Source organism: Spinacia oleracea, chromosome 2, assembly GCF_020520425.1.
Source record: "Spinacia oleracea cultivar Varoflay chromosome 2, BTI_SOV_V1, whole genome shotgun sequence".
In the NCBI taxonomy this organism is placed as follows: Eukaryota; Viridiplantae; Streptophyta; class Magnoliopsida; order Caryophyllales; family Amaranthaceae; genus Spinacia; species Spinacia oleracea.
Window position 1 is genome coordinate 104,021,604 of NC_079488.1, and position 124,078 is coordinate 104,145,681.

Here is a 124,078-nt window from a genome sequence, read left to right on the forward strand (position 1 = left end):
TAGCTCTTTTCTACTACTACTACTAGTCTACTACTGTACGAGGTTGTTTTTTCGGATATCAGATATGTGTCGCAACACACATATCAGCTAAAAGACAAATAGCTAAAAGACAAAAAAGGAAGTACCATTTATGTTAAAAAAGTACCATTTTGTAAAAAAAAGTACCATTCAATTAAAAAAAGTACCATTTTTGTTTTAAAAAGTACCATTTAATTTCTTTTTTATCATTTTTCTTATTTTGTCTTTTACTATGATATGTATTTGCCCACACATATCTGATATCCGAAAATACTTCCTCACTACTGATTACTACCAAATAATACTCCTTGGCTACATTTTTCGATCAACTAACATTAAATAACATTAATTATATTAGAGTACATTGTATATATATTTCCGACCATTGATTTAGCAGAGTACATTGATCACATTAGAGACTTGAGCGACCTACTCCGAGGCCTCTTTCGTGACCATCCTTCATCTTCATCTTCTTCTTCTTCGTAGCTATGATCGCTGATATAGATGATTTCATCATGAACAACAACTTCCATCACAGTAATAATACCCTTTTTCTTCTTTGATATCACAATTTTTTGTCCTTCCTCCTTACAACTACCATGCTCCCTCATGGTCAGACTTGCAGGGGACGAGCTCGGAGTTATACCAATCCCTTTTTCTTTTTCCTTTTCATTATCATTACAACTAGAATTTTTATTATTGCAAGACCTCTTTGTAGCTTTTGTTCTTCTCCGCCTATTGTTTCCGAACCCAATATAACCGTACAAGTTATATGGATTAACAGCAGCACCTGCAACAACCTCAACTCCTTGAGTTTTTGGCATCTCCCTTTTTGGACGACCCCTCTTCTTAAGGGAAGCGGGGAGAGGTGGTAGTGACGATGATGGAGGAGGATCGAGTTTCATTGGTGGTGTTGGTGGCAGGGGAGGAACTTTGAGTTTTGTCGTGGGCTGGGGTGGTAGTGGCGTCTGGGGAGGAACCCTGCATTTCTTTGGTCGTCGAGAAGGACCATGTTTCTTTGGTGATGGCAACTTTGGTGGTACTAGTTGTAGGGGAGAAGTCGCTTTCGTTGGGGATGATGATGGCAGGGGAAAAGCCAGTTCCCTTGGTGGTGATTGTGGTGGTAGGGGAGAAGTAGTTTTCTTTGGTGGTATCGGTGGCAGGGAAGAAGCGGTCTTATTTGGTGGTAGTGGTGGCAGGGGAGGAGGGAGTTTCTTTGGTGTAGGAGGAGCCAGAGGAGGAAGAGACGGAGGATTAGCAACTTTCTTTGATGGGGGAGGACAAAGATGCTTTAGGAGGTGGTGGTCGTGTCGCTTGACGTGAGGTTGGCAAAAAAAGGGCAACTCCATTGTTGATGTTGCGTTCGGAATACTATTTATATACCAATCAAACACCAAAATGTAAACAAAAATTCAATCAATTTGTAAGCTAAGATTAAAAACGAAAATTATAAACCCTAAAAAAATTGAAACAAAGAAGTGAGAAATATATGGAGATGAATTATGAAGCAAGAACTGAAAAGACATACCTGTTTGAAGCAGGAAAAGGATGATTCAAGCAACCAGTAAAGGGGAAACTACGATCTGATTCATCTTGGAATAACTAAATCCGATGTCACAAAAATACACGATAACATTAACAAAAAAATGATCTGAAAAAAACGTTACTTGAAGAATAATAGAGAAAAAAAGAAGTATGCATGCAATTACTAATACAAAATTTAGAGGTAATTATACCATGGAATGAGCCAATGAGGGGTGATTTACAATGAACCTTAAAAACTATGGAGCCAGAAAAATAAGTTGTAGCTAAACCCTACTTAATACTCCGTAATAATATAACTAAATGTTAGAGAAGACGTAAAATGGGAACGTGAAAATAAAATTAGAAAAATAGAGCTCTGAATAAGAATTAAAGTACTACCTCCGTTTCATAAAGTTCTTTACAGTTACTATTTGCACGGACTCCAATGCAATATTTAACTACTATTATATCCAATTTTATAAGTGGAAAAAATATAAAAAATTAATATTCTGAAAATACATACCGAGACCAATCTAACAAAATATTACATGTAAAGTTTTGATGTATATAATAGTGAGAATTTACGGTCAAAGTTTTCATATTTTGGACACATATTCGTAAGTGTAAAGAACTTTTAGAAACGGAGGAAGTACCTCAGAATAGTAGCCATCATCTTCCCAAGCAAAGCGATTAAGCTTGCAATCTATGAATGAAGTTGGCGATGTTCCTTCTCCTACCACCCTTCTTGCATTCTTCCTGATCCTCATTTTTGTAAATAAAAAATGAGAAGATCGAAAAAGTAATACAAGAAGGTTTGTTGTTTTTCTCTTTTTTTGTGTTATCAAATCTCTCTCTCTTTCATTTTCCTCTGCTACATAGTGTAACAACATAGGGGTATTTATAATAACCAGGGTTATGTGTGAATAAAATAAAAATAAAAATAAATCATTGCATCCAATCAAAATAATATAAGGAAGAAAATATTGATAATATGGAAATAAATAATTTTTCTATATCTGTTTTCGGCATTTGATATTCTTCTATCGTTTTTCAAAATTTCAATTTGCCCTTGCTTTTGATTTTACAACGATGCCTCTCTTTTTCATAATGAAATAAATTACTCTGGCGAGGGTTGCAAGGTCGATAACTCATTTGATTGTTTTCACGATGGTTCAATTTTTTGGTTCAATTTGAATCTTTTTTTTTTTTTTTTTTTTTTGACGGGGAAAAACAATTTCATTAATAATCCGCCATACGGCATCTACAATAACAAAATAGATCTGCATACGACAGATTCAAAGAAAATACATAACAGTTACAGTCAAAACAATTACTATTCTGCATCCTAAAGCACATCTCGTACTCCACCGCTTCTAGCTTAACGCGAGCAGTGATTTTTGATGTTTTCGCATCTTTCCAAGTAGAGCCCTTCGCAATATGCGCCCGAATTGTTCTGATTGACGAGTTGATGATAACTCTAAACCTGTATGAATCCAAATCTCCTTCCCAATTATTGAAACCCTAAAAAAATTCTCATCCATGGATGAGAATCAAGAACCTAGAAAACTCTAGGAAAAACCCAAATAAATTGGGAACAAACCCAAAAATAAATTGGGAACAAGAATCTTATTTTCATCTTTGCCCTAATTGACTCGCACCAAAATGGGTAAAGTATATTATATTATATCAAGATACTTTTATTTAACAAACTTAAAGGCATGAATTTTGTATTTCTTAGGGATTTAGTAGGGTTATTTTGGAAAATAAATAAATTAGTAGAGGTCGTTTCAAGGCACGTTACTCAGAGTACGTTGTATCCTAATTTAAAATTTGGATTTTTCCTCTGAAATGACACGTAACACAAACGTCATCATTTGGATGTTCTCAATGAAAATTATTTGTTTCCTTTTGGGATAAAAAGAAATGATTCGATCAAATCTCAATTATTTGAATATGTTTATCTGTTTTTTTCTCATATCTTATATGATAGGATTTTAATTCTTTTTAATTAATTTTAGTAAAAACTATCCAACATTGATACTCCCCTCATTTCATAAAGATGTTATTGTTTACAATTCATTTTGTCAAACTTAGAAAACATTGACCATTTCTAATAATTTACTACTATTTATGAATAAGTGCAACACTTTGACTTTGACATATTCATACACTAACTTTTCCTATCTTTTTTTACTAATTTACAAAAATATTAGAAAGTATTGTGTAATGTGTTGTTGTATTAGTTACAATGAATTATTATTTATGATGTCATGTTTTGTAAATTTTACTGATAGACTATTGATTACATTAATGGTTAATGTCGTGCATTATTGACAAGTGAGTCAGTCAAACAATTGCATTTATTCGGAAATGAATGAAATATATGCATGAAAGAATTTTTTTGTGGGATCATGTCGCATTTGTATTAGTGCTTATTTTCATAATATCAAATTTTGTAATTTTCACTTATATGGAACTAATATTAAGTTGTGCATTAGACACCACATAAAATAGAAACTAGAACATCTTTACCGAGCGAAAGGAGTACTTTATTTGAAAAATACGTTAATAATACTCCTCCATTTTTTAATACTTGAAACGTTTTGACTTGTTAAATATACGACGACTAATAGAGATTAACTTTTAATTGGTTTCTAGGCTTTTTAATGAATTTTAAATTAAGTGATCACTATTAATTAGTTTGCATGATTAAATAAACCAACTTATTTCTTTAATTCTAGGGCTTTAATAATGTTTGTAGGCTTAGATGTTGAAATACCCAATTTATTATTCAAATTGGAATAGAGGCCAAAAGTGGGTGGGTTGATACAATATCGACTCATAATCTTGTCCTCATATCCATCTTTTGTTCATGACCATTTCAGAGTCAATTTATTTTGGAATTTGATTGGAGTTTTTATGTGGATATGTACCTTAAACGATATATTTGTCCATAAACTTCCCATTCAGATTCCAAATAAAGGTTTATGGATCTACCATAAAGATCCATTGGCGACTATCTACTTTGGCCCATTCGTTGACCAATATTTCAGAAACAAGTAAAACCCTATATTCCCTTTGTGAAATTTGCCCTTAAAAGGTGTCCTTATTTTAAAAGGATTAGGCACTAGTTCCGCGAAAAGAACCCCTAAAACAACATGTACAAAAAACTGAGATTAGCAATTGCAAAAAGTAGGTCAACGTGGTACACCATTGAAATCCACCAGGTCAATAACTTCTTTGACCTTCCGGCACTAGGCAGGCGCAACCCCCATACAAGAGCCATGAGTGGATTAGAGACGACATTAACAAATGGAACAACAACCACCAAAGGCTTGGATTGAACCACCACCTTAATTAGAGTTACTCCCTCTATTCTCGAATATTAGTCTCATTTGAAATCTTGACACTATTTACAATTAAAGAGAATCTTTTAATTTCTTTCTAATACGTACTTCAAAATATATTCATGTGGGATCTTATTTTGTTCGTCTTAATGTGTATTTTAACAATATCAAATTTATATATTTTTTTAACATAAGTATTTTGAAATATTTACGTTTAAATATTAAGTTGAAAAGTCAAAACATGACTAATATCTAAGAACGGAGGGAGCAGAACTGCAGAAGGTTTGTAGGGATGGAACTTAGGATGAGCATGCTTAGTAAAAGCTCGTGACTTGGGCCTCCTTTTGGGGAGCACCTTAAGCAAGTCAGTGGGGGTAGACCGTAGACACACCGGGGGAGGTAGGAGCAGTGAGATTGTGAGAGGGGTGACATCTGTAGGAAATGATACCGTAAAATCTGAAAATGATGATAAAATGTGGGCCGAATATTTGATGTATGTAAAGCTGTGACGTGTTATAAAACACTGTCTTAGAAGCAAAATTCGCCCCGACTATGGTGCAATCGGAAGTGGCGTTGCCCCCCAAGATTTAACACAGCGTTCCTCCGAAATGTGCACTCAACTAAGGAGGAATTTGGAACTCATAAGAATGCTCAGAATTTAGATGAAGAGAAGAGAAAGAGAGTTTGAATTTTCGATGGTTTAAACTGATCCCCAAAACTGATTTATATAGGAACAAAATTTCGTAACCGAAAATCAGATTTTAATAATGTAATTAAAACAGAGAATCAGAATTCAAATGGGAGATTTAAAACATTTGTAACTGAAAATCTGATATTTAACTTTGCAATTAAAACGGAAACGAGAATCAAGGAACCGTTTTCGTAAATCAAGCGACGGTTACGATTCTGTCATTGAAGTTATGGAGTGAGCTACATAACTGAACGGTCTCATAATAACTGGACCGTCAGTTACGTCTTGGCCCAAAAAGGAGGCTCCACCACACCGCGCACGTGCCACAAACCGAACCGAATCGGCCGGACAGGCGGCGGCGCGCGTGGGGATGCACCCTTCTACCCCACACCACTTGGGGAAGTACTTCAAATTATAAACATTACTTCCCTATATTTAAACAAAGGGAAAAGTTCATTTTCTTTCCATGTGGGACAAAACCCTTTTCTTTAAATACTCCACTTGAAATGCCTACTTTTCATTTCTATCAATGTGGGACATTTTCACACAATGGTAAAACTCTTTCTTTGCATTATTTCCAACAACATCCATCTCAGGCTCAGCCACTACTAACTTAAGGCAAGAAAGTGGTTTTCGAGACATAGATTGAGGGTGTGATTGGGGTCACCACAAAGCGGACATACTTCCCTAACCCCTTCATAATACAAGAAATATTCCTGAATATCATAATCAAAGTTGACGGTGATAGAGCGGGGGACGGGCTTAGAATTATTGAGATTGATGCAAACACGGGCGAACTTACCTTTTTCAGCATTCTCATGCGTGAACCTATCAAGATTAATCGGGTGGCCAATATATACCACTCACAATTTAAGTAGGTAACGCCAAGACTGATATTCAGTTGGTGGAGAAGCACCCATTGGTCTACATGAGTGATGATAGTATAATGAGCTTTGAAATAGGGACGCCAAGGAAGAAGAAGAAAATGGTTATTTCAGACATCAACTCTATCTAGGGGTTTGATAGCTGATAGCAAGTAAAGATTGTACTCCATAAGAATTAAGAAGATAACAAAGGAATTACAAATTTAAGGGAAAAAGAATTAAGGGATTATAAATTTTCATAAATTAAGGAGAGAATTTAAGTATTTAAATTTAAGATGGTTGAACATTATTTTAAATATTTTGTTGACTTTTGGCTGTCAAATTACAAATATATTTCATGTACTAAAATATGAAAGATTTTATTTCATTATTTGCAATATGGCATTAAATAATTAGTTTTAGAATAATTCAATTCTTTTTAATTAAGTTTGTTAAATTGTAAACTCACTTAGGGGATTATAGTCTATTTTATAGAGGGACACCAAAAAACTATTTACTAAAATGACCTCTAAATTGAAGTTCCCTTATAGAATAGAGAAGGGGTAATGGTTGATTATGTATTTATAGGTATTTATTGTGTAATGGTAGTTGTTTAATGTATATTACAAAAATATAATGTTGATTGTATGTGAGAACCACCCTTGATTTATGTCATTGTATTTGAGGCCCACACTTAATGGCATTTTCGTAATACAATCATGAATTATTTACAAAAATGACATTTGATTGGGACAAAATTTCCAATCATTGAGATTAACTCAAGTACTTCGTTCATGTTTGCTTTTTATTCAATTGATGTTACATTAGCGACCCGTTTGGTAGCTGATAATAAATCTAAGTGTTATTTGACAAGAAAATAACATAACGATGTCTATGGTAATTAAATTTTATCTCAAAATTGATGTTTTTTTCATAAATTTGCATTCACACCTACTACCACGCCCCAAATGCAATGAATGGTAATAAAAATTTATAAAGAAAAAGATATACTCCCTCCGTCCCAGAATAGTTGTTACACTTTCCTGGGCACACAGTTTAATGCGATAAGTAGTAGTGTGGTTATCAATTGTTATTTTATTGAAAAAGTAGATGTGATAGGAGTTAGTGGAGTATTTTTTTAATTGAATGAGAGAGGGTGTGGGGACAAAAAAAAAATTAGTGGGAAGAGAGAGAGAGACAATATTATAATTGTGGGGTCATTCCTGATTTAGAAATGTAACAACTAATTTGGGACGGACGAAAAAGGAAAGTGTAACAACTAATATGGGACGGAATGAGTAATATTGAGTGAACTAGCATTACCATGAGAATGGATATTGATTCTGCTTACACATTTACATACAAAATCATTCTCATTGACAACAATAATGATCGGGTACCAAACAGGTAATAGAGGTTAAGGGTGAAAATGTCAGAAACAAGTGTCATATAATTACAAAATCGGAACATTACTAAAAAGAAAAGAGAGACTATTTTCAAAGCTTATGAGGTTGACTAAAGTGGCAGTTTAGTCTATACAATACTACAATAGTAGTACTCCGTAATAGCCAATTTAATCTTCCCCTGTTGGACTTATTGGACTGCTAGTCTCAAATATATTTGGTGTCAATCTATCATCATCTCATAGAAGAAAAAAAATCATTAGAGTACCTTAATTTAGTATATGAACACTTAAAGCTTAAAGTATGTTGGCATGTTGGGAATATATTCGCTTTGAATGTTTGTTTTTTAGAATGAAGAAAATGCAAAATATGAAAAATCTCTGTTTTAATTTACTCCTAGTAGCAGAAATGCAGTTTAATAGAAATAGAAATTAGATGGAGCTAGTTTGAGGCTTGATTACTCAACAAGAGATAATTAAACCAATCTACACATTTGGAAGTGCTGAATGTATCAGAAGCTACACACATGGAAATCCACACTGTTAAATTTGCTGAAGAACAATAATAAAACTGGGCAGCTGGTATGAAGTATAGAAGAATAGTCCCATATATTATTATTCATAGCTGATGGCAGGACGAGTGGACGACAGTCTTACTTTTGATTTTTGAACCCGAACAGGCGAGCAGCAACGTTACCGGCCAGTGTTTATCCTCTGTATCAAGCTAGCTTCTTTACTGATAATTAACACAATCTTGTATTCAACAAGAAGCTACCCAATTTAATCTTCTAGCTTGTTGAATTGAATACTCGATCAAGTATCTAGTCTGCTGTGTATGGTGTAGACACCAAAAGCAAAAGGAACTGAATGCAGACCCGTATGAGGTTGGAAACTCTCAAATTAATACGGCTCCAATGACCTAATTAGTGATGCAACCAGCTGGCTAAACAAACCCATTCCATTGACAGATCATGATATATATATATATATATATATATATTAATTGATGAGATCGAATTGAATTCCAGAACACCCTCAACGGACAAATATTCATGAGTTTATCCCAAACGAACCATAACTATAAAAGAATCTAAGAATTTCTCGATCAGGAACTAGTGTTGAAACGAATTGAAAGAACCATCAACTTATTATTGGAGAAGAATAGAGCAGATGAATCACGGTTTGAAATAAAATGTCAAAGAAAAAGTGATTGAAGAATGAAGAAGATGGACTTACGCGCACTTATTACGTATATCAGGCAACAGATTTTAATTCGAAGCGGATAGAGAGAGAGATTCAATTCTGATCGAGTAGCAGAAGGGTCAGAGTGAGAAAGCAGAGAGATCAAGATCGTTGCTTTTTGGCAATAAACAAGTTGACTACTTGTAGATTTGTAAATTGTAATGTTCAAATGTTGTATGCATGGTTACCCTTTCATATATCCATCATCCATGCACTTTTTATTGGAGTATTTAAGGTTACCCTTTCATAAATGATAAATCTATGCACTTTGACTACTCCCAGCTTCTTGGCTACCATACCCGTGCATACTACACTAGTACGGAGTAATAATTACTCCGTAACTACACTACCGAGTACTCCGTATATCATATGATTGGGAAGATGAGACACGTAGCTTAGTTCAACGAACAAAGTTTAGCAAACTACAACTCACATGTTGTTATAAATAAATTATTAAATTGAACTAAATTGACATATAAGCAAGGCGGCAAGTTATTATAAAGGAAAAATATATATATATATATATATACCGATCAGATAAATTCCAAACTTCTTGGTAGTTGACGAATGATTAATTTTGCAAAATTCAATTTTAAATGTAATAAAATATCGAGAAAATCTATATACCCTAAATCGATGAGAAAATAAAATCATATTTCTAACTCAAAATCCTTATCCAATATCTCGTTTTTAGGATATTGTATCAAATTTAAATTGAAATAAATATAGTGACAGAGAAGTAATAATTGGACATCGTCTCTCACGAATCTAGTCTATTATGCGATATTGAAGTCACATCTACACCTAAATGGCACTTTCTATAAAAATAAGTTTTTTAAAAAAGCAAGTTATACGAGGTAAATACAGGGAAAACGAAATATATTACGGAGCAGATAAAGAAATTCGTTACTCATTAGTCATTAGGCTATAACTTGAACACAAATTTAGAAGAACTCAAAAGAACTAATGAGGTCAATTACAAAAATACCCTAACTTCAGTGTTGACTTTTAAAGTTTTGACCAAAATGTAGGGAGATTGCTCATTTGACAAGTCATCCACAAAATAAAATTATAAAAAGGAAGTTGCTATTCTCACCGGTCAGTCAGCTACTACAACGGAAGTAAATTACAACAGTACACACCCAAAATTAAAATTTAAAAAAAAAACATAAATTACCAACAAATACAACAACAAAAGGGAGGAAAACCTACAACCTTCCTAGCTAAAACTAAGCGAAATTCACCATTGATGAGTCACATTAAGGATTTCAGTGACCTAGCTTTCACCGGCTTCCGAACTCGTCTCCCACCGGAATTCGCATCTTCGTCGTCATCATCGAAATCATCTTCGATATAGTCGAGTTCATCCTCCACCATATTGCTCTCCATCACTACAACTTTACTGGTACTAGTATTAGTATTAGTATTATTCTTGTTTTTCTTGTTATCGTCATCATCTTTATCGTCTTCACTCATAATAGTAGAGGAAGAACCTGGCGATTCATAAGCATCCTTCTTATCATTACCGCCACCACCAATGTACTTGTTCCCTCCCCTCTTCTTACTCCACTTCGGCCCGAACCCGGAATAATAGTAAAACTCATACGGGTTATTGCCACTATTATTATTGGTTGGGGTAGCGGGTGTAGTTGGGGTGGTGGGTGTTGGTGCGGTTATTGTTGAGGCTGTTGTGGACTTTTTAGGCCGTCCCCGCTTCTTTGGAACAGTGGGGGTTGGAGGCAGTGGTGGTTCTACCATAAGTGGTGGCGGATTGAGCGGGTGAGGGATAGGCTGCCACCCATTCTTTTTATCGTTGCGGCATCCAACTTGTAGCTCCTCTCTTTTCTGGGTTTTAATTATCGGCGGTGGCGGCAATGATTTTTGCACGTACTCGAATGATAATTCCATAGACTCCCCACTAGGGAAGCTGTATTTGACGAGTTACTACTTCAATCATGAAAGCATTGCAAAAAAAAATACACTACAATCCATTTTAATTACCAATTTCCAAATTCGAGCAGAAATGAAAAAAGCATGTGAAAAACCTTCCGAAATTAAAACCCTAAAACTCGAAAAGATAATTTTTGTAGATAATAAAAATAATTGAACTAGATCAGCAAAATTAATTACCTATCTGAAGAAGGAAATTGTTCGGCTGAACTGCCATTCACTCTTAACCCGTCTTCCCAATCGGCCTGAGAGAAATTAAACGACGTCGTAAAAACGATAATCCAACAAAAGATAATGTAATTAAACCATTATCTTACCCTAATTACGTTATTTGCAGCTTTGTAGTAGAATCTAAGAACCCTAAAAATGGAGGGAGAAAGAAAAAATGAAGTATATTCAAACCCTAATTTATTTATTTTTCGACCGCCCACCCTAATTTATTTGCAGGAAAATAAACAAAATGTAAGAATATTCAAATTTTATTAATAGAAAGTTCAAAATTGGAATTAAAATTGTTGGGAAAACAAAAATAGATCTGAAAATCAAAAAATAAAATTGAAATGAAAAGAATGGGTTCACCTGGAGAGAGAAAGACTCGACATCCCAAGGAGAACGATTGAGCTGACAAACTAGAAATGACGACGACGACGACGGTGACGAAGTTATCAGCCTTGCGTTTTTCCGAATCCTCATTTTGTATTTCGTGAATTTTCGACGAATTTCAGATCTACTAAAATTGAAAAATAAAAAATGAAATTATTTCTTCGTTTTTTTTTTTGTTTGTTTTTTTTTGAGGGTTTGTGTTTTTTTTTTTCTCTCTCTTCTTTTTTATCGTCGTCGTCTCGCTCCGCAGATCGCTTATCACAGACGTGGAAATACTTCTATATTTATAATGAGGGTTTTGTTGTTGGGTTAGTATAAAGAAACCGAATAGTATTGATGTAAACAAAATTTAAAGGGAAATGAAAATGATTTATTGTTGTTTCTCGAATTTTCAGTATTTCATCACCCCATCTTACCCTCCATTTGTTTGTCTTATTACGGAAAAGGACATCTAGTTTTATACGAATAAATAGATACGGAATGGAGTATCGAACTACACTATGGTTTGTTATAACATGTCCTATTTATTATCCAAAAATAATACGAAGTATGCGTGTTTTTTTTGATAGGGTGCGAATAATGGATTACAAAAATATTTTATGTCTTATATCAATCCGATAGCATTAGTGTTTTTTAGGACGGTAATGAATTACAAAAGTATTGTAGGTGCAATGAAATTACTAGTATACATTTAAGACATTATGTGAGTTTTTCGTTTTCTTATATCTTTGAGTAATTAACTAATTATTATTAAAACAAGGCATTCTTAAATAGGAACATATTTTAACCAACATAAGTTGGTGGAGTCAACATAAGTTGGTGGAGTTGGAGGGGAACTCATCTTGTGACTTGGAGGTCACATGGTCGAACTCTATCGAAAACCTACGTAGCTGGACTGGTTAATCTGTGCTACCGTCTTAAGTTGCTTTTTTTGTATTTTACCACCTTAACTTTACTCACTTCTTAAATTTCACCACCATTTAACACTTTTGATACAAAATTGTGTTTCCCCCTTTGACCCTTTCCTCTCCGTCTCTCCTTGATTTAGCATCAACTCTTTCCCCAAATCTTCAAATAAATCGCCATTAAACATCGTAATCTTTTAAAGAATTCAAAATTAGGTAGAGTAAATCCTTTACAAGTAAATTCGACCCAATTAGAATTCATCCATGCATGGAACTCTGAGCTATTTATAAGGTATGCATAATGTATGGTTAAATTATAATCTAAAAACATGTAATAGAATATCTAGACTACAATATTTAGGGTATTGTAGTGGTGGAAACAACCAACATTGTGTAACTCCACAAAGCCAACTTTGTAACTCCATTTCCATATTCTAAGATCATCAATATCACTTAATTAATTAGCCTCAAACAACTAAAGTCCATTACACTTTCCTAAATATTTCCAACATTAATTTGGTATCCGAGCCAACAATCCCAAAGCCTCCAATAGCCTCCAATACTACTAAACAATTCTTGCATACAATCTAAAACACCACTTTAATTTACAGAGCCTGAAATCACCAAGCCTGCCGAAGGGGAGAGAGAAAGGGGTAATAGTGTCGGTTAAAGAAATGAAAGGAGGGGGTTAGATTTTATAAGGGTAAAATTGTATTTTCACCTTTAAAATGCGGACAATTTTAACGTACGCGGACGTCGGATAATGATACATTTTTTGTTGCGGGGAAAATCACAATGCCTTATATTGATCATTTATACACGATCGAGTACATATAAGGAGATCTCGCAAGAGGTATGACTTTTCCAAATTTGTTCGACCCAAAAGTACATTAAATTAGCAAGTTCATTGTCAAAAATTGAAATCCAAGCCATAAATTAAATTTTAATATTCAATAAATTAGCAATAACTTTTTTGAATTTTAAAAATAGCCGGTACTCTGAATCAAAAATTGTTGTTACAGGTTCTGATTTCATTTTCAGGAAACTGTTGCAAAAGTTCCGATTTAGGTTCCGTTCTATTCGACTTATTTTGTCTGAACTTATATTATATGGAATTCTCTGTTTCGTTCGACTTATTTTGACTTAATTTAGAAAATATGTTCAGATAAGTTCAGTTAAGTTCAGATAAGTTCAGTTACATTCAGTTAAATTCAGAAAAAATAAGTTTTTTTCAGACATTTTCACACACAAATAAGGCCCTGTTCTTTAGAGCTGAACTGAACTTAACTGAACTTAACTGAACTTAACTTAACAAAATATATTATAGAAATAAATAATAAATTACCCAAATAAATAATAAATAATAATAAATAAATAATAAATAATAAATAATAAATAATAAATAATAAATAATAAATAATAAATAATAATAAATAATAAATAATAAATAATAAATAATAAATAATAAATAATAAATAATAAATAATAAATAATAAATAATAAATAATAAATAATAAATAATAAATAATAAATAATAAATAATAAATAATAAATAATAAATAATAAATAATAAATAATAAATAATAAATAATAAATAATAATAATAAATAATAAATAATAAATAATAAATAATAAATAATAAATAATAAATAATAAATAATAATAGAAATGATAATGATAAATGATAAATGATAATAATAAATGATAAATAGAATAATATATAAATGATAAATCATAAATGATAAATGATAAATAATAAATGATAAATATAAATAATATAATAATAAATAATAAATAATAAATATAAATAATAAATAATAAATATAAATAATAAATAATAAATAATAAATATAAATAATAATAATAAATAATAAATAATAAATATAAATAATAAATAATAAATATAAATATAAATAATAAATAATAATATAAATATAATAATAAATAATAAATAATAAATAATAAATATAATAATAAATAATAAAATAATAAATAATAATATAATAATAACTAATAAATATAATAATAAATAATAATAATAAATAATAAATAATAATATAAATAATAAATAATATAAAATATAAATAATAAATAATAAATAATAAATAATAAATAATAAATAATAAATAATAAATAATAAATATATAATAATAATAAATATAAATAATTAAATAATAAATAATAAATATATAATATAATAATATAATAAATAATTAAATATAATAATAAATAATAATAATAATAATAAATAATAATATAAATAATATAATAATAATAATAATAATAATAAATAATAATATAATATAAATAATAAATATAAATAATAATTAAATAATAAATAATAAATATATATAAAATAATAAATACTAATAATAAATAATAAATATAAATACTAATAAATAATAAATAATAAATATAATAATAAATAATAAATAATAAATAATAAATAATAAATATAAATCATAAATAATAAATATAAATAATAATAATAATAATAATAATAAATAATATAAATAAGAAAAAAAAAAAAAAAACAAAAAAAAAAAAAAATTTAAAAAAAAAATTAAAAAGTAAAAATTAAAAAAAATTTAATAAAAATATTAAAAAAAATAAAAAAAAATAAAAAAAAAATTAAAAATTAAAAAAACAATTAAAAAAAAAATAAAAAAAAAAAACACTAATAATAAATGTTAAGTAATAACTAAAGAATAATTAATAATTAATACTAAATAAATATATAATAAATAATAATAATCTGTAATTGATTACTAAATAATTACAATAAATTATAAATATTAATATTATTAATAATAATAATAATTCATAATTAATAACTAATAACTAAATATTTAATAACTAATAATCCGTAACTAATTAATAAAAATAATAAAAAATTATATTAATTATTAATAAATACTCCCTCGATCCGTTTCATAATGTTCCTCACTTTGCCATTATGCGCGGTCTCCAATGCACTACTTTGGCCGTTAATAATTTTAATTTCGTATTAGTAAAAGTTATAAAAAATTGATATTTAGAAAATTTGTATTGAAACGAATCCAATGATATCCCACAAGTTAACATTTATACTTTTAATCATACTATTAATTACGGTCAAAGTTTTTAAACTTTGATCATATGAATAGTAAACATGAGGAACATTATGGAACAGAGGGAGTAATTATTTATAACTAATAATAATAATAATAATAATAATAATAATAATAATAATAATAATAATATAAATATAAATATAAATATAAAAATAAATAATAAGTAATATAATAATATAATATAAATATAAATAATTAGTAGTAAAATAATATAAATAATAATATAAGTAATATTAATATATATATATATATATATATATATATATATATATATATATATATATATATATATATATATTATTAAGTTAAATTGAATTGAATTAAACAAAACTGAACTTAATGCTCCTGAACTAAATTGAACTGAACTGAACTGTAGGGATGTGCAAAAAATCCGGAAAATCGAAGCCGAACCCGAAAACCGAAAAATCCGAACCAAAAAAGCGGGTATCCGAATCAAAATAATAGGCTTAGGGTCCAATTTTTTGCTTTAAAAATAAACCCGAACCGAACATGTGGATAACCGACCCATAAAGCGGGTAACCGAATCGACCGAAATTATAAACTTAACTAAAAAAATTAATAATAAATAAGTTTTCCCATTTTTTCCAATCAATCTTAGTTTAGAGTATTGTAAGTTTTAGTTTCCCCCCCTAAATTTGCCAATCTACCATTGGATAATATGGGTGTTTGAGTCTACTCCACTAATCTTGGAAATTGCTACTGCCGAGTACATTTTGCTAACCCAATGTTTGATTTTATTCTTATGTTATTGAATTTGTTATTGTAAAAATAGATATTAATGTGAATCATTACCCGACTGAACCGACCGGAAAAAATCCGATACCCGAAAAAGCGGGTACCGATAATTGTGGATACGGTTTAGGGTCGAAATTCTTGCAACCCGAAACTAACGGATACCCGAAATAAATTTTCAACGGGTAACCGAACCCGCATCTGCACACCCCTACTGAACTGAATGCTCCTGAACTGAACTGAACTGAATTGAATTGAATGCTCCTGAACTGAACTGAACTGAACTGCCAAATAAGTTCTGAAACTGAAATTAAGCCAAAAAGAACAGGGCCTAAGTTTATAACAAAATAAGTATTTTTTTTTCCAGATAAAATAAGTTCAGAGAAGTTCAGTTCAGTTCATTTCAGTTCAGATACACCAATTCTTAAATGTACTTATTGGTCCACCATAAATTTATTGTGGACCATGCCTTAAAATAAAGTCAACAACTTATTCCTAATTTATTTTGGTATTTTATTATGATTAAATATCAAATTAGTGTCGTTGATACATGTTGTGCTTAAATAATGTGATTTTAAGTCACAATTCACTTTTAAAAACATAGGGTTACTATGCTTCAAAAAATGGTTAATATGTCTACGAATTTTGGTGTTTAATTTATTTATAGTTTCTATATGAACAATAAAAGTCACTATGAGTGTAAAAAGGGTGCTGGAGAAAATTATTGATTTTGGTACACTAATATTATCGTGAACTAGGTCCACGCAAGAATAATCAGTTCGATAATATAAGTTCAGTCAAAATAAGTCGAATAGAACGGAGCTTTAACTTAACTTATCTAAACTTATTTTATCTGGAAAAAAAACTTATTTGTGTGTTAAAATTTCTGGAAAAAAAACTAAATTTTTCTGAACTAAGCTGAACTTATTTGAAGTTATCTAAACTTATATGAACTTATCTGAGTTTAACTAAACTATCTGAACTCATTTTGTCTAAATAAATCGACATAAAAAAAATCTTATATTCCTGAAATTTGACAGGGTATCCTATTATCCTCACCCCATAATTACAGAGCAGATGCACGAATGCAAATGTAGATGTATATAACAATTGAGGTTTCAGTTATTTGATTATTTTCACAAGTTCTTTTATTATTTTATACGAAGCATAAGTAATAAATACATATAGTTGGCCTGTTGTACTCCTCCATAAGACTATAATCTGTATACAAATATATAATTCAAAAGCAATTGTTTTGATGGTGAAATTTGAGTAATTCCGTAGGTGAATTAGGGGAATTCGAAATTAAAGAGTGACGAGAATGACAGTGGGAAATAAGTATTTTTGAAATTTCTATTCACTAAGTAATAATTAAATACAAAATCATCGTTAATTAATAATTTAAATTGGAACCTATTTTGTTCACCATATTTCACTTATTTTGGATTTCCGGGACTAATAAATTTAGTTCAGGCCGGGTACCAATTACAACTTATGCTAAAATAAGTTTTAATAAATTTTAAGTTCATATAAGTAAAAATCTTGTGATCAACTCACATGCATGATGCATCCCCGATAAGTAACAAGCTAAATATATATTCTTCTTAAATATGTTATAAATTATTAGTGATTTTGAAGAAACAATTTTTATTAAAATGAAAAAATTTATCATTAAAAAATGGATAACTTTTACATATATAAGTTTAACTTTTAGACATTTTGAGTTAACTTTTATTTTGGTGTACAATATTTATTGTACAACCATTGTAAATAAGAATTTGTGGACACAAATTCTTATTTACAAAGGGTGTACAATAAATATTGTACACCGGAGTAAAAGTTAACTCAAAATGTTTAAAAGTTAAGCTTACATATGTAAAAGTTATCTACTCCCTCCATTCCTTTTTGTTGTTCCCCTAAGGAATGTTGGGTGGTTTTTAAGAAAACTGTAATCTTTGGTTGTATTGGGATGTGAGTAATGATTGGGTGTAAGAATTATGATTAAGTGTAAGAGATTATATGTTTAAAATAAAGTAAGGAGAGAGAAAATATTTAAAAAATAAGATAAATAGAAGATATTTTATTTATTAATAACAAAAAAAATCGATTAAATTTGAACCAGAAAAATCAAAAAATATCCAACCAAAAAACGACCAAAAATTCAACCAAATTCAACAAAAAATATCAACAAAATTCACCCAAAAAAACCCAGAAAAATCAACAAAAAAACCCCAGAAAAATCAACCAATTTTATTAGTTACCAATGTTATTATTGTACGTGAATTATATACATCATACATTGAGAATAATCTTGCGTTGAATATGCCAAGCAATCACGCTATACTTGGTAACTAAATATGGGAGTTTGACTAATTGACAATCTAAATCAATTTACAATCAATTTACACTAATCAGAATATATTCACCATATATTATAACAAAATCAACCCAATATTTCGTAAGACATCAACCCCAAGATACGACCAAATTCAACCAAAAAATTCGACCAAAATCAAGACAAAAATTCGACCAAATCAACCCAAAAAAATCGAGCAAAATTATACCCAGAAATTCGACCAAATTCGATATAATTAAACCCAGAAATTCAACCAAAAAAACAGAAAATTAAACCTTGAAATTCGAGAAAATTATACCCAAAATCAACCACCAAATTTGTCCAAATTTAACCCAAAAATTCAGCCAAAATAACGACCAAAATCAACCCAAAATTTCGACAAAAATCACCCAGAAAATTCGACAAAAAACCACACAAAAATAAATTAATACCTACTTGATCCTTAATATCACTCACGATTTTGAGGATTTTGAGGTCAAATTCGACTATGAAAACTCTAGATCTAGAGTTTTTATGGTCGAATTTCACATCTAAAGCCATAATACATGCGGCGGAGATTTGCTTGCGGTGGTGGCGGCGATCTCACTTCTAGATCTAAAGAACAGAGAGTTGTTTTGGAGGAGAGAGAGTGAAAAACGTGAGAGGAGGAGAGAAACGTAGCAAGAAAATGAAGAGAGAGAGAGAGAGAGAGTAAGAAAATGAAGAGGTAAGAAAATGAAGAGAGAGAGAGAAATCAGATAGGTGAAGTGAATGAGAGAGGAAGAAAGGGACGGGTAGTGGGGTGGGGTTATGGGGAATAGTTAAATAATTAAATAAGGATGGTGGGGAAAAAGAGGGTGGAAAAATGGTAGAATCTTAGGGTTTTTTGGTAAATAGTGGGGAAGCTTAGGGTAAATTGGTAAAAAAATTATGGCAAAAAATAGTAAAGATTCAGTAGGGGAACAACAAAAAGAAATGCCAAAAAAGGAAATGGGAACAACAAAAAGGAATGGAGGGAGTAGTTTTTAGTGATAAAATTTTTCATTTTAGTAAAACATATTTCTTCAAAACTACTAATAATGTATAAAATTAATCATTTAACTATTTCTATCAACTTTTTTTTACTATTATAAAAATTAATAAAAACTAGCTTAAAGTTACAGAAAAATGGGTAAAAGTTATCTTGGTGTACAATTTATTACAAGATAACTTTTGAACATAATCAGTAGGTAATAGTCTTTATGAAAGTCCAAGAAAATGGTAAAAACTCAAATAATATGCCGGCCTCGCCCAACGCTCATCTAGGCCTAATGCCAAAGCCCAATTTGAAAGGGATTCAATGCTCAATATTACAAAATTTACAATATTAAGGTATGTATTACCCTATAATTTCTTTCTCAAAGCGAACCCCAAATACTCATTTACCCAAATCTCAATTACTTGTATTATTGTATAGTTGTATTACCGATCAATAAAGTTTTGACCTAGTGATTAACTTTTATGATCTGTGAATGATAGTTTACGAGTTCGAATTGTCTTCCATCTTTTGTAATTTATATTGCTCATATGAATCATTCGACAAAAAAAAAATAGTTTTATTAGCACGAAGTTACTTATTTACTCAGAGAGTTCCGGTAAGTCGTGGAGGTAATGGACCATGATGCATATTAAGGAACTTTTTTTTGTTTTTTTTTTTATACGAAAGATCTGAGGGCAATACAAATTACAAACAAAGGAGGAAAGACCGAACCTGAAACCTAATATACACTGACCCTCAGTTTTACCGGACAAAATAAGTGTTTTCGGAGACCATTTTAAACGAGATACTTATTTTTGGACAAATTTTATAATTATTTTTTCCCCTGTAAACAGTCAAATAAATATTCAGTCTCACCCAAAATAAGCACTCATATTAACCCATCTTCCAGACTGCCAAATTAGAATAACATACACACTCAAATTAGAACCATAAGTGTCCACTTTGGCGCCACTTTCTTAACTGAATTATGTTACAAAAGAGGAGTTAGTTGACGCTTAGTAACTAACCATCCTAAATTTGAACAAAACAAAGAAAAATCCAAATTAAACGCTTATTGCCATATGGTTTTAAGGTGGAACTTCATATGTTCTTGTTAAGTGGATTCTCTCTCTTGGTGACGGGTACGGCCCAGACCCGTATTTAACATGGTATCAGAGCCCAGGTTTGTTGGGTCTTTCATAACTTGTCATTTCTAAACCACTGGTTAAGGGATCTTTATTGGATGTTCATTCCCAACGAGGGCTATAATACCTTCTAGTGTGCTCTAAACTCTAAGGATACTCACATGTGAGGGGGAGTGTTGAGACCCTATATTGTCCGATCCACATGTGAGTTGTCCCACATTGCAGAGTTTGTGGAGCCAACCCACTATTGTCAATTGGTTTTAGTGTGGAAACTCCATTGGGCTTAAAGTAGACCGAACTCTTCTCCTATTTATTGAGTTGCCCAGATCCATTTCGTTTTTCTCTGAAATTTAACATTAATTTGTATCTAATTCAATCTTCATAATTTCAGATTAGTAGGTTAGACTTTAGCTTGAAAACATGTATTATATTGCATGTATCGTTTGTTTTTCAGGCAGGGGTGGACAAGTTTTCCTTTCTAAGAAAATTGATTGCTAAAGAAATACTTGTATATTTAATGTCCGTAAGTTCATAGTAACATTTTTCTTCATACAAAACACAACCTATGTTGGAGGATCGCTTGTAATATACATTTTCCCGACTCATTCATCCTGTCAATTAATCCTATACAAAATCATAACAAATTAAGTTACTCCGTACATTTTTGTAGTACTATATCTTGTTCCTAGTTAAACTAGCTTGTTTAGATTAGTGAAGAATGGTTAATTAATTACTACTACACTTAATTACAACACTTAAATATATGTTAATAATAATTAATAAGATTTTGTAAGTTAATGATGAATATCTAAGATAAAGTGTTTGGTAATATGCAGTGGAGCATGTGCCTCATACAAGCTTCGCAAAAGAGTGTTGTATGGTGATATGAAACAGTTAGTTGTACAAATCCATTCCTTGATTGCATATCTTCAATTAAGTTAGAAATTGGGTATACTGATTAATATTTTGTTTACTGGCTGCTTTAATTTGTTTACAAAAGCTGATTCTTCATCATACTTTTTTACCTTAATTTGCAGGGTTTGTGCATGTATGCAGTAATTAATGCAGGTATAGTGCACACTTTACTACGGAGTACTTCGTATAATATACTCCGGAATACTTGACCTGTTTTCCTTATCGGTCCGTCCCTTAATACTTGACCTGTTTCTAAAAATGGAAATATTCTAACAATATTATATTATTTCTCACTCCACCCATATTAACCCACCTACCCCCTACTCCATACAAAAAATAATTAAAAATTCAACCCCTACTCTCCTCCAACCCCACCCCTTTACACATTTCCCACTAACTACATTAAAATAATACCCCACTATCAACTACTACCTATTAAATTAAATAAGTCAATTCAAGTCCCTTAAACTCTGTGCCGGTCAAACCGGGTCGAGTATTCCGGGACGGAGGGAGTATCTAGGGTTCTAGTATGTTTAGGAAACTGGACTTGTGTTAGTTTAGGAATCTAATAGTGTCCTAAACCTAATACAGTTATGTTATGGTTTCTTATATAAACCAATGATGTAACCAAGTTATGATTAAGCCTTTCAGTTATATTATCACGCATCAATATTATATCCTCATGTTGTTGCATGTAGCCGGTCATCCCTCCCATTAGTTTAAGGCTAACTATATACTTGTATGCATTATGCTCCGATCTTGATTAGTAATTTTATACAGAGTTGCAAGTGTTAGCAAAAATGTTGTAGGAAAGTATCAGAAAGTATATACGACAACACTTGTACTGATACTGTGTGGTAGCCATAGACCTGATCAATTGTAGCTCGGCCAAGTACACCGGAAATGAGGATATCATATCACTGCTTCTCCAGCCCGGAAAAAGGTTGACAAGGGCCTCATTTTGTGCCGGAACCACCCTGCATCTTTGGTGCTAATGGCTAACAGGGTAGGTCACAGATTCAAAATTAGATAAATGGGTTGTGTCAATTTCAATACAAGGAACAATCACTATATAAGTATATATACTTCAACTATGATGTAAAAGTATTTGATTCCCGGTATCCAACATTCTTGGTCGGGTGCCAATAAAATTTCATACACTATACAATTATGCCTCCCCGGCTACTCCTACACTTTTTCTTTTTTTTTTAAAAAAAAAACTTCTAAGATAGGTGTTCTACCGGGCCTGAATTCACCTTAGGTTCACCCGACCCAAGATTTAGCTACTCGTACATTAAATAAGTTTAAGGGGGTAAATAGTTAAATTTAACCGAGTATAAATGAGTCTTAACAAGAATCAGAATTCAATATTAGTAGAATGCGAGCATTTAGAAATCTTAAAACAACCTCCTTACACTTGCTAGATCAATAAAGGGCACCGTTTGGTATAAGTACCAGTTTTCAGTGTTTGGTTTTATAATTCTAAAAGTCGTATGATTTAGGTTAAATTATGGATTTTGAAGTTGTCATGCCTGATTTAATAAACCGACTACAAAAAGGGGCGTTCGTTTCACCTTTAAAAATTAAGTTTCAGATCTAATCAGTTCAGATAAGTTACAATCAGGTCCTATCAAGTCAATAAGGTCCGGTCAACCCTAATAAGTTACGGAGTAAATACGTTTCAACAATATTATTATTATTATTTATTACAAAGTATTATTATTATTATTATTGTTATTACTAATCAATAAGTTACAACCAGGTGCAATAAGGTAGTGTTCTTTTCACCTGAATTTCACTTATCTTATCTTATTGGCCCTGAACTTATCTTATCTTATTGACCCTTATCTTATCTGAACTTGTTGACCCTTATCTTATCTTATCTTATTGACCCTTATATTATCTTATCTTATTGAAACTTATAGTATTACCTTATGTAATATTTATCTAATCTTATTGACCCTGAACTTATCTTATTCTATCTTATTGGCCCTAAACTTATCTTATCTTATTGGCCCTTATTTTATCTTATTTTATCTTATCTCATCTTGTCAAACCTGAAATAAGTGAAAATAAGGTGAAGAGAACAGACCCTAATTAAGATTCTATCAGTTCCAATCAAGTCGACTGAGTTTAACTAGCTCCAATCAGATCCAAAAGTTTAGATAAGTTCACATCCAGCAAAGATAACGCACACAAAAATAAAAATTACGGAGTACTGTTGGTGATTCTTCATACTCCGATCCGTATTTTTGTTTCCAGTTTTCTTAAAAATAAAATGGAAACAAAGAAAAAGAATGAACAACCTGAATAGTTCGGATTTTAAGAAGTCCATGTAAGAAGATGAGGAACTATACCAATTTCAAATATGTTTTGACAAAAATATATCAGACCAAAATAAGTTCAAATATGATACTCATAAGTTCAAACATAGTACTCGAAAGTTCAAAAATGGTACTCACAAGTTCAAAAATGGTGCTCAATTCTCAAATATGGTACTCAAAAGTTTTCAAAATAATGGTGTATTTACCACAGTGCCCTCAAATATGTGTTTGGAGGATTAGGTAGAAGGGCTAGCTAGATGCACCAATTCTTAAATAGACTTGGACCACACTAAATTTATTATGGAACATACCTTAAAAAAGGTCATAATTTATTTCTAACTAGATTTTAGCCCGTGCGATTGCTGAAAACTATGTGTATAAAAAGGTGCTAGAGAAAACTATTTATTTTGGGTCTACATTAATATTATTGTGGAAATCCACGCAAGAATAGGAGGATTAACTATTTAGGCATGATGAGGAAGCGGATGGAGGAGAATGGGCCCCGGAGGCGACAAGGTTGAAAGATCTGTAGGCCCAAAATGAATGACAGACACGGGCTTAATTATCAAACCAGATTTTGGGTGCTTAATTATAATTGGAGTGGGTGTTAGCATTCAGGATTTCACAAATGCCCTCACACGGCAGGCGACGTTTATACAAGTTTTAGAATTCTACTCCGTAATTTGTGATCCTTTTATATGATTAATAATAATTATGACTAGAGTAAAGCCCGTGCGATGCACGATTTATTATAGATATACTTTTATTATTGAGTCAAAAAAGGTTAATTGATGAAATACAATAAAATTAGAAGAAAAAACAAAGTTCACAAATCAGTCATGTTGATAACTAAGAACAAAACGCAAAGAATCTAATCTAATATACATATATAAAGGAGGCACTTTTGCTGAGATATTAGAGCGCCACGTAGGATTAGTAATGCTCTCGGCCAATGAAAAAGAAGATTTCTTATTTATTTTTGAATTAAAAAATTCAAGTGCCACGTATATAATTAAGTAGATGCCACGTGGATATATATCTAAGTTTTAATTTTTTTTTATAAAAAAAACGTTAAACGTATTTGATAAACGTACATAAACGTTTGATGGGAAGAGTCCAAAAAACAAAAAGTCCTAATAATCCTACTCAATCTAAGTTTTGATTATAAAAAAAAAACAAAAAAACAAAAAAAACAAAAAACTTAGTATTAGATAAACGTAGATAAACGTTTGATGGGAAGAGTCCAAAACACAAAAAGTCCTAATAATCCTACTCAATATATACCTAAGTTTTAATAATTTTTTAAAAAAAACCTTAGATATAACCTAAACGTTTAAGATAAACGTAGATAAACGTATACTAATACACTACAATTCTTTAAGATATAAATTGGAAGTTCTAATCATATTCAAATTTATAATTGATGAAATCCTATAAATTGGTCGTATTGTTCAATTCATAACTCATACACAATCACATCTTTCACTTTTAAGTTTGGTTATGAATGACTACTTCTTTGATCCATGATTTAAATTCCAGTAGGAACGACTGGAAAATTAAAGTTCGTGTTTCGCGCTTGATTGATGTGGTGAACTTCCGCAAACAAAATAGTTTAATTAGTTTGGACATGGTCCTCATCGACGAAGAGGTATATAATTCTTCTAATATTTACTTTATTATTTTACAAAACACTTTTTAAATTAACTGTTATAATTTAACTGCAGGGTGATTATGTGCATGCCTCTATTAAATCCAATTTTGTCCAGCACTTCCGTCCAAAATTAACTGAGGGACAAATCTATACAATCAGATATTTTTCGGTCCAACCTAATAAGGAACAATACCGTATTGTTGGCGACAACAAGATAATGATACAATTTTTTCAAAATACCGTTGTTAGGGCCGTTGGGAATATAGATAAGATTCCAATGCATCGATTTGATTGTGTACAATTACAGTACACTTGAATAAGTTTGTTAAAAACTACTCACTTCCTGGTATGTATGATTTTGTTATTTATTCCGTACTAAAGTTTATTTGAGTTATTGTGAAACAATTTTGCCAAATACTTTGTCTTTTTTTCCTTTGTTGTTTTTTTTCTCTTTTTAGATGTCGTTGGTATGGTTGTGAATGAAGTTGGAGATTCTATCAAAATAGAAGACCAATGGTACATATTTTTTCCTTCTTCTGTAGAGTTAATTAAATATATTATTTATGATGTTATTATTTATTTAGTTTTCTTATCTAAATTATTGCAGGGGACAACATTGACATTGAGATTGAGAGGTCTAGCTGAAACTGATGGGAAATCGAAGGTGAGATTTGATCTGGTTGTGATTGGGGAAGATGATTGAAGAGATAGAGACGACTGCATTTTGATTGTGGAGAAATAGATCGGAAGTTGCTGAAGTCTTTATCACACTAAAAAAAATAACAAGTACTTTAGTTTAGTCTAGACTTTTGCTCAATTATTTAGTTGTCGTAATAGGTTCATTTTTGCTCAGTTATTATGCACCATTTCATTTAACCCATTAATCCAATTATGGACAAATTTATTTTAACTTAATCTATTGCCACTAAACCAAACATAGGAAATAAATTAAGTTAAAATGAATTTAGATCTACTTAATGCATGTGTGTCATTTTTATCTTCCAAATGAACTTAATTATTATTATTGTTAATAGTTACTGATTGTCTTCCAAAAAAAAAAATACCATCCATTCACCGTAACAAAACCTAATAACATAAATACAAAACCGTTACTAAAAAAAACAAATAAAACGAAACCCGTGCATCGCACGGGCTTCAAAACTAGTTTGCTAATAATGCAACATGCATGCGGGGGAGCAGGGAAGCGTAATTTATATAAAAAATTGAAGGTAATTTAATTCCATCAATTAATGGATTATGATTTATATTTATATTTATATTTCTATTTTAATATTATATTTTACTCAAAGTAAATGATATTTAATTTGCAGATGTGTTATTCTAAAAAATAGTACTCTTTAGATAAAGAGTTTTCTTTATCGTAAACTTGTAGTTAAAGTATAACTCTGAGTTGTTACCCAACTCCAACCACTAATCTTAGCAATGCACAAATATGAATTTTATTTGCATGATAAACACACATTATACGGTATCAGTCTAATGAGAAAAATATATAAACGTTGTTAGTTTATAATTCAACAAATACGTACTATAAAGATACATTATAGAAAAACTCGTATAAGATATTGTTGACCTTTTATTTGTTATACTTATTTTCTTTATCGGTAGGTTAACTACAATAAATTCTAATAACTGCTTTGTTATGATGAGATAAAAATAACATAAAAAAAATAAGGAGGATCAATTAGTCTAAGTAACTTTGGTGCTTTAATTCTTACTCGTTTTCATTGGTAGCATAAATATAACACTTACCATTCGAACAACCACGTATATTGATCCTGCTATAGATTATGGGTGAAAGTTCGGTTTACGGTTCGATTTAATGCCCAAACCGAAACCAAACCGAATTAATTCGGTTTCAAATTTTTGAAACCAAAACCATACCAAATAAGCTTTCAATCCAAACCAAACCGAATTTTTAATTCCCAATCCAAACCAAACCATTAAACCGAAATTCTTTATGGGCCTGTGTTTTGGGCCGAATTATATCCATTTTAAGCTCATTTTGGGCCCCTTTTATAATTTACTACCTATTGTTTAGCCAATTTCGAAAACTTCTCTAATTAATTTAGCCACAAGTTCACAATACATCAAATCAAATAGCTGCTGCAAATCTGCAATCAAATATCTCTGAAATTAAAGTCTGAAACACTTAATGATATCACCAAAGTCTGAATTAAAGTCTGAAAGACTGATTGAAATCACCAAAGTCAGAAATTAAATGCCTGAATGACTGACTGAATTACATCAAAATACCAACCGAAAAGTCTGAAGTCTGAAGTTAAAAGTCTAAATGACTAAATTACATCAAAATACCAAACGAAAAGCCTAAAAAACTGAAACTAAAAGCCTGAATATTACTGAATTACATCAAAATGCCAAAGGAAAAGACTAAATGACATCAAAACACCAAATGAAAAGTCTGAAATTTAATAAAATCAATACTACTATTTAATAACAGGGATATTTAAAGCCCATCTAGAGAGCCACGTGTCCGATTTTCTTTTTTCTTTTTCTCATTCTCCATTCCCCTTCTCTGATTCTTCCCATGTCTCTTACTCTCCCCTTCCTCTCTTTACGGTTACCCACCTCCCAAACGACACCTTCATTCAGATTTCAATTTCCTGTCTTTTATCCTTCCCTTCCCCAATAATAATTTCAAAAACCGCTCTCATTAAAATCCTCTCCCATTAATTAATTAATTCCTCTTTCTAGATTATCCTGTGTTCCAAAATTGCTATACAGTAATGGGATTTTGGTAAAATTTTCATTCTCGATTTGGTTATAGATTTTGATATTTGGATTTTAAATGCAATATAATGGTGTTGTTATTGTTGTTGTTATAGGTTTATGAAAAAGATGAAGAAAAGAGGAGTGATGGGCTTTTCAATTGCGAATAATGAAGAATTTGGTATCTATTCTGCCATTGAAGAAGAAGAATAAAATGGTATTGCATTTTAATAATTCGTTTTCCTTATGTTTTGTTAAATTTTGCATACTTATTTTGGGCGCATTTAAATCGGAAAAGATTGTGATGTTGAGTTGGTTGTTAAGATTTTGATATTTTACATTAATTGGAGAAGAATTTCCTAATCCTTTGTAATTGTTGATACTTTTTCTGGGTACTTATCATTTTTCAGGATCAATTTGCAATATTGGTAATATATTCTTTGTTCTATTGATTATCCCGTATCTATTGGAAATTGATCGGGAATTATCTGTTAGAAATTTATAAATATTAGTCTATTTTAGCCGAAAATTAATCGAGAAGTTCGGGCTTTAATTGCAAGTAGGTATATGAATATTTTGAATCTACAACAACGACAGTAGCCTGACGAAGAAAGGATGGGCGACGAATCGGATCTTGACAAAGTTCGTTCTCTCACAAATCGAATTGAGATTGCAAAGATGCGGAGTATTTTCATTAAGAACAGTATAATGGAAAGCACTTCATCAAAGTAATCAATCCCATTGTTATTCATGGACTTTTATAGTTGTATGGCTGGGTTTTGTTGTTGAATCAGGCAAGTTCTATATGAAATTAATAATCGTCTTTTTCAATTGCTTTTTTGCCAAATTTTGTTGAAGTAATGAAAAGGTTGTTGTTGAAATCAATTATAAAATGGACATCTGACATAGAAATAAGAAATGTTAATGTCGGCCTCTTTTGGTCATTCCGTGGGTGTAACCACGACGGCTCTTATCTTAGATGACGTTGGGTACAAACGAATCAGTATATGTTCTGGGTATTATTAGTTTACCGATTATTGGTTTAATTAATTTGTTGCCATTTATTTTTTTTCAAATGAAAAATAATAATTGATTGTAGGTGAAGAGAAATAGCGACGTTTCAATGTGTAAAATATTTGGGTTAAATTGTTTAAATAACTGAAAAGGGTAACTGATAACTGTTCATCCAAATGTTCTCAAAATAATTGCCTATATAAGGATTTATGCACTCAACTTAATACACATTATGTCATTAGAAATCTGAAAATTTTAGTTACTCCATTGTTCACCGTTAACGATAAGTAACTCAATCGTATGTGCTTCATGTCTCATTTGTAATCGGTTTTCTGAATTTCAAGTAATTTTCTCAAAATTCTCGAACTTTATCCTTGATAGGAGAATTTTGTACATATCCACTGGGTTTATTTCTTAATTTGTTCATAATGTATTTTAATATTTTCTGTAAACTTTAATTTGTTGTCCAGACAATTTCAACAAGTGTGATTTTGATATCCCATAAATTGTTTTCATCTCAAACTTAAATGATAGCCATGGTCTTTTATTGGAAATATAAATATAAATAATTTATCAAATTTGGTTGTAATTTTTGAAACTTCTTGCGTTCTCTTCTATGATTGTTTCAGGTAAATGACTTATATTGGCAAGGAGAAAAACATAAGGTTTGCTTGAATTTTCTTTTCCCTTTTTTATTTCAGTTAATTTTGATATTTTTAAAATACAAGTTCTTTGTATTTGTTTCTTTGAATTCATGTATTGGAGAATATAAAATTATCTTCCTGAAGTAATCCTCATGTTTCTGGTGGAAATTCATATGGGGTAAGAGGGTTTTGTTTCTGGGTTTTGTTCAACAGTGGATTTGCCAATTCATTACTTTCTTTACCATCGATTCTGTTTTAGTAAACATCGTTTTCTAAACTAATCGAAAGTATCTAACGACGACACGGTAGATCCAACAAAATCGAAACTTTGTAGTAGAAACGACACAAATTTTGCGGATCACTTGGCAAAAAAATTTAAAGAACATAAGGTTTTCTTAATACGTAATCCAGTACGGAGTACTTTAATTTGTAGAATTGTAGTAAAGATGCTTTTGGCACATACATGATACATACAACAGACTAGGAAAACCAACAACTTTTTTTTAAAGGAACTTCTATGTGATGTTTTGGATGTTGTCTGTGAGTAAATTACACTATTAATGACATATTTTACCAATTGTTCCCTTCTCAAGTTCTTTAGATTTTCTTAATGTAAAATAAAAGACCTTCAAGAAATTAAATTCCTTTAGAAAAGCATTTCGTTGGAATTTTGTGCTAAGATGGCTCATTGATAATGTACTTTCCCCCTTTGTTTATATTATAATAATAGCTTCATATATTTTACCTACGTTTTTGCCTCATTACATGTTTGTGATGTTTCTTCTGATTCTTCGAAGTTCACCAGGAATTACAACTATGATAGGTACATTATTTTAGTTTTGGTCTTCCTGTGGTTAAAGCTCAATGGCAATATTTAAAACCCAAAATGCAAATATGACTCGAAAAATATAGGGTCATTTATAGACCTTAAATTAAAAGGAACATTGTAAAATTATTATAACTTTTCCTTTGAGTTATTGATGGTAAATCTGATCAGTATAAAATAGTTGGGTTTTTTTTTTTTGTTTTTTTTTTTTGTAATGGCAATCTACTATTCTCTTATGGAAGTTGAACCAAACTCAATACTATCCTACCGCATTATTTTTATATCTATATCCCTGTTTTCAACCTCTACTCTCTGCAACTCACTATCTCTTTGAACTATTGAATTTTTTTTATTTGACTTCTTTAAATTCGTGTTTCCTTTCAGGTTGGAATGAACATTTTAATGAAGATAAACGATGGAAGGGACAAGATGAATGTCAATATATATATGGAATAACGAATATTCCGTACAAATCGCTCCCTCTTACTCTCCAGTTTGAAGGGTATTTGTTTAGTACTCCATATCAATGACGGGCAAAATATTAAGGATTTAGTGGTCTTTGTTTAGTACTTCGCATAATTGCGGTCAAAATTTAACAGTTAGTGATTTTTGTTTAGTACTCCATAGAAATGTGGTGAAAATACGAAGGGTTAATTTTGTATACACTTATTAAATTTGGTTCATGTTAAGATTGGTCTTGCTCTTTTAGTTTAACACTCAAGTTCCAACACATATCAAGTAGTGTATCATTGTATTTTATGTACTTATTAGTGAGAGTAATAAATCATTTCTTCTTATTTATGTTCAAATATTTATCTCAAGAGACTGTAAACTCTATACAATAGATAAAACAAGTAACACTTTAATACTTTCTTCTTTCACTTTACCTAATTATTTTAGGAAAATAGTGAAACTCTACAAAACAACAAAAAACATGCATAACAAAATTAAAAACCAATTTCGATAATGACGCAAAAGTCATGTTCGTAAAAATCTTGGTACTCTTTTGGTCATATATTTGAAGAAACTATAAAATAATCATTTTAAAACTAAAATAGAAACCGTGCATCGCACGGACATAAAACTAGTTTCAATTCATAACAGCAACAAATTGCAGCAGCAGCATATCCAAACACCAAGCAGCAGGTCAGCAGCACGTCAAACATCAAGCAGCAGGTCAGCAGCACAACAAACACCAAGCATAAATCAATCAATTAGTCCAGCATAAATCATCAATTATTCGAGCATAAATCATTAATTAATTCGAGCAAAACTTACAAATTATTTCGAGCAAAACTAAATCATTTATTCGAGTATAAATCATCCATTCATTCGAGCATAAATCAATCAATTAGTCCAGCATAAATCATCAATTATTCGAGCATAAATCATCAATTATTCGAGCAAAACTCACAAATTATATTCATGCAATATTTTTGCATATGCTTTTTTATTTATAATTAATCAAATTACTCTGAGATTTATTTTTCAAAATATCTCAATTAAAATATTCAATTACATGAAATCATTTACGAACTTACATAAATTCATTTACGAAGCAACTATAAAACAAATTAAATTATACATGCAACTATACAAATTTAAAAATAATATTTATCTCAAACTATTTGTTAAGAAGCTGATTTTGGGCCTTTTGCAATTGTCCTGTCAGGTATATTAGTGTATAAATGATAGTAAAAAGGTAGATTAGTTTCAGAACTTGACAAAAAAAACGTACGCAGGATCGCATGGAAAATTGTATTAGATAATTGCCAGTACACCCTAGATATCAGCTCAGCGAACCTCTAGAGTTTCCCTAGCAGCCCACGGCGCATACGCCTAGCCTGCCGCTGAACTCGTTCAGGTGCAGGGCCTACAAATCAGAGTACAAACACAGGCTGAGTTCACTACTGTATTTGAGCTGAGTTTGGGGTAAGAAATTTAAACTTCTAAATTATTTTCCCAACGTATTTTGTTTTATTTAATTCAATGTGTTGTTTCTTTATTTGATTTTTTAATGCAGAGTCAAATGACATTTGACTTTTTATTCGGCATCAACAAGAACCAATGTGCACTCCTGCCTAAACTGAAGAAGAAATTTTATGTGCATTGACTAAAGCTGAAGAACGAGTCCAAATGTAGTCCGGGAATAAAATTTGACAAAGAGGTTAGAAGAGCAATGCAACTATTTAACTCCTAAATGTGTGTATAACCATAAAAATATTATTTAGGAAAGGAATGGCTAAATATCAATATCAAACTTCAGCAACCACTTTTATCCAAAACATTATACTTCCCCGTTCCTAAATCAACTTTATATATTCAGGCAATATTTTTGCATATAATTTTTTAAGTTTTATTTTTCAAAATTGCTCAATTAAAATATTCATGATATCATTTACGAAGTTATATAAATTCATTTACTAAACAACTACAAAACAAATTGAATTATACATGCAAGTCTACAAATTCAAAAATAATATTTTAATTAATAATATTAATCTCAAACTATTTGTTAAGAAGTACTAATTAAATCTTTCTGACAAAAAAAAAGTATTAATTAAGTCTCAACTATATATACATATACAAATATTTCCTCCGTTATTGATTATTAGTCCATTTTGGAATCTTGTCAATATTTTACAATTCTAAATAATCTTCTAATTTCTTTCCAATACGTATTTCAAAAAATATTCATGTGAAATTTTATTTTGTTCGTCTAACTGTAGTTAACAATGTCAAATTTTTATATTTCTTTAACGTACATATTTGAAGATATTTACCCAAATAATAAAAAACAGGGAAAAAAAATGTATCTGGCCCTATGGTGTGTAACTCTTTCTTGTTTTTCCACCCAAAACCTACCACTACAAACAAATCTAATATATATATATAAAGGAGGCATATTTGCTGAAATATTAGAGCGCCACATAGGATTACTATTGATTTCGGCCAATGAAAAATAAGATTTCTAATTTATTTTTGAATTAAAAAAATCGATTGCTACATAGATAATTAATTAGGTGCCACGTAGATATTTTAATTAATTAATTACTAATATATAAAACTCCATCTAAAATCAAACACTCTAATAATATAATTAAAAAATAAATCTACAATAAAATTCATCCAAAATCAAATACTAATCTAAAATAAAATAAATAAAATTCAATTTAAAATCAAACATTAATCCAATATTAGAGCGCCACGTGGGAAATCTAATGGTTTCGGCCAATGAAAAATCAGATTTCAAACTTAATTTTGATTTTAAAAAGTCGAGTGCCACGTAGATAAATAATTAAGTGCCGCGTATGCTGAAATATTAGAGCGCCACATATGATTACTATTGGTTTCGGCCAATGAAAAATAAGATTTCTAATTTATTTTTGAATTAAAAAAATCGATTGCTACATAGATAATTAATTAGGTGCCACGTAGATATTTTAATTAATTAATTACTAATATATAAAACTCCATCTAAAATCAAACACTCTAATAATATAATTAAAAAATAAATCTACAATAAAATTCATCCAAAATCAAATACTAATCTAAAATAAAATAAATAAAATTCAATTTAAAATCAAACATTAATCCAATATTAGAGCGCCACGTGGGAAATCTAATGGTTTCGGCCAATGAAAAATCAGATTTCAAACTTAATTTTGAATTTAAAAATTCGAGTGCCACGTAGATAAATAATTAAGTGCCGCGTAGATATTTTCATTAATTAATTATTAATATTACGCATATACAATTTCATCCAAAAACAAACACTCTCATAATTATAAAAGAAAATATAAAATGAAATTCAGTGCAAAATAAAAAAAATAATCTAATCTAATATATAAAAGTGGTATATAACTACATACATAGATTTTTTATTTAAACATAATAATTTAATAGAATTCGTGCATCGCACGGGCTAAAATCTAGTCCCAAATATTTGGATATAAATCCATATACGTAGAAGTACTCAACCAAAGATACCCTTTTTGTTTCCATTAATTGAACATCTTCAAATGTCATCGTTTGTTATCAATATTAATTTTTTTTATTAAGATATAATTAAATATTACGTATTTGACATTTAAATATATAGTAATATCATACGAAGTGTGATTCTATGGAGTAATATTTATCCTTAATTCAGTTTTAACTTTCCTAAACATTTTAATATATTAAATTAACATTTGATATTTTAAAATATATTTAATATTTAATTTTGTGAATGGACTTTCCAATGCGGCGCTACGAAATCTCTTGAAAAAACTCCTTTATATATATATATATATATATATATAGATTAGTTGCTCATTGTGCCTAAATCATATTGGGTTTGGTGCATCATTAAACTAATAACTTCTTGGTGAGATCATCATCATATATTTATAATTTTTCACGTACTTCGTTGAATCATACACTAAACAATATTTACCGCTTGTAACTTCAGATTGAAACTTGTTATATGTGAATTTATAATCACCTATTAACACTCGTTAAGCCTATAAATTCTCATCCTTTGAAACCGGGCTAGTTTTTTCTTTTGTTATTATTCTTTGTATCTTAATTCTATATCAAATAGTGTAATAATAACAAAAATAATTTATAGTTTCTAACTTGTAATCTTAAGTATTAATGTAATGCTTCAATATGTCGCCACTCACTCTTTAATGTATTATACTAGTTTTTGGGTCCGAGCGATGTCCCGGGTTACTACATTAATGACATTCATATTTACTTATTTATTTATTTTGCAATGATAACCTGAACACATGTAATAGTTTAATGGTAAAGGCTTTATCCTTTAAACTCAAGGTCATGGGTTCAAACCTTATGAAACGAGTATATCACATCAATCGTCTAATTGAAATATCAATTGAAAAGATATTGGACAATCAAGTCATACTCCGTATTATGGCTTCATGTTTTATTTTTATTTTGAAAGGAACTTTAATAGACGAGGAACAATAATTTACACCAACAAACAACCATCGTAAAAAGCTTAATTTTGGCTATGTTTGGTAAGGCGTAAAACGATTTTATTGTAAAATGATTTTCCATGGAAAACATTTTTCAAGGGAAAACACAATTTCAAACTAGTTTTCCTTTGTTTGGTAACTTAAAGGAAAATGGGAGAAGATGGTGAAGATTGAGAGGAAGAAAGGAGAGGGAGGTAAGGAGGAAAGAAGGAAAAGTGATTTCCCTCCCTTTCAAACGGAAAAGGGTTTTCCACCTTTGAGAGAGTAATGAAAAATTGTTTTACATCCCTTACCCAACCAAACAACGTAAAATGATTAAAAAGGGAAAAACCGTTTTCCATGAAAACGTTTTACGCCCTATCAAACGGAGCCCTGATCAAAGTATATTCCTCTACCACTTTTTGTAGGTAATTTGATCAGTTCACAACATTATAGGCACCTTCCCATTTTATAGGGCAGGAACCCCGTATGGCCGTATCAACCCGGCCCGATTATTAAGTGCGCATATATATATATATGTAGATATTAATCTATCTATATTATTCCATGATATTTAGTAACAGGAACATTTGCAAGAAATCTAGAGTGTTATGTGTCCCTCTTGAAAACTTTTTCTCATTTTATTTTCTTTAAATTTCGTACACCTTTCTTCTCCAATTTCATGTTTTTTCACCACCAAAAATTTCATGCCCCTTCTCAATTTCATGTCTTTTCGGCACAATTTTTTTTATGCCCCTTCACCTTCAATAAATTTCATGTCCCCTTTTATCTTTTAGTTTTTCTATTAATTTCAAGTAATATACCAACTTATATTATTGTCGTTATTGTTTTTTCAGTGAAACACGAAATGAAATATATTTACTCTTTTAGTCATATCATAAATTGAAAAATTAAACTCACCTCTAAAACATAACAAAAGCTTGTGCATTAGAACATATTACATTCACCCTGATACATTGTACACCCTCTCACATTTCCTCCTTACACATGAGGAGAAAATGTGTTGCAGATCACTAATGGACATAAAATTACCCTTGGATACACGGTGCACCGGGATGTACCTAATAATTTTCACCCGTGTATGACACGGGATCCATGCTAGTTAAGTACATATATTCGGATTTCGGAGCACAATACAATACGTACGTAGTATTGTACAAGAGACTGAACAAAAATAATTGTAAATGGATGATTGTGAAACAATGTAACATAACATGTCTCCAATTAAAAATGGCCCCCTTTTGGTTTTGCACTCAGTGAGATACAACGGGGGGACAAGATTTCAGGGATGGCATGATTTAGTCACTCATATTATCAAGTTTGATTTAGTCACTCATATTACTTATCAAGTTTGACAAAAGTTACAACTGAAAAGCAAATTTATACACCAATTTTATACGGAGCATAAGAGAAGAAATTTTACACTAATTTTATATGGAGTATAAGAGAAGAAATAGACCATATACATATAAGTCTAGCGATGATCCTTGTAAAATCAATTGGTGATAGAAGAAATAGCTCAACAATGTTATACGCTAGACACTCTCTCGATCTCTATTTTTTTTCACGTAGAACAATAGTTCCGGCTCACATGTGGGCTAGTCCTCCCAACAACTTTTACTACCCAATTTTACCAACATATGCACCTTCACTTTCTTTAACGCAAATACGAAGATTATATTATATAATAAACATAGTTTTACAAAATGGCTTTTTGCCAAAAACTTGCCGCCCAACCATTCACTACCATACTTACTTCTTCTAAGAGTTCTTGCCAAAATAATACAAAATATACCAAAAATTTCTCCAATCTAGCACCATTAAACCATTTCTGCAACATCCATGTTGGAGAACAAAGGCCCTGAAATATCCTTTTTTTCAGTGGCGAAACCAGAAATTATACATAGGGGGGCCAAATTTTAACATATAATTTTTATAACAATAAAATAAGAAAACTAAGAATAAAATTGAGGTAGCTAAGAATCAAACATTGTACCTCCTTACACCTCCAATTTTTTTAGGAAAATAACCACTTGAGCTATACTAAACATGTGCTATTATAATGCATATTTAATACTTGAACATATCATTGGGGGGCCATGGCCCCCGCCAGCCACCCCTAATTCCGCCCCTGCTTTTTTCTTAACATTTGACACCGTGGTGGTCACAGTAGCTGGTAGTGTCCCAAACATTATTTGTGTAGTAACCTTCCTTTGTTTTCATTTACCTACCTACTTAGTACTTACACTTCCAATATCCTCACTTTTTTACGAGTAGTAAATTATTTTCAAAAATTAGGGAAAATATGTAAATTCTCTTATATCAACTTGCAATGGATAAATCAAGGTGAACATAAACGTTGCAGCTACTCGAACTAAGCACAAAGTCGTTGAATATAGTTACTAATAAGAGTACAAAGTTGCTTTGTATCCGATATAAATTTATCTACTCGTATCCACACATACTAAGTGGAGTATATAATAAACACGAGGTTGGAGGAGATCGATGAGAATCGAACATAATGCTACATTGTTACGGAGTACTTTATTTTTTAAGTTAGGAGCGAGGTAGGTGGTAACTCTATCATAGAGCCCCTGCTTAATTAACTAATCCGATCCAAATATATGAACTTAATTAATTAATAATAACCAAAATTCATAAAACAAAGAGACAAAAATATTCTTCATCACTTTGAGGTACTTTAGGAGACAATATAAAGGATCTTTTACCAAAATAGCTAATTTGACAATTGTATTTACCAAAATAGCTACTTTTAAATTTTAATTCTCAAACTAGCTACAAATTTGACTTTTAACAAAAAACAATTTACCGGTTTTGGTTTGGGTTTTTTTTTCTATTGTGAACCGATTTGGTTTAAGCTTTTTTTAATAATGAACCGAGTTGGGGTTAATTTTGTTTTGGGTTTGCAGATTTTATATTTTTGGGTTCTTACCGTCATTGCTACTATGGAGCCCTTCCAATTGACTATTGGCATTTCTAAACTTAATGTTTTCACTGAAGATTATAAAAGAAAAATTGACAAGTATGTAAATTTTTTTACAGGTCCCCATTTTCCATGCATATTGGAGACTTAATTTTATTCAACAATACGGAGTACTTAATTTTCTCAATTTTGATTAGTTATGGAATCTATTTCTAGGCTATAGGTTATATAAAATATTCACATTTGCTAATCGTGTTTGGAGTCGGCGAAATGTTATAAAAATTGTTTTAATTCTCTTCTATTTGGGCTGACTTGAATTATGAAAATTGATTCACTGCATTACAAAAAGCTCTTGACTGATCTTGTTCTTGCGAATTAATCTGCTATATGTTGGAAGAACGATAACTCCCTTTGTTTGGGCTAATGCTACTGTCCAAGTTCATTCTAATTTTGTAATGTATTTTTTCCTAAGTATATATAATATACTCGTAAGAGTGTAAGATCTTTACTGTTTCAATGTTCTTTAGTTTGTGATTTAAGTTTTGTGTTGATGTTATGTCGACTATCTAGTATACTTCACAGCTAGTATCAAAACAAATGGTTCATCTAAACAAACTCAAAAATAAACTGGAGTGCTTGCTTGTAGTGGGGGAAAAAAAAACCAAACCGGTACTCTGTAAATGAATAAAAAGTCAAACCGGTTTGAAGATTGTTATTTGTTGCCTCAAAGCCAAAATAGTCATTTTGGTAAATATATTTTAGCTAGTTTGGGAAATAGAATTTTAAAATAGTCATTTTGGTAAATAAAATTATCAAAGTAGCCAATTTGATAAAAGATCCCAATATAAACTTTTTTAATTCATCTTTGGATTTCCGGAGTAATCAATATAAAGTTGTATCTTATATTAGTATAAAGTTTTAATTAAATAATAATTAGGAGGTGGGTAGAACATGAATAATTGTTAATGAAACTTTAAGGTAAAGAGATTTGGTTTATGTTCCTAATTATTAATACTAGTATTGTTTTAGTTGTAAATGTAATTGCAATTACACATGCAGGACCACTCTGATCCACTATTACTACTACTACCTCTTGCCAAAAAATAATTGCTAAATTATGGTGACAAGATCCGATCATATCGCTTGTTATCTAGCTATCTGTGTCAATAACTTTCATATTCTCATTTTTTAAAAAATTTATTTATTTATTTAATTTATTTAATTTGAACCTCTCATGGTCCTAACTTCTATCCACTTTCGATCACCAGGCATTATCATAATATTCCTACATTAATGATTTTTTATTAATTAAGTACAAAAATAGTTTGGTAGTACTCCGTAGATGGTAGGATAAGTTAAATCTTAATTACTCCATAACATTTCAATATCATTATTACATTAAATTATACTCCCTATCCCATGTTTAAATTATTACTCCATATAAGATAAGAAAATCAGGTGAATATATAGAACGTCACATAAAAGACACTTATTTTGCTAATAAAATTGAACAAAAGACGCACAAAAATATAATCCGTGTATCGTATTAAAACTGATTGTTTAGAAGAAAACAACTCCGCATATTAATATCATTTTAAAGTATATACTTAATATTTGTTCAATTATTATTTTTTAATTATAAAAAAACCTCCTAAATTATATCATTAGTGATGTACAGCCTCATCATAATAATCATGTACAGTCGGTAAAATTAAAAAAGTGACAAAATAAAAGAAAATTAAACTACCCTCAATTACCTAAGCTAGTTTGATTAAAAAAAAAAAAATTAAAGAGGAGCAAATTCAGTGTAGTTATAATGATCAACGTACTGAAGAAGATCGGAAGAATCAGCAGCTAATAAGAGGCGTTGATTAAACTGATCAAGCAAATCATGAAGAAGGAACGGCGTACGGCAAAGAGGGCAAGTACGATGATCAAGGTCAATCCAACGGTCAACACAATCCTTGTGAAAAATGTGGTTACAGTTGGATAACCATCTGATCTCTTCTCCATTGCTAAATTCATACAAGCAAACTGCACAGCTTTCTCTGCTCTCTTCTTGCTCCTTTGACACGTGTACCAGTGGGAGGAGTTCCCGGGTTAGGATGGCGGATAACGGCGGAGTGGTGGTTATTCGGGGGGCGGCAGGCGGTGGTTCGATGGTTGCAGGACCCGGTTCGAGGAAGTCGGGCATGCCCATGTAATTGAAAAGGTTAAAGAGGATTTTACGGATGACGGTAAGTAAGGTGAGAGTGTGGATGAAGAGGGTTGGGATGAATACTTCTGTGTATCCAACTGGGAAACCCATGTTTGTGGTTTTTGTGTTTGTGTTTGGGGGGGAGAATAGAAAGCTATGAGTACTCCGTATTATATAAGGAAAGGAGGGTCATGGGTGTGAATATGGGTATAATAGTGAGAAAACACTAGCAATCTAATATGGCATACATGGTAGGCCCTTTTAGCACAACATTGCTTTCGGTATACAAAGTTATACGTGCTGCATATTTAATGGTGCCTTTTAATTTAACAGTATGGGAACATATTTGAGAGTGCAGTAAATAACAAATTCACCAATCTATACTAATATATTAAAAGGTGTTGTGGAAAATGTATATGTGTTACGTAGTACTCTCCTTACGCCACATCATCCACTCACCAAGTATTATGTAATGGACAACAAAAAAATCAATACAATGAGGTTCGAACAACAGACCTCAAGTGTGGATGATAATTCTCAGATTGATGATAAGGGGAGGAGTGTGTTTTCATAATAATTCCATTGTAAGAGTGAATTCATAAGATTTATAGTGTTACGTTAAAACAAAGGACAACGAACTACAATAATTTAATTTCCAAATGTAATGTATAAGGTGTTAGTGCAGGGGGTGTTTTGTCCTTTGGAGGCTCCATTAGAAAAAGAAGGCATCTTAATCTCAAAGTCCAAACTCCAAGTCCTAAGCTAGTGTAGTGGCTGGTGAATCTACTCCATATTCTTAAAAAGGGTCCCTTACAACAAGATAAACAAAAGTGGAGTACCATTCAGTTATTAGTACATTTGCTTTTAGGCTTTAGCAATTCTCAATTTTTTTAAAAAGTAAGAAGAAGGGATTTTACCGAATCATCACCTTTCACAGGTTAATCAGTTCAGTTGCGCAGGTCTATGCTTGAGCCACTCTCAAACATTTCACAGTTGATAAAGCTCAACCCTTTGATATCCAAGTCACAAGTTTCCCACCAACTTATGTTCTAATCGCTCGTTTGTTAATACGGTGTACACTACTACGAACTACTCGATCATGTTTACATAAATAACATCCTTCCTTCTTGTAAAAAAATATAAACAAATCATATATTCAAAAGGACTACTATGTACTTTTTGAATATCATTAACTATGAGAAAAAATATCCTCATTAGTTTTTAGTTGTTGACTCTAGCTTGATGGAGTCGGGTTAATCACCAATGTGTATCAAGGGTCAACAATTGTTCTCAAGAATCAACACAAGTTCTTCCGTCGCATTTTGTCCTCAATCATGCGCACTCGGAAAAATTTCCCAGGAGGTTATCCATCCAAAAACTACTACGAGCCAAGCACGCTTAACTATGGAGTTTCTTAGCATATGGGCTCTCTAAAAGAAAGATACATCTTGTTGTTATGAGTAGTATATTAATTTTCGGCCATTAAACAATCATGAGGGGTATTACATCTTTATTCTTCCAACTTGAGGTGAAATGACCCCTGTTTGGGGGAAATCAATTATGTAGGGTTAATTTTCTGCTCCAAACGGATCTTCATGTCCTCTCCATCTTGCATTCATCAATTCATTGGGCCATCCCTTTGAGTGTTGATAATGGAACATGAACGTCAGCTCTGATACCATGATAAATTCATCGAGCTATACACGAGCACGTATAAGAGGAGAGTATAACCACATATAAGTTCGACAGGTTCCATCTTAAAACCAATTGGTGATAGGTGGATTAACCTATCAATCTTATATGTTAGTCAATCTTATTTCTTCTATGTGGGACAATAAGTCTCAACTCACATGTAGGTCAGTATGCTCAACACTCCCCCTCGCGTAGTCACATTTGAGCCCATATTATTTCTTGAGATTAGATTATGTTTACTACTTTCTCGTTGGGTCTTCTTTGGTCTTTTAACTTGAGGTGAAATTGCCCCTACTTGGGGGAATTGGGGCAATCAATTTTGTTGGGCTTCCTGCTCCAAACGGATCTCTAATACCATGATAAATTCATCGGGTCAAGTTCACACAAAAGAAAAAATTGGCCACATATCTAACGGGTTCTATCCTAAAACCAATTAGTGATAGGTGGATTAACTCACCAATCTTATATGTTAGTCAATCTCCTTTTATTTCTTACATGTGGGACAATTAAGCTATGTTTTGTTCGACTTATTTCAGACAAAGTAACTCCAGTTAAGTTCAGATAATATAAGTTTAGAAAAAATAAGTTTTTATTCCAAACATTTTCATACACAAATAAGTTTATTTCGGACAAAATGAGTTTTTTTTTCCAGATAAAATAAGTTCAGAGAAGTTCAAATAATTTCAGATAATATAAGTTCAGACAACATAAGTCGAACAAAACAAAATAAGTCTCAATTACTCGCATGTGGGTCAGTCTTCTCAACACACAACATCGTGTTCAAATTGAATTAATTGCCTAGTGAGATTTTGACTTGGTGGTTAAGAGTTAAGACTAAGAGCGCGCTTGTGTACGGACTCAGGTTCAAATTGCTCCACCCCAAATATAATTCGTATTGATCTTGTAACTCATTCGGAAAAGAGAAAGAAAAAGAAACAATTGAATTAATTACTATTGGAAAATCAACAACAATCATGATTGAAATTAAAGCAATTGAGACTGATTATTTTCAGTTGCTAACATTAACTATTATTATAATACCAAAAATTTGTGACCAAAATTACCACCTAACAAGTTTCATTACTTATCCTTGACCCTTTAATTATTTTGTGTCGTTGCCCTCTTGTTCACTTATAATTATTCTTTTGAATCAGGATTAACTCTTTGATAAAGAGATAAATGCCACTACCATAATATATACATGATCTGTGATTAGTCAACAAGTGGAATGCTTAATCATCCTCTTTCTTTGTTTAATTATAAGTTGTCATAAATCATAATCAACCATACTACCATTACTACAGTACTACACCTAGCTGCTTGTCATTCACAACACACTGCTCTGTATATGATTTTAACCAACTAAACTACTTTTAATTAAGCTTTACACTATATACAGTACTCCCTCCGTTTCTTTTTGTTCTTTAAGTTTGTCTTTTTGGGTGTCTTAAAATGTTCTTTACATTTTCTTTTATATTATCACATAAATGCTTTAATATTATATCAAAATTTGTGTTAAATGATTATTTTATCCAATTAAATTTATTGGGTCATCTAATCTCTCGCACTTTTCTATTGGGACATTAAACTCATTTTTCAATATTAAAATTTTGACAAGAGTGAAAACATTATAAATAAATGTAATTTTCCTTATTTAAATAAAAAAATAGAGAAATTTTAATGTACATTATTAGTCATTTATAAAGAAAAAAAATGAAATAGATGGAGTATGTTTTTATATACCGGCCAATAACAATCAATATTTGATCTTCTAAAGCCAAATGATATGCCTATATGGGACCCTTTTGGGATCGTTATTCTACGTTTTCCATATTTTCACACGTGCATTTGTTTATTTGTTTTTTAAATAGTACTTCCTCCGTTTCGCAAAGGATGTATCATTTCTATTTGCACGCATGTCAACACGCTTTTTTGAACATTAATATCTCTAAATGCATATAACACTACAAGAAGATGTATCTTTAACGACAACATATTTACGACGGGTCAAAAACCCCGTCGCAAAAGCCTTTTGCGACGGGGCTAACAACCAAACAAGGACGGGAATAACCGTCGCAAATGTCTTTTACGACGGGATTCCTATTTACGACGGCCCCCTTTTATGATGGGTTCGCGACAGGAAATCCCGTCGTTAATCAACGATTATTGGCATTTCGCGACGGGATTTCCCGTCGTTAATAGTACAATTTCTTGTAGTGTAAGTAAAAATTATAAAAATTTTATATTTGGAATCCTTGCATTAATACGAATTTAACAAGATCTCGCTTGACTATGTTTTTTCTTACACAACAGTGAAAAAATGATTGTCAAGGTTGATTGATGAATAGTGCGCAAATGAGAAACGATACATCTATTGTGAAACGGAGGAAGTAGGAAACTTAAACTCTGGAAGGAAGCTAGAAAATAGAAAAAGAAAAATCTGCATAGCTAGTTTGTAACAAGTAACAAATGTGAACCCTTAGTAGACTTTGGATGTTGCGGCCAAAGAGTAAACACTTTTAGAAATGTCTCTATTTTATACGTGTGCAAGCTCTGTTAAAATTAATGTTATGTTTTTGTGAAAGCTAAGTAGTATCGAAACCATGAATGTATTTTGCAAGCAACCTTTGTTCATGTTGCATGACTTTAGTATTTAAACTACCTTATATGTTGGGTTTTCCTAGAGGGACATGGAACACGGTCTTATGTCCCTAGGACATAGCGCGCCATTGCACCTTTTGGATCATAACTTGTGTATCTTGTGTTAGTGCGGTCAAACAAGTCATCGGGTCGGGTCCGGGTCGTGTCATCTTGGGTCTCGAATCATGATCAAGTCGGGTTGCGTCGGGTCACTTTATCACTCGGGTGCAGGTCGGGTTCTGTCGAGTTGGTTTTTAATCGATCGGTCATGTCGGGTTTTTTCCTACTTCGGGTACAAGTCGGGTTCGGGTCGAGTCATGTTCTGGTCGGGTTCAATTTCGGGTTAGGGTCTTATGTAGTCGGGTTTGAATCGGTTAATCTCGGATTTGGGGTCAAGTTCGAATCGGATAATTTTTTGGTCGGTTAAAATTCAGGTCGGATTCACTCTTATAAGATCGAGTCAATATCTGATTTAGTATTGCCGGTATCGAATCGGGTTCAGATCATTATTCAGTCGGGTCAGTTCGGTCTAACTTACATCAAGTAATTAGCCGTGTTTCTTATTATCTATGGAGTACTATATTCATGCTTTCAACTAATTACATAGTGTAATTAGGCTCGTAATTTACATAACGTTTCGAGAGATAATTTTTTTATATCTTTGGGGAACATGCGTTCCAACAACTAGTTATCATAAAAACATACAAGAAATAAATCAATGTTGTATTACCAAACATTTAGTTAATTTTACAATTGTATGTAGAAGCATATATATGTGTGCGACTTTTTAAAAAGAATCTATCTAATCTATATATATAAATAAAGGAACTCATTTGCTGAATTATTAAAGCGTCACGTAGAAAGTCTAATGGATTTTGGCCAATGAAAAATAAGATTTCTTATTTACTTTGAATTAAAAGAGTTAGGTGCTACGTAGATAAATAATTAGGTGTCACGTATGTATTTTAATTAATTAATTAATTAATTAATAATATATACTCCCTCCGTTCCATAATGTTCCTCACTTTTTCATTATGTGCGGTCTCCTATGCACTACTTTGACCATTATTAATTTTAATTTTGTATTAGTAAAAATTATAAAAAATTTATTTTTAGAAAATTTATATTGAAAACGAATTCAATGATATTCCACAAGTTAACATTTATACTCTTAATCATACTATTAATTACGGTCAAAGTTTTTAAACTTTGACCATATGAATAGTAAACATGAGGAACATTATGGAACAGAGGGAGTACAACTTCATCCAAAATCAAATACTCTAATAATCAAAAAATAAATCTAAAATAAAATTCAATCCATAAACAAACACCAACGCGTAGGATATCTAATGGTATTGACCAATGGAAAATACGATATCAAAATTATTTTTGAATTAATAAAGTCAAGTGACACGTAGATAAATAATTAGATGCCACATACTCCCTCTGTTCCATAATGTTCCTCATGTTTACTATTCATATGGTCAAAGTTTAAAAACTTTGACCGTAATTAATAGTATGATTAAGAGTATAAATATTAACTTGTGGGATACATTGGATTCGTTTCAATATAAATTTTCTAAATATCAACTTTTTATAATTTTTACTAATACAAAATTAAAATTATTAACGGTCAGAGTAGTGCACTGGAGACCGCAAAAAATGGAACAGCGAGGAACATTATGGAACTGAGGGAGTATATATTTTTATTAATTAATTACTAATACTATGTAGATACAACTCCATTCAAAATCAAACACTCTAATAATTAAAAAAATAAATCTAAAATGAAATTCAATCCAAAATCAAATACTAATATAATCTAATATATAAAATATAACAGTTGGTATATACAAGAGTTTTATTGTAACTTAACAATTTAATAGAATTCGTGCATCGCATGGGCAAAAATAAGACTTTTAATTTGTTTTAAAATTAAAAAATGTTCATGTATGACACCTAGATATTTTAATATATTATATAATTAAATAGGTCATATTTGATGAGATATTAGAGCGCCACATAAAGAAATCTAATGGTTTAAAATAATACAAAATAAGATTTCTAATTTATTTTAGAATTAAATAATGTGTTTGCCACATAGATTTTTTAATTAATTAATTACTAATATATACAACTCCATCCATAATCAAATATTCTAATAACTAAAATAAAAAATATCTAAAATAAAAGTCAATTCAAAATTAAACACCAATCTCATTATTTTAAAAAAAACATTGACCTTCATATTTACTAAAAAAAAATAAAAAAAATAGAAGACTTTTTAGAAATTGTCCAATCAAAAATTAAAAAAATAAATGTGTGGCCCAGATATTTTAATTAATCAATTAATTCCTAATATATACAAATTCATCCAAAATCAAACACTCTAACAATTATAAAAAAAAATTGAAAAATAAAAGTCAATCCAATATCAAAAACTAATCAATTTTTTTTTTTTTTTTAAAAAAAAAACACATTAGTCTTCATATTTACATAAAAAAGATAGGAGACTTTTAGAACTGTCCAATCAAAAATCAAAATTCAATTAATTTCAAATCAAAGTTATAAAAAGATAACAATAAGTTTGGTATAATTAAATTAATCTTAAATAATGAAAAAGATATTAATTTGTATTTCCAACCTCATAATGTTCAATTACTCTATTTTATCTTTTTTTAATTTGTACTAATCGAGACCGTTTTAGTTGAAATAAATTGTATTGATAATTATTTTTCAATTTTAACCAATTGTTTTATTGGTTTATTCCCAAATTCGAAAGTTTTTTTAGTCTAAATAAGTTTGGGATATAGCATAACAAAGTGTAAATTTTATTATTTAAACGTTCATAATAAGTTTATTTCACTTACCCACTTCGATTTCTTAGTTTGTTCCCTAAGTTTTGTGTATTATGTTAATTGAGTAATTTGGGAAAAAACATAAAAATATAACGAAAACTCATGCATATACAAAAAAATTAATGGGAACATATGCACTACCTGAAACACCACCTAAAACATAAGTATAAAATAATTAACAATAAAAAAATAAAACGAAATTCGTGCATAACACGGGATTCAAAAATATAGTATACATAAATGAGAGTTCTTTCAAGAGCATTTAGAGTGTTCACCTAGGATTATACTGCCACAAAATCAATATTAGTTTTATTTTAAATTATATAAAAGATAAAAATAATTTAGGATAAAATATTAAATCCTAAGATAAATATTGAGTAATAACAAAAAAATCATCTAGAAACAAAAATTTCTGTATATGATACTCCGTATATGATATCTCATTGGCTATGTGCGTAGATCTATTTGGGAGACACAAACTTAATACGGAGTAGTGTATTATAGCTTTGCGATGGTTTTTGTTATTCTATCATCATTCAATTTTTTGTACGAAGTATATATATTTTTAATTGGGGTAAAAACTTTAATGCAGTTTTATATTATTCCTTCCTTAGAAGTTAGAACTTTAATTTAGAAACTTGTAAAACGTATCAACACTGTCGTACGAAAAAAAACGAAGGAAGTAATTTGTTATACCGCCTATTACGCATCACGAAAGGATGCAACCAAAGAGTGTGGTCTCATCGGATCAAATCATATGATGATACCTATACTTGTTATATTTGATGGTTGTTAGAGACTTAGAGACTAGCCTAGTAGGGTTGATCCCTTAAATTGAAAATTTTGTAGAGGAAATTTACTTCTCCAAAAAAATACTAATTGAGCATTTAAATTTTCTAAGGAGTACTAGATTGTCTATTTTTTTTACTTTTTCTTTTGTTAAATTGCGTTAAGATTCGTCACTGGAACAACGGTACGATGAGAATCGTCAACTTAATAATTGATGTAAACCTCACGTAGTCACGTACAATCAGAAGCTATGGATGGATGCCTATTGGCCTAGTTAAGAATTGAGAAGTCAGTTGCAAAATTGCGATGTAGAAACTAGAAAGGTCAAATCAAAGAAAGCATCTTCAACGTAAATAGAACGAGTTGGTGCAAATTTATTTGCTTTTAATGTACGTTGCCCGGCCCATTGCTTTTGTTTCTGATGCCGGTGGATTATTGCCTTATTGGTGGCTTGTGACATTCTATGCAAGTGTGTTACTTTTGATTATGATAGGATTGGAATCAATATTCATAAAATAATTCGATTATTGGTAAAAATGTAAAATCAGTCTCAACAACCTTAATTATATTTGAAGTGAAACGGGATGAAACTTAAACTTATTTGGACTGAACCTTAGAACTTATTGAAACGGATTGAACTTGATTGACTTTATAGAACATGACCAGACTTGAACTTACTAGACCTGATCATACCCGATTTCAAGAGAGTTGATTTGAGATATATAGTTAATTTATATGACCTAATTAGAACTTGTTGACATGATAAGACCGGATTGCAACTTATCCCAATTATTTGAAACTTATATTTTTTTTAAGGTGAAGGAAACGTACCTATAATGGCACAAATGATCTACATCACCTATTATGGATAAATGGCGTCGATGGTTAGAAATTCACGAGTTTGAAATATTTTGTACTACGAATATTTTATTATTTGTTGTTATCATGTGTTCCTATGTTAACTTTTTTTTAAGGATGTAAAATTATTTTTATGAGTGATCTTTATACAAGATGGTGACTTTAAAAAGGATATAAACTTACCTACACTTAAGTATGAATACCTAATTTATTCGATTATCATATTACAAACTTGACCAAAAGCTAAGGATAAAAAAGTGAAAATATGAACCATAATTAGAAAGACAATACACCAATCATAAATTCACAATTCCACAAGTGGAGTTAGTTCTACATATATACATCAGGTAAACATTAAGACATTAGGTTGTGATGCGCAATGGGTATGGGTCCCATCCAACTCAAAATAAACAAAAACAAAAGCAAGATTACTAGCAAGGTGCGGAAACTAAGGAGGCCCATACAAATTTTCAAGAGAAAAACCACATTAAATCATATGATCAAATGAACATAAAGAAAAAGAAACAAAAAATGGGCAATAGGGAGACAAGATAAGGTAAGACAATCAAAGTGAAAATGGCTTGTATTGCTTAAATGCATGCATACCCCTGTTCTAAAGTGTCAAGTTCATTACCATGGATCGGGTAGACTTAAAAAGAATTCCGACATACGTTATACATCTTTTATCTTACCTACTTAAAAAAAAGTAAAAAAAAAAAAACAAAGAAAATGGGTAATAGGGAGATAAGATAAGCTAAGGACTGACAATGTGAAAAATGGCTTGCATTTAGTTAAATGCATGCATCTATACAATATTTAAATGGCTTATTTTCATGTTACATTAAAAAAAATATTTTTTTTTGACAAGAAAAGAAAATCAGGCGGACAACATCGTCATTTCAAATAAATTAGAATTACTTAATGAATCCAGAAAAAGAAAAATATGAACAAAAAATACAATGAAATATACTCTAGTCTCGCACTACCCAGTTTCAACTTTCAAGTAAATTGTCATATAAACTATAAAGGGAGACAATTAACCGAACTGTAAAAGATAGATTCTCCGTTCTCACAATCAAAGCCAACAAGCTAGTAAAAGACAGCCTAAACTAAATCGGATCTAAAAAAGAAAAGAAAAATAAAGGTTCAACCTACCTAAAAATATACAAAATTTACAACATTTACAAACCTAAAATTTACAACATAGTAAAAATTGTATGAAAATGAAGTATCGAGCTTTTTAACCTATGGTTATATATTGTGGTGGGTGGGAAAATAGAGGAGCGGCATATGGTATAGTAGAAGGGTGGGGGGTGGGTGGGCCGTGGGGGCTGTGTGTGTTAATGTTATGCCCTATTCCAAGTGCCTGGTCAAGCCAAGACATCGATGGGCATATTGCCTCCTCCCGCCTTCTTCTAACATGTGGATCCTTGTTGGTTGTTTGAATTTATTTTGGAGATATATGATATGGGTCTTTGTCATTATATGTATTGTCATTAGTTAAATGTTTGTATTTGTGGAGGTGTAAATAGCTGGCTATCCCTGAGAGGTCAGGACAACACGATATGGACATAATCAGAAGTTGTAGAGAGAGATTTAAAACTGATACGATTGTACTACCTTTGTTTTTTAAAGTGAATTATTAACATGTATTTTGAAATTTGTTCTGAAGTTAAATATTGATCATATGTTTTCACCAATAAATTAATTAAAGCATTATCTTGAGTAATTTACTGATCTTATTAGGCTCTTCTTAATAGTTGCCAATCCCTAATACACCAAGACAATAAAATAATACGTATTCGATCCGAAGTTGTAGGCCAAAGGATATGAAAGGCCAAAATGTTAGATAACTATACTCGGTTCTAAGCAATATATATTTAGGATTCAATGGAGTACTAACATGTTGTTAGTGATAAAAGTTAATGTATAGGTTGAAATGGAGTCAAAGATAGAAGTATGGAAATAATTGTATATATTTAGATTTGAATTGAATGTAGATTTACCAACATACGTTTTGTAATGTTTGATCCCCTTGTACATGATGATCCATGAATCAAGGGCATCACGAATTCAGGAGATATGATCAATAAATGTGTTTGGATATGCATCATGTGCAATTGTGCATCATTTAGATCACGTACCCGATCGATAGTTGTTTATGGTCAAACAATATGCTACTTGGTTTGATTCATAGTCACTCATTCATTCTTAATATCTACTACAGTTATATCATTATATTATTGTTAAAGTTGTACAATAATGGAGAATTGTTTAAATGACTTGCCTTCCGAAATGTTTAATGACAACATCTCAACATCTTTATTTTTTTATATTAACATATGGTTCCTCCCTTTTAAAATATTTGCAACGGTTTATCTTTTCAGTTATTTACATAATCTACTTTATTTATTTTTGATGATTAGGAAAAACATATTCATGTAAAATCTTATTACATTCGTCTTAAGGTATATTTTGCGAAAATCAAATTTATTCATAATTTTTACTGACTGACAATTAAAAATATCAGTTATTCTAATTATACATTGACAAGCATGAAAAACAAAGTGTTACAATTAAAAAGAAACGGAGGAAGTATTATAAACTAAAACTACCGTAATGAGATTACGGTAATAGCTAAGTAATAAACGAAGCTTATTTCAACAACCACAAAGATGTTTTAACTAAAATTAATTTACACGCATGCCCTTTCCTATAATAGCTATAATAGATATTACCAATAATCGAGTTACGTTAATGGCCCTCCAATTGAAACTAACATTAGTTTATCCTATGTTTTATTGTTCTGCTCACCTTATTTCCACAGAAAAATTAGTTCAGTTAAATTCAAATAAGTTCATGAAAAATAAGGGTTCGCTAAGTAAATTTATAACTAAAAAATATTCTAATAAGTTTAGTTAAGTTATGATAAGATAAATTAAGAGGAAGAAAAAAAGTGGAAATCAAGGAATATAAGGCATCCTTAGTCATTAACATACTTTTTCCAGTTAAAAAACAGTAGTTTCCATTTCTTCGTCCGGTTACTTTCCTCCTGCTTCTTACTTTGTCTTTCAAGCTCCAATCCATTGGTTAATTGCCAAGGGATCAGGGGCGGAATTAGGGGGGTTGGCGGGGGCCATGGTCCCCCATGATATGTTCAAGTATTAAATATGCACTATAAAAGCACATGTCTTGTATAGCTCAAGTGGTTATTTTCCTTAAAAATTGGAGGTCAAGGAGGTACAAGGTTCAATTCTTAGCTCCCTCAATTTTATACTTAGTTAAATTTGGTCCCCCTATGTATAATTTATGGTTCCGCCACTGCAAGGGATCATCTTAGTATATTGGAATGAATCAGAGCAATCTCCAAAGCGATGCCAACATCTGAGGACCAACATAAGAAGTAATTATGTTCTAATCACTTTATTCTTATTGCTCTCGTATTACTTATTCTTTTTAAAATTAGACCAGACCAGAAAAATCGAATAAGACTAGAAAAAACAAAAGGCACTAGAAAAAAATATTCAGATCAAACTAGCACAAAAAAGAAAAGAAAAAAAGCACTCAAAAAACATTGACATTATACTAGAAAAATCCATACCAGATCAAATCATGAAAAAACAAGTCAGGACAGACAAAAAACTAGAGAAATCAAAGCAAATCAGATGAAGATAACAAAGCCTAAATAGTAAATAATGCTCATCTTATTACTTGACCTAGTAATAGTAATCTATGTTGTAAAAGCTTGAACGTTTTTATTAGGTATGACCGTATGATGTTGATAACCCTATGTCAAAATAATAAGTAGTACTCAGTAGTTGTAATCTTGATTAAATTAAGATACAAATGAAACGCATGGTCCAATGATGTAAACCTCTCACCATTTAACATCCATTAAAATGGAAAAATAACACTGTTTAGTCTTTAATCTTTATCTGTTTGTACACTGCATTTCATGTGATTTTACTGTTCTACCAACAAAATTGTTCTTTCTTTGATGGCTTACTAGTTACTATACATTTCCCATCATTGTTCATTTTCTTTTGTTCCTTAATTGAATAGTTGATGCCCATGTTCTTCTATAGTTTAGGGATCTCAAACTGGTATTAAGATTATTACATAAATATGTCATTTACTCGAACAGGAGTATGTTTGAATATGTGGGTGATTTTTGTATCGACAAATATGTAGTGAAATAAACTCTATAAGTTTTATATTCTCCATGTCCCAATTTAATTGTCATATTTTTCATTTATGTCCATTTCAATTTTATTGTTACATTTTCTTTTATAGCATGGATCAACTACTATTTTATTATCTATCTCTTTCTATTATTCAAAATTATGACCCCACACACTCTTACTTTCAATTTAAAAAATTATTCCACTACACCCACTTTTCTATCTACTCCGTATTACATTATACTAAAACAGACACCATGAGTGACACATGTCACCTCTGATAAAAAAATTTACCGCCAAAAATTTTCTTTTTTCAACTCATTAATTTATTTCAATTAACTTTTATAGAAAGATTCACTATTTTGACTAAAATTTTACCATTCCTTGTTTATTTTATTTGATCTTCAATACATTTTATTTCTAAAAAATAATATTTGTAAATTCTAAAATATGTTAAAAAATATATCATGACTTTATTAATCTTTTGAAAATATACAAGCTATATCGTTTGTACCCCATACTACTATTTTTTAATTATTCTTTTATTACTCGAATATTTAACCAAAAAAATGGTAAAATATTTTTTTTAATATCCGTGCGTGCACGGGATCTAACCTAGTTAAACTACTAGTTGAGTGCACGTGCTTTGCAAGCAAACAAAATAATAAATATTTTTTGAGTAATATTGATGTTATTTTCACAAAAGCGATGTACTTAAATATTTTAGGAAAAAGAAACTAATTAAAAGAAAATGAACATCCCTCATATGAATTATTTATGAGATTAATCAAAACTTGACGATCAAGTACTCGATTCGTATATGATCTTTACGTACAATAAAGCTGTAAAACTTCTCGAAAGCTTGAACTACATTCTACATTGTGTTGCTTAATGCTAAAGCTCCGAGTGAACCTGAAATAGGCCTATTCACAGTGAATCGATTAATTTTAATTTTATTAACCGGTGACTCCATCAGTTTTGACAACTATACACGATGAATCCACTCCTTATTTAAATACCCCTTAACTATAACAGAGCATTCAATAATTAGTTAATATTAAAATTATGCGTATATATTCGTGTATGATGTAATTCTATGCCAAACAAGCAAAAATAATGCAAAAATTTATTAATCTGAAAATATTTTTGACGTATGGAATAATATAAATCGATCATACACTCTTGATTCTTGAAGTTTTGATAATCATACTCTTACTTCATAACTAATTTTTTTTAATATGGTTAAAAGTAATATAAATTTGGCCATATACTTATTATAAGTTTTTTGGGAAAATGAGTGTCATAGAGAACCTTAGTACGTCAATGCTATATGGATTTGTCCAATAGGCATCCAAACAAAGCTAAGCATGTCATTACATTGACGAGGAGCAACATTGGAAAAAATTACGCAAACGAGGGGTGAGTATTTGGCTTTTTTAAGTATTCGTAATAGAGAAAACATAAAATATACAAGTGTTTATATTACAAAAAAGGAAATTTATCAATGAGTTGTAAGGTCATGGCAATACGGAAAATAATAAACAAACTAAGGGGAATAATAGGAAAAAGAATGATGCAAAACTTAAGACGGAGTTGGGCCTTTTTTTTACTAAGTAGAGGATAATGGATAAACCTACAATAACTTATCACATAAAACTTTGTGAAAATCTTAATGCACAAATTGGAATAAAGGGAGTATGAATAAAAAATAAAAAATACTCCGTACTATATATTATGTATCTCTATTGTCTCTATAAACTCTATTGTCAAATAATCCTAACAATCAATTCCTAAGGCCTATTTACTTCACTCAGCTTAAAAGATGGTTTAATTTATTTCTAGTTTCGAACAAACATATACAGTACGTCGTATCTCTTTATTATGTCTATTGTCAAATGCTCGTCTAGTTCCAATTCCAAAGCCAACGTCACCAGACTCACCAGTCACCACCATCCAACACTCCCCTATTGCTTTGCCGTGCAATTAAGGAAACGTCCATCCAACATTGTCTAATGCTACTCGTGATTAGAGATTTAGAGGTGGTAAATATTGTTTGGATCAGATCAAATTTAGGCGAGAAGAATTTCAGGTGTGGCCATTCAGGCACGAGTGATGTATTGACGTTTGGACGGATTAGGACTATCGGGATAAGATAAATTTGGAATCTATATAAATAACTTATAGTATGAAACCAATTCATTTCAAATCCATTTAATTTCGACCGGATAGATACAAGTAGAGTTCATTTCAAGTCATCCAGTTTCGTCTACATGTTGAGTCTATTTCGATCAAGGCTAGCTACAGGTCGCCCAGTTCCATATGCAGTTTGAGTTTGAATCGGATTAGCGTTAGATAATTCAAGTCGAGCCTATTTAGCCAAGTTTAATCATGCTAGAGCCTAGAGGGCTAGGCTAGTAGAAGAAGAAAAAGAAAACAAAAACACATTAATATGAAAATGGTCAAAAGAGGTTGGGCTTGTTGGCTATCGGGCCATTGAACTAACTCGAGCAGCCTGATCAACATTATTTTTAATTATTCCCAACGAGCCCAAGCCACACTCCGGCTCGACCGAGCCAACTCTGTCGGTCCAGTGGCGACCATAAGCAGCAAAATTTCATTTTACTGAAAAATAAAAGAAAAAGGAAAAGAGAGAAATGCAATATTTTGATTGTTTTTGTTGGGAGAAGAGATTCATCAGATCCATCTCCTTCAACTGCTGAGAATCAGATCGTTGTCTTCTCTCCTTCTTCTTCGTCGTCGTCCTCATCTTCTTCACTGAAATCATGTTTTCGATTTCTTATTTCGAACCCTAATTTTCTCCCTCCCTCCATCCCTCCTTCATTATTCATTCATCCTCAGCAACATTTTACAGCGACGATCGAAAATGTATATGGCATACGGATGGCCGCATGTGATGCCAATTGAATCAGGGATTTCTCTATCTTCTCAACGAATCATTTATCTCAAAGTCACCAATCGTTTGTTGCTCGTTGTTGCTCCTTCTCATTTCGAGCTTTGGAGCTCTTCTCAGGTTCGTTTAATTATGTAAAATTTCTCATTTCTCAATCCATTGATTTTGAGTTCTCTAGATAATTCCAGCAATTCACAGTATTCTTTCAGAATTTATGATAATTTGAATTCAATTGTTGTCGATCGTTTAGAGATTTCCAGTATTGTAATTTTTGTACTTGTATAACACTGCGGACAGTGAAGTCCTTGTAGTATCTTCATGAAGTACGTCGATTATATGATTGCATTTTGTTGAATTGACCTACGAAGTATTAATATTCATTTATGTTTTCTTCTTGTCGGGACATTTTGTGAACCTCATCAATTCAGTTGTTTTAGCAAGTCTGTTTGTGTTTTGCAGTGAATTTAGTCCCTTTTGTAATCTAAATTATGAATTAAGTTGGCCGGCTAGAACATTGGCGTTCCAGTTCATTTTCTCACTAATAGTTCGACTTCAGTTATACATTGATGACTGATTTGTGGTTAGTATGGATTCTGAACTGGACCGTAGAAGCAGCATTTCTCTGAAAGTGTTACTTTGAAATAAAATGTGACCTGGATTTTGGTGAAGGGATGACAATGTGAATTACAGAGTACGAAGTATATTTAATAGTTTGAAATGTGATTAGAGTTGGCTGAGCTAGAACTTTTTTGAATTACAGTTAATTTTGTCTTTATAACTATGAATTTAGTTACGATTAATGAGTGAATTGTGGTACTGTAATTTTGTATGATTATGACCTGGAGCAAAGTAGTGAAGTCACCTCTGTACAATTACTTTGCAACATAATGTGACTTGAAGTTTGGTAAGATGGCAATTTGACTTCCCTAATGACTTGGTGAACTTAGTGCAGTCTGGCCTAGTAATTACATGAAGATTCCTTGTGAAATATTGTGTCAGTTTAATTTTTTTTTGCCTTTTCCCTGCTTATTGCAATTGGAGCAGTTTTGAGTCGTGAAATCTCGCTTACATATTTATGTTTCTCTGGAAGTGTTTTGCAGAATTTTATGACCCTATACACTTGACCATTGCTATCAGCTCCTTTGTTTATATGATGTGTGATCTGGTTATTTGCAATCAAATGTGTCTGACATCTTTTATTTTTCTTGGTTTTTGTCTGATTAGTATAAGGTGAGACTAGGGAAGTATAAAAGAGATTCAAGCTCAATCCAGAGAGAAGGTGAGAATATACAGGCTGTGTGGAGTCCAGATTCAAAATTGGTTGCTGTTCTTGTGAGTTTGATCTGTTCTTCTCATTCTCTTTGCTTATCATTTTAATGATTTATTTTGTGTGAGATTTTTTTGTATTAGTCATTAGATTATAATTGCACTTTATGTCTCCACATAAATATCTGAAGTTCGGATATCTAAAACTGGTTAGTCCATGGACTTTGGGGTATATCCCATATACAGATGAAAAAAGATCAATTGACATGTAACACCTAAATCCCAGAAAATATTCGAAACATTTGTTTTGGGCGTCTGAATGTATCTCATTACCGTGTGGTATATATTTTAGCACCGTGCCACCGTCTGCTATACTTTTAGATCAGAATGTGGTAGGAGTACATTATGTATTTGTTGATAAGCTGCCTCCATGTGTTCAGTGCTTGTTGGTAGGTTGTAGAGGTAAAAAAAGTTGATTGGAGGTATTCAGGATAATTTTGTAAGTAGTGGCTCCTGAGGAGAGTCAGAAACTGAACAACTAAGAAATCCAAACATTGGGTTACGCTTGATAGTGGTATTTTTCTTTCAAGGATATGTATGGAGAGATCTTTAAATGATACTTGAAGAAGATTTTCCCTATAGTTAGGTTATTTTTATGAATAGGATTGTTATGTACATAAAAAAGCATGGAAGGATGGCTCATGGCTGTTACCTGTTGGCTTTTACCCTTTAGCTGAAGTAATTAATTACAGAGATATAAAGTTAATGTAAAAGGATGAAATGAGACAAGTTGGATGGAAACTTATAATGGCGTAAAAAGATTCTTATTTATGGGCCTACAATAGCAGCCTAGCAGGTAGAAGTATACCAGTTCATGATAAAGAGTTACCAAAGAATTTAAAAAGCACTTGAGAGCTCTTATTGTGATGGGCGTAAGGAAAGAAGTATCTGCAGAAAAACAATGGACAGTGCATACCTATCTATCATTTTTTTATTCTGCTGTAACTTTTTGGAAAGGGGAGAAACAATTTTATCCTTTGCTGGAAAAGCAAAATCCAGTGAAGAGATACTAGGTTCTGTTTGCCTACTTAGTGTTTACAAGCAGGAATGTGGTAAAATGTGACAATCTACGGGCTTTACTTGTATTCATGGTTTGATGATGAATTCTTTTTTTACAAGTAGTGGATGCTGAAAGGAAGAAATACGTAATATTGGTGTCTCTAACTTCTTTTTCTTTCCTTGCAGACTTCTTCTTTCTACCTTCACATATTTAAGGTGCAATTCACTGATAAAAGAATACACATTGGGGGAAGGCAGCCATCAGCACTGTTTCTTGCAAATATCAATCTTGTTTTGAATGAGCAGGTCCCTTTTTCTGTCAAGGATTTAACAGTGTAAGCACCAACCTTTACTGCTAGGCTTGGAGATATTTTGCTCCATATCTATAGCTTTTATGAAAATTCTCTCATGCTTTTATGTTTTTCTTTCAATCCCTAAGGGCCATATGATTTATCATAAGGCCATGGAATGGGATGATAGTAGATGAGCTATTCTCTTATTTGCTTACTTCTTCTAATCCATGAGAAAGGATGTCCTGGAAGTTTTGACAAAGTGTGTTGTTTTCTGTAAACAATTATTTTTATTCTCAAAGGTAGTAATATTTGGGACTCTTTACATAATGCTCATAGGTGTTGCATTGAAACATTTTCTAATTGGTTTCTGATTAATGTTTACCTCCCCAGGAGCAATTTCGTATGTGATAGTAAACATTTGCTGATTGGACTCTCTAATGGATCCTTATATACTATATCATGGAAAGGGGAGGTAAGCTCTATGTTCAAGAAGTGGAAAATAACTTTTATCATTCAATATCAAAGGTCTATTTCCTAGTAGTGTAAATCTATCTCGACCACATTGTAAAGGTTTTTCCACCAATAAGTGGTTCTATGACTGTTATTGCAATCCCAACCGCATCCGAAATTTTAAACCCTGAATTTCCATGGAACCTGGTGTTCATTTTATAATACTTGTATCACCAGCCATTCTAATCTATATGTGGTTGTTTGTGCAGTTCTGTGGTGCTTCTGTTATTGACTTCCGTGTTGGTGAAAGTAATGAGATTATTAGAGCACCTGATTGTTTTGAAAATGGCTGTGCAACAGGAAGAAGTCCAGAAGTAAATCATGTAGACTCAACACTATCTGGACTCCCTTCCATTGTGAGATTGGAGCTTTCATTGTTGTTGAGGATGCTTTTTATTCTTTTTTCTGATGGGAAACTTGTACTCTGCTCTGTAAGCAAAAGGGGCCTTAAGCAAACCGAGTCTATAAAAGCAGAAAAGATACTTGGTTCAGGAGATTCTGTGTGTGCTTCAGTAGCTTCTGATCAGCAAATTCTTGCAGTTGGTACCAGAAAAGGGACTGTTGAGTTGTATGACCTAGCTGGATCTGCTTCACTAATGCGCATTGTTTCCTTGTATGATTGGGGGTAAGCCTTGCATGTTGTTTATATTTGAAACTTCGCTACACGATTGTATATCAAGTATTTTTTGGCTAGACCCTGTATTTGTGTACTTTGGGAATGGTGATGAATTTGCATTCACACCTGATGTTTTGCTGGTAAAGTGGTAAGATAGCAAATTAATTGGCAGTGGGCTGGATGCTGGTCTTGTCTTATTTAAAATTAGAGAAATAAATCCTTCCTGCACTGATATGATGACAGTGGCTTTAACTACCGGTCATTTCTGCAGGTATTCCACTGAGGATACTGGTCCCGTCAGTTGTATTGCATGGACGCCTGATAATTCCGCCTTTGCAGTAGGATGGAAGCTTAGAGGACTTACTGTTTGGTCTGTCTCAGGATGTCGTTTAATGTCTACTATTCGTCAAGTTGGTTTGAGATCCGCCTCTTCCCCTGTAGCTAAGCCAAATCCTGATCGGAAATATGAGCCTTTAATGGCTGGTGCAGCTACACTACACTGGGATGAATATGGATACAGGCTGTATGCGGTGGAGGAAACATCTTCAGAGAGAATTCTTGCATTCTCGTTTGGTAAATGTTGCCTTAACAGAGGAGTTTCAGGCTCAACATCTGTTCGGCAGGTGATCTACGGTGAAGATCGTATTCTTCTTGTGCAGTCTGAGGAGACAGATGAGCTTAAAATGTTGCACCTTAATCTTCCAGTTACGTGCTTTGCTTGTCTTTTATGTTTACATTCATATTTTGCCTATGAAGATGGCCCTTTCTGACACAATATTTGTCCAGGTCTCTTACATCTCACAGAATTGGCCAGTTTTACACGTGGCAGCTAGTTTTGATGGAACATTCTTGGCAGTTGCTGGTCTTCATGGGTTGATATTGTATGATGTACGTCTAAAAAAATGGCGATTCTTTGGAGATATTACTCAAGAACAGAAGATTGAGTGCAAGGGTTTGTTGTGGCTGGGGAAAATTGTTGTTGTCTGCAATTATGTCGGCTCATCTAACACGTGAGATTATATCCATTATCACTGCAGATTCTGTTAGTGATTTACTGCTTATCTTACAACAAGGACAAACTTTGACTTAGAAAAGCATGGTAGAACAAAATCTGATGAGAGCCTCTCTAGTTTAAAGGATAGAAAAAGTATTTCTAGGTCCTTACTAACTTATGAATAGTTTAACCGTGGTAAGTTGAGTGCGAAGACTGCCAACTTAAATTCAGATCGGCAATGTCTTACAACCCATACTTGGTCAGCTGGTCTTCTACTTAATAGGTTGAATACATGCCTATGATACAAGGTGTCTTTTCGAACAAGATGATTGGTCAGGAAGCATGTTCGAACTTTAAAACGCAGAGTTTATACACAATAGTTTGGGGTGCATTACCAACTCGTCAAGGAGTACTTGTTCCAGTCAGAAGGATGTTTTTGCAAATGCATGCCGTTCTCATTTTCTGGAAAAGTTGTCCATTGTCATCATTTTATTTGCTCTTTTCTTTGTTGTCCTTTATGTTGGGTGCAGAAATTGCTATAGGCAGGTACTGGGAATGTTTTGCACTTCTGAATTGGGTATTGGAAACTCATTGACTAGAAAACTCATCTTCATTTATATTTGAGGACATATATAGAGTTATGAGTCTTATGTCACAGTCAGGATAATCTGAATTATTACTTGTCACTAACTTATGTTACCCTAATACTTTATTTATTGAATTCAATAGGTGATCTGTTGTCTATAGAGTTATGACACAGTTTTTTGTGGATTGATAAATTGCAGGTATGAGTTGCTATTTTATCCTAGATATCACCTTGATCAAAGCTCACTATTGTGTAAAAAAACGTTGCTGACGAAGCCGATAGTCATGGATGTTTATCAAGATTATATACTTGTAGCCTATCACCCATTTGATGTCCATATATACCATGTGAAATTATCTGGTGAATTGACCCCTACAAGTAATCCAGATTTACAGGTATACTGTCTTCATTGTATGCTACATACTCTTGTTAATAAATAGAATAATTGTTCAAAATTTCAAATAGTACACTCCATTAGAATCCAAATTATCTTCATGCGTTTTTAAGTGATAAAATGACAAACAGCTTTCTACAGTACGAGAGCTGTCCATCATGACCGCAAAGAGCCCTCCGGCATCTATGCGATTCATACCAGATCGATTTTATAAGGATTATGCTTCAGTAAAACACAAGTCATCTGAAGAGCCTGTGAGGTATGTGTTCAAAGGAAAAATACTTTTTTTTTTCTTCTGATAAAAGCAACGTCTATCTTCTGGGATAATGCTTATGGTGTCCGTTCTGTTTGCTAGATGTTTAATATTACGTGGAAATGGGGAGCTGTCCCTTCTAGATATGAATGATGGACATGAACTGGAGCTGACAGATTCTGTTGAACTGTTTTGGGTTACATGTGGCCAATTAGATGTCAAAGAAAATCTCATTGAAGAAATTTCTTGGTTGGATTATGGTCATCGAGGAATGCAGGTGATAATTTCACATTTTTTGTGGTCCTTCTATTGAAGCTTTTCGTTGTTGTTGAGAGCTTTAGTATGGGTCTCTACTCTTTAGTATGAAGGTTTCTGATAAGGTTTTTTTGGAAGTTAACTTTTACAGGTGTGGTATCCATCTCCAGGTGCTGACCCTTTCAAGCAAGAGGACTTCTTGCAGGTATTGACATATTTATGTGACATCACCTCAGGTTCTAGTTTTTGGACAGGATATGACCAACTTTCTGGATGTCTGTAATTTAGTCTTTAACAGTTGAGTTTGGCCTAGTAAAAGAAAAGTCGTTCTCAAATGCTAGCATGACTAGCAGAAACAAAAGCATCATGTAAAGTGGAAAATTATATAATCGGGGGAAGCAGACTCAAAAACGGTTGCTTCCCTCTCCAAACATCTGAGTTCTGACCAAAATCTAGATGGTTATTCCTATCTTGAACCTCACAGAAGAGGAGTATCCACACTGAGTATCCACACATTTTGAAGTAACCCATACTTGCTGTGTGTTATAATTTTTTTTTACGTCATTGTGTTACCTTGCATCTTCGTGTTTATCTGTTCTCTTTGTAGTTTTTCGTTTTATTGAATTCTCTTCATTTAAGACTGAATGAGGTGAGAAATAGTTTTAAATTCTTCTCTCTGCTGCTGATGTAAATATTTTCAATTTATTTTAGCTGGATCCCGATCTGGAATTTGATCGTGAAATCTATCCTCTGGGACTACTTTCAAATGCTGGAGTAGTGGTTGGTGTTTGCCAGAGAATGTCATTTTCTGCTTGTACAGAGTTTCCATGTTTTGAGCCATCTCCCCAAGCACAAACTATATTGCATTGCTTGCTTCGTCACCTCCTTCAGGTATCCCTTGCTTCTCTTTATATAATTGGGATGGCATTTTCGAGTAGATCATTTTCATAAACTTATGCGTTTATGCTCACCTCGAACACCTTTCCCTTAACATGGATGTTGGTGCTCATCCATCTGGCCACTCTATCTTCCAGATTCTCCATTGTTTTTCTGTCCGTTCACAGCTGTATATCGTTATGGTCATGGAAAAAGTATTTTCCATTCAGCGTTATGAAAATTTTACTATTCTTCTCATCTCGAACACCTCTCCCTACCATGGATGTTGGTGCTCATCCATCTAGTGATTCTATCTTCCAGATTCTCGATTGTTTTTCTTGTCTGTTTACATTTGTATTACTTGTATATTGTTATTGTGAGCATGGAAATTGTATTCTCTACTTCAGCGTTATGAAAATGTTACTATTCCTCCCCCCTCTTCCTCTTCCTCCTCCAAACCCGTATAGAAAAAACGATTATTTACACTGTAAGTTTTAGAATGTGAAATACATGTCCTAGACTAATTTTTGCTGATCTAGGTATCATATCTTAGGGGTTTCTCCATTCCCCTCTATTTATTGCACTTAATTAGAATGTTGCTTGTTATCTCTTCTCTTGTTTTATTGGGATCCCCCCCCCCCCCCTTTGGTTCATGCCTCTGTAATTTATTCAGTCCGGGTCTTATCTCATCAGTTGTTTTCCCTTACGCAGAGGGACAAGATTGAGGAAGCTTTAAAGTTGGCACAATTATCAGCAGAAAAACCCCATTTCTCCCATTGTCTTGAATGGCTCCTATTTACAGTATTTGAAGCTGAAATTTCAAGGTACATTAGTCTGTTGAAGATCATAATGTCGATTTGTAGTAGCAGATGTGTATATTATATTACGCCATGTTATGCAACTATTCCACCCAATTAGATTATTGGTTAAATTTATAATTGGAGAAACAATGGCCACTGCCTAATCAATATCTTTGAAAGAAAGGGATGAGTGTTAAAAGAATTTGCTTATCCCGCCCCACTGGGAGATCAAGAAGCTAAAATACTAACTTGATCCTCTGCTTACATGGATTCTTTATTTCCAATCTTCTTAGCCTCTTGTTATTATCTTAAGTTGTACATTTTCTGCTCCATATTTTATCTTAAAAACCGGTAGCTTCTCCCATATAATTTTGTCTCTGCCCCTAAAGGTAAGACCCATTGTCTATTTATATTGTCCCAAAAGAAGAGGCTACTTTTAGATTTATTAAAGTAAAAATAGGAATTTCTCATATTGCCCAATTTTCAAGAGAATATTGCTATTTTGGAGTTGTAAAACTTTTACGGTTTTTTCATGAAATGCCTTCTAGTTTTCAGTAATTTCATGAAATATTCCTCAAGTTTTCAAAAGTCACCGAATACCCTCAAGTGTTTCACAATACACAAAATGCCCTTGATGACTATTTTCCGTCCAACTCTCATTAGCATCTGTTAACTTTTCTATTTTCTTTTCTTTCACCCCTTCCCTTCTCTTTCATTTAGTGGACCATCTAACCACCAACAACCCATATCCACCTGCACCGTGAAACCACCACCACCCACCCTACCCGAGGAAACCAACATTTCCTCTTTCATTTCTTTGACCCCAATGCCACCACCAATGCACGCCCCAACCATACCACCCCCAGTCAGGTCACTTGTGCAGCGCACCCTAAACCTCCACGGAAAATCTTATAGGATGCCGTCAACCGCATCAATTTCTTTAAAAAATTGATGAAAATGAGAGAGAATGGAAGTTATAGGAGACCTCTGAAAACAATAGTGCTTCTCAAAATCAACAACAATCAAAATTACATTCTAGGCAATTAGAAATTTTCAATTAAGAATGGGATTTTTTTCTTAGATTTTGGATGGGAAGTTGTAGGACATGGAAACTAGAAATATTAATTTGACAGTGAAGAGGAGTGAGTTACGATGATATAAGAAAGTGCATTAATATAATTCATTTAACTGAATTTCAAGAGTCAAGGAATTTTTTAAAAACATAAAGCAATTAAGCCTTGCATCACCATTCCCGACAAGCCCGGGCCTCGCGTACTCTCGGTCTCTCGCCGCTTCCTTTCTTCTTCTCGCTTCTTTCCATTACTACTGCTCTTGATGTGAGAAATTGAGCGGGTGTGCCAGATTAAGAAAATTGGAGGAGAAACGGAGTAGGGGTTGACGAAGGAGGGGAAGCAGGGCGGCGGCGACAAGGCAGGGCGGCTATGTTACTTGGACTTGTGTACTAGTGTCGGCCACGGGTAGTGCCCAAGTGTCTTTGTCGGCTAAATTGTGAAACTTTTCCATGATTTAAGTAAAAAATGATGTGCAGGAGTGTCCGTACCCATGTCACAATGTCGATGACCCGACACAGGTACTTGAGGTAAACTAAAGAGTCCGAGTAACATTGAGGGCGGTGGCGGCAGGGAGATAAATGTTTAATTGGTTTTGTTTAGAGAGAGTTAACAATAAACAGGGGAAGGAGAGGGGAGGAACCATGGTGTAAAAGCTAGCCCGAGTTAACTCGTATCGCCCGAGTTAACTAGGTTTTGGAGGCTGGCGATACGAGATATCCCGAGTTGTAAAGGTGTTTTTAGAAACGGCGAGATTTTGGCCGGTACAGCCGATCCGAACCAATTTTGGCCGAATTAAACGTTATTAGCCTCACATCTACTCAGTTTTCAGCCAAATTCCCTATGTTTTCGACAAAAAGAAAGGGATAAAGGAAAGAAATGGAGAAACTCCACTGAAATAGAATACCAACTCCATTTTAAGATCTAAAACAAGAGAGGGGAGAGAAGGTGAACAAAGGAATTCATTTAATTATGTCATGTGTACGGTTTAGGGGAGGGGGATTAGGGTAAGTAGTGAGTGGGGCTGACATGGGGATTCTTTTTCAAATTTCAAATTCCTACGCGACACGGTCCGCGACTAACGCATCATTTTTGTTACCGAAACTCCGCGAGCGATCCCGCGACCGTGACCGATACCACATTTTTTATCTATGGGAGGAACTATAGTCAGGGTGGCGGCGGCGGAAGTGAGGGAGGTGGCAGCGACAAGGAGGACAACGAGCCAACGACGGGTTCAGGTTCAGGTCCAGGAAAATAGAAAAGAAGGAAATGACAGAAAGTAAAGAAAAGAGGAAAAAAACGGGGAAATAGGAGAAAGGGAACGACAACAACAAAGCCTTGGTCCCAAAATAATTGGGGTCGGCTAACATGAGCCGTCATAAGGAATCGTTTGAGGAACATGAAGTAAGAAAAAAAGGTTATTTTAAAAAGAGTAAACAAGAGGCACGAAAAAGAGGGAACAAGAAAACAAGGAAGGTCGGTTTAAAGAAGAGGCTTAAATGTGTTTTGAAAGAAAAAAGTGTTTTGAAAGAAAAAAAGAAATGAGAGAAGTATGCAAAAAAAAAAAAAAAAAAAAAGAGAAAGAGAGGGAAAAAAGTAATGTTGAGTTGTCGGCATGTATTATCTCCCTCCACACCCCTATCTAACGCCATATTTTCCACAATCCCCAACAAATGGGAGAAAGGGAAAACAATAAAAATTGGAAAGTTAATGGAATTGTTAACAGAGTTGACAGAAAATAGCCATTAAGGGCATTTTGTGTATTCATGAAACAGGGGGTATTTGGTGAATTTAGGAAACTTGAGTGGTACTTCAAGAATTAACTGAAAACTGGAGGGTATTGCATTAAAAACTGAAACTTTTAATGTTAGAAGGAGAATTTGATGTGTATTTCTTTTTTGGCGTAGTTCCTTAAATTACCCCAATTACCGGGGCCTCTGTTAACAGTTCCATCAGTATCCCCTCTTTCTAAAATTTTGGTGCATATATGACTGGCATTTGAGCCATACTGTATAGCTGGATCTTTTAGAGTATCTGTTTGACCTTTGCGTGTCATCTATCACGAAGATAAACCTTTTAAAATAATACACTTCATTGTTATCACTGCTGTTGTACCAAAAAAAAAAACGTGTTAAATGATACTATATGTCAAAAGCTTCGATTTACTGGCCTATAATTTCCTCTTAGATCTGAGAGCCTTAGGCCAAGCATTAGTTTATGTATGTGTATTATGTATTTTGTATCATTGAGACTACCTCCGTATCATTGATACTACCTCTGTCCCTAAATAATAGCAACATTCCTAATTTATTAAATTGAACTTCAAAAGTTTCTTTTTTCAAAAGATACATTTTATGGTTAAGGATCTTTGTGGCATTTTATTCTTACAACTCATTAAATCTACTGTGCCGTGTGCTCTGTTTGTTGGGGGACACTTATTTTCTCTCTTGAATCTAGTTTCATGCCCCTTATTTGCCGTTGAATATCGCTGTTGAAGTATGTTCCTATCCATGTTGGTTTTGTTCTACTGTTTGTCTGTGTTAAATCCTGTAAAACATTTATTTGCAGGCAAAGCTTGAACAAAAATCAGAAGGCAGTCTCTAATCACAAGCCTAGTAGATCTCTTATGGAGAAGACATGTGACTTGATCAGAAATTTTCCTGAATATCACAATGTTGTCGTGAGTGTTGCTAGGAAAACAGATGGTCGACACTGGGCAGATTTGTTTTTTGCAGCTGGTAGATCAACAGAGTATGCACCTTCCTTTATTGTTTATTTCTTCTTCAGCTAACATCCAGTGAATATGTTTTGGTTATAACTAATATTTTATTAGTACAATTTTGAAAAATTAAGAACCCGACCTCATCCTATAACATAGAATAGAACTTGCATCAGGCTTAGAGCAAGGCCCAACTTCTAGGAATGAGGACCACAAGTGTGCACCAAGGTTCCATTTGAATCTTATCCTACTTTCTAATGCTTCATTCAAAGCATGGATCAATGTTGACTTTACTCCCTGCCATCTAGGATATGTAGCAACTCTATTACAGACTTTTCACATTGCTTCTTGAGTTCATTGATGTTCAGGCTACCTTTTTTTCCCTTCTGAATGCTTCGGTATTTTATTTTCTGCCAAAAAGAATACATTGCCTCTACCAGGCAGGATTTACATTCTTCAATAAACAGCAGTAGGATTTAAATACTATTTTGTTTATTAGCCTGGCACTCTGGCAGTCTAGTCTTTTCCCTCCAAACAGCTGTAAGTTTAATTTGTTATAATGCATTTTCAAAGGTTGTTTGAGGAGTGTTTCCAGAGAAGATGGTACCAAATTGCCGTTTGCTACATTCTTGTGAGTACATTCTGCTTCTGCTCCTTTTTTTTTTTTTTTTTAATAACGTGCTTGTTTTTAGGGGCATGCTTTTGCAAGTCTGTTGTTTATGGAAAAACATACTCCCTTTCACAACCCGTTGGTAGCCGGTAATAGACGGGGTTAATTGCAATGAATTTGTATGTAAATTTGCAAGGAAAATCATTGTCCACTCCCATGGTAAAGCTACTTCACCCCAAATTGTCTTCTTTTCTTCATAAACTTTCATTACCATCCATTACCATTTGGGGGGTGGTAATGGGGTGGCAATGGAAATTTATGAAGAAAAACTCAAGTTTGGAGATGAGATTGCATTACAACGGAGACTATATTGCTACTTTCTTTGCCAAATTATACTGAACTTCATTCCCATAGGTGCCATTTATTACTGGCTATCAAACGGGCTGTCAAATTACTTGTTTAGTACATGGAGGAGAATTTTGGTTGTATTATCTTCCTTGCTAGATCTGAATTCCTTGTTTTTGCATCTCATAGATATTGACTTTTCTCAGGTCATTGCAAAACTTGAAGGTCCTGCCGTAAGTCAGTACTGTGCTTTGCGCTTGTTACAGGTACTTGAAGTGGAATGTGTATCAATGATTTACTTATTTCTTCACCTTACTTACTGAAAGCCTTTTAATCTTGCAGGCAACTCTTGATGATTCTTTGTATGAACTTGCCGGGGAACTGGTTAGTAGTTAACTAGGTTCATCTCACAATACCAATTTCCTCACTTTTCTTAAGAAAATAAAAAATAAATTACTGCATTTCAGGTGAGGTTTTTGCTGAGATCTGGAAGAGAGTATGAGCAGACACCGACAGAAGATGGGGTTTCACCTAGATTCTTGGGTTATTTTCTTTTCTCTTCAAAGAAGCAGCCTTTTGATTCCAAGACCATGTACTTATCCTATAACTTTGCAGTTCAGTGTTTAATTCAGAGTCGTCTAAAATTCTAGTGAGGTTAACCAGATTTATTTTTTCTTTGGTGCAGCAGCCCGCATAAAGAACATAGTGCTCACGTCGCTTCTGTTAGGAATATTTTGGAAAGCCATGCTAGCTATTTAATGTCAGGGAAGGAGCTGTCAAAGTTTGTTGCTTTTGTGAAGGGCACTCAATTTGATGTGGTGGTGAGTTCACTTTAGCGTTAATTACTTTATATCGTTTGCGTTTTCTAATGTTTTAAGGCTTCTAAGAGTGTAATCCTGACTGCCTCAGACTAGTCAATGACTAATCCACTGTTGCAGTTCTCGTATCTTCTATTAATGGCTGCTTATAATATAAGTGTGACTTGCATCTGAACAGGAATTCCTCCAACGAGAAAGATATGGATGTGCTCATTTAGAAAACTTTGCTTCCGGTCTTGAACTCATTGGGCAAAAGGTATTTTTACTATTGCTTTGCATATTTGCAGCGCACAAAATCTGAGTTACTGAAACTTATTACTTCGATATTGATTGCCTTTTCCTACTGGTATATTTCCATGTGCTTACAACTTTCTATATTTTGGTTATTTGAATATGTTTACACTTTTCCCCTAATGGTGCCTGAATTTGATTTGATATGTGTAGCTTCAAATGGATACACTTCAAAGTCGGTTGGATGCAGAATTTCTCTTGGCTCACATGTGCTCTGTCAAATTCAAAGAATGGATTGTTGTCCTTGCCACTCTGTTGAGAAGATCTGAGGTATAAAACATAACTTGAAGTAGTTATTTGGAGTCCGTATCAGGTACTAATGGTTGTTGCATTTCAATTTGGATATGGTGCATTACATCTGTGCTTGACACTAGTGAGTCTTGTGACTCAAAATACTATTACGTATATGTGATATCAAGTATCTGTAATTGAAGTGCATTTGGACTTTGGAGGAATATATAGTGGAATAGTTCAAGCAAATCTAATATTAAGTGCTTATCTGCCAAATTACGTTATAAGAGGGGACGCGACAGGACTTCATTTAAATTGTTTGTTAGTGTTATGAGACCATGCTCTCTTTGTACTGTATTTCTTTTTCTAAACTAAATTTCTTATATCTGAAACCGGCAATTTTAATATTTAAAAGGGTCCTTCAATTGTTCTATTATTCTTGTCAAAACTAATAAAAATGAATTATTTTTATTTGACTTGAAATCTACATCTGAGAAAGTCAGTCCTTAAGTAATGTGCATTCACAGGCCATGTGTTGCAATGTTACAATAGCAGTGCCTTCCAATGAGCTATCTGTATTGGCTAGGTTTATTTTGCCTTGATTTTTTTACAATCAACTTTCCGCTTTCTGTCTTGGGGTAGTGGCTCTTGTTTTACAGGAGGTTAAGACTGTACAATTTGTCTAAATAATTCTTCTGAACTTCTTCAGGTACTCTTTGATTTATTTCGGCATGATGCACGTCTATGGAAAGCATATTGTGTTACTCTCCAGGTATGCTTCTTCATGACAACCGATATGGATTACATCATTTATGGTTTGCATAGAATACTTAAAAGGGCAGATATTCGGTTAGGGGTGTCTTTATACTATTTTAAGAATGTCCGTTATAAAAAATGGAAAACGTATGATTATTAAAATGAAAAAAAGTAGTAGAATAACGTGGAAAATAAGATGGAAAAATTAAGAGGCCTCATTTTCTGGAGGGTTCTATGCACACCATAAGAGCTGGTTTTTCATTTTCTGTGCTTGTGTAATTCTTATTTTATTTTTTTGCTCTGTTAATGCAGTCGCAACCTGCATTTGCTGAGTACCATGATTTGCTTGAAGAACTGGAAGAAAGGCTCTCATCTATTCCAAGTTTTCAGGAGGTATGACGTCGAAGTCGCAAAGTTGTAAGCTTTTTGGCTGTTATTGATTTTGATCAGTGAGCTGCCTAGGCAAAGAGCCCTTACTACCTTAAATGAGAATTTCCACTTGATAGGGTTCACCTATTTATTATGTGTAGGAGCAGCAATAGTATATCATTTAACATTTTTTGGCATATCATATGATTAGATTTATAGCATCTTCCCCCGGTTGTACATAAAAGCTAGAAGCTAGGATGCAGGCCATGCAGCCATGAGCCGTGGTTGCTGCTGCCTGCTGGCAGTTGACAAGCCTGGATCAATATGTATCATTTGTATCCTGATTTTGTATTGATTGATACGGAGTAATAGTATATGGATGTCCCTACTAATATGGAAATGTTCCATATTCTATTACTTTTGGCATGCACATAATATAAATATTACTATCTTCTGATGGTAATGCATTATGTAAAGATTATGTTTAGGGCATGCATTATGTAAAGAGTTTCTATTACTTTTGGCATGCACATAATATAAATAATTACTATCTTCTGTTGGTCTTAGTCTCACCTGTTTTACCGAGAAGGCACGACAAGTCATTCTTGAACAGTATAACATTTCCACTCGATAATGTAAAAGTTACCGTATGCAAATCATCCTCAACAATACAAAATATCACCCTAGCGCTAAGACAACAGCTATTACACATTTCTACGAGTTAACAAAATGCAATGGAACTGGGAATATGGATGGCTACTTCCCTACTTTGTATAGTTTGTGTACAAAAATGAAGTTTGCTGTGAAATCAAAAGTAAGAAACAATGCAGTTCTTTTAACATTAGAGTTATGTTATGAAGGGAATTTATTCTGGATTTCCCAGATAGTTTTTTACCCATCCCTACAGGCTTTTGTTATTGAACATTTTTTTGGGAATCGCTTAAACGTACAACTCTATTGAAATTTGAAGAGTACTACATTTAGGAAAACAAGTTAAGAAAAACTATCAATATCCAAAACTACTACAGAGTATGTTTAACTTGTTTGGTTTTAAGACGTGAAATCTGTCGTTGGGCTTGCTATAGAGGGAAAATAGTGATAATTATCATGTGAACGTTTCTATTATTCTATCGAGTTTTCATCGTCATAAGCAAGTTCTGAACAAACTGACTTTTGTTAGCGTCTAATGTCACAAAATCAAACCAACATGTATGGTTAAACTGATAGTAGAACAATGGTTGTCTATCCTTTTAAGTTCTGCAAGAGAAAGCTAGAATGATAATCGAAAGACACATTTGTAACTTTGTTTCATTATAACTTAACTATGTTAATAAGATTGGAATCACACGCTCAAACTGTGGAAGTTTGCTTTAATTAGCCTTCCATTTATACTTGTACATTAGTTGAAGAAGTATATCTGTATATGGTATTGATTAGAAAGTACAAAGTGGGGGTATGCCAAATAAACCAAGGCAGGAAAGCTGCAAAAGAACTGCAGGTTCTCTTCAAGCTCATCAGAAACTGAAAAATGTTGCGTCACACCAGGAATATAAACCGTGCAGCCGGGTTGAGGTTGGCGACTCACCAACTAAAACTGATTGATTCAAAATGCAGATTTTCCACCAAACCAGCTCCACATATTGCTGCAACCTCGTGTCTCAGCCCAGCAGGCCCGCTAACAAGTACTCCAACACTGGATCCCTTACAATCAAACAGCAATTCTGTACAAGGACAAAGGGTCAGTTTTAGGCTCTGTTCTTTACACCTCGGGGTAAGAAGAAAAATACAAAAAAGTAGGAGTTTCCGGAACATAAGTTTAGAATAAGAGCTACCCAAGTAAGTTTAGTTTAAGGTTAGCATAAGAGAGTACAAGTTAGAGCTTATCAACATGAGTCCGGCCTGGCCTGACATGAAGTTTTTAAAAAATTTGCTTTGGGTAACGTAAAACAACAAATTTAGTTATAGTTTAGCCCGGCCTGACATAATGGCGGATTTTGGGCACACAAAAGTGAACCGAAGCTTGGCCCGGCCTGACATAATGGACAGATTTTTATGGCCTGACCTGGACCGCCTTTTGATCTGGTCTAGTTCTAGTCAAAAAAGATATTGGTGAGAAGAAAATGTCATATGTAATGAGGAAGTTGGCTTACTCTTGAGGTCAGGCCTTTGACCAAAGTGAATTTCTGTAGACTCGAGGATAGACTGGTGAGGAAGACTCTCAAGCTCTCTATCAGCGTTGTAGTACCGTGATTCTGGTGTTGCCTGTGGTGTTATCCCTTCCATGTTCATAATCTGCTTAGTTTCAGTGGCATTCCTTTTTTTATTCCACAGGAATGCACCACTGGCAGCCATAACCATACACCCACAGAGTATTAACAGATAGTAGATCGTTCTAGCTGCTGAAGGGAAGATGTCATTTGTGTTATGGTCAATAGGGTAGATGTAGTATTGTGTAAGTAACCCCATAAAGATTAAGAACCCAAGGAATGATGACGCGATAATGGCACCAAGCCAAAGCCAACCATTCTTGCCTAAGCTAGGGGATATAGGTGAATCCGATGCATTAGGCTTGAACCATATGGCTTGCGGTTGTTTCAGATAATCATCACTTTGTATTTTCTCTTTTGTTACATAGGCTTTGATCTGAAGGTCTAGGGTTGAAAGATCCGAAGAGGTGCCATTGAGTGGGAGGAGCAGATTCAACATGGATAGACCAGAGGATTTCTTGAATGAAGAAATAAGGAGGATTTTTGGGGTTTGGCATTTCATAGTGGTGCTTGCAAATAGAAGCTCCTGGATAATGGAGATGAATGGCGTTATGCCGCTGCCTCCACTCACCATCACAAGTGTATCATGCCTGTTACCACAAGTATTATCAATGAATCAAATTAACTCAAAATTTATTTAGCTGATTTTGCTAAGCATCAGTTACGTAAAAAAAAAAATTAGAGCATTGATTATTACTCCCTCCGTCCCAAATTATAATCTTGTTTTCCAGAGGACGTCCCAAAATTTTGTCCTATTTTCGGGATCGGACGTCCCAAAATTAAAAAATGCATTAAAAACCTACACATGTACTATACTAGCTATATTCCACTTCTCATGTACTATATTTCCTTTTGCATGTACTATATTTTACTTTCTCATACAATTCAATGATTAATGTAATATTTCAACTTCCTATATATATTTCACTTTTTCTTAAACTCGTGTTTTTTAGTCAAACATAACTATAAAACTGAAACAGAGGGAGTATTAGGTAGAGCAATAATAACCTGATGACTAACCTTAGAAAATGGTTAGAGGCAGGTCCATAAGGTCCTTCAACGGAGACTTGAAGACGATCAATAGAAGAAGAAGAAACCATATCATAAAGCTTCCTTGTCCATTTCCCATCAACCTTGATTACAACACTAATTTTATCTTGCTCCAAATTACTACTAGAACTAACAGTAAAAGGGTGCCATTGCATCTTGGAAATGCTGGGGACATTGACAAACATTATACTCGTAGGATTGAAACTCAAACTCGTACTTTTGGCAAAGTTGAGCTCAAGGGCTTCACAAGACAAGACACGAGCAGAAAGCAATCGCACACGTTGACTCGATTGGAGGAACCGTAAGTAACGGTCAATCATAAAGAGGTAAAAGCCAGGAAGCATGTAGAAAGCATAGCCGATGCCCACGTGGAAGAAGAAGAAGACAACAAAGATAATGTAGAGGTAGTGGGTGTAAAAGAAGATCTCAAAGCATTTTCGGCGAATACGAGGGTATGTTGCTGCCCATAAGATTAGCCCAAAGAACAATGACAATTCTCCTGCTACGTTAGATACTTCTGTTTTACTCCAATTCAATGCCTGCATAAGTTTTGACATGTTTATTTTAGATCATATACTGAATTTGCGATAAGTTATCATACTCCGTAAAGAAAAAAGAACATAGAAGTGAGAATGAAATGAGGGAAAAGGAAATGTAAGGGATTAGAGCGGAAATTGTGTCATTCCTCATTTTCAGAGGAAAAGTTGTTTTTCCCTAGAGCAAGTTGTTTTGCCATCTTTGGAAAAACAAATTTCGCCCTTAACAAAACAAACGAAGGAAAATAGAATAAACACTTTTTGAAAAATATTTCCGTCAAAACTTGCCGACCCCAAATCATTTTAGGACTAAAGTTTTGTTGTTGTTGTTGTATTTTCCGTCAAAACAAACAGAGTCTTAATTATAACTACTCCGTACTTTATATTCAGTCTCCTGTCAAACTTCTACTTTTGGGTTCAGAAACTTACAACTGTAATCCAAATCCAATCAAATGCTTGATGTTTTATTTATTTTTTGAGAAATTGCCATAAACGAGAGTAGAAGAAAAGGAAAAAGCAAACACAAATTCTTATTTATAAGGGGTGTACAATAAATATTGTACACTGGAATAAAAGTTGATTCAAAATGGTTAAAAGTTATATTTATATATGTAAAAGTTATCTATTTTTTAATGATAAATTTTTTCATTTGAATAAAAATTATTTCTTCAAAATCACTAATAATGTATAAATTGATCATTTAACCCTTTAAAATGTTTATCTATCAACCTTTTAATTTTATAATATAAAAGTTACAGAAAAATAGGTTAAAGTTACAAAAAAATGCATAAAAGTTATTTTGGTGTACAATAAATTTATTGTACACCTTGTGCGCACAAGACCTTTTGAAAGCACAAATTCTTATTTATAAGGGGTGTACAATAAATATTGTACATTGGAATAAAAGTTGATTCAAAATGGTTAAAAGTTACATTTATATATGTAAAAGTTATCTATTTTTTAATGATAAATTTTTTCATTTGAATAAAAATTATTTCTTCAAAATCACTAATAATGTATAAATTGATCATTTAACCCTTTAAAATGTTTACCTATCAAACCTTTTAATTTTATAATATAAAAGTTACAGAAAAATAGGTTAAAGTTACAAAAAAATGCATAAAAATTATGTTGGTGTACAATAAATTTATTGTACACCTTGTGCGCGCAAGACCTTTTGAAAAACAAAAACAAAAGTCACAAAATGTCTGAAATAGTGAACACCGGCCCATGTGATTATAAGGAAATACGGACCATAGGAAACGGGGGCCCACAATAGCACTTCCAATAATGAAAGAAAGCCCACCACTAAAAATGCCAAGAATATTTGGGCTAAGATTGCAATTACATCAGTTGATTGATCCAGCTCCACTGAGCTAAGCTAACTAGCTTGTTGGACTCTTGCCTAAGATTGTCATTCGAACACGACTCTTTAATCTCTTATCATGTACTATTCCGCAGTCTTAACTTCCTAAATCTTATCATATGGTCCTACCATTAATACATTCATCCAAGTTTTTAGCATATGTGTGATATGTTACTCCCTACAAAGTGCATGAGATGTACTTATCTAAAAATATAGTTAATTTCGCAAATTGACCGATTTAATATGACTTGTTTAATCAATGTTTGAATGTTCGTTTTTGTGAAACATTAATTAATAAAGAATTTTCTAACACTAGGTATAACGCACAAATTAGAAGGTGCACCCGATTGTATGTAGTTATACGTGCAATCGGGTTAAAAGAACATTTTTACGGTTTAAAAGCACATTTTCCGATTTAAAAATACATTTTGCAGTTCAAAAGCACAATTTTACAATAAAGCAGATACATTATTTTCTAGATTTTTTTATTTTTTTATTTTAGCACTTCATTAGAAATTCAAAAATATATTATTTTAAAGATGATGTATTTTTTTTTGTTGTAAACATGCTTTTAATCAATAAGTATGTGCTTTTAAATAATAAAAATGTGTTTTTTTGAATGATTAAAAATACAAAATGACCCGATTGCATGTAGAGCTACATATAACTGGGTGTACTTTTTACCAATTGATTTCTAAGGTAACTTTTGTTAATTGTTACTCCCTCCGTCCCGGAATACTTGACCTGTTTTACTTATCGGGTCGTCCCATAATATTTGACTTGTTTCTAAAAATGGAAATATTCTAACAATATTATATTATTTCTCACTCCACCCCTATTAACCCACCTACCCCCTACTCCATACAAAAAATAATTAAAAATTCAACCCCTACTCTCCCCCAACCCCACCTCTTAACCCACCTCCCACTAACTACATTAAAATAATACCCCACTATCAACTACTACCTATTAAATTAAATAAGTCAATTCAAGTCCCTTAAACTCTATGCCGGTCAAACCGGGTCGAGTATTCCGGGACGGAGGGAGTATACAGTAATGTAATGAGATAGTGTAAAAAATAGTTACCTCGGAGATTTCACCAGCAACAAGCCAGAGAGGGATATAGCCAAGGCCATGAGCAGTGAAGAGTGCCATTGTCAAATGACCAAGCCATATGTGATATTTAATGCTTCCTTCCGAAGTTAGCCCTAACAATGGCAGTATCGACGATCCACGAGTTACAGGGTAGAACAACATTGATAAACATATGTTTCCTGTTAGCCCTAACCTGAATATGGTTGCTTCCCATTTGTATAACCATCTGCAATACGTACACGTACACGTACACGTACGTGCAATTTTTTTTTGTTAACCAGACCCAACTTCATTAAAGAAAATTTTAAAACCATAAAAACGACCTTATATTAGTCATGGTATTTTTGAAACAAAACTGACAACAAAAGACTAGAAACAAACAAAATCTTGATTGTTTTAATTAAGAAACTCGTTTTTGTTTTTCCAAGAACTGAAAATTCGAAGCAATCAACGACAACAAACAAACAATCAGTGGACCATGGTGCACCAAAAGAACATATGTGCATAAGCAAAAGAACATGCGATATAATATTTCACTTCTTTTTATAAAAAATAATATTGTTTTTCCATTTATTAAAATTATAAATAAAAAATATATTCATGTTCTTTTCACGTAACAAAATGTTCTTTTAATTATATACTAGTGTTCTTAAGATGCAGCATACATGCTCACTGTGCACCATGGTCCACCTTCTAATTAAATTGCGACAAATATGTTTTAAAAGATTATGTATCTAATGAAGAAGGTAATTATACCTTTGGTTTCCCTTGACCTTGATCTTAGAATAGCCAACATGCAAGTACACAGTCAAGGACCAAACGAGGAAAGCAATGAACATCAAGAGAAATGACAGTTCTACCCCTGATACTATCCCCAAGGGTCCTCTCACGAGCACTGGCCTTCTCCATTTCGCTAACCACCTTGAAGTGCTACTACTTTTCTCCTCTTTCCTGTTCACACCATTCAACAAATTAATTTAATTAGCTTCTTTAATTACAAAACATTTTTTCTTTTGACATCGGTTAAAAAAGAAGTATGTATGTTAGAAGGAATAGAGTCTCTTAAAACTTCAAATTTAAACGAGCTACTCATGTGGCACAAGCTCGAACAATGGAAAACTTAAATCAGCCAATTAGCTCGAGCTATGAAAAACTTAACTAGAGCTAAACTTGAATTGGGAAAATGGAAACTCAGTTAAGCTTGGAAATTTCTTATCAAGTTTAGCTCGAACAACCTAATACTCAGCTCGTTGACATCCCTACCCTAGCTATACTCCTATATAAAGTTGTAATAAATTTTATATAACCTACCTTGGTACTTCATAATCAACATATTTCTTGCCCAAATGAAGGTAAACAGATCCTAAAATAGCAATGAAGAGGACAGGAAATGTGAAAATCAACAAGGATGTGCCTGCAAAAGTAATACTCCAATTAATCACATGCAACTTACTTAATTAAAATTAATTAGCTAAAACATGCAAAAATAATTACATGCAACATAAATAAATGAAGTAAAAATAAGTACCTTGAGTACCAAAATAAGTGGAGGTTAAAGTTGCAGACATTTTAGTCTTCCAATTATTCTTGTAAAGATTAGTGGGCATAACTATCCATATTATTAAGTAACCCAACATTACCACTGTTAATACCACCATTATCACTTTCATAACTTCTTTAACTTCTCCTCCTCCATTATTATTATTATTATTATTGTTATTCTTAGTTGAAGCTTCTCTTTCGATTCTTGTATCCGCCATTTTTCTCTCTCGCTTTCTCTCTCTAAGATTTCCTTTATGGTGTAGTGTGTTGCTAAAAATGTAGGTCAGTTTTCCACTTATATAGGGAGAGAAGAAGAGCTGAAAAGGGGTTTTGTTTTTTCTTTTTCTACTAGCTAGGGTTAATTAAGGCATGGTTCACGTACCAAAAACATTCGCTATTATGTAAGCGTTAATTAGCTTACGTGATAGAATTAAGAGGTATTAATTATTACCATATTAATAATAGTTTGACATTTTTGTAATTAAGTCAAACACTATATACTTAACAGTGATTAGATTTTGTTTAGTGGGATTTTTTCTTAATTAATTAGATTAAATAAAAACATAAAATGAATTATAAACCCGCTCCTTTCTAATGTTAATTTGGAATATAATACCTAGCTTATTTTTCGTTGTGATTCATTATCTAGATTTAGCTCATTTAGTTAGATTGTCAAGTAATCCCAAATGCAAGATTCATGCGGCCACTCAACCTACATATCCATAATTTCTTTTCACATACAGTATTAATTACACAACGATTGGTAATTTGAATTGTTTACTTATGTACAACGATCTGCAATTTGTCTACATACTTATATAACGATCTGTAAATTTTATCTACAATCAGTAACATATCTTTCTGTCTAGTCCAATCCATAATTTGTCTACATACCCGCGATTCTAGAATGAAATGTTGCGTCAAAGTATTATTATTTTGATATAAATGGGGTTTTGGTCTAGTGGCAAAGAAAGATGACTTGTGTACAATAAATTGCATAATAGACTCCGATCCTCGATCGAACCTCCTTTGTAATGTCTTTATAACTCATTCAAATTTTATTTTATTTTTAAAAAAATATATTTTAATTGAAATGAAATTAGATGCAACATATTAGCAATACCCTTACCCTGGCTTACCCAGGATTTTTCTTGTTGCATTCGATCAAGTTTCCAATTTTGAATTTTTTTTATTTTTTTTTGAAGGTTTCCAATTTTGAATTAAAATAAAAACTTAATACTATTTTCTTTTCATTTTATAAAAAAATGATGATTTAGTTAGTTGGAGATAGAATCTTTAGGTACGTAAGAAACATAGAGGTGTCATTATCTATGGTAGTGGAAAACTATAGATGCTGAGCAGTGGAAACTCTCGAGTGTGTACACTTGTTTTTTATACTTCATAACAAGCGTACACTTGTTTTATTTTTTATAAAAGTAATAGCAACCACCAATTTTTATTTTTATTTTTATTTTTGTTTTATATCGAATATATAAGAAGCAAATTTCTAAACAAGGATTTGATTTCCAATAAAAAATGATTGACTTTATATAGAGAGTGATACTCACTAATTTTGGCAAGCAATTGCATTTCGTCTGCTTGAAAGAATTAAGTTTGACTTTAAACTCTATTTATAATTAGTTTACTTTTATTTTTAATATTAATGTTGGTGAGATTGAATTAGATTTGTTGGTATTCGCGTGTGTGCTTGTGTCGGTTTCGTATTTATGCGTGGTGGACCAGAATTAGATGTGTGTCTTCTTGTGCCATTTCTATTTTTATTAGGGTAAGCCGTAAGCCGTAAGCCGTAAGCCGTAAGCCGTAAGCCGTAAGCCGTAAGCCTATTACGTATATGTATGTTGACACAATTACTAATCGAGCCCAGCGTCACTTCAAACTGTTCAGTGTCGATCGAGTTGTATTCTCCTACATTCGGTATCGATCAGCTAGAGTTATAGGGAGATTAGCTAGGAATCCTAACATAACCTCTAGGAGCAATTATAAACGAAAGATGATTTGTATATTTAACGACAATCTAATTACGACGGGGCTAACAACCAAACAATGACGGGAATAACCGTCGCAAATGTCTTTTACGACGGGTTTACGACGAATTTACGACGGGATTTCTATTAACGACGGCCCCCTTTTATGACGGGTTCGCGACAGGAAATCCCGTCGTTAATCAACGATTATTGGCCTTTCGCGACGGGAAATAATAGTACAATTTCTTGTAGTGTTTCTCCTCTCGTATAAGGAGAAAATGTCAGAGGGTGCACCGTAAACTCAAGTGCATGTAATATGCTCTAGCTATGCCCCTTCTGGGCAGCTAGCTAGAGCGGCGAGCCTAGGACTACTGGTCTACATATATGAAGTACTCCGTATTTTAGATTAAAAACATACTTTTCGTAATCAGTAGAAACCCTAGGAGGGATATCTACAGTTTTCATCCTACACGACTTAACACGTGATGACAGGAGGGGTGAATCTTCATGTAGTAAGACTGTAAGCGTGTAAAGCTGTTTTGTTAATCAATTTTTTCATGTTTTATGCTGTAAAGCTGTGAAGTATATAATAGAAGATGATGTTTTCATGTTTTGGGGGGATGATTAATGAAGTTATTTGTTTCAACGGGGTTCATCAGATTCAAAGTAATAGTATTAGTAGTACTAGTTGTATTATTACGCCAGAAACTGTATAGCCACCACATTCATGCCCCAACCAAAGCTGCAACTCGTGCCTCTCCCAGATGCATAGTTGAAATCTATCAGTCAGTGTAAATTACGTTTTCTTAAAGCTCAAATACAAGGCACAATTAATGCTTCGTACCCATCAAAATTGTTGAAATCTTCAACAATTATTTCCCATAAATATTTTGCATTTAAGCAGCTAAAACAATGAATACTATTCAATGAAACCTGAGTGAGGATAGCTCCATCTCCCTCTGTATGTTCATTCTTGTATGAGACCGGCTCACAAAGTTTTTTTTGTGAGGGAACTGAACGAGTACAACAGATTTAGGGAACCCAGCTTTCATCCATATTTCACCCGTTAGGAGCTAGGGATGATCTTCTGCATTTTTTGGGGGGTGCACTTTTAGCAGTAGATTACTCCATCTGCCAATGAAAGATTTTCCCGTTCCTGTGTATAACATGAACAAATATGCAGAAATCTCGATCCCTCCATATCGTCAAGCTAGACAGTATTTTTGTGGTTACTCTATGCACAATAACAAGATATAACAATTCTGCAGTTTGGTTGTCAGAACCTAGAACACAACCCTGGACATACCATTGGTTGTCAGAAACCTAACATGATGATTCAACAAGTATTAAGAAAACTCAAATTCATTGTCAGACTTTACTGATTGGAAAAAATGCTACTTATCCGTTATACAATGTATTACCCCTCAAAGTTCCATGAATGATAGATATATGGAGGAACATCATTCACAATTTCACTGAACAAAGCTAGTAAGAGTCCTCTCTTTCCAGCGAGCAAGGATGATCTACTCATTCCTTACTACTGATCAAATGATCAACACAGGAAACGAATAAGAATGAGATGACAGCAAGGAATTGCATAGACACAAATGGGGAGGAAAAATTACTCATTAATATATGACACCATTCAAACCAGAAAATTATTCTACGCACATATCCATTACAGTTGGTTTTCATTCGTATGCCTTCACCATATATAACAATCAAACAACAGGATCACTAACCTTAGAAAGAATGTTAACATTATATCAACAACAAAATAAATATCTATAATCGGAAGTCATTCACAAGTACTCCGTAAAAGTTATACTTACATAACTGAAAGGGAATCAGTCCATTTCACATCTAGCATTGTCTGAAGTCTCTGAACCAAAGTTCTCCGATGCCCATATTCGACCTTCAAACAAGACTAGGATTTGCAATTTTGCAACATACATACATACATTCACCTCCAAAAGGACCCAACTTGCAAAACGTACTACAAATATGTCGACTTCAAACTAACTTCAGAAATATCCACAGGCAAAGGAGACCATGCCACAGAATCACTAGCAGCCATTAATCTTTTCCGCAAGACAACAGATGCAGCAACCAACAGCCCAACTGCAGCAACAACAAGTACCAAAAAACTACTGTTTCCTCCTCTACATCTTCTCAGGATTGACTTTGCAGACACCATTCCATCAAGGCTATTCATTGAGTTGCTCATTTTGAAGACTTCTATTCCATTCAATAATGCATCAACCCCTGAAGATGAGCTCCCTTTTGAATGCCCGATACTAACTGTAATTACCCCATTTTCTCCATTCACCACGAAATCAGCATAGTAAGGGGAAGCTAAACTGTTTGTAATCGTTGATAGATCCAAATTTTCGATACTCATATCCCCATTAACATACACATTGAAATACAATGATCCGAGCACAGGACTAGCAATATCACAGAAATGGGTCCTCACAAGATACTTGTACCCATCAACAATCGGAAAACCCCATGTCAAATACTCTTTCGCAACACCAGAACTCGAAGCACTAACCACTCTCGCACTGTTGTACACATTATCAGGGGCAACTTCTCGGCTTGCTCCTCCCAATTGGTACTTAATTTTACCACCAAAATGAGCTTCTTTAGACCCATGATCTGATTCTAAATATCCATCATCAGTAGTCCATGTTCTCCACAAAGAATCATTAAAAGGGGTCACTTTAGCCCCTCCAACATTAACCCTAAACATAGTTTCAAATGCACTTCTAGAAATTCCATCAATTTTAATCACCCCATTAGAATCTACAAATTGGGCACTGTCCAAAATCAAATCCCTAGGCGCAGAAATAACTTCAATTGCATTGACAAAACCAAAATTGAATTTCTTCAAAGGTTTAAAAGAAAGTTCAAGTTTATCACTATCAACCCACAAAATATACTCTCTAATTTCAAGCGATTTCATGGTCAACCCACTAAATTCATTCAACAACAAATACCCATCAGCTAAAACATGAAATTGAGCATCTGAAAGATCGAAATTCGAGGAATCAAAACGGTGAAAATGAAGACGTACCAAATGAGCACCTTTCTCTTTGACCCGAAACGTGTATTTCGAGGGTTTTCTGAAGATTCTGACCGAGTTGTAAAGAGGGGAGACATCCCCAGATAGTTTGAACTCTAAATCAGTGAGTGGAATCGTCTGAGAAGCCGATAGGCGAACCGAGTGAGGAAGCGACGACTCGTCGCCGAAGAACTTGCGGTGGTCGGCATCGATGGTGGAAGGGGCGGATGACCCGCAGTTGATTAGGTGATGATCGGTGGGTGTAAAAGACGAGGAAACTTCTAAGAAAAGCAGGAGAAGGGGAAGAAGAGAGAGGAAAGAAAAAGCGGGAATGATTGAGGAATTCACCATTGCACAGAGAGACAACAACAACAGCGACAAAGTCAGAGAAAAGTCAAAAGAAGGAAAATTGTGAAAATGAAGAGCAGAGTTTCAGAAAACACGGATCTGGTAGTGGCGAAGAATTGGTATTGATGCTGCTGCTGCTGCTGCTGCTGCTGCTGCTTAATAATTCTAAAAATGGCGGATTAGTATGTGGATTAGATTAGACTAATCAACCTTTTTGGTTTGTACGCGTTTGCCATGTTGACAGCTATCGCTGCCTCTAATTAGTGGGCTACGGGCAACAATTATAAAGGGATGCGACAATGTGAGGACGTCCAAGGTAGGTGAAATGTGAATACCGTGAACCTGGTCTACCTGGTCACCTGGTGTCCTGGACTGTACGGAGTTGTGGAATATACACCATCCGTATTATTTAATTAGGGGTTACAATTATTTAATTAGGGGTTACATGTTAGACCAACACGCATACTAAGGAAAAAAAGTTGAACTTTTTTCTAAAAAAAAAAAAAAAAAAATTGAACTTGAATTTAATAAAAAAATTAAGAGAAATTCTCATTAGTACACTTGTACTATTGGCTTCTGCCAATGATACACTTACTTTTAATTATATTGCCAATGGCACACTTATTCCACTTAAATATTTACCATGATTTATTCCATTAAATATTTAAATGTGGTTAACTGGGTTAAAAATTAAAAAATTAAAAATAAGTAAATCTCACATTTTCCTTGTTAGTACACAAGCTGTTTAGGAGTACTTGACAACATTTAGAAAAAAAATCCAGCAAAAATGTGTGTTATGCCTTACAAAAATAAAGTCTCAATTAACCATATATAAAATTAGATTTTTTGTTGGGATTGTGTCGGTTGAGTACTAATTTGAGAGTTCACTTGTTGTGATTCTCTTGTTGTGTCTCCCCCTTATGGACCTAACGTTTTAGTTGCGTTGTGTGCTGCTCTTGCTATTGTTACTACAAATTCAGCGACTTTTGCCGCTTTTTCAGTAGCTTTCAGATTTAAGTGTAGACTGTGTTCAGTTTTGTTTAGGTTTTTAGATGATAAAGGAAGAAGAAAGGGAAAAAAAGAAGAGGAAGATATTTTAGGGTTCTGCTTCAAATCAAAGTGTTATGTTTTCTTCATTTTATTTTTATTTTTATTTTTTAACCAATGGTTAACTATAGTTAAAATATCTAATGGAAAAGTTCACCGTAATAACATTATAGGTGTATTATTGGCAAGTTAATTTTTATTGAGTGTATCGTTGGCAGAAGTCAATAGTACGAGTGTACTAATGGAAATTTCCCAAAAATTAATAAAGAGGGGTGAGGTAAATATTTTAATCAAAGAAAGAGAGTCAGGACAAGAATATTTTGGAGGGATGGGGATAAGTCTAATACTCTAATGAAAACAATTGTTCAATGTAGTGGTGACCCCTAAAATAAATTAGGTTTATTAGATGATCAGGAGGTGGGATAGGAAAGTTACTAAAAACATAAATGTGACCCCTAAAAAATGATGGCAGGAAGTAGTACGGAGTATATGTGACCCCAAAAAAACACGGAAGGAGTACTATTTATCTACGCCCATCGAAGATTGGATGCCATATAAATCCTCGACCACCCGATGATAGTGACCCGCAACACCATGTATGTGCCAAGTCTTGTCGGGAGGAGAGTTCAATGGCCCACCAATGCCATCAGTGCGGTGGAGGTAAGATGCAAGCTTCGAATTGGGATCCGCCTCCTCGTGAAAACGAGGGTAACGACGACAACAAGTGAGATAACTTGCCACCACTAAATGTTCAGAGGTGTTGGCCTTCTTACCAGACTCAACACGAGTACTTCGCTCCAAAGAAGTCCCCTCGAGAACCTCAACAACTCCACTCCCCGAAGCTTCACAAGCCAAAGACCCATAACCCTTCTTGGGTCGCTCCAGAGGAACCTCCATTTCTTCGCTCTCACTGGAAGATACGATTCCACTACAAACTTCTTCTTGCCTTTGTCTCGAGCCATACATTCTAAAAATCTTAGATCTAGAGTTTAGAAGGTGGGATAGAAGAGAAAGCAAAGGAAAAACGAAAAGCACAAATAAATACCTTCTTCAGAAGCATAATTCGCCAATGAGTCAAAAGCACTACAGTTTCGAAGCAAATTCGAAATGACGAAGTCATAGTAGCAGAAAAATCAAATCGCAAGTTTGCAAGAATTTGGGAGATTTCTGGAAAATGGCGAGAAATGTAAAGTGTTGAACTGATGAATACAACAAATATTTATAAAGGGTCAACCCTCAAAACGTTCCCACTGCGCGCCACTTAACTGCTCACCGTTGATCAGCGAAGTCGAAAAGGCGATTAATTGAAGGAAGAATACGTACCTGGTATGTGTCACATTTGAATTCGAAATTCAAATGAAACTGGAAAAAGCAACGGGCCGGTCTTTTTGCCCCAAAATTTGCCAGGTGGATTCAAATATCCATTCATTTAACCTTAAATGAAATGGGTCTGGGGGGACATGTTGTTTTGGTGCCCAATTAGCTTCCAATTGGGCTTGTAACCTAAAAGTCTACTAGGCTAATAAGTACATGCATGGCAGGTTCCCTCAAGGGTTCAAAATCCTCTTTATGACCCAAGACCCATCATAATAAAGCTCATCATCATTTATTAGGTAAGACGTACTAAAAATATGTCGCCCTTGTGCACATGCCAAGTTACGATTTATTTATTGCCTTCACACACAATTTAACCTAGAGAATTCTCTCTACTTCCTGAACCTATTCTTACTTAGGCATCGTAGGGGCTTTCCTTGGAAAACCCCGAAGCCAATTAATCTCACTTATGCAGGTATATTCGAGCCCAATACAATCAAGAACAAGGTAGATCTTCTCCATCAACCAATAGGCTTCATTCGAAGTCATTTATTTTGTACCCGGAACAATTCCATTAAATCTGCAATGATAATTTAATTTTGAGCTTTATCATATCAATTTCGGGAATCTAATACAAAAGGCTACCAAAAAAAATGGTATAGACGAAAATTAATCCCAGATTATAGGTACATCCTCTCAACATTTTACCAACTAAGCTAGTTACATCCACAGATAAGAGAAATAATAATTGCTATAAAAAATTTGCAACCATTTGTTAATATTGAGGTTGAATGGATTCCCCTTCTCTGCATTCCCCTACATCAATCACCACTGTACTTTTCTTTTCTGTACTCAACACCCTACAACAATCCCTTCTTGGAGCCTGCATGTCACACACATTAACATTTAACACATGATTACATGTCAACACCAACATATCAATATAAATATATAATAATCACAACTAATTAATAAGGTCTTGACATATTGGTTAATACTGAAACCTGTGTACGATATGTGACATAATTAAAAAGAAAGATAGAAGTAGAAGATTTACCTCATCCCACTTATGAGGATCAGTAGGCTTCTTAAAAACTTGAACCTTGTGAAACTTTTCAGGGTTCTCAGCTTTCCACCAACACCTAGGATGAGGCATTTGATAATGCACATACTCACTCGTAATCACATTAGTGTTTTGATTAATCTCCGCATTAGAAAGATAATAAATGTAAGGCGTTTCACAAGGGTGTTTGCTAAATGGCCTTGTGTTAAATGAGAAACTTGAGGGTTCATCTCTTTTGTACCAATTGAAGAATGTTCTTGATGGTCGTTGCATCTCTCGGGGTGTAACGTAACCTCGGATTATCTGCACCACGTATCCCCATGAGACCGAGACGGTCCAGTTCCTGGCTGAGTCGTAGCAAATGGATTGTTGCATTACAGACTCCGAGTCTATGTTGGTTGAAACTTTTAGACGTTGGAGGGCTTGGAGGCGGCTCATGTAAGGAAATATAGGATCCACAATATCTAGGTGGTGTAGTGTTACTAATGGTGCCACAGGATGTGCTGTTAATAGCCCAAATAGGTTTCCATGTACGTCAAACTGCCAAATAATATCATAAATAAACTTAGGTTAGTACAACGTACTAGCATAACAACTGCTACGAAAATGATAAATACGACCTTTAAGCCGTGTTACAATGATGACATGGCATGATTATGTGTCATCATTTAAATTAGAAACTAAAATATTTAACTTATATAATCTATTATACATGTTAAATAAAAAAGGTAGGAAAATCTTAATATTATATTTTGTTTCTTTTTTTTTATATCAACTACCTTATTTACAATTTTCATAGTAAAAATATCGCATTGATAGTAAAAATATTGTGACGAATCATAGCATACGTGGCACCTATATGTACCAATTAAACTCCGACACATAAGATTGCGACAATTAAATGTTGTCCCAACTTGCAACCTTTATCATCTTATAATGCTATTTGCAACCAAATTTAACCAATGACTCATGTAAACGTACGTAAAAAAATCATTTGACTCATGTAGCTCTAGGTGCATGGAAGTGTACCTAGAAATTAGTAAATAGGATGCAGAGAATTGGTAGATTATTCGTGAGGCCAGGTTTAATTACTTTTTTCCTCTCACTACTTTAGAGTCACAAAAGTTAATTTTAATGTCTAACATATAATTCAAAAGTGAGGGGGAAATAGTGGTATATTGTGCTAGATTATTAGGGACAAATAAATGACTTAATGAAAGGTCAAATATTCCAATACCTCCATCTTCACTTTGGATCATTTGAATGGTCTACCCCACTAATCAAGGCATTGACACCATATTATGGGACATACTTCTATATTTTGGTTGGTTAATTAGTGGAACATTCAAATGGTTAATTAACAAAATAAAGGACACGTAGTTTCAATGTTAATTTAATCCACACGTCAGGGAGAAATTGAGGATAGTGAGTTTCAAAGTTGGAATGAAAGTAAGGAAGACTACCAGAAGAATTTAGTCATGGATTGTGAGTATCATCTAGCTCCCCAAATTAACTAGTATTGTTACAAGTTTGAAGAAGGATGTGATAATGTGATAAGTCTCATCTTTAAGGTCCCTCCCTACAAATAGAAAAGGTAAGTATGCCGTAAAATCGGCTAAATCTAATATTGTGCTCCTACTACGTACTACGTATGTGATAAATTCATAAATCTGACAATGAAAGAGTGCGTTGACACGTTGTGTGTTGTGTGTACGTGATGTCATGTCATATGCACTCATATAAAATGACAGTCAAGCATCAACACTTAAAAGTCGTGTGATCAAGGCATAAACTTACTAGTTACAACACAATTAGTAGTCTAACACTTTGCCAAACACAATTTCTTTAATTTACCTGAAATATTCAATCTCCAACTTTTGACTATACGAAAATGATAAAGGTCGCAACATGCGACCTTTAAACCGTGTCACAATGATGACATGACATGCTTATGTGTTATGATTTAAATTGAAAACTAAAATATTTAACTTATATAACCTATTATATATACATGTTACAAAAAAAGGTAGGAAAATCTTAATATTCTAATTTGTTTCTTTCTAATTGACTAACTTATTTACATATTGTCATAGTAAAAATATGCATTGATAGTAAAAGTATTATAATGGCGCATATCCTACGTGGCGCTTATATGTACCAATTAAACTCCGACACGTAAAATTACTACAACTAAATGTTGTCGCAACTTGCGATATTTATCATCTTGACTATAAGTTTTAGTAACACAATTAATTGAAAAGGAAAAAAAATGTAAAGTTGATTTGTAGTAGTAGAACCCAACATATACCAATTACTTTTACCGTTTAACATCAAAAGCACGACCTTTAATTTAATAAAGCGTTGTATATACGTTTTTTTAACCCCATGAAACTCAAACAGAAACTGACAAGGCAAGCCCTCATTTTTGTACATATGGTTACCTTAAAAACGTGAAACTCAGAAAACAACAACACTAACCATGATTTGTAAAATGGAACTTGAAAAAATAACGTGACCAACATGCAATTTTATTCAAAATAATAGGTCGATAAAAATCATAAAAGACATGAATATATAATGTGCCTAGGAATAATCAAGAGCGAAGCAAGTGTTCTATAAAACAGTCATATTCATAAAATCGCTAATGTTAGCAATAAAGGATAACTATATGACTAAAAATTATTACTATTTGATTAGAAAGTGTAACTTTTTGATTAAATAATAAATTAATAATAGTACTAACGTACTACAAGCGAGAGTGATGGATAACTCAGTTGGTTAGAGCTTTCATCCCGGTTTCAGGTGATCCTGGGATCAATTCTCATCCCCGCCCTTGTGGCTCATTTACACCAAAAAAAAAAAAAAAAAAAACCAACTTACTACAAGTACTTGATTAACTATTTGATTAAAAGTATGATATAATTATTTTATCACATTGATTTAACTATTTGATTAAAAGTATAACTATCTGCCCTATATAAGTTTTTGTATTAAGAGAGTCATTATGCTTAGTAATGATTAATTTAATTAACCTAGTAATGTGACAAGTGAATTATGATATGAAGACGAACCTGATGGAAACCGGGTTCTTTAGTGAGAGGAACTCCGAGCTCAGCCATACAAGCGTGAATCCGATCATCCGAACCGTACAAACCCGTATACCTTTGTATACAACCATCTTGCATCTTTTCAATAGCCAAAGCTAAAGGATAACTTATAGCAAAACCTCCACCTCCAAAAGCCATATCATACGCAAAATTAATATTCTGCATATGTGTTTCCGAATTACTCCCAATATAGTACATCTTGTTATGATCATATTTTTGTAAAACCCTAACCAAATTATCCGGGAAAAACACGGTGTCATCATCTCCCATGACGTACCACCGTACGTCCTCCAACCCCATCCGAACCATCTCCGATACAATCCTCGTCATCCGGAGTGCAGACCGGGACCCACGCCGATACGTGTACCCGAACTTCGAGGTATCCTGTGACACCTTTAGGGTCGGGAACTTGTCCGGGTCGGAGAGGTGGATACGGCGGTCTACGAAGATATACCCACGTGTGAAGTTGGGACGCCACCATAATTTAATAAACTCTTTGCGACGGCTCCACTTACTGGCGGCAGCACCAATGCCGAAGACAATGTGGGGGAGACCCGTGGGTTCAGGGAGCGGGTCGGGTGGGGATTCGAGTAGAGTAATACGGGTGAGGAGAGGATCATGATCATCAGAAGGAGGTGGAGGAGAGTAAAGGGTTTTAAGAGAGAAGAAAGAGAGGAAGATATAAAGGGAAAGACCAAGGAGGAGAGAGATTGCGAGTTTTGGTAGAGAGAGATTGAAGGAAGGGTCTGATGAGTGATGTGCCTTCATGGCTCTCCTCTTTTGTTATTGTTGTTGACGTTGTTGGAGGAGAGAGAAAAAAGAGGGAGGTTTTAGAGAGACAAGGCGCAAATATCTAAGGAGGTGTTATTCAGGTGAGAAGTGTTTGAGTTTTGGCAGACTTGTGTAACAGAAAGTACCAGATTGGTCATAGGATTATTTGCAACCTCAACAAATTTATAATTTATACTCCTTAGTGGAGTAATTTATATATATACGAAGTATTCCGTATATATTTGGAGTAAATATGACGTACGTATGGAGTATTATTTAGTCCGTGTTGGAAAGGGTTTTAAGTTTGTACAAACATGTAATTACTAATTAGACAATATAGAATCTTACAAGTATTTCTAATAGGAATTGAAGGGTTTGAGTTTTCGCAGAAAGTGTGCAACGGAATAACAGATTTGTCATAGACGATTGAGATTGGTGGTTCAAAAGGTCTTGCGTGCACAAGGTGTATAATAAATTTATTGTACACCAAGATAACTTTAACTATTTTTTTTGTAACTTTAACTTAGTTTTGATTAACTTTTATATTAGTAAAAAAAATTGATAGATTAATATTTTAAAGTTAAAAGGTTAAACTATTAATTAAATACATTATTAGTGATTTTGAAGAAAAAAGTTTTACTAAATGAAAAAATTTATCACTTAAAAATAGATAACTTTTACATATATATACTTAACTTTTAAGCATTTTGAGTTAACTTTTACTCCGGTGTACAATATTTATTGTACACCCATTGTAAATAAGAATTTGTGTTGGCAGTTTACCAATTAGGGAAGCCTTGGTAGCCAAGGTATACTAGCTAGCTCTTGCATAAATACGAAGCGATCAATACATCAGATTATCGGCAACAAAATTTTCCCTTCAATAATATTTACTCAAAGTTCTTTTTAACTACCTAATTAGACACATGAATCTTTAAAAAATACCAAAGTAAAAATTAGTATGTATTAAACACCAAAGTAAAAATATAAAGTTTTAATAAACACTAAAGTGAATAAGGATGTTTATAATACACCAAAAAAAAAAAAAAAAAAAAAAAACTCACTTAAGTCGATCATTTTCTAATTACAATTTGAAATTTTAAATATAAAAAATAGTTTTTAAAATAAGAAAAATTAGTTGTTAATTTTTTTTTAAAAAAATAAGGTTTTATTTCCTACGAACAAAAAGTTCATCTCAATATCATTCACACCTGATGAGTCAAGTGGTTTTTAAATCTTTTTTTTTTTGGTGTGTTTTAAATACCCTAATTCACTTTGGTATTCAATACATACAAAAGATTAAATAACAAGTATAGAGTACTAAGGAGTAGGAATTGGGGTTGGCTCAAATGGTGAGTTTTTCCTTCTTCCCTAGCATAGTTTAGGGTTCGAATTCCTACTCCAAGCAAATGGGGTTGAGGGAGTATAGTTGTTAATTTGATTGAAGAATATAATTAATAATAGTATAACATAACTATTTAATCACATTGAATAACGTAACTATTCAATTAAAAAGTATAACTACTCCATAGGAGTATTGGATAAGAAGTTGGTCTTAGGCTCCGTTCTGTTGGACTTATTTTGACTGAACTTATTTGAATTTAACTGGACTTATCTGAACTTATCTAAATTGAACTGAACTTATATGAACTGATTTTATTTGAAAAAAAATTATTTTATATGAATTAAACTTATTTGTGTGTGAAAATGTCTGAAAAAAACTTAGGAAAAATTGATATTATCGGTCCCAACTATGGCCGATTTACTTTAAAAGGTCCCAACTTTTGATTATGTCAGGGTGGTCCCAACTATAGAGAGTGTTTTCCAAAAATGGTCCCTTAGTTAAAATTAAGTGCTAAATAACTTAATTAACACTCATATCTCTCGTGCAATAATCATATTTTTTAATTAAATGAAGTAAATGGAACAGTATGATATGCTTAAATCGACTTAATTAATAGTTTAATAAACCAAAGGACCATTCTTGGAAAACACACCTTAAAGTTGAGACCACTCTAGAATAATCAAAAGTTGGGACCTTTAAAAGTTAAACGGCCATAGTTGGAACTGTCAATATCAATTTTTCCAAAAACTTATTTTTGCTGAACTTATATTATCTGAACTTAACTGAATTTATCTGAACATAACTGAACTTATCTAAACTTATTTTTGTCTGAAATAAATCAAAATATGTCGAACATAACATAACCTTACTAAAACCGATTCATACAAGTATTTATGTTAGAAGCATATACAACTCTATATTTCATACTCCCTCTGTTTTTTTTTTTCTATTTTTATTGCATCATTTTGATTTGGCACTATTTATATACTCCGTACTAAGTTTGACTAGCTTGATTTTCTTTTTTTTGCCACTATATAATAACCAATTGTTATTATGTAAATTGTTGTTGGATTAGTAAGAATACATATTTTCACACTTTCAACTTTTTATAATTTTTACAAATATTGGACAAAATTATATCGATGCTTAAAAATTTATTGTACACCTTATCGTGCAAGAATTTGGAAATTTTGGTGCAAATTTTATTTAACTCGAGCGATTTCCTTCAATATTGTTTAAAGAACGTCAAATTCCCAAAATGCGCCACTTTTTAACTTAATTCCCACCATACCGTCCACGTCAGCATTAAAACCGGTCTTTTTTTTTTTTTTTTTTAACGAAGCGTTACTAAACCACTATCTCAGGTAGCGGTTGACTTAACTAAACCTCTATCTGAGATAGCGGTTTATATGAGATAGCGGTTTATAATCACTATTTATAAATGGTAAGAAAAAAAAACGCTTTAGGTAGGGATCGAACCTACGACCTTATACTTAGGAAACAAACGTTCTATCCACTACCGCCATCTGAGATAGCGGTTTTGTTTTAAAGCAAACCGCTATCTCAGATAGCGGTTTATAACATTGAACCGGTTTGCTTTAAAACGAAACCGCTATCTCATATGGCGGTTCAGTGCTGAACCGGAAAAAAAAATTACTTCACTTTTTCCCTTGCTTACGTGAACGGTATGATAGAAAATAACTTAAAAAGTAACATATTTAGGGAATTATTTGAATCTTTATGCAATATTGAAAGAAATCGCTCATTTAACTCTTCGATATTTGGTTAGAAAAGATATTGGCCTTGTTTGGCAAATGGCTTTTTGCTGGCTTTTTGGTTGGCTTTTGGCTGTTGGCTTTTTAATCTGGTCAAACAGCCAAAAAATATGTTTGGTAACTGGCTTTTTAGCTTGCTGAAAAGCCAGCTTTTCCGCCAAAAATGAAAAGCTAGTAACACTAGCTTTTTGGAGTTGGCTTTTGGCTTTTCACTATCTAAATTACTTTTTTGTCCTTGTTTTTTGACTAATTAACTAATAATTAATAATTAATAATTAATAATTAATAATTAATAATTAATAATTAATAATTAATAATTAATATTAATAATTAATAATTAATAATTAATAATTAATAATTAATAATTAATAATTAATAATTAATAATTAATAATTAATAATTAATAATTAATATTAATAATTAATAATTAATAATTAATAATTAATAATTAATAATTAATAATTAATAATTAATAATTAATAATTAATAATTAATAATTAATAATAATTAATAATTAATAATTAATAATTAATAATTCATAATTAATAATTAATAATAATTAATAATTAATAATTAATAATTAGTAATTAATAGTTAATAATTAATAGTTAATAGTTAATAATTGATAATTAATAGTTAATAATTAATAGTTAATAATTAATAATTAATAATTAATAATTAATAATTAATAATTAATAATTAATAATTAATAATTAATAATTAATAATTAATAATTAATAATTAATAATTAATAATTAATAATTAATAATTAATAATTAATAATTAATAATTAATAATTAATAATTAATAATTAATAATTAATAATTAATAATTAATAATTAATAATTAATAATTAATAATTAATAATTAATAATTAATAATTAAAAGTTAATAATTACGGAGTATTAATTAATGACTATTAACTAACAGTGAATAATTAATTAATAATTAATCATTTATTATTAATGATTAATTAATAATTATTAATTATTATTAATTTAATTATTATTAATTATTAATTATTAATTCTTAATCATTAATCATTGATTATTTATTATTAGTTATTAATTATTACTCCGTAATTATTAATTAAAATAATAATTTATTAATAATATTGCATAAAGTAATTTATGTTTAATTTATATTTTATTTATTTGTAATTACGTTTTACTCCGTACACAATACACAGTATGTATTGAAAAATGAATAAAAGACATTAAATGTCCTTAAATGTCATTTTACATAGCTACAGCCAACAGCCAACAACTGATTTTACCAAACATATTTGTAACCAATCCATAGTCAAACAGCCAACAAAAGCAGCCAACTTGAACAGCCAGTCAAACCAGCCAAGTAAAACAGCCGACAGCCAACAGCCAACAGCCAATTGCCAAACAGGGCCATTAGAATTTTGTTTTAACCGTTTAGCCCCTTAACGACAGACAACTTTCTGGCTTCGCTATTGATTCTCACTTGACCAACAAGAAAAGAAAAAAGAAAATGGCAATTCATTAGTCATCTTCTTTAGCTTGAATCATCGCTAATTCAGAAATTTACCCAAATTTCTGCACCCCCAAAACTGGTAAAATTTTCTATTTCTCTTAATTTCGTCATTTTTGTATGATTTTTTTTCCAACTTTTGAAATTCAAGTTTACATTGTCAATTTCTCATCATAGATTTCGCGTGGGTCACCTAAACTCAATTTCGAGCGAGTATATATTGTTAACGTTTCTACACATCAATACAAATCAATTGACATATTTTCCTGAAGTTTATCATATATCCGGATTCAAATTATCAGTTTCCCCTTCTGTATGTTGAAAATCCCCTATTATTTTCGTATTGGTGTTGTTTAATTTGAGTATCTGATTATTTGTCTGGTTAATTTGCAGCTTTGAAGTGATAATTTTGATGGGGATTTTTCAAATTTAGTCAATAGTGGAATTAATCCAAATTTAGATAACGATAATGGCCCGCATTTTGTCGTTGAAGTTGAAATCTCTTGCTAGTTCTGTTCTTACTTCATCAAAATCAATGTTATCTGGGTCTTATATAAATTCGATGAGAGTTGGTGATCATTTTCAGGTTAGGCCTATTGCTGGTTATTTGGGTCATAATTATCACACTGATACTCATAGTAGAATGTTGAGTTGTAAGCCTAGAGCTTGTGCACAACTATGTAAACCCAGTTATGGATCAGCCTTTTCACCCACTTTGTCGAGTTACCGGGTTTTGAGTAGCTTCCCTTTGTCATCTGTGTCGGGTTGCCTGTCATATTCGTCCTTCACTGGTGGTACAAGGGATAATAAGGGTCTTGATGTTCCGGAAGCTTCTGGAATCGGTGATGGGATTACTTCTGGGAGTTCTGAGTGGGCAGATAAGATGAAGGATGTCTGGCAGTCTGTTGTAGATGCTGCTACGTTCACGGGGCAAAAGGCTAAGGAAGCCTCTGATGAGTTAACTCCCTATGCACAACAAGTTTTGGATACTCATCCATACCTTAAAGATGTTGTCGTACCTGTGGGTAGCACATTCACTGCTGCTGTACTGGCGTGGATGGTCATGCCAAGTATATTGAAGAGATTGCACAAGTATTCAAATCAAGGATCGGCCGCTTTGCTGGGTGGAACTGGAAGCATATTCGCTATTGAAGTACCGTATGAGAAGAGTGTTTGGGGTGCATTACAGGATCCAGCACGCTATCTGACGACTTTCATGGCAATTTCTGAAATGTTAGTGGTAGTGCTTATATATGTTATTGCTGAGTAATTTGTTCAGTCACATAATGTTTATTCAGATAATTAATTAATATATGTGCAGATGCTATTTGGTTGCTCCACATTCTGTTGCATCCCAGTTAATTGGACAGACTTGGAAAGGGGCAGTCGCCCTTTCATTTGTATGGTTTGTGCAACGATGGAAGACAAATTTTTTTGCTCGTGCTTTGGCTGCTGAGAATGTTCATCTACTTGATCGAGAAAGATTGCTTACTTTGGACAAGATTTGCTCTGTTGGCCTTTTGGCCATTGGAGTTATGGCTTTAGCAGAAGCATCTGGTGTGGCTGTTCAGTCTCTTCTTACTGTTGGTGGTATTGGGGGTGAGTAATCTAAATTGCTAACCTAGGTGCTCTTCAGTTCTTTTCTTACATGTTTTGGTGAACATTAACCTTAAGCATATCATTGCAGTATGAGCCTTGTGATGGTCCCTTGTGATAGTATAGATGCACAAAGACAAAGTAAAGACACTCATGTCTACTTTGACGGCCCGTTTGGTAGCCGGTAATAAATGGTAGGAATGGGAATAAAACTAAGTGTAATTTGGCTAGAAAATAGAATCATGATGTCCATGGTAATGAAATTTTGTCTCAAACTTGGTGTTTTTCTTCATAAATTTCCATTCCCTAAATGGTAATGGATGGTAATGGAAATTTATGAAGAAAAAGAGATAAGTTTGAGTGAACTAGCATTACCATGGGAATGAATATTGTTTTTCCTTACAAATTTACATACAAATTCATTCCAATTGACACCAATCATGGGCGGCTACCAAACGGGCCGTGAGTTCTTTTGTTCGTTTATGAGTTATGCATCATATCGCAAGTTAGTCATCTTCAATAACAGCTGTCGTTCAGACTACTTCAGCATCAAAAAAAATTCAAGTCTAGTTGTGATAGTTACTCAATAGTAGTTTCCCTTAGGGTGGTGTGGATTTTATTATGTGTCAACGGTATAGTTGGGAGAGGGTAGGACTTTGAAAGGGATAAATATCTCCAGGTCTATTGTGCTCTATGCTTTTATTAAGCCCACATTCAAACATCAAATTGACCTTGTTTTTTTTTCTCTCTTGAATATCTCTTGGTTCACATTTGAATATATGATCCTTTGGCAAGAGTTTATGCATTGCTCTGCAACTTGCAAAACTTTGATGTTTACATTCATTTGCTTCTTATTTTATCATCCCGTGCCTAACTTTTATTTGGCAGTTATTAGTGTTGTAACCACTCAAATGCGGGTTTATTTTTGTTTTTTATCCAGGAGTTGCCACTGCTTTTGCGTCAAAAGACATACTTGGTAATGTTCTTAGTGGATTGTCTATGCAACTCTCGAAGCCCTTTTCACTCGGAGATACAATCAAGGTAGGATGCTAGCCTCTATTCCATTGTTCTACTCCATTTAAATAGATAATTACCCCTTGTCCATAGATTACCTTGCTTATGGTGTAAACTGGTTGTAACAATGTCCTATTGTCCTCTGTCTTTTCAAGATACTAACGTGATTACAGCTTGTTTGGTTTTTCTTTTTCTCTCATTAGTGGATTTTTTGTTTTTTGTGGTTTATTTTTGTGCCCTTAATTTGTTATTTCTTATTCTTTGTAGGCTGGATCAATAGAAGGTCAAGTGACGGAGATGGGTTTAACTACAACTTCGCTATTGAATGCTGAAAAGTTTCCCGTGATCGTTCCAAACTCTATGTTTTCTAGTCAGGTGAAATCTTCTTTTCTCCATTAGTTCACTTTTGTTCTTGACTTTGCCAGTTTGCATTACGGAATAATTTTCCTCAGTACTCTGTCATTATCTTTATGGTTAGAGTTGTACACTTTTTTTGTTTATTTTTGTCATTTTCACATCTGCAGGTCATCGTTAACAAGTCTCGAGCTGGGTGGCGTGCTTATATCAGTAAAATTCCATTGCAGTTCGACAATTTGGAGAAAGTTCCTCAGATTTCAACTGATGTAAAGTCAATGCTGGAGTCATATCCCAAAGTTTTTTTGGGACGTGAGGCTCCTTACTGTTATCTCTCTCAAATAGATAGTTCATATGCTGAACTGACTCTTGGATGCAATCTCAAACAACTGGTACTTTCCTTTTACTCTAATCTGAATGTATCTTATTAGTATTATTATCATTTAGCCAATAGAGTATCAGGTGCTTGTGTTCATTAAAGTTTCAGATTGCTAATATGTTGCTAACTCACTTTTAGCAAAGGTTTTTCCTACATTATGAAATTGTAGCTAATGTCACATCGGATTCTGGAATTGACTATATAATTGATATTGATATTTGGTATCGTTTCCTGCCTTGCATTTATTTGAGAACTGCAGTTACGGTTTTCACTCTTATAACTTGCCCCCTCAGACAACACAAATTCTTATTTACAATGGGTGTACAATAAATATTGTACACCGGAGTAAAAGTTAACTCAAAATGCTTAAAAGTTAAGCTTATATATGTAAAAGTTATCTATTTTTAAGTGATAAAATTTTTCATTTAGTAAAACTTATTTCTTCAAAATCACTAATAATGTATAAAATTAATCATTTAACCCTTTAAAATATTTATCTATTAATTTTTTTTACTAATATAAAAGTTAACCAAAATTAGGTTAAAGTTACAAAAAAAAGGGTTAAAGTTATCTTGGTGTACAATAAATTTATTGTACACCTGGTGCGCGCAAGACCTTTTGCTCAAACAAATGCCACCAGCCCATCATAACATGAACTTGTTTTGAGGGTATTTTTTTACATATTCAATACACTCTCTTGAGTTTGTATGGTTCATGTGATTTACTTTTTGCTTATCAAGGTTCAAAATTTATGTAACAAACCTGATGATTGAGAATTTTGCGCTTTTTTTTTTATCTTTTTGAGGGAAGTTTATGACGGGTTCATATATTCACCTAAGCTTATCTAGCATCATAGTAAATGTTTAATATGGACTATGGCTTCCTACAAAAAGGCTAGGATTCATTTGTGGTATATCTTCTAGATTTTGTTCCTAGATTGACATTTCTTACTTTTTCTTTCACTTCCTATGATATGGACAATGACATTTCGTACTTTCTCTTTCACTGTGGAAGTTTCTTCTTTGCTTGTGAGACTTGAAATGATAGAACACTTATATATGTACTTTTTCCCGGTGAATGTAGAGCAAATCGGAGAGGTATTCCGCGGAGCAAGATATCCTTCTACAATGCGTCCAAATAATTAAGCAACATGGTGTTTTGTTGGGAAACACGCAGCAATATAGCTAGTGACTTTCTTCAGAGTGGAACATCCAGGTTTTCTCATCTGACCTTACTATCTCAAATACATGTATTCAACTTGATACTTGACCATTACAAGTTACAACTATGGTCATTTTCTCATCTTCTATGTTCAAGTATAATACACTTCAATAAGATCATTCATATTCATACGAGATACTACTCATACTAACCATGTCCATATCCTAACTGGTTATGAAAGCTTAACTTATAGAAGTTTACTCTCAGGCCTATCCCCTCAAATGAAGCTTTACCGTGATTTTACTAAAATACTACCATAATTGTCTTTTCCCTATAATCTAACCACTCATCTAGTCATAATGTATTTATATGTTGAAAATGTGATTTTTTTTTAACATCTCAAAATAGTATGGAGGGAGAAGCATTTATAAGCAATGCTAAAGACTGCTTTTACCTGTTTTCTGGCTGCTAATCTGTAGTTAATTTGTTCTAGGAAAACTATTTTCCTTACTTTCCCTATTTCAATTGTTTTCTTTTCTTTTCCTAAGAAAGTTTTGATCTTTTGGCTGAGTGTAGTTTGTTGTCTACTTGGACATTGGTGTAGAGACAGATACCATGCATGATGACACACCAAAGGTGATTTGATTTCTATGGCTTCTCTTGTTCCAGCTGTGCAAGTCTGTTAGGGAGGAAATGAACACAGGCATTTTTCTAGGATCATGAAATGGCACGCATTTTTGTTAAATACATTACACTGCATCTACATATCACAAAATACTCCTCAAAAAAGGGGAAACTTTAGACTCTCTGATTGAGATTGTAGTTGTTTGTGATCGTCATAGAATCTGCTCTCTGAACAGCTGAAAATTTTAAATCAAAGAGTTGAAAATTATGGATGTCGTTGTGCTACCTTGAGTGTAAGTTGCAAATTTCCGCTTTTTTTTGGGTATGTTTATGCTCCCCTTATACCCCGCAACACTTGGGTGTGGCGGTTTTGATACTACGGAGTATTTATCTTGAGACATCAGAAGTAAGCCCTTAAAAAATCGCCTTTTGTGAGAAGATATTTTCCTACCTCTAGGTTCCTTCTTTTAATACTTTTGCTATTTGTCTTTTCAAGAATGTTTTGATGTAGGCGCTTGTTGGATGACAGAATAATGAAGTTGAAACATTTTATAAATGTTGCTGGTAGAATTGGAAAAGGCACTCTAGCTAAAAAGAAAAGACTGCTAGTACTCTGATTGATAAGAATGGAAAGTCTTACACCATCAATAATTCATACATAATTGTGAAAACTTGCTGATGAATCTAGCATGATAACCAACTACATCCATACTCTGTTTTGAGTAAAAGTAAAAGTAACTAAACAAATCAGAAGAAAGATATCTGTAAATTAAGGCTGTTTAGTCATTCCTTGTATTTCATGAGCTGCTTGACAGTTGTTGTGAGAGAAAGGTAAGAAGAGTGATCAACACTGGACTTATATATAGGGCGAAAATCCCAGAACGGACCCGACCCAACAGGGTGTCCAAACTGGCTTAAGTAGGGATGGCCAGTGAACATCTGAATATGTGTCTGAGACAAGGCGGCCGTGGCATCAGTGATTGGATCCGGTTTAGCGATGTTAGTGGTGAGGCGGAGAGCAAAGGGGAATAGGGCTCTCTTATCAGCTGAATGGCGAGGGGTGGTCATTGGGGTAGCAGGGGGCTGCATAACACAGACATACTGGTTAGCAGTTACCCCATGAGGGGCACAATCGGCCAGAGTCCCTGACTCAGTGAAATAATTCGCTGCAGTTGCAGCAACAGCCTTGAGTTGAGAAAACCAAGCAATAGAATTATTCATGTGCAGAAAGTTGGCAATTGGACGAAGATCGTCATTAGCTCGAGTGGCAGGAAGGTTAAAATTGTGGTAGCAATTTGCAAAGGACTTATTCAGATGTTTGTCAGCCTCACAGGCGTACTGCAGCCCAGGGGAGCAAAGAGCATACTTCTCAAAGTCTGACCTTTCAGGAAGAGGTGGAAAACTGTAGTGTCCGAAAACCTTTGTTTGGTTTCCAGTTTCTTCAACAGGGGTGTGCTTTCCCATAGCAGGAAACACTGTGGGTTCGCCATTAATGAGCGAGTTCAGATCTTCTAGTAGAGCAATGATCCCGGGTATGTTGGGGAAGAAGAAGGCACTGCTGTTATCACGCATAAAGGAGTCACGACGTTGTGGGACAGCAGGGGTTGGGATACTGGGATAGACGAGCCCGTAATTATTTTTAATGATCCGTGGCTCGGAAGTGCAGAGAGTTTGAAATGATAAAGGAGGGGAGATGCGATTCCGGGGGGTGGTTGTTGAGAAAGTAGAGCAGGAAGTGGTGCTGCTCAGGGTTAAGGGTGTTGGCGTGACGGCCAGCACGAAGGCACTGGATCCAAAATAGTACGCCGTAGTAGAGGCGTAGTATATATGGATGGTAGTCAGGAACTACTCTTTTGAAGTAGTAGTTATCAACTAGATTCTTATTCATCAAGTGGACAACATAGTCCATCATTAAGCATGAAGGAATGTAAGAGGAGGCAGGCTTCCTGGATGAATAATCAATTTTAATATTCATAAGATGTTGAAGTGTAGCAGAAACTGTGCCAGGAACAGGATGGTGGTGGTTCTCGCCGTAAGACATGATTCATATGCGACGACAATGAGGGGTTTGTAATAGAGTGGTTGTCAAGTACTCCGAGAAGAGGGGAGAGAATGAGAGATGACGTTGAGGTTGAGGTTGAGGTTGGTTTTGACTTAAGGTTAGGCTGTTTACAGTTTCAAATTTAAATTGAGTAGAGTAATTTGCATTGGGAAGTGGGAACACAATGCATTAGAAACTAAGTACGAAGCGTCACTATTTTCATTTACAAAGCTCAACGACAAACTGTTTAGAGCTGTCAAAACCTGATCAGATTTAAGTACCCAGTCTGAACCGATCTGTATCTGTAACTAATATGGAACAGAAATTTTGGTAAAACAGGTAAATTGCAACTCGATATGTACCCGATCCAATAAAACCGATAACCTTTTTTGACCTGATACTGTATGACCCGATTCCGAACACGATACATGACTGAGAGATAATCGATAATCGGATTGACCCCATCAGAGAATGAGCTGAAATCAATTCGACACCCGACCCGAAAATAATCTAAACCCGATTATAACTCGAAACAACATGTTAGTTACCAGACATGTGGCGACTCTTTAACCGATTTAACCCAACATGTTGATTACCCGATTGATTCGGCTAAGTAGTAACTTCAAACATCAATTCAACCCTACCATATCCGATTCCACCCTTCTTTTAACCAACTCGAGATCAATTTCGGATATCCGAAATTTTCGAATTGGGGAAATGTGATCCGAATCCGATCCGAAACACGCGTTAAACTAATAAAAACAACTATTTTTGCAATTGTAAAATATAGATATGTGAACCAACGCTATTAGTATAATTTATTCCAAGTCAATTCACATCAACTAAGAGGTACCCGTTACTCCACCAATCCACCATCTCTACTATACCGGCAGTTCTTCTCTGATGGTATCCTCCATCTTACGGCGCCTATAAGCTTAACTTTGATGGTTCGAGGAAGTCAACCTCCTTGATAACGTGTCATATTATCCGCAATTGACAATCAAGCATCCGCATGCACTCACCACCTCGAGAACACAACAGCCTATCTAACTGAAGGCATCTCCACAAACGTGTTCAAGAAGCCTTGAAACTCAATATCGCCAAATTTACTAATTGAAGGAGATAACCTTCTTGTTATTAATACGATTAAGGGAACATGGTCCATCCCCTGGAAGTATATAATGTTATAGAAGACATCAAGATCCTCCTCCGCAATATTCCCACCTAGCAAATACAACATATCTAACCGTGAAATAAATAGAGCATCTTTTAAAATTTTTGACTTAAATATTTATTGTACAGCACGTTTAAATAAGAGTTTGTATACCAACCACCGGGCCATCATTTTACTCAATTTTTTTCTATATGCTTTTTTTTTTCCAACTTATAGTAGTAGTAATTAAATTTTGAATAAAGAAGTTCGAATGTTTTGAACAGATGAAAGTAGTTCAATTCTAAATCAAGCTTTCATTCATGTGGTTAATATTTATTTTCTTCTTTGTCTGAAGTTAGCAACACAGAATTTTCCATAATCAGGAAAGAGGACATTTTTTTAACTCAATTTTTAGTACTCGTGTTCAATACTCCGAAATAATTTTATTGTGTTCAGATTAATGGCAACAACGTCTGGGTGGTGTAGTCGGTTATCACGCTAGTCTCACACACTAGAGGTCCCCGGTTCGAACCCGGGCTCAGACATTAATATTTTTCTCTTTTTTTTTCCTTTTTTGAGAACCTAAGATGATGATGTTGAGCTTAAACGATAATACTCATGTAATCAAAAGTCCAAAATCATGTAAAAAATAGCTCATTGCATCAATAATTCGATAAAGACACGAGTACACAAAACAAAATGATACTTTATTACTCCGTGTTCAGTAAGACAGGATAAATCCACATTCCTAAGGTAATAATAAGGTATAAAACAATCATCTAATAGGGAATGACAGAAAGTGGCATACATACCAACAATATACAAGAGAATCACGATGTACATGAATTTTTGCCTGAACGCGATTTCAGTTGCAATAAAAGAAGGAATTTTCCACGTTATAGATTAGGAAAGCAACAGTTTACCATAAAAACTATTATCATCCATTCATTCTGCTGCTGACTGCCAGCCACCATGTAAAGTTTCACCTTCATATTCTGTTGAAAGAAAGTCAATGTGGTGCAAGAGTCAAGCAATGGGGTGATCTGGGTTGAATATGACAGACTCCCTCCAAATGAGCTCCTTGATGTTTTCCTCTGTGAAAGACGGCTGCTCAAAATCAAAACTGAATGGCTGAGGACAAACTGGTTCCTCGTTTATGTCGTGTAGAGGGGCAAGATATGGATGGCTGAGTGCCTCGTTCACTGAACAAATTAAAGCAGAGAATATCGTTAAATCATGGCTTTTCTAATGAAAAGTTGCTGCATGATTAGTATCGTCAGAAATTAATTATGATACCTGTTACACGCTTGCTGGGATCAAAGACGAGCATTTTCTCCAGCATATCAATAGCCAACGGAGAAGCATTTGGAAATTTAGCAGAGAATTGTTGCCTTGGATATTGTGGTAGCTGCTTAACATATCTTCGAGCATTGTCACTCTGTAGGAACCCTATACTCGAGTCATCAGGTGACCCTATCAGCTGCCAACAGAACCACAAAGACATTGAAGGTTGTTTTAGGGACCTTACTATACACATTAGGAAGAAATTAACCATATTTCTATGACTTGAAAGATGAATATTTAAGATTTAAGAACCTACCTCGGTAATAAGTTTCAACTGATTGACATAGTCCTTGCCGGGGAAAAGGGGTTCTCTAGTCATGATTTCCCCAAGTATGCATCCAACAGACCAAATATCGATTGCAGCAGTGTATTCTGAACAATTTAGAAGTAATTCTGGTGCTCGATACCATCGAGTTACAACATACTCAGTCATGAAATCGGCTTCAGAAGTTGTTCTGGCAAGTCCAAAGTCTCCAATCTTAAGGTCACAGTTTGCATTCATTAGTAAATTGCTGGGTTTCAGATCACGGTGCAGCACACCGGCAGAGTGAATGTACTTCAACCCTCGTAATATTTGATACAGAAAATACTGCCATCCATTTAATCATCAATCATTAGTTGGATATTATTTACTAACAAGGATATAGGCAATGGAAAACTAAAAGATGAGCACAAATATTTAACCATCAGTCATTTAGTACAGGCAAATCAGCAAAGGTAAACTGCATGAATTTTTTTTGTCCATTAAACTAAGAATGTCGAAAACATCTACACTTGTATAAAATCATACCCGGCAATGATCATCTGTCAACTGCTGGTTGGATCTTATTATTTGGTGAAGATCAGTATCCATGAGTTCATGAACCATGTATACATCATTGAAGTTCTCTTTCTGAGGAGGTCGTATTAGGTCCCTGATGGAAATAACCTGTGCGAGGAGGATACATGACCAATTAGAAGGTTACATTGTCTTAAAATACAATTAAGTAGAATCATATAAATGCCTACCAATTCACATCAGTTCATCATATACATGTCATCTGCAATTCATTTTTTATGAGTCTAAATGATTTGAAGTACTTTTTTCTTCAAAGAAACTTCAGTGAGACACGGTTTCTAACCAATGTAGTACAGAACATATTTTTGCAACAAAAGATTCCAACTCATAAATATAAATGCAAAGCTTCAGTTTTCTTAGTTGTGGATCAAAGAAGACAGAAAATAGAAAGCACAATCTATACAACTCGAATTTCAAATCTATGACAGAGGGAATTAAAAGTTACAATAAAAAAAACCTTATAATCACAGAACACTGAATTAAAAAAAACTTACATTGTCATGATTCATGTGGCGAAGAAGTTTGATTTCGCGGAGTATTCTTTTGGCATCAATTCTGTTATGAAATGCATTGCTAACCTTCTTGATTGCAACTTCTTCTCGTGTCTCTGAATTGACAGCAGCACTGAGCAAATAAAAAGGAAAAAAACAAATCACCATCATTATCAGGATTCAGGAAAAAGGTGAATCGTAACACAAATGTGGCAATTTTGGGACCAATTTAACAAATTAGGCAAGTACAAATCGATTATGATGGCATCTTTTTGTTTAAAACAAATAAGATCAAATGACAAATGCAAAGACACTCCTAATTAGTTTATCAGTAGAGTATTTAACTAGAAACTTCTGCAGATATTGCAAATTTATGTGCTACTTCACACTTCTAGCTTCCGCAGTATAAGGAAAAGCCTAATAGCAACTACAAGAACAGAACTTTGATAATTGAAAGCTAAATTCTACAAAATTACACTTTCCATAGAAAACCAAAATTTGATCTACATGTTATCCACTAATTAAATCAAGTTCAAAATGGTTTTCCACTAAACCAAAAATAGCCATATACGAAGTACTTCGTACTTTACTTCTATGTAACATGGATGTCACCTATCTTAGTCGGTAGAGTCTCAGCCTTATTACATCATTGCATAAGTACAATTCTATCATTGTGACACGGCTTAAAGGTCGCATGTTGCGACCTTTATCATTTTCGTTCTCGGTAACAATATCAAAACAGGTCTGATTGAAATTGATCTATACGATATTATAAAACCCCATTTACAATAAACAACAACTTGCTATCAGTTTCGTCAGCAAATTGGTAAAGCAGATCAATTATGCAATCACTTCTACTTAAACTATTACTAGAGATAAATCACAAACACACAAAAAAAAGAAAAGAAAAGTGGGGAGTTGGAAAACTGACCAGACAATACCATACGCGCCACGGCCAACGGGGCGAAGAGGAGGGACATACTTACTAGAAACTTCGAAAAGGTTACCGTACAGATTGTACTGTACATACCTTCCTCCATGAGTGGGTACTCCTCTCAAATTCTGCTCCATTTTTTGATGGGGTTTTCTGGTATTATGGAGGAGAGAGAAACTGAGTTTAATAAAATTGGTGGAACTTTGACATTTCTATTAACCAGTACCTACCACTCTACCAGGGAGAAAGAAAGGAGACAGGACAGATAAATAATTAAATACATTACTCCGTATTTTCTTTTTCTTTTTCTTTTTTTCTTTCTTTGTCGCGTGGGAAATTCATTGACGACGCGTGAATTTCTGTGGAAACTTTTTCCATTTTATTGTTCTTAATCTTAATTTTCTTGGGGTTGACTTGAATTTGATTCTGAGCTTCTCACCCATATAATTTCATGAATTGTTGTTTGGTAAGTAGGGAATTCAAAGGATAATATATTTGATGACTTGTTGTTTGGTGAGTAGGAAATTTCCATCTAATGAGATAACCATAAGACCTATTTCCATGAAACGACTAATTACTGAATAGTACTCCTAGGAGTATAAATACCTAATTAATAGTATACCCGTGTTAAAACGCAATCAAGAAAAAGCAAAAGGTGTGCGAGATAAAACACGGAATAAAACCAAGTAATATAACCAACAAAATAAATAACATTAAAAAAAGTGACATAAGCATCAAAATAAACAACATAAGCATAAAAATAAATAACATGAAACTCTAGTTAGAACTGAGCAAGTTTTCATTTTATTTTTAACATATATTCTGTGTACTTCTTTTGTTTTTTTATAGATGACACAATTTGACTTTTATATAATCTACTTTGACCACCAATTGTGATTTATACTTAAGAAAAAAAATAAAGCTAGTCATATAGAATCTTGTTATAATCGTCTTTATTTTATAGATTTATAAATCTGTTAATTGTTATGTTGATGATTTTGGGAGGTGGTTTTTTTTTTTTTTTTTGGCAATTAAAAGGAATTTTATTATCAAATAAGGAAATACAACTCGCAAAAGCTAGAAACCAAAAGAGCTACAAATACCCAACCAAAAATCTAATCCACCTAGAGAGTACAGAGTATATGTAAAAACATCAGTGTGATTATCACCATACCCGTAGCATCTTCCAAATCCAATTGATGAATAAACTCCTCAGAGTAGTGTTATTATTACATAAAATCTTCCTCCATGGACTAACTTTATTGTGAGTTCCAGTCAATTTATAGTACATCAGTTTTATGGAAAACTTATCGTTTCTAGTCACATGCACTATTCCAACCCCCAATTGAATCCAATATTTCTTTTGAGGCCAAGAGATAGAGCTAGGCCAAATGGACACATCACACATCTACTATCACTTCCCTTAAGAATACATGGTGGGAAAATGTAGGTTTATTTGGAGACAGACAGATAATATACATATGACAATTATTTAAGGACGTAAAGAGTATGTTCTACGCGTAATTAGCAAAAGTTGTTATTGCCTTCTAACAATTAGTACAATCTTCCTACTTAGGTGTATCCCTCGAACGAAAGGGCTCCTAGTGTTTATTTTTCTTACCTTTCACAAAAAATTTAGTTGAATCTTCAAAGTTAGAAATTAAGATAAGCAAAATATAGGAAAACTCATACAACTGAAATAGAAACCCAAACACAAACACAAATGCAAAATTTGATGCTCTCTTATTTCAGATACTTTCTGAATTCAGAAAATTACTATCTTTTTAAATACGAGTAGCAGTAGCAAAAATTTCACGAACATATGAATAAGCAAAAGCACGTCTATAAATCTATAATCATGAAGGAACGGGTCGATTGTGGGACTGTTTTCTTGGTTTTGTGCTATCAAAAAAAAAAACTATAATCATAAGTTCATAACGAATATCAGTTACATCATTGCAATTATTAAGAGCAGCCACAACTACTTAATCAAACCATCTTATTCAAACACCTAAGCAATCCCTTCTTAAGCAGTAAATGTCTTCATAAGTAATACTCCGACTCCCAATTGGCGGGGCGTTCCCAACTCTGCCCAGATTCATTGGAGAAGCAACTGGTACAGAGGCATCATCGTTAATACTCCGATTCCCAGCAGTTGGAGGGGAATTCCCACCTCCTCGTTGGAGAAGCAACAGGTACATAAGCCTCGTCATTTAAACTCCGACTCCCATCAGTTGAAGGGGTGTTCCCACCTTCGCCTAGACTGGTACAGAGGCTTCATCATTAATACTACTCACCAGTTTGTGAGGCAAACTCACCATTTTGTACCTTTCCATCTCCATCCAGACTTATTGGAGGAGCTGGGTTCAAAGGTTGTGTCACTTTCAACCACAAGAGGCCTACAAGCAGAATACGTGACATTAAAATGTGAGCAAGACATAGTGGGAGTGATTTACTAACCATGTTTGCTACCCTAATAGCATATGAGCTGGTTAACCTGCATTTTCTGGCTATATATAAGGAAATATGTACAATAATTTCAGCAGTCAAATGTTCACATAGGAGGAATTTCAGCATGAAATGAGGCAAGCATCTAATAGCAACTTGTTCACTTCTTCAAGTTCTTGTTTAAAATGCGCAAACAGGATCAGGATTCATGCATGACAATTCTTTTAGGGTGTTCAGCTGAATTCAAGACTGTATGCATCAGAGTAAAATACCTGGGATTCTGTGGAATGCAGATAACCAACCATTGCAGATTTGCAGCAATCCAAAGATCATTCTGTCCTCCCTGTAGTTTAACAAGGAGAAAGGATAAAGATAATGGATTCATTATCTAATGAAAACACGCCAATAATCCCAAAATACTATCATGTGGAGCAGCAGCTAATGAGAAATGTGCTATGGAAACAACGGAAGCTTACAACCCACAACATTCTAATTCTTACTTCTTAGGACAGAAGTAGAATCGACACTTAACGTACTGAAAGCCAGCCTTTGCTTGACGATGTAACCATATAAGAATCTGTACAGAGTCAATCATATTACGAGAAATACGGAGTAATATAGAAGGAATCAGAGCAGAAACTTTTGCTGTAATTGATGCAGCCAATATAATGATACATGTATCAAAATACACTTAGCCAAAATCACACTATTAGACTTCTACCATTGGGAAGTCTAATACAGAACAAGCTCTTTGTATCTCACAAAAGAAAACAATGACCACATGGACATCCTTAACAGTTTTTAATCTAGCACAAGGGCCAAGAAATGGATCTTCGTCGCAACACCAAACACAAGCACACAAGGGAATGAAAGGATTAGGACCATTCGACATGTTCCCATATAGGAGTATCATGTTATAGCATGGTAAAATAGACACAAAAGTACGAAGTTTGATCCATTGAAACAAACATTTCCACATTTCAAGTATGTGTCATGCGTAGTACATTACTTAAGTCATTATTGTAATTAATTAGCAACAGAAGATGACACAATAAAGAGGATTATGATACACAATAAAGAGGATTATGATACAAGAACTTGGGATACAAAGACTTAAGATGACACAATAAAGATGATTATCTTCCTGTATCATGCCAGAATTAGGACTTAGGATCAAGTGTTTCATGCCAGAATTACAAGAAGCAAGGTTCCACACAGCAAATACCCTTTCATATATCAGTACCATAATATTGTAGTACACAAGTACAAAGCTCAGGCGCTCATTCAGAACAAACATATTGCAAGTTACAAGATAAGTATAATAATAATAATATACCCGAGAAGATCTCACATATTTCCCCATCACGAAGTTACAATAACCATACCTAGACCTGTTTATATACGAACTCGGCATGTCCAGTTTCATCATCTTACAAGCTGTTCCTCCGTCTTGGACTTTTTTGGAGAATCAAAGACGCTACTAGAAACTCTAAGGTTACCAAGCAAAGCATCACGTCCACTCAACACTATTTGGAAAAACCCATCCACTTCCTTCGCTAAAAGATCTAGTCCAGATGAGAGTTTGTCTGCTCTAGTCCCTAACTCTGCAACAGTATTCTGGAATGCTTCAGTTTTCATAGGCTCTATACCTTCTTCAATCATGGGATTTAATTTCCCGATAGTTGAATCAACTGCTTCCAACTCTTTCAAAAGAACATTTCTACCACTCGAAACTAAACTTCTAATCTCCCTATGTACAAAAGTCTGGAGATCATTAAACGATTCTGCCCACATGTGTGAACCAGTAACTTGCAAGTCTACTAATTTCTTATCAGAGCCTGTGAAAGCAGAGATGAATGCACTGCAAACAAACAAAGTTTGAACCTTGACTCCATACATAGCACGCATCAATGTCTTTCCTTTACCTGAGTTCTTAACCTTAGGCAACTCTAATGATTCCATCAGCTTGTCGATGATGATGAAACAATTGTCCAGTCTAGGGTTCTTAGCACCAATGTGCTGTCTCCAACTATCAATTGAAGATTTTGCTTTCAAAATCTCACTTGAACTGTGTTGGTCCAAATTACGCTGCGTACAATGAAGCAGGAGCTGCCCTTGGCTTAGTCGGGAAAGTTCGGAGCAGAGGGCAATACATATATCCAGCAACTTCACACTGTTGTCCAAGTAGACATCTATCCATTTGTCATCCCAATCAACAACAGGAAGTTCGAGATCAGTTATCAGATCTTTGATATCACTATGCGTCTCAGAAAGCAACTGTATGGCTAATATCATCCACGAAAAGCTGAAGACCTCATCTTTGTGCTTTGGGACAAGTCTTCTCAGCCTTCCGGACAAGGTGTCCTCAAACTTATTCAGCAGCGCCTGTAGTTTAGGGGAAAGATAAGAGCTTTTTGGAAGTATCATCCGAAAAGGGTTTCCATGCGGGAAGAATGGCCTATGTGGTTCTTGTGGGCGACTCATTTCTCTTAAGTATCTGAAATGAACAAATGACAGAAACAAAGATGCATTCAGCACCCATAACTTCACAGAAATAACAATCAATATCACATCAATCAACTACTAAGAATCAACCTTGTGAAAAAAGAGCAATAAATCATTGTTACAAAAAGGACCACGGAAAAAGAAAAAAGAAAAAGAACAGCAAACTTCTGAATCTTGCAAACGTATCATATTTCTCCTCCATAACTTGTAAAACTCTCATTTAAGTATCCAATTATTCATCCAACAATGAAGTACTGCCTATCAGCTAACATAGAGACACAGTGCTAAATACAGATACATCTCTGGGTAAACAAGCAGAAGCATAATATACAAGCAACTAACCAATTCCAAGTATTAATTTAATTAAGAAAATCAAAAAAAATATTGATTTAGTTCAATACAACCACAAGCTCCAATTTCAACCTAGGTTCTTCAATAATTAATTACTAAATTGAAATACAGGTTCATCATCTAACCCTAATCATGAAAATTAGCTCAAGTCAACGATCGAAAACCCTAACCTCAAAACAAAATTATCACAACCCTTACCATTTCACACCATAATCCATAATCCAGAAATATAAATGAAAAGACAACTTATCTTCCAACAAAATCATCAATTCATTTCATTTCATACAACATACCACCTAGATCTAACACGAAAACTATATAAAGTAACAGATCTACAACAAATCACTAAATTTCCACACAATCAACAATAAAAACCAACTTATTTAAACATATTGAACCAAAGATTTATTAAAAACTTAACAATTACCCCAAAAAAAACCCTAAAATAAAGATTTGAGCCGACTAAGATCAAAATCAACCAACAAACAATCATTTAAACAGCAAGAAAGAACCCTAATTACAACAAAATTAAATTTTACCTGTAGAAACCTGGGGAAGGAGTAAAAGGTAGGTGAAAAAGAGGAGAGAGAAACTGGGAAGGTTGTTGAAAAGTCGAAATAATAGAGCGGAAGGGATGAAGATAAGTAAGGGGAAGGGAAATTGTGATTTTCGTGGTTAGCCGTTGACGATGTGGGGCACCGTGATAATCAGAGGGCGGAAAGTGGTTTTTATATTATGATGATGTAAGATAATAAGTGGATCAAACGGTTGTGATATTTTTAAAGTGGAAAAAGAGGGAGAGAGACTCACGTTTATAACTCTGTGTTTGTGCGTAGAGTATTCCAGGGTATTATGGGAATTTCGGTAAATTTTAATTTATGGACACGAGTATTACGCCTCATTTATCAGTCTACCGAGTACGACAAAGTAGATTTTAACGCGGTTTTGGTGGCAAGTTGGCAACTACGGAGTAGTGGAAAAGGTATTAGCTAAGGTTCACAAAACGTGGGCTTGGACCAAACTAGGGGCCAACTATTATCCAATTCGGATCCAAATATGAGTCAGCAAAACCTATTATCCAATCCGGATCCATAAACGGTATCTATATGCATTGTCCGTAATCAATTTAAATAAATATGTTCTGGGGTTGTTATCAGAGATCACCTAGGGAATAATGTGGTTAGTCGAACTTATAATCTTGGAACTTCTTCTTCACTTCTCGCTGAAGCAACAGTCCTTCGTAATGGTCTTTTATTAGCCATTGAAAATAATGTACGTCATGTTTTCATCGAGGGTGATAACTTCAGGAACAAGCTCAATGTCCATGGAAAATTCAAATGTTGATGAAAGATGTCAAGCATCTTTTGAACCATTTTTTGATAGTTTTTCTTCTCGCCACATTTACCGAGAAGCTAATCGCGCAGCAGATTATGTTGCCGCTATAGGTCATCATATCCAGACCCATCAAGATATTGATCCATATATAGATAGTAAATTTTCTTTTTTTATATCTTTAGATAAGTTAGGGTATAGTCTTGAGAGAAGACTATCCTAACTTTTATTGTATCTTTCCATTAAAAAAAATATATTAATATGTTACACCATCAACTAATTAATTGCATGGCGTGTCATATTACGTAAACTAGATTAGATCCCGTGCACGCACGGATTTTGATAAAAAAAAATTCACAAAATATTAAAATAAATATCTCCCAAACTACTGCATAGTTATAACATTTTAACATACTCGTTTAAATTTATTCATCTAATATGCGAATTTAAAATGCTAATATGACAATTTGACTAAAATATTGAGTGATATATATTCCATTATTAATATAGCGATTTGACTAAAACATTACCAATTTAAAATAATTATTATTACATCGTATCTATTATTGTCAATAAACTACATTTTGTTTCCATACATAAATAATTTATATAAAAAAAGGTAGAGAATAAAAATAAAATAAAACAGATACACTTTTTCAGGAAAGTGAATTTTAGCGGGAAAATATCGCACCAAGAATTGACACGTGTCATTCCTGGTGTCTCTTTTAATATATAGTAATAGATAATTGTTTTGTTAGATATGAAAGCTTGCCATAAACAATAAAATTCAAAAAAGTGAAATTTAGGTTTAATTTAGGTGTCTTGCATGGCTACAAATGTACCAAGAGTATAATTACAAAAACCTTATTATAACCAAATACTATAAGCACTAAGTTCAGGTATAAATATCTGCAACACGTAATTGCTAAATAAGCTCATATTCATAACTTGGCGTAACAACTTAATTTGTATTGGTTTGCTGTAACTATAAATTAAAATGTCAAGTAGTTAGTTAGCTCAATGTGTCTTTCATATTGGAGTTTCCATCAATTCTTTCATGCTTGACAAGTGCCTGCTAGAAATTAGGCGACCCAAATTCAAATTCTTCTATGTGAATACTTCGCTAGAAATTCATCTTTGGTAAAAGTTGTACAATTTTGGCTTATTTTCTAGACAACCACTCAATAAACTATTTATGTCTTTTGACCATTTCCTAATTTTTTTTTTATCAAAGATCCTTTTGGCTTGCCCTCTCAAAAGATTAACCAAATTTTTTTTCCCCTTTTTTAAAGAAAAGCAAATAAGAAATCTATATTATTAAAGTAGAGTGGTGAGGAATAAGAAGCCTCTAAAACTCCGATTTTTAAACTACAACTATTCCACGTCATCACCCTTAATTCTCTTACATTAAGCTGAATCAAATAAGAACCTACCAAAGAATGAAATCAAAATATCAACAAGAGGGAAAAAAAATACTAACAAAACAGGAAAGTATTTAAAACTTGATCAATTTAGTAATAGTATGAATGAAGAAGAAAACTAAAATTAATGCTCTATTTACTAATTTTATAGAAATTATGTGCTAATGCACTTATGCCCAGACACAGACTAATTATGACTTAAAAGAATCACATTGTCCTCAATCTTTTCTACGTACATAGGTCAAATTGCGCAATTACTTGCCCCGACATTACAGAGTCAATAAAATTTGATCAAACTTTTTATTTTTAATGCAAACATTAACACTTTGATGGCTTGGTACTCAACTTCGAGCAACTTCAAATTTTTCGTTCTGCACCATGCGAAATACTATGAGGTTACCAAGTAAAAAATAATAACGTGTTTATGGAGCATATGGAGCATATGGAAAACTAGAAATTCTAATACTTTTAAACATATCTCTATCTTTGTTGCTAGCATTTACACTAGAGCCTTTAAAATATTTAATGAACGGAATATGCGTAGTTGTCTAGACTCTCTGGATACGCATTCAAATATAAATATTTCTAAATGTCCGTCTCATTATATTCAGGTTGCTTGGACACCTCCTGGATACTTTTAAACTCAATTTTAACGGCTTTGTTCGTCATAACTCTAGTGCCACATGGGTGGTTATTAGAGATCACCTAAGAGATAATTTCGCCAGTCGCTCCAATATTTGGGGACACGCCAACCTTTCTCGTAGAAGCAATTGCCCTCCGCAACGAGTTAATTTTAGATTGAGAATAGTATTACACGTAATTTCATTGAAGGAGATAAATTACTAATTATTCAAATTTTGCAGCAATGTGGTCCGTGTAAGATTCAATTGCTTATGGACGACATCAAACATCTGCTTACACACTTTGACAATTATACTTTGTTCCGTGTATATTGGGAAGCTAACCGTGCAACGGACTATATTGCAGGCTTGTTCACCACATTCAAACCTACTAAGATATAGACCCTGTAATCGATATCAAGTTTTCTTATTTTCTTTACTTATATAAATTAGGATATAGGTGCATTCTATTCAACTTATGACATTATCTGATTTGAACTTATCTGAACTTATTGGAACTTACTATTGATAATAATAACAATAATAAATGATAAATACGGAGTAATAAATAATACTACTAATAAATAATAATAATAATAATAATAATAATAATAAATAATAACATTAATAATAATAAATAATAAAAATAAACAATAAATAAAAATAATAAAAATAAAAATAAGAATAAGAATATTAGTAATAATAATAATAAGAATTACAATATTATTATTAATATTGAAAACTTATTAGAACTCATATGAACTTATGGACTTTAAACTTATTTTTTAAAGATAAACAGAAAACACTCATAATCTTGAGAAAAGACTATCCTAAACAGGGGTGTGCACAGGTCCAAACCCGGACCGGATCGGAACCGGTTGAACCGGTGGACTGGAATTTTCAGAATTCGCGGACCGAGGACCAGACCGGAAAGAATTCGGTCCGGACCGAAACCGGACCGAAAAATTCAGGTCCGTTCCGATTTTGGACCGGCTTGGACCGGGTTTTTTTTTTTATTTTGCGATTTACAATCTTAAACTCAATTTGTTTTTACAATTTTATTTTTTTATGACCTATATTTCTCTTTAATTATAGCATACATCACATGATAAGCTTAATTTAAAGGGGATAAAGGTCACTGATATACAAAAATTCTCAAAGTCTTTTTTTTTTTTTGCGGGAGGAGATTAATGTGGGCTATAAATTGGGCTCTTCTATCTAAAATTTATATTTTTAATATTATATTCGGGGTTTTGACCGGACCGGACCGGAAAACCGGAATCGTGTATTTTCAAGGACCGAGGACCGGACCTGAATCCATTGGTCTGGTCCGGTCCGGACCGGACCGTGCACACCCCTAATATTCCTAAATTCTGGAGTATTTACTTTTCTTTTATTAAAAAAAATGGAAACATTAACAAAGAGTATAATGGAGTATTGCAAACTAAACTCTGCTAGACGCCTAGACTCGTAGCCAAAAGCCCAATATGCTACGAGGAAAGATGAACATAAACACCAACTCTGAACTCTGAACTCTGAACTCTGAACTCTGAACTCTGAACTCTGAACTAGCAATAGAAGTATAGACCCTTCGCGTGTGTACAATAAGGAGTACTCCGTACTAACCAATCATGGACCAGAGTACTCCGTGTCTCCGTATACTGCTACCCAAACTTTACTCCGTACTACATACAAAAAACAGGCTCCGTGAACGCATCAAAGAAATGAATAAAATGGATTATCCATTTCCTTTCATGTTGCATAATAAACAATTGCAAGTATGTAAATCCAATGAAGTGAAAGATATGTTGGATCATTTTCGCCCTTGATTAGAATATAAACCATTCAAAAACCATTTCAAGTTTATCCTGTAAATACGCGTTTTTGCTGCCCTATTTAGCGTGGTGTAGTCTAGTCCAGTCTAGTCCATTAACGGATCGTGATACATGCTCGATGTAACCTTTGTCCGCCATCGATGTCAAATAAGCGCATAACATTTACTTTCTACAAGTATTTTCATTTGGTACGACAAAGATGAGATACTGGTACAATACTTCAGCATTTCAAGCCTTCGATGGACCTGAGTAGTACTCAGTGCCTATTTCTGGCAAGAAATTATTGTAATCTAACAAGAAATGTCTAGATACTAGAACAAAACCCAAGTAGGATATTTAAATTTTGTTAATGAAAATATTGCAAGAGTACAATTATTTCTTTTGCCAAAGATGTAGGATTTTGATACTACAGTATGACCTGATCCAACGGCCCGACCCGACTAGAAGTAGAACAACCAATCTTTTTGCCAAAGATGTAGGATCTTACACTGCACAATCACTCATTCTTAATGATGATTTCAAACAAGGTCAAAGCTACTTAAGAGGCAAATTAAGTATATTAAAATGCTAATTATGATGCAGCAAAGCTCATTTCCGAGCATCAGCACAAATATTACAATAATAAGACAGTAGAACAAGCTGTCAGACTGTCAGATATTATTTTCAAGAAATCAAAATTGCATGGTTAAGCCTTCATAGAAGTATGGGAATAGTACATCCGCTGTTTACGGAGACCAGTTTCATGGCAACTTGTTACCACCAAGTACCAATCAATTAAAGCATTCACATGCCATTGTCAATAGTTACTACTCCATAAAAATACTAAGTAATTAAGGCATCCATCCACATGCTAATAACTACTTGTCGAACGAGTTAGGTGACTAACAGAGGGCAAAATATCTTATATAGTTAATGAATTCGCTCGCTAATTAGCCGGACTGCAAGGATATGTGCAGTGATCTAAAGTCAAAGAAACCCACCAAAGTTGCCACCTTTAAAGAAAGGCAATAGGAGTTTCAAGTTTGTGCTAAAAGGATAATCATGGAAGCATACTCTGTATAACAAAATATCATGAGATGAAGGACAAAGGATAAAGGACAAACATTATCCCAAAAACTGCCAGTGCAAGTTTGGAAGCATACCTTTGATGTTCAAGGCGGTGGTGCTGGCACCCGGAAAATGATATGATTTTTTTTCTGGTCCCGGACAGATCATGTTCTGGCATCGACAGCGATGTTCAAAAAACAGACCACATATAATTCTTTAAAATGTTAAGTTGCCCAGCCAGCTAAAACTAAGGAGTGCCCACAATGTGAGCAAAAGGCAAGAGTTTGTGTGCTTAGGCAACATCACAGCATTAACTTGTTCAAAGGGGTCCACAAACCCCATAACAATGCTGCTCTAAACACTTGGAATAAACAATTGATGTTGATCCACAATAGTGATGCATACAATGATAAACAAACTCATGGATCCATCCGATGCTCAGGCTTGATATGGACTTTTATCTCTACTTTTATTTAATTCATGCATTCAAATGTGACGAAAAGGTAGAATGGTATGAAGTAGAATATGTTAATTCTTTCCATAATAAATTTGATTCAACTAGGGAAGAAAAAGTCTCACTTTACAAATGGGTCCTAAGCAGCAGGCAGGATATTTATAAAAGATGGGAGAAAATTGAATGAATAAATAGGGATATTGTGGACTCAAATATATTACTTTGTAGAAAATAAAGTTACAGGGTGAGAAAATTGAGGGAGTATAATCAATGGATAATCTGAGCTTCTAGAATTTGAGTGTAAAAATGAAAGTAGACGGTACCCATTTACATACTATCTCCGTCTGTTTGGTTGGGGATGCTGGTCTTTACTAGTTTCACCCTCGCTTCTATCTGTACTGCTTTCCGGCAAATGCTTAACATCAGCTTTTACTGTAATAACAGGCTTCTCTTGTGGATGATCATGAATTGGAGTGGACGATTCTCTCGCAACTCGACGGTCCTGCATAGAGTAGAGATAATATTAAGTTGTGAAATGACCAGCATTCAGAACTTCATTTTTATCAAGTCTCAAATAGCAGTTTTCGACAGTAACTAAATAAACTTGAGCAGTACAACAATCAAATTACTCATATGAGTTTAAGGACCACATACATCACGGAATAGCAAATCATCCGCCTCAAGCATGTGGATAACATGCCCCATTTTCGGCCTCTTATGTGAGTCTGGGTCAACACATTTAAGAGCAACTAAAAGAATGCGTTTCAATGCTTTAGAAGTTGGCATCTCAGGCAGTTTAGGATCTACCACTTCCTCGGATCTTCTGTTTCCTACCATTGTCTTTAACCAGTCTACCAAATTCACCTGCAATCAATTTGCAAACTCTATCTATTAGGAACACAGGGACAATATTGCAAGAAAATACAAAAAAACGGCCCAAAACTTCCAAGTTATGAGATACTCCGTATTACATAAATTTTACCTCTCCAGGTGGGCGACTGTAATCAACAGGGGTTCTCCCTGAAATTATCTCCATGATAAGTATTCCAAAGCTATAAACGTCACTCTTCTCAGTCAACATTCCCGTACAAGCATATTCTGGAGCTACATATCTGCATCAGGATGAGTAATTAGAGGAACACAAATGCATTGTTTGACAAATGATAAAGGGCACAAACTCACACTCACCCAAAAGTACCCATGACACGAGTTGTTACGTAACTCATCTCAGAACCAAGCAACTTAGCAAGACCAAAATCAGAAACTTTAGAATTCCATTGCCGATCAATAAGTATGTTGCTAGATTTGATGTCTCTATGCACAACCTTGGGTTCAAGACCCTCGTGAAGATAGGCCAACCTACACCAACATAAGTGATAAAATTTGTCAATAAGATTACCACACAAACTTGGAAAAGGTGCACCGCCCTCAAGAATAGATGAGCATATTGCAGCATTTACTTACCCTTTGGCTGTTCCCAAAATGATGTTCATTCGGATTTCCCATGTGAGAGGGCTTACATCACCAACATCACCATGTAGCCATTGGTCTAAATTGCCATTGTCAACATAGTCGTACACTAGCATCCTGGATACAACAAAAAAAAGTCACATAAACAACTGCTCCAGTAAACGGAAATCACAAGTTTTTGACTTTTCGAACTTAATAAATTAATTACCTATAAGCCCCTTCAACACAGTACCCAAGCAACCTAACAAGATTCTTATGTCTAACACGTCCGATAGCTTCAACTTCCACTTTGAACTCCTTCTCGGCCTGACCCCTGTGAATTGATCACTTATATAAGCCAACAAATACAAACGACGAATCATAGAAAATATGACTATATGTGTCTTCACAAATATGAAATATGTTTATTAACATAATGAACAGAAAGAAATACCCTAAAACCGAGTTTAAAACTCATAATCCTATGAACAAACTACACTAGTGAGTAGTGAGTAGTGAGTAGTGACTAGTGGGTGGCCGGGCGTGTCCCCCTGCACACACAAGTAGACAGTAGGGAGAAGGCCCATAACTATACATTAAGTTTTGTATTATTCATTAGTGCAGTTGTATCCATTACTTAGCTAGGGAATGATTAAAGTAAGGAATAAAAGAAATAAGGTTCTGATTTAATCTCCAATACAATAATTGAAAAGGCATAATTAAAAGCTGTTCCCAGAGTAATCAAGCCACTTTACAGCAGCACAAGGCATCATCAGGACAAGACAAGAATAATACCAATCCAACTAATAAAAATACAACACACTCCTCCACATTGAGGTTACTATGAAACAAAGCAACCCCCTACAATTTTGACAGCAATTATTTCGAGTAATCCTTGGTTTTTAACATTTCCCAGGAACACATACAATTCTTTGAATCATAAATCATTTTTGTATCAGTCTCAGTAGCACGGAGACGGATACGGAGACATATTGGGTACATGGACTTCCACTTCCACCACTGTTTCATTGAATTTAAACCAAGTACTAAAAACCGACAGTGATACCGAACGGGGCGAAACCGACACTTAGATTTGCAGTCTGATTTTCACATTTACAGCATATGATCTTTCAAGATTCAGTCTTTTTCAAGTACAATACTCTTTAAAACAACATCAAATCAACCAAAATGGGTGGGAAAAAACACAAACAAATCAATTAATCCATAATTCCTTAACCCCATAAAAACCTAGAATAACAACAACGACAACCAAAACAATCGAATGCAAATAAAACCATGAAAAATAAAATAC

General features: G+C 33.3%; 11 protein-coding genes, 1 long non-coding RNA gene and 1 other non-coding gene across 18 annotated transcripts in view; 4 read left to right on the forward strand and 9 right to left on the reverse strand.

The window, feature by feature from the left end:
- Positions 1-9,981: 9,981 nt before the first annotated feature.
- On the reverse strand, positions 9,982-11,927 carry LOC110788680 (uncharacterized). The gene is made up of 3 exons (XM_021993323.2): positions 11,617-11,927; positions 11,218-11,282; positions 9,982-11,014 (listed from the first exon to the last, which is right to left on the reverse strand). Exons 1-3 carry the CDS (start codon positions 11,728-11,730, stop codon positions 10,342-10,344), a joined length of 852 nt encoding a protein of 283 aa, XP_021849015.1. The 5' UTR covers positions 11,731-11,927; the 3' UTR covers positions 9,982-10,341.
- Positions 11,928-28,404: 16,477 nt separating this feature from the next.
- On the forward strand, positions 28,405-31,829 carry LOC130467147 (uncharacterized). Its single transcript, XR_008927306.1, has 4 exons — positions 28,405-28,578; positions 28,667-28,767; positions 29,114-30,229; positions 31,419-31,829. It is a non-coding gene; the product is annotated as an uncharacterized lncRNA (long non-coding RNA).
- Positions 31,830-40,466: 8,637 nt separating this feature from the next.
- Positions 40,467-41,359, reverse strand: LOC110788929 (brassinosteroid-responsive RING protein 1-like). Its single transcript, XM_021993563.2, has one exon. The coding sequence runs from the start codon at positions 41,266-41,268 to the stop codon at positions 40,747-40,749; it is 522 nt and encodes a 173-aa protein (XP_021849255.1). The 5' UTR covers positions 41,269-41,359; the 3' UTR covers positions 40,467-40,746.
- A 15,462-nt stretch (positions 41,360-56,821) lies between these two features.
- On the forward strand, positions 56,822-72,766 carry LOC110789854 (uncharacterized). 2 transcript variants are annotated; one of them, XM_021994557.2, is made up of 23 exons: positions 56,822-57,209; positions 58,314-58,421; positions 59,601-59,749; positions 60,098-60,179; positions 60,427-60,842; positions 61,105-61,537; positions 61,620-61,843; positions 62,613-62,808; positions 62,939-63,066; positions 63,163-63,337; positions 63,467-63,520; positions 64,027-64,206; positions 64,903-65,015; positions 68,630-68,812; positions 69,354-69,411; positions 69,942-70,001; positions 70,078-70,119; positions 70,203-70,327; positions 70,424-70,556; positions 70,732-70,809; positions 70,998-71,114; positions 71,785-71,847; positions 72,144-72,766. In XM_021994557.2, the coding sequence occupies exons 1-23, from the start codon at positions 57,063-57,065 to the stop codon at positions 72,228-72,230; spliced, it is 3,351 nt and encodes a 1,116-aa protein (XP_021850249.1). In that variant the 5' UTR covers positions 56,822-57,062; the 3' UTR covers positions 72,231-72,766. The 2 variants fall into 2 exon arrangements, with proteins under 2 accessions (XP_021850249.1, XP_021850243.1); XM_021994551.2 differs by having other exon boundaries at positions 56,823-57,209; positions 70,421-70,556.
- A 713-nt stretch (positions 72,767-73,479) lies between these two features.
- LOC110789863 (ferric reduction oxidase 2) lies at positions 73,480-80,330 on the reverse strand. The gene is made up of 7 exons (XM_021994563.2): positions 80,043-80,330; positions 79,826-79,928; positions 79,271-79,465; positions 78,506-78,740; positions 75,488-76,056; positions 74,351-75,057; positions 73,480-73,921 (listed from the first exon to the last, which is right to left on the reverse strand). The coding sequence occupies exons 1-7, from the start codon at positions 80,272-80,274 to the stop codon at positions 73,782-73,784; spliced, it is 2,181 nt and encodes a 726-aa protein (XP_021850255.1). The 5' UTR covers positions 80,275-80,330; the 3' UTR covers positions 73,480-73,781.
- A 3,321-nt stretch (positions 80,331-83,651) lies between these two features.
- Positions 83,652-85,733, reverse strand: LOC110789873 (probable receptor-like protein kinase At5g24010). The gene has a single exon (XM_021994575.2). The coding sequence runs from the start codon at positions 85,454-85,456 to the stop codon at positions 84,038-84,040; it is 1,419 nt and encodes a 472-aa protein (XP_021850267.1). The 5' UTR covers positions 85,457-85,733; the 3' UTR covers positions 83,652-84,037.
- Positions 85,734-88,383: 2,650 nt separating this feature from the next.
- On the reverse strand, positions 88,384-92,898 carry LOC110788936 (uncharacterized). Its single transcript, XM_021993575.2, has 3 exons — positions 91,949-92,898; positions 88,872-89,417; positions 88,384-88,697 (listed from the first exon to the last, which is right to left on the reverse strand). The coding sequence occupies exons 1-3, from the start codon at positions 92,750-92,752 to the stop codon at positions 88,590-88,592; spliced, it is 1,458 nt and encodes a 485-aa protein (XP_021849267.1). The 5' UTR covers positions 92,753-92,898; the 3' UTR covers positions 88,384-88,589.
- A 4,402-nt stretch (positions 92,899-97,300) lies between these two features.
- Positions 97,301-102,775, forward strand: LOC110789881 (mechanosensitive ion channel protein 1, mitochondrial). 5 transcript variants are annotated; one of them, XM_021994589.2, is made up of 8 exons: positions 97,301-97,457; positions 97,769-98,608; positions 98,697-98,974; positions 99,912-100,012; positions 100,253-100,360; positions 100,510-100,731; positions 101,802-101,933; positions 102,456-102,775. In XM_021994589.2, the coding sequence occupies exons 2-7, from the start codon at positions 97,845-97,847 to the stop codon at positions 101,904-101,906; spliced, it is 1,578 nt and encodes a 525-aa protein (XP_021850281.1). In that variant the 5' UTR covers positions 97,301-97,457; positions 97,769-97,844; the 3' UTR covers positions 101,907-101,933; positions 102,456-102,775. The 5 variants fall into 5 exon arrangements, with proteins under 5 accessions (XP_021850281.1, XP_021850291.1, XP_021850304.1 ...); XM_021994599.2 differs by having other exon boundaries at positions 102,484-102,775; XM_021994612.2 differs by having other exon boundaries at positions 102,549-102,775.
- Positions 102,776-103,100: 325 nt separating this feature from the next.
- Positions 103,101-104,550, reverse strand: LOC110789906 (IAA-leucine resistant 2). Its single transcript, XM_056837607.1, is given in 3 exon segments — positions 103,101-103,841; positions 103,950-104,199; positions 104,201-104,550. Coding segments are annotated over 3 exon segments (1,149 nt in total). The 5' UTR covers positions 104,545-104,550; the 3' UTR covers positions 103,101-103,286.
- Positions 104,551-106,168: 1,618 nt separating this feature from the next.
- Positions 106,169-106,242, forward strand: TRNAV-CAC (transfer RNA valine (anticodon CAC)). Its single transcript has one exon. It is a non-coding gene; the product is annotated as a tRNA-Val (tRNA).
- Positions 106,243-106,383: 141 nt separating this feature from the next.
- Positions 106,384-109,578, reverse strand: LOC110789916 (mitogen-activated protein kinase homolog MMK2). Its single transcript, XM_021994641.2, has 6 exons — positions 109,302-109,578; positions 108,374-108,503; positions 107,832-107,969; positions 107,298-107,630; positions 106,994-107,177; positions 106,384-106,899 (listed from the first exon to the last, which is right to left on the reverse strand). Exons 1-6 carry the CDS (start codon positions 109,439-109,441, stop codon positions 106,724-106,726), a joined length of 1,101 nt encoding a protein of 366 aa, XP_021850333.1. The 5' UTR covers positions 109,442-109,578; the 3' UTR covers positions 106,384-106,723.
- A 3,382-nt stretch (positions 109,579-112,960) lies between these two features.
- Positions 112,961-115,319, reverse strand: LOC110789925 (protein BPS1, chloroplastic). Its single transcript, XM_021994650.2, has 2 exons — positions 115,148-115,319; positions 112,961-114,249 (listed from the first exon to the last, which is right to left on the reverse strand). Exon 2 carries the CDS (start codon positions 114,234-114,236, stop codon positions 113,178-113,180), a length of 1,059 nt encoding a protein of 352 aa, XP_021850342.1. The 5' UTR covers positions 114,237-114,249; positions 115,148-115,319; the 3' UTR covers positions 112,961-113,177.
- A 6,058-nt stretch (positions 115,320-121,377) lies between these two features.
- Positions 121,378-124,078, reverse strand: part of LOC110789942 (probable serine/threonine-protein kinase At1g01540) — a 3,640-nt gene continuing 939 nt past the window's right edge. The window contains exons 2-7 of the mRNA XM_021994668.2: positions 122,996-123,100; positions 122,782-122,904; positions 122,506-122,676; positions 122,300-122,429; positions 121,972-122,181; positions 121,378-121,819 (exon numbers count right to left, since the gene is read on the reverse strand). Coding sequence (XP_021850360.1) covers positions 121,652-121,819; positions 121,972-122,181; positions 122,300-122,429; positions 122,506-122,676; positions 122,782-122,904; positions 122,996-123,100 — 907 coding nt within the window. The 3' untranslated portion in view covers positions 121,378-121,651. The remainder of the gene's footprint in view (positions 121,820-121,971; positions 122,182-122,299; positions 122,430-122,505; positions 122,677-122,781; positions 122,905-122,995; positions 123,101-124,078) is intronic.

What these genes read in the sequence shown, in the direction of transcription:
- LOC110789925 (XM_021994650.2), bottom strand. Translation starts at nt 114,236, where the DNA reads ATGAGTCGCCCACAAGAACCACATAGGCCATTCTTCCCGCATGGAAAC.
- LOC110789881 (XM_021994589.2), top strand. Translation starts at nt 97,845, where the DNA reads ATGGCCCGCATTTTGTCGTTGAAGTTGAAATCTCTTGCTAGTTCTGTT. An exon ending in CACTCGGAGATACAATCAAG is followed by an intron (nt 100,013 to 100,252) that starts GTAGGATGCTAG and finishes TATTCTTTGTAG; the next exon opens with GCTGGATCAATAGAAGGTCA. An exon ending in ACTCTATGTTTTCTAGTCAG is followed by an intron (nt 100,361 to 100,509) that starts GTGAAATCTTCT and finishes TCACATCTGCAG; the next exon opens with GTCATCGTTAACAAGTCTCG.
- LOC110788680 (XM_021993323.2), bottom strand. Translation starts at nt 11,730, where the DNA reads ATGAGGATTCGGAAAAACGCAAGGCTGATAACTTCGTCACCGTCGTCG. An exon ending in TCGAGTCTTTCTCTCTCCAG is followed by an intron (nt 11,283 to 11,616) that starts GTGAACCCATTC and finishes AATTTCTCTCAG; the next exon opens with GCCGATTGGGAAGACGGGTT. An exon ending in CAATTTCCTTCTTCAGATAG is followed by an intron (nt 11,015 to 11,217) that starts GTAATTAATTTT and finishes CGTCAAATACAG; the next exon opens with CTTCCCTAGTGGGGAGTCTA.
- LOC110789916 (XM_021994641.2), bottom strand. Translation starts at nt 109,441, where the DNA reads ATGGAGCAGAATTTGAGAGGAGTACCCACTCATGGAGGAAGGTATGTA. An exon ending in GGCGCGTATGGTATTGTCTG is followed by an intron (nt 108,504 to 109,301) that starts GTCAGTTTTCCA and finishes TTATTTGCTCAG; the next exon opens with TGCTGCTGTCAATTCAGAGA. An exon ending in TGACAGATGATCATTGCCGG is followed by an intron (nt 107,631 to 107,831) that starts GTATGATTTTAT and finishes AATGGATGGCAG; the next exon opens with TATTTTCTGTATCAAATATT.
- LOC110788936 (XM_021993575.2), bottom strand. Translation starts at nt 92,752, where the DNA reads ATGAAGGCACATCACTCATCAGACCCTTCCTTCAATCTCTCTCTACCA. An exon ending in AAGAACCCGGTTTCCATCAG is followed by an intron (nt 89,418 to 91,948) that starts GTTCGTCTTCAT and finishes ATTATTTGGCAG; the next exon opens with TTTGACGTACATGGAAACCT. An exon ending in ATCCTCATAAGTGGGATGAG is followed by an intron (nt 88,698 to 88,871) that starts GTAAATCTTCTA and finishes TGTGACATGCAG; the next exon opens with GCTCCAAGAAGGGATTGTTG.
- LOC110788929 (XM_021993563.2), bottom strand. Translation starts at nt 41,268, where the DNA reads ATGGGTTTCCCAGTTGGATACACAGAAGTATTCATCCCAACCCTCTTC.
- LOC110789863 (XM_021994563.2), bottom strand. Translation starts at nt 80,274, where the DNA reads ATGGCGGATACAAGAATCGAAAGAGAAGCTTCAACTAAGAATAACAAT. An exon ending in CACTTATTTTGGTACTCAAG is followed by an intron (nt 79,929 to 80,042) that starts GTACTTATTTTT and finishes TTACTTTTGCAG; the next exon opens with GCACATCCTTGTTGATTTTC. An exon ending in AAGGTCAAGGGAAACCAAAG is followed by an intron (nt 78,741 to 79,270) that starts GTATAATTACCT and finishes TACGTATTGCAG; the next exon opens with ATGGTTATACAAATGGGAAG.
- LOC110789854 (XM_021994551.2), top strand. Translation starts at nt 57,063, where the DNA reads ATGTATATGGCATACGGATGGCCGCATGTGATGCCAATTGAATCAGGG. An exon ending in ATGAACTTGCCGGGGAACTG is followed by an intron (nt 70,120 to 70,202) that starts GTTAGTAGTTAA and finishes ACTGCATTTCAG; the next exon opens with GTGAGGTTTTTGCTGAGATC. An exon ending in CCTTTTGATTCCAAGACCAT is followed by an intron (nt 70,328 to 70,420) that starts GTACTTATCCTA and finishes TCTTTGGTGCAG; the next exon opens with CAGCCCGCATAAAGAACATA.
- LOC110789873 (XM_021994575.2), bottom strand. Translation starts at nt 85,456, where the DNA reads ATGGTGAATTCCTCAATCATTCCCGCTTTTTCTTTCCTCTCTCTTCTT.